This window comes from Monomorium pharaonis, chromosome 11, assembly GCF_013373865.1.
Source record: "Monomorium pharaonis isolate MP-MQ-018 chromosome 11, ASM1337386v2, whole genome shotgun sequence".
Classification (NCBI taxonomy): Eukaryota; Metazoa; Arthropoda; class Insecta; order Hymenoptera; family Formicidae; genus Monomorium; species Monomorium pharaonis.
In genome coordinates, this window is record NC_050477.1 from 2,766,633 (window position 1) to 2,883,616 (window position 116,984).

The following is a 116,984-nucleotide window of genomic DNA, read 5'->3' on the forward strand; positions in this document are numbered from 1 at the left end:
CTCTCTCTCTCTCTCTCTCTCTCTCTCTCTCTCTCTCTCTTTCTCTGACCTCCACCCCTCGTTCCGTATTCATCCCCAATCATCTAGCTTCAGCCCCCGCAACAGGCCGAACGCCCACGCGAGAACGTTACGCGCCCACACGAGCATTTCTCCCCTCCCTCTCTTCCTCCCTCTCCACTACACCGAGAGTCGTGCCGAGAGGAGGAGGGAACATATTTTTTTTCTCGCGTCAGCAGACCGATGCTCGACGACCTCCGCGTCAGGGTTTCCCACCCTTCGACCAGTCGAGCACCAATGTATACGTGAAAAAACAATAAGAATAACAAATATTCTCGATCACATGTATACTCTTTATTATTGTTACTCTTACTTTATTGTTTCTGTAAAACTTAAAGTATACTTCGAGTAATCTATTAGAGGAATATAGGTCGCCTTCCTCATTTCGAGGAGAGGGAGGTCTTTTTATTTTTATCGATTTGGATCGTTTGCTACGTATAATATGCAGAGTATTGTCACGCGAATATCAGTTATTTTTGCAAAGGATTGCAAAGGAATGGACACGACGATGGGAACCCCCGATCCGTTGTTCCTCACAACTCCTGAAATACGTCCAAGACTCCTGGGGGTGACGTCGCTGCACTTAAAGTAATATCACGTCCGATAACATCAACGGACGAGCACTCGTGCGGTTGTGAAGAGATTCACTCCTTGACGAGCGAAACGAAAACTGACATCGAGGTCGTAGACGTGGACTATTTTCGTGCACGTTGCAAATAGCGTTTGCTCTGGTGGCAAATATTTATTTTATTTATACTTTACGTATAAGTAATTTCGATGAAACTCGACCACTTAAGACCCGCTTTGAACGGTCTATAAATTCGCGGAGAAAATTCGGAACGGTTTTCTATTTATAATTTCATGTCGCGTGCTTTTTGTATACGTGTGCAGCTCAGGTTCCCCGGGTTAATTATCCCGGTATATTAGTATATTACACGACACGTCAAATTATAAATAGAATTCTGTCCCGAATTCTTACCGTGAATTATAAATGATCTAGAAGTGAGTTTATAAGTCGAGTTTTAAATTTATATTAGAATATAATAACATGTGTGTCATTTGTTTCTGATTCGTGGCATACTTTACTGATGCTTAAAAAAGCATTACATACTTCAAATTTAGATTAATCTTAGAGTGCTATTTATATTTTATTAATACTATTCTGGATAAAAATTCACCCATATTATTAAGAACTTTATTGGATTCTTTTCTATTTTTTGCAAGGTGTTAGAATAACTAAACTAATTTTTAATATAAAAATATTTTCATAAAATATTATGTTTTTTAAACTCTTATCAATTAAAGTTTTAATAACAAAAACTTTACCAAAATTGAATTAACATCTGGGTGAAAATTTCCCGCAGTAACACTAGGATTTTGAAAAATTCTAAATTTTATATATAACATACATACATGAAGAATTTAGCAAATTTATATATATTTGTATTTAAAAAGTGACACATACATTCATCAATGTGAACAGAAATATTACATCTCACATCTCAAAATTAAAATTGCCTCTGCCGGATTCGTTAGCCGTGATTTATCGCAGGCCATCGAGCATCATCGACGCAAACGATAGGTACGCGATGGATACAAATGGCCGGCTACTATTTCCATTCGTATCACCGTCGTAAGGCGTAATGCTTAATCAATCCGATTTCTCCCTTCTCCTTCCGAACGATCTCGATCGGAAAGGAACGTTCCGAGGTGCGGTAACGAATAATCGTGGCCGTCATTTTTTCTTAGGGTCGGTCCTACTTTCGCGAGTAGGCGAGTCTCCGTTCTCCATGTCGCTTCGCCACTTCGGCGCGAAGGGTTGCGACGACGCTTTTCACGGTGCATCCGCCCTCCTATCGTAATTGACCTATTTTCGTCAGCGTCATCATGATCGTCGTCGTAACCTGCCGCAGAACGCTTGCGCATATTGGTTTGCGCGACGCGGGGGAGGATGACAGGTGCAGCTGGCGCTTCCGGTGAATTTACAAGAGTCCGCATCGGAGAGTTCCGTTTTAATCGCGGAAGAATAGGGGCGCGCGTTCACCCCTTTCGCCGGGGTGTAATCACGCGGAGAAGGATCGCCGTTGTCTCGGGGATCGATCGGGGGAAAGATCCATATCTCCTCGGTTTCAGAAAAGTTTCCGGTAAACTCTTGAAGGGCCTTTGCTGGAGCATTTTGCGTGTCAGAGAAAGAGAGAAAGAGAGAGTATTATGTCATTTTTCTGAAACGCCCGTACGACACGATCGAACGCGGGGACAATTCCACTCGGTGATGGTAGCACGCCTACGCTCGAGTTTTCGCGTGTCAAGATTGAGATTATTTGAAACGAGAGTAGCCGCGCGCCAGAGAGTCGGAGGAGAGGAAAGTTCCCGTCGAAGAGTGATTAAAAAAACGATGTCGTTTCTCGATTTTCCCAACGGCCAAACGACGAGTGAGAAGGTTTCTCGCCGTTCTGAAAAGTTAATTCAATTCTCCGCTGTCCGCGAGAATCAGGAGCGAGAGATTCGTTCGGACGAATTAATTTAGTTCCTCACCAAATGTAAGGTTCTACAATCTTTTGCCTCGCGTCTCTTTTCGTCAACGCTGAATTATCGCGGGAAAGTACCCACGCGGCGACCTTAATCCGGAAAGCATAATGAACTTTCTCTCTCTCTCTCTTTCTCCTTCTCGCGTGTAAATGTTTTGCGCTTGGAAAATCTTATCGCCACTACTTGCCCGCGCGATGATTTACGACCTGCATTCACGTTATTTTCGCGTTCATGTCGGCTCGCTTCCTTTTTTCATCCCGGTTGAAAATAGCAACCGATCATTTCGCGATACGCCACCGTTCATAAGTCGGCATCCAAACAAGCTGACGGAGAGAATGGGCGTATCGTTGACGTGAAAGAAGATCGATTTAATGCAAATTCGTCAAGAGAATAACAATATATAATAATGAGAGTAATTGTGATGCTGGAGAGTGTGTTGCAACGTATTATATTATAATGTCGGAAATTGCGAAAAATACAGAAAGACTTATGAATGGCAACTCCGGCAATCTTTCTCCCTTTGTTTTAATTTCAAAGAGAATAAATATCTTCCTCCTCCCAGCAATATACTTCTATCTGCGAAGAAAAGAGAGGAGAAAGGACTCTGATTAAGATCTTGCCAAATTTTTCTACGTAGAAAAATCTCTCTCATCCCTTCCTTCTCTCTCGGCCCAAGTTCGGTTCACGCGAGCCTGACTGACTGACGCCGAGCGTGTTGAAAGTTCGGACAAAAAAGGAAAACGGACGGCACGCGATATTGGCCGAGTTTCCGGTTTTGCACGCCACACCCACGCTTTTTCCGACGAAATAGGGAAAGCCACAGCTTTCGCGAGCTTTTTGCCTCCGCGAAAGAGAGAGAGAGAGAGAGAGAGAGAGGGAGAGAAAGAGAGAGAGACGGTCGATCGGCCGGATCGACGAGAGGGTTTCGCAAAATCGCGCAAGTCTCCGTCGCGAGAGTATCGCATCTCCTCTTGTTCCCTGTTCCCCTCCCCTCCCTCCGTCTTTCCCGGTTCCATAGGCCGAACTCCCATTGACGTCAGTCTTTGAATCCGCGAAGTGGCGAATCCCCGTGGTACGGTCGGCCAAAGAGAGAGGGCTCGATGGAGGGGGCGAAACGGTACCGCCACCCTCTGAACGGAAGGGGGGTGAGAATACAGTGGCGTCACGCGAGCCGCCACTGTCCCAGCCCCAGCCCCATTCCGACAATCTATTTGCTCGTGTATCATTCGCGAGCGAATTAAAAGGGCGCTCGTCGATCGTCTTAACGCCGAACGGCACGACCGCGGGTGCCGCTCTATTTTTACGACCCTCGACAACTCACTTGTAATTAGATAGTCGGACTTGGCAGCTAGCGCGCTTTTACTATCGCGGATCATAAAAGCACCGGTTGCAAGCGATGAACGATAATAAACGACGCATCGCTGACAGCGTGATAAAACTATAATTAAAAGTAAAAGGAAAAATTTTTTAAACTACAACTGCGCAAATGAAGAAAGCTGCGTGTAAATACTAAATTAAACCGTCTCTCTTGCGCGGTGAGAATTTACAGTAATCACATTTTGTAAGAGGAGAGAGTGTCGGAAACGCGCGAATCAACAGCACGCATTTTATCTGCATTCGTGAGAATATAGTCTTGAGAAGGGGAGGGTTTCGGCGTGAATTCCCGACGGCGTGATTAGCCGATACATTTGCGAAATTAATCGCGCGATCGGGCGTTCTAATGGCACGCGGCTCTTCTCGCGCCGCTCTACGACCCTGGTACGACGTGAAAAATAATGGGTTCGTGGAAGGGGACGGTCCCGAAGGAACGGATCGATGTTCCCGCTGCGTAGTAAAGGACGCCTGTTGATACGCGGCGGGAGCGGCGGTTTCATTCATGAAAACGGCGAAACGGCGCGCTCGGGCCTCGCCTAGCTAGCTCGCGCGAAAGCCACCCCTCCCGACGTTATTTCCATGCAAATATGTGCATTTTCGGAAGCGCAATTTAATATCGTCGTCGTAATTTCCTAAGAGAGACGTTATTCTCTGTCTCTCGAATCGCGTGGGAGAGAGAAAATAATCGCGGGCGCGATCTCCGCGCGGTGGAAGATTTTCGCGTTTGTGATTTTCAAGGGAGAGATAGGTCGGTCGAAGAGAACAAAGGGCATCCTTTCGACAACGCACTGTTGCTTCGAACTGAGCGCTTGTTTAAAACGCGTGATTATAGACATTCTCGTAATATGCGAAAAGCGTGACAAGTGTGACGAGACCACATCGCGTTCTTAATTTGGAAAATTGGCTAACAGAGCGCCGTTTTTCGCGTAATACTTTTGTCATACTTTCACGTGAAAAAAAAAAAGAGCGCCGAATGACTGAAAGATTTTTTTCACGTGTGAAAATCTATGCATAGAATTATCATAATCATTATAATTAAGAAAAAAAAGAGAGAATGTACAAGAAGCGATCATTTGACTATTCAGCTCCATCTGTTGTATTTAATTTTTTTTTTACAAGCTAGTCTAAAAATTACGAAGCCCTTGATTTCGTATCGCCATCTAGTGTTGCTCGTTGTATCTAACTAGTGAAGTTTACCCCTGAATCACAGCATTCTCTTGCGGCGAAACTGCAAAACTGCAATTCGGACTCGAACGATAAACGAGTAGACCAATCACAATCGGCGTGGAGAGTAGGAATTTTCGAGGGTGTTAAATCACGATTGGTTGGTTCGTTTAATGACAAGTGTTCCGTTTGCTTTTCTTTTTTTTACGCGCTCTCAGGTGCTCTTGAGAAAGGTTTTCGATTTTCCTCCTCCGATCTCACGAATTGGGCTGACGCTTCGCTCGTCACGCGGAACGGAAAACCATTTTCATCACGGAGATCATCTCGCCCTTTTCTGCACAGGGGCCCGATTCTTGAAGTCATTCGCAAGAGAAACGTATACGCAAATACTCGCTCTAACTGAAAGTTGTAAGTTTATTGGTTAATAGCCATACGATAGCCAATAAATTTCTAACTTTTCTGTAAGAACAGAATTTGTGAATACGTTTTTCTTGCGAATAAATTCAAGAATCGAGCCCCAGGAGCTTAAGAGTTACCGCGGATTGGCAGAAGAGCGACGTTTCTTTTTGTTTTGGTCGAGCTTCCGCGTTTCGAGTTGATCAGCTGTTACGGTTTTCGAGCTACTCTCAGGTCTCGGGAGTTTCTGTCCCGGACAGATCATAATGCTGTAACCGCCTGTAACTCTCGCGACGAGTCGTCTCTAATTCCCGGAGGACAATGAGTTTCTCGGAGAAAGGACAGGAGAGCATATCTAAGGAGGAATGGATGTCAAAGCTGGAGGAGAGCTCCTATATACAGAAGATGTCGATGAACAACCTAATCATGAATTATCTAGTCACAGGTAATGAGCTCTGGTCTCTCTATCGTGATCTCATCAAGGAAAATTGTCGAAAGTAACATAGCGTTTCATTTGAGCAGAAGGATTCAAGGAAGCTGCTGAGAAGTTCCAGCAGGAGTCGGGGGTAGGTCCGACGGTGGAACTGAGCTCCCTGGACGACAGAATCCGTATTCGCGACGCTATCCAGAACGGTCGTATTCAGGAGGCGACGGATCTGGTAAACCAGCTGCATCCCGAGCTGTTAGACAACGACAGATATCTATACTTTCACCTGCAGCAGTTGCATTTGATTGAACTGATACGTACGGGTAGAGTCGAGGAGGCACTCCAGTTTGCCCAGGATCAGCTCAGCGAGGCCGGCGAGTCGGATGATAATATATTGTGCGAATTGGAGCGTACATTGGCGCTATTGGCCTTTGATGAGCCACATAAGAGCCCGTTCAGCGATCTTCTGCATCCGACACACAGACAGAAAGTGAGCATTTATTCATTTTATTCCGCCAAAATTGTTCTTTATTTAATCCTTTTTGAGAGAGTCTTATAAAATTAATTTTTAATTATTGTTATTTATAGATTGCGAGTGAATTAAACGCTGCTATATTGAAAATGGAGCACAGGGAATCTACCAGTCCTCGACTCAACAATCTGTTAAAGATGATACTGTGGGCTCAAGACGAGTTGGACAAGAAAAAAGTGAAATACCCGAAGATGACCGATCTAGGTAGTGCTACAATCGAGGATACAAAGTAATTTTAATAACAGATAAGAAGAGACTGGAAACGTTCCTCATATTTTATTTATGAATGAGATAAATGAATGTCTTGAATTGACTTATATATGCAATTTTGTTTAAATTATAGTTTATTTTATAGGAAATTATATCTGAATTTTAATCTTGTATAACAAATTAGAGAGAGAGAGAGAGATGGATGGCGTGTAGTATCATTAATGTATTAATTATAATAAGAATGTAATGATTAAACCAATATATATCGTTGTTATAACTGCTCTAAGAAATAAGAATTATTATTGGAATATTTCTTATGTCTTTCAGGACTTGAGACATTAATATGATATAGAAGTGTTTTCAGGTTTTTTATACATGCGATACTACTTACTAGGAATATATAAATTATATGCATAGAAGATTTACATATAATTCTGGCTATCAGGTGTTCTATAATTGTAAAGATACATACAAATATAACGTCTTACAATATGCATATAATAATCATAATAAATCTTAAAATAGTAACAGTCTTTGTAGAGACGCCCATATATCGCAATGATATTCAAAGCAATGATAACAAGTTCGTTTTGCAGAGCAATAGATAATAATTTCATTTTAAGCTTCCAGTTAAAGTTTTCACTTAAAAACCTCCAACGATTAACATATTGTCTCTCATGATTTCTATAATTTTTTTATATATTTCACAATAGTAAAGTTCGGTATAATAATTATTACTAAAAAAAACCAACTACCAGCCAAACACATACTCCATTGCTTTCGAAACTAAACTGGCGGACTTCTGTGGAACGTTTTCCGGCACTTGCGCGGCCTGCGGGCTAAAAGGTTTTAAATGATTGTAACTCGCTGCTAAAGATCTCAGCCTCCGTCGGCTCACGATAGGCGACGTGCTGAATGGAGACTGACTGATTCTGCCCGTCGAGAACGATCTCATGCTTCCGTTCAGTTTGGAACGATTCTCCTTGTCGCAGCCCAGAACGACGCCCTCGTCTGTGCACGGTATGACGCCGATCATGATGGTGCCCGAGACAATGCTGCCATTGCACATGAGGGCCTTCTGCGCCTCCTGCTCCGACGCGCATTTCAGGTGTATCCAGTTGCTCTGGGATTGCGGAGCTGGGTGTTTGTCTACTATGCGAACTCTGCTAGAGATATGGGACAGAACGGCGTTAATGTCGATTGGTAGGAAGCCGAAGACGGTTATCCAATGCAGCAGACTTTGCGACTCGCTCATGGTCAAGTTCATCGAGTGGTCTGGAAATATCAGAGGACTGCTTAATGCGCTCATCATGACTCTGGACTGACTCATGGGTGTGGTTGCGCCAGCTGGAGTTGTGGCCGCCGTCACACCGACAGTGGTTGACGTCAACTGTACATGCGCCACGTCTAGAGTGTCAAACAGTCCACGCGTCGGTGGTCCACCAGTGTGATTCTTCGTGCTCATTTGCGGCGTATTGGGAGTTGTAGTGTTGCCGAATACCGCCTTCTGACGATTGGATCGGTAATCTGGAGATCCGTAGGACACCGGGGACATCAGACTGGCATTGGTGATATTCAAGTGGCGTGGATTGTCTTGAGGGCTCATCACATTGATCTTTGAAGACTGGAATTTTGGACAGACATACAGTGCTGTATGTTAGTAAGATTTAACTACAGTATATAAAATCACACTTACGGTATTAGTGTCACCCAAAAGAAAACTTGGCAAATACGGGGAGGTACCGCCTGGACTTCCGGGACTTTGAATAGGACTGTGCATTGGCGATCCTAGAGTCATCGGTTCCATCTAGTGGGAGAATTATTTTTGTAAAACTCAAGTGATATATCAGAAATAATGATACTAACGAAATTCTACTCTAGAAAATTAACACACAAGTATTATTTTATATGAAACAGAATAAAGCTTCTAAACTGTACATCTTTTAGGTTATATTGAGAATATCGTTCTAATAATTATCTAGACGAGTTTAAGATATTTTGGTTATATTATATTCGGATTACTTACGATCTCGGAAAATTCTTTTGCTCGCAAAGTTTTGCCAAACACTCTATGACAAGTAATAATACTCTCTTTCTCAAATATCTCTTTTTCAAATAAATGGGAAACCGTTTTCGATCATATTTATGTGTAAAGATGGCTCTGATGAGCTCTAGGTAGGCCAGAGCCCAGAGCTTGCTGGACTGGAGCAACGAACGGCCGGAGGGCGGAGGGAGGGACGGATGGACGGACGGGCGGACGGGTGCGCGCGGACCCCCAACCTCGAACCTCGAATGGATCTCTGATGACGCCATGATCTACGTCGCCGTGTCGCACAGCCGCGGAACGTGTAGGCGCGGATCCAGCCAGCCAGGGCCCTTTTTTTAATATCATGAGTACCGTCGGCCGCGGGTCGTCCTACCTCCGGACGTGAGCGCCTCGGACAGCGACCGCCGTCTCTAAATTCGGTAATCGCTTGGTGATCCCGAGAAACGTCCGTCTGTCGGATCGACGACGTCGCGTAAAGAGAGAAAGAGAGTGACGTTATAGAAAGATAAAAAGCGGCTTGCCGAGGTGTGTGGCGTGTGCGTGTGTCCGCCGCATGTAAGAGGATCCTACGGCGGATCCCTTTTCATCGCCGCACGCGCAAAACTAGACGCGCGGAACGAACGTGACTCACGGCGAGAACGTGTGCACGAGAAAGACAGAACCCTAACCCGTGGTGGAGCCGAAGGTAGACTCATCGGCGGCGGAGTTCCGCCCGCACCGGTCTCACCGCGAGCCCCCGGGGGGAGGCTCCGTTGACTCCTGGATCGTCTTCTCCATCTGCGCTCCGAAAACGGAAACGGGCGAAACTCCCTTCTCCTTCCCGCGGCCCTCCCCCCCAGCGAATGACACATCTCGGCGGAACGAACCGAAATCGTAAATCGTAAATAGTGGCCGTCAAATTAGAGATAGATCCTGTAGATGTATGTCACTCGTATCGCGGTATGTTGTTTTTGACGTTTTTTCCAATAAGAAATCTGTTGCTTGATACGCACCCTCTTCTTCCTCTTGTGTGTCCAGTCTCGGAGTGAAATGGGCACTATATATTTTTGCTCGCTTTTTTTGTAGGAGGGTAGCGAGAATGTCCGTGCCACCGCCGCCACCACCTCCACAGGCCGGCGCCTCTACGGGTCCGCCTGTAGGTGACAACAGGGGCTTACTGCTGCAGTCTATAAGGGCAGGCAAAACTTTGAGAAAGACCGTTACCGTGGACAAGAGTGGGCCTGCTGTCGCCGGTAAATCATCTAGCACAAAGATTAATATTGTATTGATTATGGAATTTAAAAATAAAAAGTGTACAAAGCATCACGAGAAATTAACAGGCGATGAAAATTATTTGTTTTTTTTGCAGGGAGAGTGAAAGGCGAATCGACGAGCTCCTCGTTAAATAGTAGCAATAGTAGAACTAATAGTTCTAGTGCAATGAGTAGCAACAGTAGCAGTAATGCTAGCAACGGTGGACCTATGTCCCTAGGCGGTCTATTCGCGGGTGGCATGCCAAGATTGAAACCTACGGGACTGAGAGGGAACATGACCGAGAAGGAGGGACAAAGTAATGTACATAATTCTAGTTTTCTTCACTCGTCACCTGGAGCGTCCCAGAGTATTAAACGTGGCCCACCTCCAGTTCCGCCGCCAGCCGCTCAGAAACCACAGATATTCAGTCAGGTAGAAAACTATTCAATCGATTAGCTCGATTTAATCACGTACGTCGTATCTGTAAAATCGTTGTTAATCTCACAACAGGGACAAAGTACTACTGACTCCACGACGAAGACTCCAGAGGTTATGCCCAGAGGATTCGCGAAATCGTCGACCATTGTGCCTAAACCGTCTGCCGTTCTGCAAAAACCATCGCCGCCACCTAAGAAGCTGAATTTGACGAGCAGCGCGAGCGTGGCGAGGGCGCAGAGCATGCGACTACCGCGATCACCGCCGGTCTTGGCGTCGTCACCGTCTTCTCTGCACCAGTCGCAGGATTGTTTGAACGAGGCTGCCACGCCGCAGCCAATGAGACCTGCAAATCGAATTCTCAGGCCTCCCGTGACGAAACCGCCGTCGCCGCCAATCTCGCGAACGACCGTGCCGACGAGGCCGCCGTCGCCACCATTCTCGCGAGCGGCCGTGCCGACGAGGCCGCCGTCACCGCCGCCGCCGGCCTCGCGGTCGCACACGTTGCCTATGACCGCGATGAGAGCGGCACCGCCGCCGCCGTCGAGGGTCACGGTCACTGCGCCGTGCATACCACCTCCACCACCACCACTCCCACATCGTCCCGCACCTACGCATCAGAGATTGGCACCGCCGCCACCGCCACCGCCGACACCTCCCACCAGGAGTCTGTCGGTGCGCAACGGCGGCGGTCAAGCAGGTTCCGTCGACTTGGAAGTGCGATTCGCCGAGATGTTTCACACCACGTCGACTTTTCCGCCGCCGGAACCCTTTAGGGGCTTCAACAAGGTTTACAGTAGCAGGCATGGTAAGCGTGGTCGGCAAATGGTGTTTTTTAATTTATTGTTATGAAGCATTTTAACGCTTGAGATAACGAAAGTTGTACACTCTTGTTCATTCTAGAACTAAAAACACAGCGCTTCCTACTATGCCGCACATCCATATCCTGAGTACGTGCATGTTGCAATTAAAATTTATTTACGGAATGCGTATATAATTCATATACGCATTTATTACATGGTGCATGTCACACTATTTCTTTTTTTATTATATTGTTTTTCAAGATTTCTTTCGAAGTGTTATACTAACTTCTGTTGAGACTGCTTTTCTATATCTTTCAGCAAAAATACGAAACATAAAAACTCTCAGCGCGTAAGACACAAACAGCTCACATTTGTTTATAATGAACCATGGATATACGCTAAGTTGCATGCTACTAATTGCACTTTCATGAATATTTATAATGAAATTTATAAGCTCACGTTACTCCGTTACGAATGTAAAATAATCGTGGCGTTTCAAAAATTACAGCAGCAAAGCAACAAGCACCAGCTCCACCTCTTCAATCGTCTTCTACTCCTAACACCCTGCATTCGTTAAATACTTCATCTGGGAGTAAACAGTGGCAACACAATGCGACCTCTTTAGCATATTGAAATCTGTGCATACTTAAATCATTGCTTCGTGCATTGATTATTATTTAAAAACTTTTCGATGCTGCCACAATAAAATAAAAACGTTAAATTGAGTGAGCATGAAAAAGTGTGAATCGGCGTAGAGTATAACAGTTTGAGAGAAAGAGATTTCGAATTCGCGCAAACCCAGTTATATAATAAAATGTTTTAGACAATATTTTCTGTACAGTCTATCTTAGGAAAAAATATATTTAATATAGCTTATACCTACATATGTATATGTATAAAACTGTATATCATATATATTATGTAATATATATTTTATATACATTTATACATGTGTGTGTGTACGTATATTATATATATATATAAATATATCTATATATATATAAGAATCGTTAGAAACTTTAGGCCTGTTATTATCTAACAGAAATCTAAGAGATTGAAACGGAAGACACGTTTATTTTCATTCTAAATTAATATACTCATTTAATCTTTTTATTGTTGTATTATATTTTTTCTTATTTATCTCTGTAAAATTAATAAATATTACCACCAAAATCATTAATTCAGGACATTATATGATGTATGATAATTCTTGAATCATTAATAATAATAATTTAACGTTAAGAAAGGCCAAGACATATAAAGATGCAACTTATTTTACAATACTAATAAACGATTGCACACACGTACATACATAGCAGCAAGTCGTTGACTTATGAATAATTGTATTAATATTGTATGATACAAGTACAATCTTTATACATATATGCAGATTGGTAAGGGCGGTCAATATATTTTCAAATGAAATAGAAATATTTTTTTATCTAACAATATCTTTTATTATTTTCTTTTCATAATAGAGTAATATTAAATGTGAAAATCTCCAAATTCTATTGCACTGTTACAGTTAAACAGTTTTAGTACAATGAGTTTTAAAGGAAGATATACACAATTTATGATAATAAATTCTTTTTAGGGCAAGAATTACATTCTGTAATTATCAAAAGAGAAAAGAGGAAACACATTCAGATAATAAATAAATCGTGCATATATATAATTAATGATCGCTATGTTTCGGGAAAAGCTTTTAAAAAATAAATAAGATACCTTTGGCGATGAAATGTCGCGAGAAAAGGGTGAATAATAACCGCGATATAATTTCGATTAAAGGTGATACTACTTTCATCATGATACGTTACTTGGTATAAGACAACGTAAGATGACGATATCACATTAGATAAAATTTAACTTTTCATAATTCAAGTTCCTTTTCAATGATCCTGCGATATTCGTCAAAGCCTTCTTCGATACAGCGAACCGATCCTTCACCACAAACCCACAATTCTGTACAAACCATTTGGATTAAACGTTCATCGTGAGACACTAATATTACACCAGCCTGCAACGATAAAATATAGATCAAAACAAAAATACATATGAATTAAAGAACTTTGAAATTAGGTCTGTGGTAATCATCATAGAAAATAATAATACGAGCACTTACTTGGCAGTTGTTGAGAGCTTTACCCAATGCTTCGATTGATTCGATGTCGAGGTGATTCGTGGGCTCATCGAGCACTAGGAAATTCGGCATTGCGGCACACATTAAGGCAAACGCTACTCTGGACTTCTGTCCTCCCGAAAGAGAATTTATGGTTTGCAAGGCCAGATTGCCGCTTATGCCGAAACTTCCGAGCATTCGCCTATATTCCTCGATTGGTTTACCTGCGAATAATTATTAACAATTGTATAATAACGGTAATAATTTTTTTTTTATGAGCTGCACATATCGCAAATACGTACCGGGAAAATGCATTTGTAACAATTCGACGGGACAAACGCGCATGTCCAGTTGATCAACGTGGTGCTGACTGAAGTATCCAAACTTTAAATTTCGATGTACATGCACTGTGCCCCGCGTCGGGCTCAATGCGCCCGTGATAATTTTCAAGAGGGTAGTTTTACCCGCACCGTTCTCCCCGACGATGCAAATGCGCGATTGCAAGCTGGCAGTAAGATTCACATTGCTAAATACCATGTCGGTTCCATTGTAACTATACGAGACTTCGCTAAGCTGTAATATCGGCGGACTTAGAGGTTCAACGTGGGGGAAATTAAGGGTCACTTCGCTCTCCTTTTCTATTGGCTTTAAGTCAGGTCTACCGAAATAATGAACATAAAGGAAAATGTTAATTTCAATTGTAAACGAAACGGAATTGTTATACGCGTGATCAAATCGTTACACTTACAATTTCTCTAACATCTTTATCTTGCTTTGTACACTAGACGCGCGATTTGCATTGTATCGGAATTTGTCGATAAATTCCTGTACGTGCGCTCTCTTCGCTTGTTGAGCCTCATACTCTCGTTGCTGGTTCCTCTCGCGTTCGCCTTTCGTTTTTACGAATTGCTCGTAATTGCCGCGATACGCCTCTATTTTCTGTCCACGCAAGTACAGGATGTCAGTGGGTACCTGTTGAAAAGATAAGGATAAGATAAAGAATGATAAGTATATTTATAGCGAGAAAAACATTTAGTTATTATATTAATTAACTTTTATAATTAAGATTTGAACGTGAAAAGATGTTATTAACATTATTAATACACAATATACACAAAAATGTGAACATACCGTATCTAAAAACTTTCGGTCGTGTGACACTACGAGTAATGTTTTCGGCCACGTTTGCAGATACTTTTCTAACCACAGTATCGCTTTAATATCAAGCATGTTCGTCGGCTCGTCAAGCAGCAACAGGTCCGGCTTGGAGAACAATGCCCTCGCGAGAGCAAGCCTCATTCGCCAACCGCCGGAGAACGCTTTCGTTGGCCAGGACTGTCTCTCGACGGAGAATCCGAGTCCCGACAAAATCGCGCTCGCCCTAGCGGGAGCTTTGTCGACCTCGGCCAACTGCATCGCCTCGTATACCCTAGCTAATTCCTCGCCTAACGCGTCACCCGTCTTGGAGCCGTCCTTTTCTATCGCCGCTTGCAATTTCGCCTCCTGACTAAGCAACGCGCTTCGTTCTTGATCGCATTCCAGAACGGACTCGAGCGCGGACGTGTCGTCGCCGGCTACCTCCTGCTCGACATGCAACACTTGCACGTGCGACGGTATTCTCAGCTGCTTGCTAAAAACAATCGGGATTTGATTTGCGTTAATCGAAGGCGTCGAACAGATTAGCAATAACGTAATAATACCTCGATATCATTCGAAGCAAAGTGGTCTTGCCGAGTCCGTTTCTACCTATCAGACCATATCGTCTGCCAAATGCAAGCGTCAAGTCAGCACCGTGCAACAATACCCTATCACCGTAAGCGACATCGAAGTTTTCTATTCTGATATCCTGGGTTTTGTTCACCCCACCTTTCGTCTCCATCCGACTGTCCTTCTTACTCGTCATTTGGCTGGCGCTAGCCGTGCTTTCAGTCACATGATTGGCAGTGTTGACACGGGCAGCCGAGCCCTGTTCATTTACGATTCGTCTTTCCTGTTTCTGCTGCAACTTGGCCTCGGCCTTTTCCAGCTTCTTGGCGTCTACTTTCTGTCGCAATAAGGAGCGATATTAGTATACAAATGACGCCTGCAGATAATTAAGCTTTCGGCACACGATACGATTTTTCATGCTAGATCGCATACGCCATCTTATTACGTGTCCTGATTGGCTCGAATGATTATATTATCAATCGTAACCTAATCATAAAACGCCTCATATGCGTGCTAGCATGACAAATATCATGTGCTTTAAATGCAAAGGCTAGTAACAGACAAGATAGTTAAATAAAATGTATCGGTAAGAAAAATCTATGGAAGAAATTACATCCATTATTTGAAATAAACAAAGGCTAGGTTAATTTTGATGCTTACAGAATTAAAAGCATTATTTCATCCTTTATTTATCAAATTTAAGTAAGTTCAAATGATAATTACAAAAGCTGTGAACACAGCTGTCAAAACACAATCATACATTACCATCACGTCGTCTCTGGTTGTAACCCATATACTTTTAATTTGCTCAACTTGCGCCTCTAAGGTAGCAGCCAGCGAGCCCAGATGTACCGGGGCGTTTAACACCTTGTTAACGCCGTTTCTTCTCTTATCCATGTCGTCGTCGTCGTTCGAGCTACCTTTCAATATTTCCAAGAGCCTCGCGCATATTTGCCTGTACACATAGAGAGCAAAGTACAATGAATCGAGAGAAACTATTGGAGGAGTGGAAGATCGATGAATCTCGCGGATGGATGAGCTTAAATATAAATTGTAGGGAAATAGCTCTGCGTTTCCGAGGAGTGCACGCAATTTCGTCGGCCGACGAATTTTAATTAAAGAGTGACAAATGCGAACACATTTACAGACCTAACCTCGTTTTCTGATTTGTCCGCCACCTCGTGCAGCACCTGCCCAATCGCCTCGTACACCTCGTCGCCGTCCTCGAAGTCGTCCTTGGAACTGTCCAAAATACCTGCGTGTGGAAGAGTACGCGTGTCAATGCGAGAATTCGTCGATATTGTTCTAATGCCGCGTAGGTTATACGAGAAAACGTACCTTGCACGTAGTGATATAGATCGTCGTCTATCGTCGGGAACTGGCTGAGTATGTATTCGCCGCAGGTTGCCATAATATTCGCTATTTCGGTGCTTCCTGGGGGTGAACGATGAAAAAAAAGGGGAGGAAGATCCCGGATCTGGGGAAAACTACGCACGACGCCAACCACAGGGTTCCGCTCCTTGACAGACGGCCAGTGTCAAGCCTCCGTCGAACTGCGCGAACACATGTTCGCCGCCATCTTGGACCTTGGGGCCTGGCACTCGGTGGCTCAAGAGCACGTCGTTTTCTCGTCGGGGTGCGGGGAAAACGTCGCTCTGGGACGTCGCTCGCGATCTTTTCCGCACGTGAATCGCGATTTCTTCGGGCATTTCGCGCCAACCGGCCACGAACATGAGCGTCTCAAGTTCTTCTTGCCGCCTCCAACGATCGCGGTGGTGGCCGCCATCTTGTTAACTGTCAAACTCGAGGCCTCCTCCTGCTCCTGCTGACGATGCGCGAGCCCTCGGAGTCGCGTCGTCCGGGCTCTGACATTCCGCGTTCGACGAGACCTACGGACTCCCGCGAATCTCGTCGTTCCGCGGGCGCGAACCACGGGCCTTTAGGTTAACCGCGGAAGCCGCAACGACGACCGTCGTCGTCGTTATTCGTAACGCGCAATTCCGCGCAGCCCAGACGTTTCTCTTGTTGTAAATAATTGTCGACCACCACGAGATCGGGCGGGTTCTCGATGCGTCTTCGTTGAAGTCACGCAGAAAAGAGAAAGAGAGAGAGAGAGAGAGAGAAAGACGAGGGAAGAGATAAAGGAGAGGAGAAGGAAGAGAAGGTAGAATCGTCGACGGGGTGCAAACGCCCCGCCAGGAACGAGACGCCCTGGCGGAGATTCGCAGGGACGACCGACGGGCGAGCGACGTCGTGGAGTCGAATGTCGAGGAATTGCGCGCGGACATGGACGAGCGCGAGATACTCTTCCTTCCGCCCTTCTCGGGTACCTCGGGTGGTAAAGAACGCGCCAGGAAGAAGCTCTGGCGCAGCGCGGTAGAGATAGTGGCGAGCGACGACGAGGACTCGGACATGGACGAGCACGAGTGCGCGTTCTTTCCGCCCAAACGGCACTGCACGCAGCTTTCCAGGACCAGCAAGGATCGTCCGGACGTGGTAATTAGTCGCATCACGATGATTTCGCTGACGTTCCCTCGTTACTTTACATAACATTACGTTAAATGACAATTACCCGATAAGAACAGGTATGTGGATTCCATATTACATCTACATGTTTTACATAAATTTATTGACCTCCATATGACTGTAACGTTGTGATTTTATTGATAGATTAATATAAATTGTTCTCAAACTTTTAACATAAATTTTACATAGACACATGTGTTATTGTATTAAAACATGTAAGTATTCATATTGAAAGTTTGAGGAAACTAGAAAATTCGTGTCTATATTATCCATGTAAAACATGGATTCCACATATTTGTTATTACTTCAATTTGTTAAAAAAAAAAATTATATCTGTATCTTTACAATTTTGCAGTATTATTTTATGATAGCAAATTCTGTTAACTTAATAATATATTGGATTGTACATAAGAGACGATATTATTCCTCCAGAAGCAGCACACGAGTGCAAATGTGGAGACGCCAGCCAGCAATGTGGGGAATATCGATTACGACGAGATTATATATCAAATACAAATTGAGGAGAAACTCAAGTTGTGGCAGGCTTTCCAAGAGGAGGAGGGATCGATGGACAATAGCATCAATGAGGTTCTGGCTTATTACAGAATGATGCATCCACCCAATCCTCTGGACTTGGAGTCCCTTGGCTCCAGGTTTCACTTGTCGTACAGGGGAAACGACATGGAGGACACGGCAGTGACGATGGCGATTCGCAATCACGGTTTAGTCCAGTCGACCGAGCTCGCTTTTCCTTCACCTTCACGTTATTGTAAATACATAGATGTCGATCGTTCCTTTCCATCTAAATGTATGTACGAACTGGAAGACTTTTCCTATGGGGCGGTCTACGGCAGTGTAGAAACGGGGAGATGCAATGCGTTGGACGCGGACAAGGTATACGAGTGCGATCAGCCGGAGGACTTCCTGGAGCGTGCCGTGGGGGAAGCGATCAAGAAGAAAGGTCTAAGCGCCCTGAGTGTGGACTATGGTTGAAACAAGGCTCGATCAACGCCCGCCCCTAATTCCTTTGATGTATTTATATATAGTAGCGTAATACAGTCCTAATTGTTGTACTCTGTAAACCTATCTCGCGAAACTTCGTTTTACAGTTGATTTTTGTCGTACGACAGTTATAATGCGTTATTATTATCCTGCGAGTGATAATCTCGAAACATACTCGAATATATACATATATATACATATACATACATATATATATATATATATATATATATATATATATATATATATACATTCCGAATTAACGACTCGCTTGCGACAAGATGACAACTTGTTTATTTTATTATTTTATTTTATTTAATAATGTCGGATTTATCGTAGCGGGTTTTCCGTTCTTTTTTTTATTAATTCTCTCGATAGCCATATAGTATTAATACTGCATTAATTTTATTTCCATACGCATACGTATATTGTATGGAAATATAATTATTGTGCCTATACATATATACATATATATATATAATATATATACATGTTAAATCAAACTAGCTTTGTAAACGATATATACTTGAGAAGTATAAGCAGCTATTTTGATTATAGTATAAAATTTGTTTTAATCAGAAAAACATACGTTTCCTCTTCTTTATACTAGCAACTCGTTTCTCCCTTTATACTTCCTATTATTATATTAATTATAACGTATATAAAATCAATACATTTTTTTATTAAATATAACATAATAGCAAGACGAACATAAAAGAAAATCTGTAGGGACCGAGATTCGTTATTTGGAAATTTGTCTCACTACAATTTTAAATTACGCGGCTCTATCAGAAATTAAGTAACTAGCAATTATTTTTCAGTTAGGAAATTCTCCCTATTGTACGTTGGTAGCGCCGACAAAAGTTTTGACGGGTTACCGGTTGTTACCGGCTTCAAAACAAAAAGAAATTCAATTAAGTTTACGGTTTATTTCGATTGAAACGAGCGCTTTCGTGCCATGGCGAATTCGTCGTTCTCGTCGTCCATACAATCCTACAGCGAGCCATTTACGGAGGAGCAAGAAATGGTGTTTTACAAAAACATCAAGATGGTTAGGTTATGCTTTTGAACGGAAGAGTTACTCTGCAAGTGCGCGAATCGTGTCCCTCGCTCAAAAGATAATTTTGATTCTTGTTGCAGAATCTGCAAGACATTCAGAAAGCTACGCACGACATTAACCAGAAATTCAAGAGTATACGGGATGAGATGCGCGTCACGGCCGCTCTGGTAAACGCGATCGAATCGGAAACTTCAGCGAGCAATCAGAATTAACGTATGTGCATTCGCAAAGACCAAAAAAGACGAGAGTGCATCTCGATAATGCGTAAAACGTCACTCGCTAGATTCGCGGCTTTCTCAAGTTGAAACGAAGACAATAAAATCAATCGAAATATCTAATCAGATCTGTGGTAACATCAAGAGATTTAGAAGATTCCTATGAATCAGCGATGAAAGTAACTTACAAGAACAGCTTGTATTTCTGCAAAAGTGAATCTCCTGAAGATTGTCAAAATAACACTAATTTAAAACTGGAAGTAAATCTTTGTAGGATTTAACGATTTAAGATAAAATTTAAGAGGTTTTTGAAAACTTTTTGAAAATTATAAATTACAATAATTATTAATTAGAATTTTACAATTAAATGGAATACACATTAATTTTTATTTTTCTCAACTCTTTATTCCAATGTGAAAATAAAATAGATGAGTGAAGGTAAGATGGAAAGAAACTCAACCATTTAAAAATCAATTGTTATTTTTTTATTTATTACATTAATTTGCACAATTAATTATTAACTTGCAAATTTATAAATAATTCTTCCTTTTCCTCTATTTTTGATTATCTTTTCTGACTTGGCATTTAATTTCTATTGTGCATAGTTAGATGTCTCTAAAATCCTTTCTCTTTTGAGTATGACCTTGTAAATGTTCCCAGCATCGACGTTAAACTGTCTTGCATGATCGATTGTGCGATACTCCATACACTTGCGAAAACAAAGATAGGAATAAATTTTAATGCAGGTGGCGTGGACAAAGATATCAAGAAAACATTTTGCCGAACATCTCACGTCGCAGAACGTGCGCCGTCCTCTCTTAAGTGCATTATTCATTGCGATAATACGCAAAACATTTATACATAAATAACAGTTAAAAATTTTAGATAACTGAATTAAAACCTAGCAATGCTGCGTCTACTTTTGGCTCTTTCTTTCTGGCTCGGGTAAGAAACATGTATATTTATCTCTTATTTTATTTTTTGTTTCCTCTCATATCCTCCGATAAAAATTTCTTATCATTAAGGCATTTTTTAAATAAAATTGAAAAAATCTTTAATAGTAGAAGATTGAAAATCAGATTCAATAATAACTAGTATGCTTATTAATAACTTAATTATACTAATAATTACATTTCTAAAGATAATTACTTATATTAATATTTATTATGGTTTTTTCTCTATTATGTATTATATTACATGTATTTTAATAATACTTCATCACAAATTTAGAATTTATATAAGCAAAATTATGTTCCTACTTTTATTAATTTAACAAGACAAAATTTATAATAAAACTTTATAAATCACTTTTTTAATCAAGTTCTAAAAAATACCGTATTGAGTATAGAGAAATATTTCTTCTCGTAAATTGGAATGAAAATAAATTCAAAGTTTTAATTAGAAAAGATTCTTATTGTAACTTTAAATAATTTTATCGTAATATGTTAAATATTAATCATATCACTTAATACTCATTACACGGATTATGTAATGAGATTATATGCGCAATATACATATACTCTTGAGATAAGAGTTGCATCGTGTGTAATATCGTAAGTCTGCTGGTGTTTGAATGATATATATAATAACGCGTACTTTGGTGCCACCAATAGGCGTGTAGCATTGTAATTTATCTTCGCCATGATTGTGAGATGCGAACGATTGAATTCATTTTTAAGTACTTTTAATGTGAAGTGCTTGTCTTTTAACTTTTTGTCTGCCATCTGCTAGACGTTTGTATTTCATTCTTTACACCTACAGATCGAAGACATCGGTAAATGTATATAGATACTTTATCGGATTTGAAAAGAGGAATTATTTTTGTTGTCATTTTTCGTGTTTCATACTGAAACTCGTTAACAGCTCCGATTTTTTCTGTCTTTACTCAGGACGAGCATGGCTGCGACGACACAAAACTCCATTACAACTACAACATGGGGCTCTGTAAATGGTCAAGAGATCAAGAAATTCATGCTAAGGAATGGAGCTAATCAGGAGGTCGATGTCATCACGTATGGTGCGACAGTGACTGCCATTAGGACGCCAGATAAGGTTGGAAATGTAGCGGACGTTGTACTTGGGTTTGATAACATTGAAGGTATACTCATAATTTTATTTGCTTAATATAAAAGAATATTTGATAAGATCTATCAGATTTCATGGCCTATAAAAATGTAAAACGATGAGTTAAGATTATGTGTAATGCAATATATAATTCAATGATAAAATAAAATAATTTAAAATTACAATAAAGATATATTAATTTGAAGTATCAACAGTTTTAAAACATGAAATACATTTCTATAATCTCATAATAATTAATATGCTTTGAATAAAATTAGTTTTAGTCATAAAGTTGCAAATCATCAGAGGAATTGTTTCGATTAAGAAAAACAATTTTATTTAAGGGTATCAGTCACCAAGTAATCCGTATTTTGGTGCTACTCTCGGACGAGTCGCAAATCGCATTGGCAAGGCAACTTTCGTCGTGGATGGCGTACGTTATAACGTATCGAAGAACATAGGCGATGATAGCCTCCACGGTGGTACTCGCGGTTGGAGCTTCAAGGTGTGGGACGCAACGATCGATGGCGATCGCGTGGTAATGACCTTGGTCAGTCCGGACGGCGACGAGGGGTATCCAGGATCAGTAACGGCGACTGCCAGCTTTCAATTGAGCGACGACGGAGAACTGCACATAGAGATGAAGGCCAAGTCCGTAAAGGCGACGCCGATCAACATGGCGAATCACGGCTACTTCAATCTTGCAGGACACGTACGTAGTACATTCCTTTCCGGTTCGGTGTGCAAGAAGCAAAGTATTCGTGTCTCCGAGAGACAAAAAGAGATAGAACTTCTAATGCAACATGTTCTGCATTGAACGAAAGAAGAAACACAAATTAAAAAAAGCAGCGACGATGAACGTGGATTGTTTAGAGATATTTTATCAAAGAAACATTTAAAAAAAGTGATAAATGTAACTACAGTTTCATTGTAATTGTGTCTTGGATGCAATAATTGTTTTGCTACGTGATTGATCGATTGATCGCGACGAAACTATTACAGATCATTACTCGTGAATTTATTTTTCAGGCCACAAATGCGGAAGAGCTGTACAAACACATATTCATGTTGAACGCCGATCGTTGGACTGTCACGAATTCCGGGAGCATTCCTACCGGCGAGATTCGGTCAGTCGAAAACAGCATAATGGATCTTAGAAATCCGACGAAACTCGGTGACGTTATCGATAAAGTACCGGGCGGCGGTTACGATTACAATTTCTGCCTGCCAGAGCCATACGATCCCATGAAAATAAGCTTCGTCGCCAAAGTGTTGCATCCGACTTCGGGACGTTGCTTGGAAGTGTATTCGAATCAACCAGGCGTTCAGCTTTACACGTCTAACTCTATCCCAGCGAGGAATGAAACTGGTATCGCCGGCAAAAACGGAGCGCGGTACTTTAAGCACGCTGCTTTCTGTTTGGAAACGCAAAATTATCCCGACGCCGTGAATCACAGAAACTTCCCCAACAGTGTATTGCGACCGGATGATGTATACAATCATGTTGTTGTATACAAATTTGGAGTAGAAAATTAAAACATTTCCATCTCCTCGTCATAAACTATTTAGAAAGATAAATGTACTAAGCAGTAAGAAATCTTGCACATTGATTTTTTAAAATCATGATTGTAAAAAATCTATCTTTATATTGTTAAACTTAACAATTATACTATTAGCTGAGCAATTTATTTACGCTTTCTGTAAATGTGATTATTATTTTCCATAATGTAATTAGTGACAGAGCGTACACCTAACTAGACAATGACGGCGAAAGATTAATTTCTAAAGGGTTGTGTTTTTTCTTGGTAGTTGAGGAGTCTATATTTTCTAGTAGCCTCTCCTGCCGTTGCTGCGTGATGGGTTCCGTCGGCGGAGTGTAACGGTCGGATATCCATCCCTCTACATTGTATCCAACAACGCCAATAACAACCACGACAGGAAACATTATGTATTTACCAAACTGGCCCAAGGATCTCACTATCAATGGCCACATTTCTTAAGTGGGAACTGAAAGAGAAGCAAAATCAGCTTAGAAGACGTGAAGAAAATTGACAAACATACATCCCTCACAGAGCACACATACATTATGAACATCAATCGTATCAATGTATAAACGTTAAAATGTTTAGAAATGTCATATAATGATATTCATATGAAGAAGACGAGTGCAATTACTAAGTATAAACACGAGAACGAGTCTTCAAGTTTTCTAAATTTTTACTCGCAAATATACTCACGAGATGATGTGAAGGTTATGTGAACATTTTTTTAAACAGGCTGACCAACTCGCAAAGTCGCGAGAGTGAGTTCAAATTCCCTAAAAACATCATCTGATCACTCGATCAGTCACATGATCAGATCATTGGAAATCAAATTGCTTGAAAATAAAAAATTTATATATTTTTTAATACTTAGGAATAAGTGAAAGAAAATTTAAAGAATAATTGTTCTAGATACTAAAATAAGACATATAAATAAGAAATGACAATATGTACAAAATACCTAAAGTACATATTAATATTTGAATATTTGTAATTAAAAAATATATAATACCTCCATTGAAATTTTATTTGAAAAATATTTACATAAAGAGTAAAGCACGTAAATATTTAAATCTTTAGAACTAAAAAATTATGCTTTAATCGCAATTTATTATTTTTTATTTTTGTCTTATTTTATTATCTAGAATTTTAAACTTTCTCTTTTATCCTGTCTATGTGTGACATTTAAAATTTGTTGATATATAAAAAAAAATCAACTCTACATAGTTCACAAAAAACAACATTTCATTGCTTTAATCAATGTCTCAATTGTCAAGTTCAATCTCACCAACTAATCGTGAATTATTATATCGTTTCGCTTTTCGATTGAATAATCTCTCTCACAACTTGCAGTTGTTTTCCTTTCAAGAGGTGATTATTGAACTACTGATTCTCAATCTTCATTCTCGTGATTTTTTTTTAAGTAACAATTGTAAAAACATGGACGGAAAGACTAATCTATTATATATTATACTTCTTGCTTTTTGTCCGCTGTTTTTTTGTCTTTTAACGCGCTATTTTATCGACAATTGTGTTTTTTTGTTTCTTTTCCGGAGTTCGTTAACGTCAATTTCGATAACACAGTGTATGAAGAATCGAAAAGCAAAAAAAAGTAGCAGAGAGCACATTGTAGATCAGCCTTAAGAGTCGTATACAAGAGAAACATCATTTAACGCGACCGAGCAATAAGTGTAATGTCAATTACGTCGTTCTCCGCTTTCAATTTATAGATCTCGGTTATGAAATACATGATACGTCACGATTCGTCCCGATAACCCGGGTGAAGATCATTGGATTTACTGATCTCGATTTGTTGGGATTCAATGTTGGTGCTCCGTTTGAACTTGACTCAAGATGACAACGCCGAAGAATTTGATTAACTCGTTCGACGACGCAGTGTCCGAGACTCTGTCGGGATTATCCTACACGTATCCGCAATTAGAGCACCATGTATCGCACAGAGTTGTATTGTCACCAGACGTACGTACACATAAAGATACACAGATCTACATATGTCGATTATTGCTTTATTATAATTAAATAATAAGAGATAATATATATACGTTTGCGTGAAGCACTCGGTACACATGGAATAATTCTGTTCTTTAAATTTTCTCTCAATTTTTTTATTTCTATAAAAATAAATGAATAAGTTTTCTATTTCAATATGTTGTACTAATTAAATTTGTAAGAGTGTTGTATACATATTTTTGTATTTACATATATTTTAGCATAGAGATCGCCGAGATAAAGTGGCCTTGATCTGCGGCGGCGGTAGTGGACATGAACCATTTGCCGCAGGTACTTATAATTAATGTCTGTGTATCATATATATTATGCGTTTAGTTGCATCTCGTTTGTTTTATTTACGTAAGATAAATTAAATTCTTCTGCAATAAAATAAAAATTGCTCGAATAAATACTTGTATAACTTTGAATCCGTTTTTATTCTTAAGAGATGTTTAGATTAGCAGAGGTCTCGTAAATACATTTTTATATTTAAAATCTTTTTCAATATGTATTTTTAGGCTTTGTTGGTGGAGGCATGTTGACAGCTTCCATAGCGGGATCTATTTTTGCGGCTCCGCCATCTATTCATATTACGTATGCTCTTCGGTGCCTCGCGGAGAATAGCAAAGGTTTTTCTTCTTTTTTAAATTTTATATATTTATTGTATAAAGAATTGATTATTAACGTGACATTGATATCGCTCTTTAGCAGGTATTCTAGTCATCGTGCCTAATTACACGGGAGATTGTCTGAACTTCGGCATAGCGATCGAGAAGACTCGGCAAACGGGAGTCACGGTAATATTGACAATTACCTTGTACCTCACAAAAACGATATAAATACATTAAAATTCGATGCGTTAAAAAACGATAATAATATTTTCATAAGATCAGGTGGAGGAGGTGATTGTCGATGATGACTGCAGCATCCCCGAGAACGAACGGAGCGTCGCTGGTAAGCGCGGACTAGTGGGCATGCTATTCGTGATCAAAATCGCAGGTGCTCTCGCCGAAAAGGGTCTTCCCCTCTGTCAGGTAGCGGAGATTGCACGACACGTTTCCCAGAGCATTGCGACCTATGGAATCGGACTGTCCGCGTGCGCTATACCAGGTAATCGAGGCTCCATAAAATGTCGTTACGTTTCATGCGCCGCATCATGCAATCAGGATATAATTATCGCGTAATCTATACACGTGCTCTTACGCGCGGCTAGGTGCTTCTATAATCGACCGATGGATTATCTAAGAATCCGCGCGAACAATGTTTCTTCTCTATTATTGTTCAGCCACTTTTTTAAATATTTGATATATTTATAGAGTATATAGTAGTTTTGCCAGATAATATTTAATTAAATTGATAGCAATTTGCGATGTCAATCGTAATGTCTTGAACGAAAAGAATAATCTATTCAAATATATAATTTATATATTTGAATTTACAATTTAAAAACTTAAATTATTTCGCGCGGGATTTAAGTTTTAACGAGTTTTATCAAAAGAAAATGAGAAATTTCCATTTTGGGATACAAAAGAATACACAGTTCTGCGATACTGTGTGACTTTAGAATTAGAACGATTCATAGAATCACTCGATGTCCTACTCTGAGAGAATATTGAATGCAGGTCAAGGTCTTATGTTCGAGCTTGCACAGGACGAGATAGAGTGTGGAATGGGGGTGCACGGGGAAGCAGGATACGAGAGAATTAAGCTTGGGACCGCATCCGAATTGGTGACGCTAATGCTGAAGCGCATTTGCGATGCCTTATCTTTGTCCATTAATGACTCGGTCGCGGTTATAGTCAACAATTTCGGTGCTTTAAGTCAATTGGAGCAAGGAATCGTAGTCCACGAGGTTGTAAAACAGCTTCGTGAGTACTTCTTTTTTATATATAGTATATATAAATCGCTTATAGAGTGACATATCAATCACATCTGGATTAAGCCTGATGAACATTTTTCTTAGTATTTTTATATGAATTGGAACACTTTTCTTAGAAACTACATTGCTACATTATTTCTTAGAATTTTTCATAATGTGAATTCTATATAAAATATTTTAAGATTCGTAAATTAAGAATTTAGGAAACTTTTCCTAAAAAGTTTTAAATTATACAGAAATTCTAAAAAATTCTGAAATTTATATAAAAATTTTAGAAAACAATATAAAAATTGTCACTAGGGTTCTCAAGAAAAAGATTATGATATTGGGATTAATTTTTTATTCACTATACATGTTATGATCTTACATTTTTCTTGGTGTAGACAACATGGGTATACAGCCTGTTCGCATCTACTCCGGTAGTTTAATGACATCCTTAAATAGCGTCGGGATACACATAAGTGTGTTAAAATTGAACGAAAGTTATGGGGACGTATTCGTTGAGTGTCTCGATGAAAAAACGTCTGCACCTTGCTGGCCAGGCTGTGCCTATAGCGTCCCTTCGCGTTTTTCAACGAGCATTCCATCAAAAGATACGGAAAAAGAAAAAGTGAACAAGATAGGAATATCGTTGAATGTGCCCGACCAGCAACTGATTAAATCGTGTTTAAAAAATGCTTGTGCCGCTATTATCGAGAAAGAGGCGTACCTCAATGGCCTGGACCGCGGTTGCGGAGACGGAGACTGCGGATCGACATTGAAACGATTTGCCGATGGTACGTAGCGATGTACAGCAATGGTATAACATATATATTTCCTAATAAGTTTACTAACTTTAATATATGTGCGACCGTAGGTATTTTGAGTAATTTGGATAATTTATCCCTATCGCACCCAGCAGCGTTATTAACGGAAATAGCAAATATTGCGGAGGAACACATGGGTGGGACTTCCGGAGCTCTCTATTGTTTATTTTTTACGACTGGTGCGAAAGTTTTGGCGTCATTCGAGCAAGAAGAGGACATACGACGCATTTGGTGTTACACATTTCGTAGTGGATTAAATTGTTTAGAGAAATACGGAAAAGCAAAGGCTGGCAGTAGAACTATGGTTTGCATTTAAATGCATTATATTGTTACTTGCCGTAAAAATAATTAAACTTATTGCCTAATACACGTAAAATATTGAAAATATAAAAGAAATTTTAATTAATATTTAAGATCGATACAATGCACGGCGCGTGTATGACGTACGAGAAATTGTTAAAGGAATATTCGAGCGATTTTTATGACAAAATAGCCGCGGCGGCGTGGGAAGGATGCTATTCCACAAAAAATATGAAACCGAAGTGAGTAGAGAAAAACGAGAAAAATCTAATTCGAAATGATATAAATTGTTATCTAATATTTTTAATTAAGTTTTATAATTTTTGCTTTGTAATAAAACCTATTTAATGCGGTGATGTGGTTGTTTATAGAGCGGGGCGAGCTAGTTATATAAAACAAGCTCAATATTTAACGGATGTGGACGCTGGAGCGTACGCTGCAGCAATATGGATTGCAGCCATTGTACAGACGATTGCACATTTCGAGGAATAACATTCTTTTTCCTTTTATTTTTCTTTTTTTTATTTGATAACTGTGTTTGAACATTGTTATCATAAATAGAAGAAATAAAGAGCTTAATAATAAATAACACTTTTATTACTAAAACCTAAGGGACTAATTAACGATTGTGTTAATTATCTCTGCTATAGAACATTTAAATATCGTAGATATTATATAATATATTACTGACTGTATGACTATGAAATAAAAATAGTTGCGTTTTCTTTGTAAATGCAATAAAAAAAGTACACTTTTTAATATACACATTCCTGATATATAAATATTTAACAACGATAGAGATTATATATCAAACTTAATATGAGAGATAACGTAGAACATTATTATTTGGCAGTATTTTGCCGATTAATCGGATTAATTATGATCTATTTGCACCGACTATCCGTAAAATATAGATAGACTAAACTTACTTTTATTTTATTTTACACGGTATAATATGGAATAAATAAATAATTGTGTCTCTTGAGATTACCCAAAGAGATTGGTCATGAAGTTGTTAAATCCGTTACTGATAGACGAGAAGATACCGCTGTTGGTGCTGTCGGTCGCGGTATTAATTCCCGATTGGGGTCGATAATGTAACGAATGATCACGATGCGGATAAGGCCTTCCACCGATGTTTCCGTTGTATAAAACAGATCCATTTTCATCGTCGTATTGTCTCTGTTTCATCATGTAATAAATTTTAGTAAAAGTAAATTTTATATAAAAATAAAACAAACCAAAAAACGCGCAAATGTGAATTTTTGTTGACGGCGTTACTTACTTTTGTCGAGTAAAGGGTAACATTGAGGAGCGTTGGATGTTGTTCGATTACTACAAACTCTATCTCACGGGGTATATATCCATTCGAAAATACCTGACGAAAATCATATTTAATACAATGTATACTATGAGCGAATAACGCAAGGAATTTCGAACATACTTCTTATTTCATCGCACACCTTTCACATTCTATTAGCAAGGTTTTACGCGCGCAAGATAATGAGAGAATGGTTGAATAGTCTATTACATTACGACACATAACGTACCTCTAACTTGTAAACGCCAGGCAGGAGGATTCTCCAAAATTCGCCGTATTTCGTTGTCGAGAAACTGACATCTCGTGATTTCACTTTAACGGAAGCCCTTTCGATAGGATTACCATTTTCATCCATAACGAAACCGTGAACACCTCTGTGAGCCTCTGCTAGAAATTTGATCAGAGACTGGAAGAATAATAAATGTACATATTTTTTTTTATAAAGAAGAGACGGGATGTATATTTTAATGTGAAATGAATAATTCACTCTACGACTATAAAATCGAATCGAATCAAATCAAATATCTTGTTATTTCTTTCTCTCTTTCTCTTTTTTTTTCTCAATTGTACAATATATTTACTTCTCAAAAGCCACTCACCGCTCGATTCTCCGCCCAGTAATGCGGCAGATCCGCGGCCGGGGGATACTTGCAGCAAGAAATTTCCAAGGTGATCTCCATACAGCCGTTCCACACGTAGTTGAAGTCTTGCATTCCCCCGGTAAGCGGGTACCATTCGGCGCCGTTAGTAATTCCACGTTTAAATGCGGGCTGAGACGGCGAGCATGGTAATCCCTGATACATAGACCCGTGGTTTCGAGAGTACGTCAACGATAAATGTTGAAACACGTCGTCATCCGGCGAAACGCTCGGCGTCGACGTGAAACTCTGAAACACTATTCTCTCTATATGACATTGTTACTGTTTAAAACGTTTGGACTATCTATCCGTCTAGATAGAGAGTACGAGGATGATTTGTGTAATCTACATACTGTCCCACAGAACCGTCTCGGCTCTGCTTATAATTTCTCAACGAATGAGTGTGCCATTCTTGGCGCCTATAGTTTTTTACCTTTTCGTCGCTCGTGCACTTTTCGTCTCGCCACTTTTCTTTTCTCCTCCTTCCCTTCTTCATTTTTTTTCTCAGCGCAAAACTGTATAAAAGGACACGCGTTTCATGCCGCGTCTAATTGTGTCTAAGTATTTCATTTTTACACGTGCGGTTTACTGAAAAGTAAGCGAAGCTACTGTTTTCTTAGCGTGATCTTGATGAGAAACCGTAAGGCTTTTTGTCATTTACCTTCGATGTTTCAACATATGGCATTCGAGTCAACGTCGAGAGTGACTCGTCGTACCTCTTGTGTTGTGAATAATGTTTCTTACGCTTTGTAAACGAATGATAAAAAAGTGAATATCGCTTATGTATCGAGCACTAACAATAAAAGATAATCATATGTTGCACAATACCTGCACATAGTGGCGCCGATCGACATATTCCTGACGGCATGAAAGTTTACATAATGTCATGACAGCTTCGAAGCTACGCACCGACGCGACGGAACGTGTATTAACGAATTCGAAATCGAGTCGAAATGTTGCTAGAGGGATTGCATCCCGTAAAAACGTCCTACAATAGTTGTTTCCCTTTCTTTGTTTCATTCGCAATCCGTATCGTGTTGCGAGAGCAAAGAGGAGGATCGTGAGAGGGATCGATTCCGCTGTTCGCGAGCCTTTATAACCCGCCCTTTAACGATTTTAGCTCCGCGCGCACGATCTGGTCCAAGGTGATTCAACTTACGCGAATTTGGGGTATTGTCGAAGGGGTAGCTGGCAACGAGGGCACCGCCGTGCAGACTGCCCGAGAGCACGAACTGAATCTTCGACACCCACTCCTTGACGGCCTCGGTCTCCGGCTGGCTCTTCTTATTGTTTTGCTTAAAATAGTCCGGGAAATTGCGGTTCAGGTCAAAGCCGCGCGCGTTGTACCTGCACAATCATACATCACAGAAATAAGAATTGACTGTTTATTCCTTTTTTTTTCCGCGCAAAACCGAGAGATGAAACACAAGGAGCACAGCTTTAGCGAAGCGCGTCTCGACGCTTGAGGATATCTCCTTTAGCAGAAACCAGAACGGAACCGTTTAACGACGTATTCGTCAGCGCTCTCCTGACGACTATTCATTTATCCATTCGTATTTAAGTGTTAGCCTGTAACATCTGATTTTGTGTGCCTGTAAACTATTTTTTGTAATACCGGGCGCAATGTTACGTTTAAATCGCGAGAAAAATCTCGTTTCGAAAAAGATATCATTCACTCGGCATCCATTTAGTGTTTTACGTTAAACATATCGGTCGTTAGATTTTAGATAAAAGTTTCAATGTCGATTAGCCCGCCTTGACTCACCAAAAAAGCAAACAAATAAGTTGAGAAGTAGAAATTATCTATGCAAATGTCTAACCTGCCTTGACCACCGTCGCATCGTCCTTCTTTAGAGACTTCAAAGCCGTCAGGATTCATTGACGGTAGAATATGAATTCTTGTATTATCCAAAAGCCATGTGATATATGCGTCTGATCCGTATGATGTCACGAGAAACTAGAGGGGGGAAAAAAGAAACAGAGATATGTCTGTAAGAAATATATTTGCTCGAATGCAAATAAATTATCAATGTTATTATCACATTTTTCTTATTGTATACATTTACACCGAAATATTTTGAATGTCCATCAGAATTTAGGATTGATCAATATTGAGTGATAATAAAGAAATTGTTGTTATTTGCAGTTACTTTACCAGATAGAATCTTTTATCTCTGAATAAATCTTCTCTTCATAGAGCATCGTATACGCGTGTTGAACCAAATTGCAAAGGACATGCGCTGCGCATGTTACTCGTCATTGCACGAGCAACGTCATGTGGAAATTCCAACGCTTGACATAATTACGTACATGAATGAGATGTAGCATTAATTCGCGTCCCACAGCTTCGTTTCCGTGTATGTTAGCGATATACTTTACATCGGGCTTTCCGATCATGTGCTCGTAAGGTGAGGACGACACGACCATTACCCATAAATCACGACCTGTTGTACGGGGATCGTTTTATTATTATGACACATTCCGTTTTTCTCTTCCATTTTTAAATATAAATTCGAATATTTAAAATGCACTATAAACGGAACGCTAATCGATCTTCTTTTAGGACATGCCGTTTAATCATGTGATCTCGCTCGAATATCGAACAATGAAGATGACGTACCTTTCACCGACTTTCCTATCGAGTATAGCGCGGTGAGATTTTGAAATCGAAGGGACGTCGCGCGAAGAAAGCGGCTCATCTGCTCGTAATTGTGATACTTGAACTCGATATTGTACGGCTCCTCGTACATCAAGAAACGCGGATGGTACAGCCGAGGTACTTCTCCTTTGTTCTGGAATTGCATTCCGCGAATGCTTCCGTAAACGAAGACGAGAAAGAATAGCGGACGATACATTCTGTAATATAATATTATCGTAATATATATCGATAGCTACGTTTGTGAATAGAAATGCACGAAATGCAACTTGAAATTTTTTAAAATTAAACTATTCTAATTCTCTCTATATAAAAAGTACCAAGTAGCTCGTACATATTAATCGAAGAAAGTATACGCCAGTTATATAAAAATTTATACAAAAATTTTTGACAACACTCTGCGCATAAATTGTACGTAATAGTGCGAGATATTATTTAGTGTAATTGCGTCAATAAAATATGAAATGTGAGATAGTTTACACGAATATTTTCAATGAAAATATTAATAATCAATATGATAATTTTCATACATTAGTAAGCTTTTCACATGAGAAGTATAATTCATCATCTCCCTGTTATATTTAATTCTCTTTGCGCGAGTACAAATTCATACAAGGTTTTATATTATAACATCACACTTAAAACGTACTCAAAACGTTAATTGATAAAATTAACTATTAGAACTTTAATAATTAAAGAACTAGAAGTTGACATTACCTGATTGCCCAAACGTATCAGCGACGGAGAGATTGCACCGTGGAATCCGTGGAATTTCGATCGGAAAATCAGTGATCTTCCGCGTTCGTGTGCACGCAAAACTATTCGCGAAAGCGACACGCGACACGCAAGGCAGTGTACTTGTGCGACAAGTTTTTTTGATACTGGTTTTTTCTTCCGTTACCTCCAGTATTGAATCGTTCATACGGGGACACGGCGCCGGCGAAGACACACGCACTTTTCCTTCGGTCGTGAGCAAATTACGTTTGAGGCACGCGGACGGAGAAGGATTGACGGAAAAAATTTGCGGAAGTCACGAAGGAAAAAATGAAAATGAAAGGAAAAAGAGAAACAAATAGAAAGAAAAGTGATCGAGCGAGAAAGAGAGAGAGAGAGAGAGAGAGAGAGAGGGAGAGAGAGAGAGAGAGAGAGTGGGATGGGGAGGGAAGGAAAGGGAGAGATGAGGTAAGAGAGAAGAGAAAGAGAGGAGGACAGAAGAGATAAACGGCTGCGAGACCAAAGAGGTCCTAAAGGCCAGCCACCGTCCGAGAAGGAAGGTGAATAGATCTCGGGCTCGTGAGAGCAAGCGGCGGAGAGATGTGTGATGGTACTGTGAACTTACAAAGAGAGAAGCGAAATATGCCGTGCACTCACTACCACCACCGGCAGGCAACACCAAGCGCCAGTAGCAGTACCAATAGCAGTAGTAGTGCCAGTACGAGTGCCAGTACCAGTGCCAGTATCAGCACCAGTACCAGCACTTGAGCACCTAAGCACCACCACCGCCGACGCCACCACCACCACCACCACCACTACTAATGAAACCCACTTCCTTCGTCGCTCCGGTATCTACTACTGCTGCGGTATCTTGTCTGCTTGTGCCGTTGTAGACCAACCACTGGCACAATGTGTCCCAGCTGGGAGACAGCCCGTTTACTGTCTCATCTCTCGGCCACACTACCACATCGCCGACATCGGGCACACAATGAGCAACGCCGTCAACCGTATCGCGGCGAATTGTTATTTCGCATACATTTAGCGTGTGGACGTATTTAGCGTGATATCTGTAAATCTCCCGCGGACATGGAACGTGGCTTTCGCACGGTATAGTAACAGAGACAAAAGTGTGAAATGCCTGGTCCGTAAAAAGCCGCAGGAAATGTTAGACTCTCTATGAATCAATTAACGAACGAGCCTTGATATGACATTGATAGAGAGACCTTCGTAAAAGTAATTTAAAACTGTATCTCCCGAAAAAAATTTACGTGAAATTCTTTGTTGCATGTTGAACGAGTAAGAAATTACATTTATCATTTGTTCTATAGATGACGAGGAAACTGTTACTTCCTAGGCGCGTTTATATTAAATTGGCGAGGGAAATCGACGAGGCATGCTAATTAAAAAGATGTAATTTTTCTTCTCGCGTCATCAATGCAGCTCGCTTCTTTACTCAGAGGCGCAAATTACGCGCAAGTTCTAATAGCCGCAATTAATAACGCAACTAATAATTGTTCGGCACTCTTTACGCATCGCAAGCCAATTTCACGATCTCACCGTCAGTTTACACGTAAAGAGGACGAGCACGAGTATGAAACTCGCGTGCGCGACTACCGGTTACAAACCACTACCACCGTTGTTCACTACTACCAGCACGGACGTCACCACTACCAGCACCGGTGTTAATTGAGGTGAAGAGGTTTTCGTTCTTGATGTTTGGCACACGAACCAGCTAACCGACCGACCGACCCTATCCATCCACCCATCCACGAGCCGCTGTTACAGGCGATTTCGCGTCAGCTCTAGGCGCTATATTTTCGAATATAATGAGTCGTCTGTCTATCCGTGCGCCGAGGGCACCACCACAGAGATGGTGTACAGGTCGATAGAGAGCATTCGTAAGATCACTGACGTCCACCACACGTACTTTCGACGTGCTATTGAGGACGGTGTCCTACTAGCGGTGCTTGCTTGCTTGCTTGCTTACTTCCCTGCCCGCCTGCCTACCGAAGGCGTGGATCACGGTTTCGGATGGATCGTTGAACTCCCGAGCGGAAGGTGAAACACTTTGAAAAAAAATCGGCCTCGGCGAGAAGTGTGTCACCGAGGCATCGTGGCGAGTAAAATGAGAAAGGCGTGGAGGGAGAGAAAAGGAGAGAGGAATGCCCGAAACTCCAAGAGTTCCTGAGGAACTAGACTTTGCTCACGGTCGATGCGGTTTACCTTGAAACGCCTCCTCCGCTTTGACCGTTAAAAGGAATCTTTCTGTAATAGAACCGTTATCAAATAACTTACGCATTTAATTAATATTCAATGAATTGAAACGTAACTGTGAATGAGCGCAAACGTGCGGGAAACAAAAAAATCTTGATGTCGAATATTCATTTATTTCGAAAGAAAATAAACTTTTCAACGCGAACGGAAAAACGACGATATTTCGAAGATAAATGTTTGCTTTCAGACTGTGTCCGAGAACATGATATTACAGAGATAAATAATTATACCTGCGACGAGAGAGGGTGAATGTTAGCAAACCATTCTTGCAAACGTCGTAAAACGTGAAAATTTATTTATGACCACAGTTGACGACAACCAAAAAATATGACATTAGATATAACTGAGCCACTGAAAATTAGTTGGCAACTTTCTCTCTTATAAGATAATTATAATTCTTAAAACCTTTTGTCTCGTTCTCTAAGCTATTATTATATATGTAATCACGCGAATATAAAATCCATATATTGAATTATAACATTTTTATTTTTAAATGGTTTTTATCACACATCGTATATATACATATAAAAATTTTCTCTCTGGACGCTATATTATTATTAGATATTGTATTCGGAATATTCAGAAAACTTTTTAGCAAAATGGGATACTTTCAAGAAATAACAAATGTATCATAACGTACACAACATACAATCAAATATGTTGATAACGTTATAGTCATGTAGCACCAGAGTTTTGTAATAAATGCATGTATAAGTAATATTAAAAATACATGTCATGGGAACATGACAGTATGTTAGAATTTATCGAGAGGGATAATATTTCTCAACTGAATTAAACGACTATATCGTTATAATAATTACAACCCTGATATCGACAATATGTTGCCGTATCAAGTTATTAATGAAGCATTAATTTTAAGTTGTATAGGGATGACTGGGTTGACGTAAACGCGCTTATCCTTAGTTTCTTATGAACCTTTATCGCGTTTAAACACTGTTGTGTATTAGTTATCTTATACCAATACGCATTTTAATACAAATCATTGTTACATAATTCCGCTTTTGCTTTGAAGATTAATCTCTCTTTGGTACAAAATTTTTGTACAAAATTACTACATAAAGATTTATAGATATTAATATACACTTAAAAAAACAGGTTTTTAAAATATTTTTACAAAATTATTTTTTATACTTTTGAAAAATATAATTGATCATTTTCAAAGGTAAGACTTTTTTGTAAATATGTATGTGTTATGCGTCATTTAGTAAATTACCATAGGAATTTTTTTTTCAATAAATAAGAATTTGGTTATTTTTTATTATAGCAATTGTAAAAATGTCAATACTCTCTTTCAATTTCCTATTATATACCATATGTGGTTTGTGGCGACCAATCGAATGGTCTTCGAAATGGTCCAAGTTGTTGTATAGCGTATTTACCTTTACCACGATGTATCTAATAGCATGCCTTTCTCTGACTAACTTGCTGTTTGTTATCTTTGTCGCCGAAAACATAGACGAGTTTTCTTTGAGTTCTCCAATTTTCTTTTCGTCAATTACTGTAATATTCAAAACAATTGCCATGATAATCTATCGTGATCAGATTATCAATTTAATTAAAACTCTGGAAGAAGAACCTTGCAAACCTTGTAATGAAGACGAGACTGCTATTCAAATAAAATTTGATTATACAATCAGGTTGGTATATCATTTGTCGATGCGACTTTTAACAATATCAATATTAGTAAAAGTCAATAAATGTGTTGATGATACACACACACACACACACACACACACACACACATCAAATCAGGAACTTTATTTATATATATTGTATTTTGTATTTAACATGTAAAAAAATTTGAAAAACAAATTAATTTTCTTAGTACTTAAAACGTGCTTAAAATAAATGAAATTATTACTGCAAATTTACAAATGTATTACACATATGCATTTTGAGCGTTTAATTGACGATGTCTCAAATGTAATTTTGAGATTCATCTTTATACTATTGTAGCCTTGTGTCATCTCTATTGTACAAAAATTACATGTTTCTAATATATATTTTTAAAAAATGTATGTACACAGATCATATTCCATATATTACGCCATCTTATGTACGTTCTCGGTAACGGGTGGTTTGACGGCAGGAGTGTTTAAAATTCTTAAGCGTCAATTTCCTTTTAATATTTGGGTACCTTGGGATTGCACTTCGTATCTTTTATTCTTGTTTACGTCCATTCAAGTAATAGTAGCTATAACTGTTGCCACCGTTATAAACGTTGCAACTGAAACCACGGTATTAGGCTTTTGCTTACAAGTGTGCGCACAATTTGAAATTCTGAAGCATCGCCTTCAGAGAATAGTAAAAGATAGAAAGGAGGAAATGTCACTGAAAAGATCATTATATAATGCATCACACAAAATGAACACATTGTCGAAGCATATTTGTCATCATCTGTGCATAATCAGGTTTGTCAAGTAAATGATAAAGTTACTTTATATATTTACATGTATTTATTTATTAAATAACATATTCTTTTTAAAAATAAATTTTCTTAAATAACGTATTCTTTTATTAAATTAACTGAATTATGTTGGATGTACGTATACCGAGAAAACTATCCAATCAAATTATCCTTTTAAAAGGTAGCAAATTTATATTTAGATTGGGCAAAAATACGATTACGTTTTGTCAAGAATAAAATCATCGGAATGTTTGAAAAAAAAAAACGACTTATCCATTTCAAAAGTGATGAATAAGGATTTATTTTCCATTCATTTTTGTACATTTCGATGATTTTATTCCCATTAAACCTATTTTATTCCTATTAAATTACAGCTAGATTTCTATTTGATTTAAATATTTGTTTGTTACTTTTTGATACGCTAATCCGATCATTATTCTGTAGAAATTTTTCTCAGTTACATACAGTTTGTAACATATACTTCTAACTCTATAATACGTATTTCCAATTATGTATTTGTAATATGTTATTAATGTAATATATTATTTGTGATATAATGTATAAGGGTTTACAGACTTGCCGAAAGAATCAACAATGTGTATAGATACGTGATCTTCATTCAATTTTTTGTCAGTATTTTGGTACTGTGTTTAATTGTGTACTATCTGTCTTCTCATGTGACAGTTGTAGACATCGCCACTTGGATCGGATTCGTATTCAGCATGTTTGTACAGATTTTTGTTTATTGCTGGGCTGGAAATGAAATTATCCTCCAGGTAGTTATGCTGCTATAAAGAGACATATTAAAACATATTTGGGCAGAAAATAATGGGCAAAACAGAAAATTTTACTGTCAAAAATAAATAAAAATTAATCCATTAAGTCCTAAGCAGACCGTTTTCTGTGACTTTTTTTCAGTGGTATTTTATACTATGAACTAATCTTCAAAAAATTTCAAATCTACTTTTTCTAATGTAAAATTTCCTAAACTTTCAATATCTGTCGTCAGAATTTCTAAAAAATGCGATATGGACAATTTATATTAATTTATTTGTAAAAAAGCTTATTTTTCCAGTGATTTTTTTTAAAATCAATATTTACACATAGAAAACGGATAGAATTATTTTGCGTCCATGGACCATAAACTTTCAAATGTACGTGTTAGTATATTTCAATTCAAGATGGCAACATCCAATATGAAGGGAAAATCACAGAGTAATTTTCAGCGAATTTAAGCTTTTTTGTAAATAAATTAATATAAATTATACAGATCGCATTTTTGAGAAATTCTGACAACGGATATTGAAAATTTAGGAAATTTTACATAAGAAAAAATTGATTAGAAATTTTTTGAGGATTAGATTCACAGTATAAAATACCACTGAAAAAAGTCAGAAAACTGTCCGCTTGAGACTTAATGGGTTAATTAGAAATTAGTATCATTTACATAGAGTACCGGACTGGGCGAAGCGGTATATCACGTGGACTGGGTATTGATGACACTTAGCGAGCTAAAGGATTTAATGATAATTATGAAGCGTAGCACAAGACCTATTAAAATAACTAGCAGTTTTTTAGTGACATTATCTCTGGAATCTTATACTAATGTCAGTATTTGAATTTGAAGACTTATCTATGATATTTCTTACAAATACGGTGTTTAATTTTTATAAAAAATTCTTATTTTACAGCTCTTAAAGGCGACTTTCTCCACATTTAACCTTCTAAAACAACTTTAAGATTTTATTTGATTCGTTGTAATACGCTATGTATACGATATCACATAACAAATAAATTGCTTATTGCAAAATTTCAGTATTTATTTTATTAAGGTTGGTGTTTGTTAATACGCGCTTCTGATATCTTACAGAGTATTCGTAACATTGTAATATCAAAACCATAAAATAAAAAATGGGGATTCTTATTTGTAAGTACAAAATGCGTAAATTATGAGATTATAAAGTAATAAATAAAAAACTAATGATTAAATTAAAATTAATTGCGTGATGTTGCAACAAAATTTTTATATAAATATAATTACCTGTGTACGTATGTATATTTTGCTTAAAGTTTCAAAAATTTATTTTTTTACTATATTCTCAGACACCTCAGACCTTTTTTTAAATCTTGAATAAGACATTTTAAACAATTATTTAGATATATAGAATTTTTAGATTACTTTTATATTGACTTTTTAGTGTCGCCGATTTCTGTGTATAACTTGCTACGAGAATTGTTACGTTACAGATTGTATATATTGACACAATAAGGATTAAGTACATTTTAACTATGATACGTTGTTTTTAGATGCTATATATATATATATATATATATCTATATATATATATATATTTATTTATTTATTTATTCGATCAATGCAGATTTTTCCAGAATTATTACAAACATGAACAAATTAAGCATTTAAATTCCAAATCATAGCGTACTGTAACTTTTATTTCATACGCAACGATATTTGTCTATTTGAGTAATTCGATTAAAAGAGAAATAAGAAGGGAAAAGATACCATCTCTATAAAACATTCGATGTCTACGCGATATTGTAGGTGTGTAAGGGTTGATACGTTCTGCCAGCGCTCTTTGTACTAAGCAGGCAAACAATAATTATACGTACAGCAAGAGAATATGTAATAGAATATCTTATAGAGTATTCGCAACATTGTGACATAAAATAAGGGAAATATAATCGCTTACATTCTTATTCACTGAACGGCTTCCATGACCTTTCTGACATAAATGTGAATAAAAATTTTATTCTCTCAATGGGAATATGACAATATGCTTATAAGGGTAAATGTACCCCTTGATCATTAAAAATAAGACAACCGTCGCATACTATATAGCCGTCATTACGCTATTCGCATAAACGGAAAATAAACGTATACTGTAATAAATTATAATAGACTCTATGACTAATAACCGTCTAATGACACAAGACTAAGAAGTAAAAACGAATAAACTCATAGTCTCTTGTAACATGAGTATATAATTTTATTTAGTTGAAATTTAATTGTCTTTATTAAACAATATTAAAACAAACTTACATCTATTACTTCTGTTGCATTGCTAAAAATGTGAAAAGTAGCATTCTGAAAAACTGCGGTTTGCGATAGATATTTGTAACTTTTTTTTTCTCTCTTTAATATATTTTATACAGCTGTGATATCGATTGTTATTTTATAATAATTTAAGAGTAAAGAGCTCCTCTCAATATTAAAACAAATTAAAAAATCATAATTTGTATAAAATAATAATAAATAATTTATAACAAATAATTTTTGACATGTAGGAACACGTTATATTTGTGTGCAACATCTCAGTAAGCTGATTATAGAGAGAGTTGCGAATATGCAAATGTTTTCTCTAAATTTTTTAATGTATACTGTCGGTGGTGTATGGAGGCCGGTCAAGTGGTCATCGAACATTGCTAAGCTATTGTATAATATGTTTACCTTTATTGCAATATTCTTGTTATATTTTTTGATGATAACTCAATTCATGGATATCATTCTTGTTGTCGATAATATCGATGATTTTGCAACGAATACTTTAATGTTTTTGACTATTGTTGCTGTTTCTTGTAAAGCGACTATCGTTGTAGCACGTCGAAATGCAATCATCGCCTTAGTGCAAGTATTAATGACGGCACCTTGTAAGCCTCAAAACGAGGATGAAGTGGCGATACAAACAAAATTTGATAAGTTTATCAGGTGAGCATCGATTCATGGTGACAAAGATTCTCCATGAGTCTCCTCTCTTTATTGAATTTTGTTTAAAGAATCATTGTTTATCAAATTCTATTAAATTTTCTCAATTTTTTCAACGTTTTAAATAAATTAATAAATATTTTAATAAATGGAATTTTAATTATATCATTTTAATTATATATTTTACAGATCGTGCTCGATAAAATATTCTCTTTTAGCAACTTGTTCTTGCAGTGGCGTTACAATAAGATCTTTTCTAAATGCTGTGAATGGTTATTTACCTTATCGAGTATGGCTACCATACGATTTTAACACAACTCCATACGTGTTTTGGATTACATCTCTCCAACAAATTATAGCTGTGATTTTGTGTACCATCATAAATGTCGGCACGGAAACTCTAGTTTTTGGAATGTTTCTGCAAACATGCGCTCAATTTGAAATCTTTGAAAATCGTCTTCATAAATTAATTATTAATAAAACTAACAAATCAATGACAAATAAGATTACATATCTGGAAAACTCATCTCCTTCGTCAAATAAAGGAAAGGCGATAATATCAAAATACGTACATCATCATCTCGAGATTTACAAGTTAGTATTATTTCTTTTCTGCATGTTCACACATCTAGTTTTTTATTTATATTTCAATATCATAACTAATTATTATTTTATCTATAAATTGTATTCTTAATAATGATAACTAGTGTTTCTGACAGAGAGATTTTAAAGCCAAAGAATAATATATAATTAATTATTTTGAATTAATACATAATTGCTAATAATAATTTTAAAAAGAACATTTTTAAGTTATATACGCTAGAATAATTTCACGATTTTTAAGCAAGTTGCAAATTTTAGATGTAATAACAAGAGAGAACGTCTATAACATTGTGTTTATTACGTGACATCATTACAGATATGCCAGAACGGTAAATGCTATATTCAACCAGGTACTCTTTGTCCAATTCTTTGGCAGTGTATTGGTATTGTGTACAAGTGTATATTATCTATCAACACACAGTACACTATCGGAAACAGCTACTTTAATAATATATACTATTTGTATGTTTGTACAAATTTACGTTTATTGTTGGTCCGGAAACGAAGTCATACTTAAGGTAAATCTACATTCACAATCCAGTTTTAAAACATTAGATATATTTGGTAAATATGTGTACATGCGTATGTCGTGATATACATATAAAGCGTGTGATAATATGCATATAAAACATTTAATAAATTTTATGTATGTAAATTATTTAATAAAGTTTATTTATTATTACTATAAAACAATTATTTTGTTTATTTTATGTTGGCAGAGTGTGAGGGTAGGGGATACAATATATAATATGAACTGGCCTTTACTGTCGGTGAACGACAGAAAAGAATTATTAATGATCATGTTACGCAGTACACTTCCTATGAAATTTACCAGTAGCTTCTTAATAACTTTATCTCTCCAATCTTATAGTAATGTTAGTATTCTTATGTTTTTTTGCAAATGTATCTGGTCTTTCGTATTGATATATCTCTGACTCTTTTCTTTCAGATCTTAAAAATATCATATTCTGCGTTTAATGTATTACAAAAATGAGAAACTACTATAAAAAGGACGCTTGGACATTATAAAAATGTTGTAGCGTGTGGATAAATCTGTAAATTTTTGTTTGCCTTGATGAAAATTTTTCTCAACATTTCTGTTCTAATTAGTATAAAAATTCTTAGAAAAAATTTCAACAGGGTGAATTTTTCTTTATTTCAACCTTTCTTCTCATTTCGAATTTTATTTTAAAGATAACGCCGCACTGTTATAAAATGTGGAATCATCCTCTGGCATATTAGATGATATATGATAGTATTAGTAGTTAGTAATACTAGTACTATAGTATTATCAGTTAGCTAGTACTGTTCAATAATTATAAAAAATAAATATTCTCCTCTCAGTAGTAAAAATCATATAAATTAATATTATTCTACAAAATATTTTTATATAAAAAAATAGAAGATGACATTTGCGTGATGAAATATATATAATATGCTATTTTATATACATATTAAATATTTTTTGCACACTGTAACGCAATACAAGTTATATTTAACGCACTAGTAATAATAATTTGGGTTTTGGCATTATATAACTAATAATAAAATAATTTGATCATCTATGCCACATGTCATATACACAACAAGATTGTTTCACAATACTTGTGTTATATTCGACGTATATGTTTACAGTTAACTTAGGAATTACTTAAATATACCATACATTATCTTTTCATCACTACGGTATCTTGCAATTTACAACAACGTGAGACTCTGCGGAAAATACGATCTTTCAATTCTAACGGAGACACGGAAAATATACAATATTTTATCCCATGGGAACGTAACATTGTGCGCGATAAAGAAAGGGTAACTTCCGATGACAAATAAAAAAACTTCCACAATTGTAGTAATCATAGGAGCAGAAAATAATATGTACCCCGTAATAAATGTCTAAACGACTTTATGTCGATTTTTTAATGACTATAATTGACATACTGCAATGGGGTTGACATGTTCAAGTATGTAAAACCGTACATAGCCTCAGTCGCTAGTCTTGCTCAGTTACATTTAAATGAAATTTATTGACCTTCATGATAAAACATATTGTATCAGTAATATTTGTTATTTTTGTTTCATTAGTAACTAGTAAAATTGTGAGAAGCAATATTTTAAAAGAGGTGCGCGATAAATATTTACAATTATTGCTTATATTTGTATTTTTACATGAATAATACAATACAATTAAATAAGATCATCCGTGATTCTCAACTCGATATTATGCACGATTCATGTGTTAAATAAATAACATTTGTCAAAGACTTTAAGAATTGGTAAAATTTATTAAACGTACATATAATCCATTTCGTAGAATATTATACTGTTTTCTATAATAAATTCAATTTACAATTCAAATTAAATTTTTACATTAATTCATCAGATATTTAACTTAGCATATTTAAGGAGATATATACTTTTCGGAATATTTTAAACCAATTTTTGTAGATATTTTACGTATAAAGAGGCTATTCTTTTGAGCGCATCAATAAATTATTCGTAGCAAGGAAGTCCAAAATATGCAAATACTTTCTCTAAATTTTTTAATGCATACCTTTTGTGGTCTATGGCGACCTATCAAGTGGTCATCGAATAGTGCAAAACTGCTATATAACGTATTTACCTTTATTGTAATATTCTCGCATTATCTTTTGATGTTAACTCAATTTCTGGATATAGTTCTTATTGTTGATAATATCGATGATTTTGCCACTAATACTTTAATGTTCTTGACTATTGTTGCCGTATGTTGTAAAGCGACTGTCGTTGTTGTGCGGCGGAATGCGATCACTAATTTGGTACAAGTATTGACGAAGACACCGTGTAAACCTTGTGACGAAGACGAAGCGGCGATACAAACAAAATTTGATATGTTTATCAGGTTCATAATTATAGTTATTAAGATATATAATAAAATAACAGTTTAACTTGCATAAATTGTCGCTAAAATTTAATTTGTGTTACATTTCTGACTCTCCAATTAGCATTGAGGAAAGTTGTAACTTAATTTGTATCCACGTTAAATTTTTTACTTGTTGAATTTTATTGATATTACACTTTAATGTTATAATTGCCGCTTTCAAAAATGTAATAATTATTTATATTTCGTTGAGTTAAAAAAAATTTATATATAAATTAAACATTTTTTAAATAATACTATGTACGTGCACAAATTAATAATTAAATTCAATCAAAGAAAAAATTTATGCAAATTAATTGTACAAGTAAATTTTATAATAATTACAATAAATCTATAAAAGCTATAATGTAATCTCATTTCTATATTTACAGATCATGTTCAATAAAATACTTAATTTTGACAACAAGCTCCGTTACAGGCACTACAATAGGATCAGTATTAAATATTATGCAAGGTCATTTGCCCTATCGAATATGGCTGCCATATAGTGACAATGTACCTATGATGTTTTGGATTATATCCATTTATCAAATTATAACTGTAATTTTTTCCGCTATGATAAATACCGGCACAGATACCTTAGTCGTAGGATTGCTTTTGCAAACGTGTGCCCAATTTGAAATTTTTGAAAGTCGTCTTCACAAATTAATAATCAGTAAAACGATTAAATATCTAGGACATGCATTCTCTTCATCAAATCAAGACAAGATAGGGATATCGGAGTGTATACGTCATCATCTCAATATTTATAAGTAAGTCACAAAGTAATTCATTTTACATCATTTAATATACATAGTATATGTTATTTGATTTCTGTATTCCAAAATCCCTGTTGTCTACAATTATAATTATGGCTTATGACACAAGAAGATATTTAAAATTATAAAAATAATATAACTGACGTTGAAATTAATAGACAATTGGTACAAGTTCGAAAGCAAAGCATTCCGAATGTGATGTTATTATATGGCCATTTCATGTTAAATTACGAAGAAACAAAAATAAAAATTAAATCTAATTGTTCGGTCAGAATCACATAGATGTTTTTAAACAAATGTTATGCATATTAAAATTTTCCTACAATTTTTGAATTTGTAGGAATCATGTTATAAAATTATACGTATCAAGTGTAGTAGCTATCTTACTCAATATAAGACTAATTTGAAACTATTATAGATATGCCAAAACGGTAAATGTTATATTCAACCAGGTGCTCTTCGTTCAATTCTTTGCAAGCATGTTGGTGTTATGTACAAGTGTGTATTATTTGTCAATACATATTACAGAACTGTCTGAAGCTGCAACTTTCTTAGTGTACACCATTGGCATGTTTGTACAAATCTACGTTTATTGCTGGTCTGGAAACGAAGTCATTCTTAAGGTAATTATTAATGTTTTAAAATAATATCAAATTAGATTAACTTGATGGAAACTAACAAATACTTTTTTTGTATAACTTAATTATTTTACAAGAAAGATTATTTCCTGGATACACTTTAAACAAGTCTATAAATACGTGTATGCGTAAATTTCTGCATAAAACACACACACACACACACACACACATATATGTGTGTATGCATAAAAACTAGTAAAATAATGATAAATATTGATAATTATTTAGTATTATTTTGAAATGATAATTATATTTATGTTATGTTGGCAGAGTGTGAGCGTAGGAGACGCTATATATAGTATGGATTGGCCACTATTATCAGTTAACGAAAAGAAAGAACTAATGATGATCATGATACGAAGTACAATTCCTGTAAAGTTCACTAGCAGTTTTTTTGTAACTCTGTCTCTCCAGTCTTATAGCAATGTTAGTGTTATTGATATGACAAATATTTTGATCGTAAGATAAATATCTGTGCGCATTTGATACATTTTTAGTACATATGTTGAAAACACAATTCAAATTTTCCGTATAATATTTCATACAATAGTCCACATTAATGTTATATCTAATTTTTTAGATTTTAAAGACATCATATTCAGCATTTAATATACTTCAAAAATAAAATATAAATAACTAAAAATGTAGTTGTTACGTAGATTCTTATAAATTAGTAAATTCTAATCCTAAAATATCTACGTATTTATTTCAACCTTACTCGATCCTGCACGTCTAGGAATAATGACGCTATTTTATACACACATTGAAGATACATTTTGTACCATGTAATAAAATTCACATTTTGATTTCATATAATACAAGAAGCACTAATTTAGGTTTTAACATGGAGTCGAGGAAAATAATTTCTCAAGTACGTTATAAGCGATATATTATTATACTCTTACAGCTAGTATATAGTTATTGAATGGTCACTTGCCGTAGTCAGCCTACGTTCAAACAATCAACTTGGAACATATATAAATATATTATATAATAGTCATGTCGCTCACATTGTTTCTTATTTTATGCTATAATGTAAGGCGTTGCAAGAAGTACGATCTACCAGTAAGTTCTGGTAAAATAAAAATAATATAAATATTTTATTCGAGGGGAATAAGAATGTGCGTGACACTGTAAAGAACGTGTATCAACCTTCGATGGCGATTGTAAGTAGAAAAAAACTTCATAATTATAGTTTATAGGAGTGGAAAGAAACGTGCGTCTCGTAATAAATATCTAATTGACTTTATGTCAATTTTTTATAGACAATTTAATGGTACTATGGCAAAGAAGTTCAAGTGCGTAAGACTATACGTAGTCTGCCGTAAGACGCGCTTCGTTTTCATTTAAATAGAATTTGTTAAATTTTACAATAATAAAATATGATGTTAGTATTGTTAAGTTTGTTATGTTAAGAGCCAAAGATTTGAAAAAGAGTGCACGATAGTGCATGGCTCTAAACATTAATATTGTTTTTTTTGTATTCGCATGAATAAACGCGCGAATTATTATTACAATTGAATAACTCTCATTCTTCCAAGATTATATTGTACGCGATTTATGTGAATAAATAAAGTGTGTTATATTTCAAACAATTCCATGCAGTGGTAAGTGTGCGATTTAAACAATCTACGGATTTTATTAAACGCGCAATTTATTTCATAAAATGTTATACTGCTTGCTGTATCAAATTCAGTTTTTACTTATATAATCATACCCGTGTGGAAATTCATCTTAGACTCAAAAACCACTGTTTCGAGAAAAAATTGTAAGAGGCTTTATTGCAGATTCTTATTCGGAAAAATCATACAAACATATTAAACGAAAATTCAACTCGGAAAAAGTTGAAAATTATGGTGTAAACAATGAAAGAAGGTGAAAATTTTCGTTTTTTGGCAATAAAAAAAAATTTATTACTGTTAGCAAAAAACAAAAAATATAAGCTTATAGGTATTAAAAATATCTATTAAATGAGCCGTCGAACGTTCCAATTGGTTTATTTTTTAAGGAGAAAAAAATTAAAAACTGCCAAAATTTACCTTTTTTTTAAATTGTTAATAACAAATGGACAAGTGATGGCAAATTTTTGTAATAGGGCTTAAATAGTAACGGTTACTATTCTCTAAAAGTCTTGAAAATTTTAGCCCAAAACATTCATAACTTTTGACACAAAGCTATTTTTTATTTAATTATTTTTTAATTTTTAATTAACATTGTTTACACAATAATTATCAACTTTTTCTGAGTTGAATTTTTGTTTAATATGTTTGTATGATTTTTCCGAATAAGAATCTGCAATAAAAGTGCCTCTTGCAATTTTTTCTCGAAAGTCTAATTTTAATTTTAATGTACTAATAAGTATATATAGACAATAACAAGTACCCAATATCAATAAGTCAATTGGCTCAGTAGATAGAGTACAAGTTTTGTAATCCTAAGGTCCCGGGTTCAAAACTAGCAGTGGCAAGTTTTTAATTATTTTATAAATAATTTAGAAATAATTTTAGAAATAAATATAAAATTACTTAAATAAAATAAAATAAAATAAAATAAAATAAAATAAAATAAAATAAAATAAATAAAATAAAATAAAATAAAATAAAATAAATAAAATAAAATAAAATAAAATAAAATAAAATAAAATACAATAAACTACAATAAAATAAAATCAAATAAAATAAAATAAATAAATAACAATAAAATAAAATAATAAATAAAATAAAATAAAAGGAAAGAAAAGGAAAGAAAAGAAAGAAAAGAAAGAAAGAATAAGGAAAAGAAAAAAAAGAAAAGAAAAAAGAAAAGAAGAAAAAAGAAAAAGGAAAAAGAAAAAGAAAGGAAAAGGAAAAGGAAAAGGAAAAAAGGAAAAGAAAAAGGAAATAGAAAAAGAAAAGAAAAAGAAAAGGAAAAAGAAAAAGAAAAAGAAAAAGAAAAGAAAAAGAAAAAGAAAAAGAAAAAAAAAAAGAAAAAGAAAAGGAAAAAGGAAAGAAAAAGGAAAGAAAAAGGAAAAGAAAAAGGAAAAGAGAAAAAGGAAAAGAAAAATTAAAAGAAAAAAGAAAAGGAAAAGGAAAAGGAAAGGAAAGGAAGGAAAAGGAAAAGAAAGGAAAAAGGAAAAGAAAAAGGAAAATAAAAAGGAAAAGAAAAAGGAAAAGAAAGAAAAAAGAAAAAGGAAAATAAAAGTAAAGGATAAATTAAAAGGAAAAAGGAAAAGGGAAAAGGAAAAGGAAAAGGAAAAGTAAAAGGAAAAGAAAACAAAAAGGAAAATTAAAAGGAAAATTAAAATAAAAGAAAATGAAGGAAAAGGAAAATTAAAATTGTAAAATTAAAATTAAAATTAAAATTAAATTAAAATTAAAATTAAAATTAAAATTAAAATTTAAAATTAAAATTAAAATTAAAATTAAAATTAAAATTAAATTAAAATTAAAATTAAAATTAAAATTAAAAATAAATAAAATAAAATAAAAAAAAACAAAAATAAAAAGGTAGGCGACCTAATTTGGGCTTCAATAAAAGTAAGGAAACCTAACTTGGCCCTGATTACAACTTAGGTAGAATTTCCACACGGGTATGTATACAGCTCTATCTAAAAGAATATTTAAGAACAAATGTTTTTTTGTAATGTTTCAAACTACTTTAAAAATATTTTACATATAGAAAAAGAACTGGACTTTTGAATATTCAAGTTAATAAATTCGCTAAAGAGAAAAATTGTAATTATGCAAATTCTTTCTCTAAATTTTTTAATGTATACATTTTGTGGTATGTGGCGACCAATCAAGTGGTCATCGAATGGTGCAAAATTGCTGTATAGTATATTTACTGTTTTTGTAATGTTCTTGGAATATTTTTGGGTGTTAACTCAATTTCTGGATATCGTACTTGTTATCGATAACATTGATGATTTTGTTGCTAATTCGTTAATGCTAGTGAGTGTTATTGCTGTCTCATGTAAAGCGACTATTGTTGTAATACGTCGTAATGCGATCATCAGCTTAGTGCAAATATTGATAAACGAACCATGTAAACCTCAAGATAAAGACGAAGTAACAATACAGACAAAATTTGATCAGTTTATCAGGTAAGTTCATGTATAATTATTAAGACAATTTCATATGGCAGAACACTAGTGTAATCATGTAAAAGGTCTACGCAAGAATTTAATTTGTATACGATTGATATCATTTCTATTAGATTTAATTAACATTGATAAATGTTGCTACTTTAGCATCTTCAGCAAACCTGTTTGCTAAATTTTGTTCAGTTCGCATTTCCTTTTTTTCATTTAATAACATAATAATTCTTGAATTTAGTTAAATTAGTTATAAATATTTCTTGTAGAGTATTATTTCAAATTTCCGCTAAACTTTGGAATCCAAGTATATTTTGATTATAACAAAAATGTGAAAAATAATAAAGTATTACTTTAATTTTACATTCACAGGTCGTGCTCAATAAAGTATTCGTTTTTGGCAACAAGTTCTCTTACAGGCGTTGTAATGGGAGGAATATTAAATGTCATGCACGGTCATTTGCCTTATCGAATATGGTTGCCATGGGATTACAACAATGTGTCTCTAACGTTCTGGATTATATCCATTCAGCAAATCGTGACTATAATTTTCGCTACTATCATAAATGTTGGCACTGAAACCCTAGTTTTTGGATTGTTTCTACAAACATGTGCCCAGTTTGAAATTTTTGAAAGTCGTCTTTGCAAAGTAATAGATGTTAAAAACATGAAATGTCTACATACTTTCCCTTCGTCGAGTAAAGATAAAACAAAGATATCGGAAAGTATACATCATCATCTCACCATTTACAAGTAAATCGCTTGGCAATTCATCTTTACACGTAATCATTTTTTCATTTTCTTTATACATGTGTATACTTGTATACAAATATATATTACTTAATTGCTGTATCTATAAACTGCCATTATGTGTAACAATATATATTGATTTTTATAATGCAAAACTATAAAATTGAAAGATAATATAACTTATGCTTTTCGGAATTATTGAATAATTATTACATTAATATTTGCTCAATAATAAAGCATCACATACATAAACACATACAATGTAATTTCATTTTATGTATTAATATAAAATAGAAAGTCTAATATATAAATTCTGTATAAACAAAATATCTATACTTGCTAAAAAACCGTCTTTGTTCAGTAAATAATGATTATTATATATGTTTTTATAATTTCAAAAATTATATAAATTATATTATTAATTATATAAATTATAAACAATTATAAATTAAGACAGTAATTGCTTTAGTAATTTGCAATAAAACTAAAAACTAATAGATGAAACTGTTATAGGTATGCCAAAACAGTAAATGTTATATTCAATCAAGTACTCTTTATTCAGTTCTTTGGTAGTATATTGGTATTATGTACAAGTGTATATTATTTATCAACACATATTTCGGAACTGTCTGGACTTGCAACTTTATTAGCGTACACCATTTGCATGTTTGTACAAATCTATCTTTATTGCTGGTCAGGCAACGAAGTTATTCTTAAGGTAAATTATGTATACTTTACAATTCATATCAATTTTTGATAAAATTAATTTAATGATTCGTTTAGAACTATACTTTGTACATGTATGGAAATGTAATATATAAATTTTTATATACATACATGTATAATATTAGTCATATTAAGACAATCATTTGGTATTATTTACTATTGTAAATTATAATTTTATGTATGTTATATATTGACAGAGTTTAAACATAGGAGACGCTATATATCATATGAAATGGCCATTATTGCCAGTTAGCGAAAAAAAAGAATTGCTGATGATCATGATACGTAGCACAATTCCTATCAAGTTCACTAGTAGCTTTCTGATAACTCTGTCCCTTCAATCTTACAGCAACGTTAGTAATACGGTAGTGACAAATACTTTAGCAAAAAATTAACGTCTACAGGTGATATTATTCGCGATACACTTGTGACGCATATCGGAAAACATACGGTTCAAATTTTTAATACCCGCACAAAATATTTCGCCTTAATTTCTCCAATTTTTCTTTCAGATCTTAAAATTCTCATACTCAGCATTTAATGTACTTCAGAAATAAAATATAGATAATAAAAATTGTACTTGAGCATGGTAATTATGTGGTGTTTCAAAATTTCTCTTTTTATGTATTTATTTCACCCTTACTCTTTCTTACGATTCTATATAAGAATTCCTGGCATTATTGCACGGACACAATATTTTACATAAAATGTACGTTTTAATTTCATATACAAGCGATATTATTTTAAACTTCAGTATAAAGACAAGAAAAAGAAATTTCTCAGTTTTTATTCTTTACGTATATGAAGTGTTTGCACACAGGGTTGGCATATGTAATTATTGTATGCAATATACTAGTGTAGTTGATACATGTGCAGGCAATGAACTTAGAGATCTAAATATTTTATATGCACTGCATATTACTACATTATCTCTTACGCAATAATATAAGAGATAATATAGCGAGAAATACGATCTACCACTTGATTCTGTATAAGGATGAAAATATACCGATATTTTATTTGATGGAAATATAAGAATATGCGTGACATTCTTATATTCAAAGAACGACATCCCTCAATAACGCAAGTAAGAAAAACTTCGCAATAATAAACAATTATATATAGGAACATTTATAGAAACGGAAAGAAACGTGCATCTCGTAATAAATAACTAATCGACTTTATGTCGATTTTTTAATCATACTATGTTAATGGTATTGCGGTTAAAGGTTCAAGTATGTAAAACTACACACTAGTCTGCCATAAGACGCGCTCAGTTTCATTTCAATAAAAATTAAACTCAGTTTTACTGTCAATATATGTGTTAATTTTGTTGTATTGAAATTATCCAAAGATTTAAAAAAATATTTGAAAACAGGATGCGCGATAAATACTTAAAAATTTTGCTCTTCAGCATTTAAACGAATTATACGAATTGCATTACGGTTTAAATGCATTCATTCGATTTTCAATCCGAGATTACATTGCGAGATCTATGTGAATGAATAAAATACACTCAAGACAATCACATTCAGTGTTAAGTGCAATTTGAACATCAGTTTACTGATTTTGTTGATTGTGTAATTTACTTCATAGAAATGTTATATTGCCTTCTGTATTAAATTCAATTTTTACTCATACAATAATCATTACATATTGTATGTATACAAATAGCTCTCGTTAATAAGCATATTTAAAAACAGTTTTTTCATCATGCTTTAAACCATTTAAAAAAAATATTTTACACGTGGAAAAATAACCAAACTTTTAAATACACAAAGTTAATAAATTCAGTAAAGAGAAAAGTGCAATTATGCAAATTCTTTCTTTAAATTTTTTAGTATATACATTTGTTGGTATTTGGCGACCTATCGAGTGGTCATCGAATGGTGCAAAGTTGCTGTATAATGTATTTATCATTATTGTATTATTCTCAGTATACTTTGTGACCATAACTCAATGTCTAGATCTCGTACTTGTAATTGATAATGTCGATGATTTTGTTGCAAATTGTGCTTAATGTGCGTGGCTATGATTGCTGTAGTAATTAAAGCGACTGTCATTGTAACACGTCGTAATGCGATCATCAACTTAGCGCAAATATTATTGAGGGAAATGTAAACCTCAAGATATGGGGGGATGAACTGACAATACAAACAAAATTTGATCAGTTTATCAGGTAAGCGGAGGAGAGAAAGCGGTTACGGATTAGATGTAGAGTTGTGGAATTCACGATATCTCATATATTTTAAGATTTAAGGATCCGTCCAAATTACTTCTTTATATATTATTTAGATGTTAAACCTCCTCTGTATCACGATTGATATTATTTCTATACAATTCAACTAGCCTTGACGGATGCTGCATTTTCTGCGAGTCTTTTTGTTGAATTTTATTGATTTTGTATTTCAATGATCTGTTCCTTATTTAATAACTAAAGAGTTAGAATCGACAAACCGACAGCCATACAGATGCAAACATATGCATACAGTAACAATTTTGAATCGTATCATTCTAAATTTCTCCTAAATTTGGACATTTAAGTATAATATTTTGATTACCATAAAAGTGTAAAAAATAATAAAATATTTCAATTTTACAGGTTATGCTCAATAAAATATTATCTTTTGGACGTAGGCTCAGTTACAGGCGTTACAATGGGAGGAATATTAAATATTATGCAGGGTCAATTACCTTCTCGAGCATGGCTGCCATGGGATTATCACAATGCACCTCTAGTGTTCTGGGTTGTATCCATTCAGCAAGTCGTTACTATAATTTTTGCCACTATGATAAATAGGCACGGAAACCTTAATTTTGGGATTGTTTTTACAAACATGTGCTCAGTTAGAAATTTTTGAAACTCGTCTTCATAAATTTATAATTAAGAAAACAACTGAGTACCTGAAATGTGTACACCCTTCGTCGAATGAAAACAAAATAAAGATATCGGAATACATACGTTATCATCTTCACATTTACAAGTAAGTCACTCGGTAATTCATCTTTATATGTTTTTTTAATACATTTGTATATAAACGTTTTATTTAATTGCTACATTTAAAAACTGCTATTTATTATTTATAACAATACTTGATTGATATTTATAATGCAAAGCTATTTTTAAATAAAATTAAAAAATAATATAATTTAAGTTTTTCTGAATAATTATTACATTATTCAATAACAGTATTCAATAACAAAGCATCACACGCACACATTAATGTAATTTTACTATATATATATTATTATATATGAAAAATAAATTAGAGATCTACTGAAAAATCAAGATATCTTTGTTCAATATAAAATAATTAAAATATTGTTTATAATTTATATAATTATATAAATTATATTATATAATTGTATATTAAGGTGGTAATTAATTTAATCATTTGTAATGCACATCTAACGTAAAATTATTACAGATATGCCAAAACATTAAACGTTATATTCAATCAGATACTATTTATTCAATTTTTTAGTAGTATATTGATATTGTGTACAAGTGTATATTATCTGTCAATGTTACGGAACTGCTTCAAATAGCGTCTTTCTTAGTGTACACCATTTCCATGACTGTACAAATCTATATTTATTGCTGGTCTGGAAACGAAGTTATTCTTAAGGTAATTATCAACACTTTACAATTTCAAGTTTTATCATAAAATTTTTTGCGAGACTTCGCGAAATAATATAATAATGACATATTAAAATCTATTTAAAACTATTCTATATTTATATATTTCTACGTGTCTATATTTCTGTATACATGTATAATATAGTCATATTAATAAAATTATTTGTTATTTGCTAAATTTATTTATAATATGTTGATAGAGTTTAAACACAGGGGACACTATATATCACATGAACTGGACATCATTCAATTAGCGAAAGAAAATATTTGCTAATAATCATGATACGTAGCACAATTCCTATCAAGTTTACTAGTAGTTTCTTGATAATTTTATCTCTTCAGTCGTTTAATAATGTTAGTATTATTACTTACAATTGATTAACTGAATAAATATTATACATACTGTATATTGTGTGCATGCTTATGATTTATTGTATACATCTAGTAAAATGTTTATTTTAACACAAAAAGTATATAATTAATAAAATTTGTAATAATATTTTTTATAATTTTTTTCAGATCTTAAAAGCTTCATATTCCGCATTTAATGTACTTAAACAATGAAGTATAATAATTTATAGTCTAATACTTGGTTGACAATTGTGTAGTTTTTCAAATAGTATAAATAAATGTATAAATTAGAGTAAGATCAAATCTTATATTTTTTATTTACATATTTATATCTTACTTCGTTTTTAGAAATTTCGATGCAAACACATAAGCATTGAATATAAACATTTTAGACAGTGTAATACACTTTTGTTTCGATATACGTATAAGCAGTATTAAATTTGGCTCCAATATTTAAGTCAGAAAAGTTTTCAATCTATAATGCTACAAGTGATGTGTATAAAATTTATAAATTGTTTTCCTACACACTCGTCATATTTTGCACAATGCAATTTCTCATATATATATATATATATATATATATATATATATATATATATATATGCACAAGTTATTGTACATATATGACATTTTTACTGGCCAGAACCAAGGCCAGCATTCATAATCAAACCTTATATTTAAGATCATCTTAAGTACCGTCTTAAGATGTCATTAACCAATCACAGAGCCGTATTAGCATCTTAAGACATTACTCGAAAATCTTAAAATAAGATTCGACTATAAATACTGGCTTAAGTAAATTGTAGTTTTATCATTATAATGGTTTTGTGTTTTTATGTACTAAAATAAAAGATTTTTTAATGGATAATAGGATACTTGTCGCAGTTCCAATAAATTAAAAAAAAATTACTTACCAAAATATAATAATATGCATAATTTATAATTTTTATTTAAATATATATTTATTTCAGCTTTAATTTCCCCAGATTATTTAAATGTAAGCAGGCACGTATACGTATGCACAAACGCACATTAAATGTACACATGTAACACAGAATTTAATACATATACAATAATTTGTTTTAACATATAAGCAGAAATTATTTTCAATATGTATTATCTGAATATGAAAAACATAACTTCTTATATATTATTTGCAACACTCTTTCACGGACTTAGCAGAAGTGATCTATAGTCTTCTAATTCATTTGTTACAATTAATAAGCGGATGTGTAGATAGCGGATGTGTAGATAGTTAACTTGGAAGATATTTAAATGAGCTATAATTACTTCTCCTATCTTATTATCTTGCCCTTTTATGCAATAAAGTAAGACTTATGCTTTTATTATCGGGGGAAATACGAACTTCTTTTGAATTGTTGACGACAGTATGAAAAAGCATGCAAATATTTAATTCGATGGGAATACAACAATGTGTATAAAAGACTGTAAAGATCGGCGGCACAGTCGCAAGGAAGATAATATTTATAATTGTAGCATTCACGTGAAGCGGAAAGCAACATGTACCGTAATGAACAACTAATGAATGGTTAATGAAAGCAATTAATGGTACTAGGGATAAGAAGTTAGAATGTAAAACTATACGCAGTCTGTTGCAAGACGTGTTCAGTTACGTATAAATAAAATTGATTGACTCTTACTCTAATAAGATAAAATGTTATGTCATTATTAATATTTGTTGTTCTTATTGCATTACTAGCCAGTATTCTAAAAAGCGATATTTCGAAAAAGGTGCGCAAAATGCCTACAACTTACATATTACAGTTATATAATATTGTCCAAATATTAAACAAATAAAATTTATCGAAATTGTATATTGAATATTATATTATTTAGTATATAATTTATGCAATTATTACAAATATTAGTTTGTGGAATTTACTTATCTTATAATTCATTTAAAAAAATATTAATTATCTTAATTATTAAATTTTTCAATTTTTCTTATAATCATCATTTATATATAAAAAACTATATTTAATTACAATAAATTTAAGAAATTTAAGAAAAAATACTTTTTGCTTTAAATCACTTTTTAGATATTTTACATGTAGAAAGAGCTGTGCAACTTTTGTGTAGTATATCGATAAATTGTTTGTAACGAAAAAGATCCAAATATGCAGATTCTTTCTTTAAATTTTTCAATGTATACCGTTGGTGGTATATGGCGACCTGTTGAATGGTCATCAAATGGTGCCAAGCTGCTGTATAGTATATTTACTTTTATTGTAGTACTCTCGCAATACTTTTTGGTATTAACTCAATTTATGGATATAATTTTTGTTGTTAACAACATCGACGATTTTGCCACTAATACTTTAATGTTCTTCACCATGATTGCCGTTTGTTGTAAAGCGACTGTCGTTATAGTGCGTCGGAATGAGCTCTTCAACTTGGTGCAAGGATTGTTAGAAGCACCATATAAACCTCAAGACGAGGATGAAATAGCTATACAAATAAAGTTTGATAAGTTTATCAGGTGAGTTTTTATTCTTATTAAAATATTTTAATACTAAAGGTATTATTAAGTATTTGGTATTATCAAATATTTTTAAATATTTATGCAATTACTTAATTCATGTGCGTTCAACACGTACTATTTCTGACTCGCGAAATCCGAATTTTATCAACATTAGTCAATATTATTTCTTCAACACAAAGAAAAATATTTAAGTGACACACATAACGTGTATAAAGAGTAGTAAAATTAAATCTTATAATTTTATAATAAATTTCTGTAAATTAAAAATTATAATAAAAGTTTACAAATTTTAGTTCTACTTTTGCAGATCGTGCTCAATAAAATACGCACTTTTGGCAACGTGCTCCGTTACAGGCCTAAGCTTAGGAGCAGTGCTAAATGCTCTGCATGGTCATTTGCCATATCGAATATGGTTGCCATGGAATTACAATAATAATGTGTTCTGGATTTTATCCATTTACCAAATCTTCATTATAGTTTTCGCCGCTATCATAAATGTCGGCACGGAAACCTTAGTTTTCGGATTGTTTATAGAAACATGTGCCCAACTTGAAATTTTTGAAAATCGTGTTCACAAATTTATAACTAATAAAATAGTTGGGCGTGCACTCACTTCATTGAGTGAAAATAAAATAGAGTTACCGGAGTGCGTACGTTATCATCTCAGCATTTACAAGTGAGTGACGTAAAGATCCATTTCTACGAATATACTCAGCTATCTGTTTATGTACATGTCCATGTATATGTGTAATTTACTTAATTATTATTGTATATAAGAATTACTATACTGTTACTTACAATAATACTACGATTTATAACAATAACGAAAAGTTAAAGAAATTATAAAATTGATGCTATTTAAAATTAATTTATTATTAGCTTGAAAGAGCAGAATATTTCGAAAATGATTTAATTACTCCGTAATAAGTTGGGTAGAAAAATAAAAATAAGTAATTAATAATTAATAATAATTAAGTATTTGCTAAGAACCTAGTAGCTCTTTTGTCAATAAGTGACATTTTGTCCATAATTTTTAAAATTATAAAGAAATCATGTTATCAATAAAAGTATACATTACAATTGTAATTATCTTATGCAATGTAAGGCTAATATAAAATTATTACAGATTTGCCAAAATGGTAAACGTTTTATTCAACCAGGTGCTTTTTGTTCAATTCTTTGCAAGTATAATAGTATTATGTACAAGCGTGTATTATCTATCAAATCATAGTTCAGATATATCTGGACTTGTGTTTATATTAGCGTACACCATTTGCATGTTTGCACAAATCTTCGTTTACTGCTGGTCCGGAAACGAAGTCATACTTAAGGTAACTATCTGTACTGTATAATACTGTGTACATATAGTATCTTAATTAATTAATAAAAAATAGTAGGTACTTTTGTATAATTAATTTTTATGAGAATTTGCTAGTTAATCTAGTAAATAATTTATCTCACAAATTTGGACTTATTCTACACTCGAGTATAACATTAAGAATACGAACGTTATGAATGCGCGATATTATTACGCAATAATGATTTTATTTATGTCGTGTTGCCAGAGTTTAAGCACAGGAGATACTATATATCGTATGGATTGGCCATTACTACCAAACAAAGAAAAGAAAGGATTACTGATGATTATGATGCGTAGTACAATTCCTATAAAATTTACTAGTAGCTTCTTGATAATTTTATCCCTTCAATCTTACAATAATGTTAGTATCTTTATTATTTTGGTGTCAAAATAAATATTTGACATAAAATAAGATATTGTTTTACATAATATTATCGATGTTTGTCGTGTAAATACAAAAATATAATTAAAATTTTTTATAAATATATATAATCTATTGCATCGATTTTTTTTCATTCTTTTTTCAGATTTTAAAAGCATCATATTCAACATTTAACGTATTAAAACAGTAAAATGTAAATAATCGAGAATATATTTGAGCATGGTAATAATGTAGTATTTGATAAATTAGCACTTCTAAATCTTATAACTTTCGTTTAAATACATATTTAATTTTACCTTAGTTCCTACATCTTCCCCTGAGAAATATATCTTTTTTCTATAATTTAATTTAAAAGATCAAAATTCAACATTGCTCAAACATTTGACTATAATTTAGCCATTCTTTAAATCACGTTATGTAATTGTTATTGCAATTATTAATATTTGCCTTCAGATTCTAAACAGTTTTTCTTTTTCTTCTTCTGTATGTCAAGAATAAAACTTATCACAGCCAAACAAGAAGTTTATATCAAAATCAATGCTAAATGTGAAATGCGAATATTATACGTGAAATGTGTAATCTATTGCCCAGTTTCTTATACACTTTCCATATTTATTAAAAAATTATAATACATTTAATATTAAACTTGATTTCTCTTGAAAGATTGTCATATTGCTCGCATATTTAATTCGTGCAACAATTAACTAGAAAAGATATCTAGCAGTGTCTCCAAGATATATTCCTAGATTTTGCGTATATAGCAAAGTGTTATACTTTCTTACACAACTTATTTATTGTTATGCAAACACTTTCTTTCAATTTGTTAAATATATATTTTCGCCGGAATATGGCCTTGTTGAACGTCATTAAGCGGTCCAAACTGCAGTTTAACGTATATTTACAAGTACTGTATTATCCTTAGAATTTTTTGAGCTTAGCCAATTTATGGACGTTCTGTTTGTAATTAATAAGATCACTTTCATTACAAATTCGCAACTTAATGTTCGCGATTATCGTTGCTATCACGACGCAAAACGACTTCATCATCAACTTGGAACAATTGCTGACAGCACCTTAAACCTCAAAGATGAAGTGGTAATGCAAACGAAATTTAATAAGTTTATTAGATCGGTATGTATAACTGGATTTTAATTGTTGTCAAAGTACGAAAGTTTATGAAATATAATTTTCAATTTTCTACTTTTCCTACATTTGTAGGTCATGGTCGATAAAATATTCACTTTGGTACACAATAAGTTTGGTATCCAGAACTGTTACTGTGATAACGTACATCATTTGTTCGTACAAATTTATGTTTATTACTGCTCCAAAAACATAAAACAAAATCATACTTAAGGTAAATAACTGCTTGTATCCCGATTATCTATTATCATATATGTAGAAAAAATTAAACAAAAAAGATATATATAATTTATTATAATTATGTTCAACGTATTGCACATATCATGATTTATGTTGTCTATAATCGATGAGATTATCAATCATTTTCAAACCTATCATTCTATCGACATATGATTATGAAAATTATAAGTGCTCTCCAAATTGCTGTTAAAGGTGTCCACATGTGTGCGCGTGTGTGTGCGTGATTTTGTTAACTGAAATCGATAGTAATATTGATACTGACTGCTTGAAACGATTGCATATAAATCAAGTAATAAAAATCAATAGAGGTGCGCATCGATTGAGGGTGCGAATGAAATATCCTTCTCGGACACACACCTGATTGCAGTACAAAAATATCGATATAAATTTCAATAAGACTTTCAACAAGACTCATTACACAATCTTTTTCTCTACTTAACTATCATACATAAAATGCGAGATATGTATGTGTGTGTGTGTGTGTGTATTATTTCCAATCAACAGAATATTTGTTGCGACGAGTTAAATATTACCCTGATATGTTTTGTTATAATGAGAATTCCTAAATCTATATAAATATTGGATATAATAATAGTATATAGTCAATTAGAAAAAATTATTTATAGATAAAAATAATTTTATTCATCATCAATTTTGCGATTTACAAATTGTCTTTTCATTTCAAATGTAACAATACCAACAGCTACACCAACATTTAAACTGTCAACGCCATTAGTCAACGGTATATTAATACGAGTGCAATTTCTTGCACGTAATAATTTACATGATTCGAGACTTATACCCTCAGTTTCTCCACCAATAACGAATACTACTTCTCTTCTTGTAAAATCTAACGCATAATAAGGTTTAACTGGAAGTTGAGATATCAACTGTCTTATCATCAATTTAGTCTTTGCAGTTGATTTATACGGTTTAGTTTGACTTATCAGTTGGTTTAGCTCATTATCTTCAACACTATGTTCATTATCTTCAATTGTTTGATCATTATTGGCGTCTAGATTATCTTGTTTTATATCACCATTGTTTTCGACGGAGGAGGTGTTTGACTTTGAATTAACAGTACAATCTTTTAAATCATTTTCATAAGCTATATTGTTGTCCGCTAGGAAAATTGCAGATTCGTTACTTATTAATGTTGGAATTTCTTCCCATGAAACAGAAGTAACTATTGGTAATCGAAAATGTGCACCTGTAGCACTGCGCACAACTTTTGGGTCCCATAAATCTACACATCCTAAAGTAAGAAAGACCAGACAATAAAAATTCACAGACTATTAATAAATATTAATAACGGCATACAAATTACCTTTCATTAGTAATAACTTTTCACAACCAACTGCAGCAGCAGCTCTTACAATAGTTCCTAAATTCCCTGGTTCTCTGACATTGTCACAGATAATAGTTAAAGGAATAGCATCACTAGCAGGTTCTTTAGTACTTATATCTGGGAGTTCAAAGATTCCTGTAGCAAAAAATAAAAAAATTATGTACAGATATCTATGCTTGTGGATTATGCTAAATGACAATAATCTCTTTTAAGATTTACAAAATTCAAATATTTATATTTACCAATTATCCCAGGAGAAGTTGTCAAGTTAGACCACAACTGAATTGTACGATATGGAATTTTATATAATTTTACTTCTTTAGGAAGCGACAGTGACAATATGTCAGATAATCTGTTGAAAAATATCACTTTTGGCACTATTCCCACCCGAATTGCATCTTCAATTAATCGAAAGCCTTCTAACAGTACCTGACGATTCTTTTCTCTTCTCTTTTTTGTTTTGACATCTATCATTAGCGAGCTGAAACATACATTTAAGTATAATTTAAGTATATAGAGTTATATCTTTCAGAATATTTATTTCCAGAGTATTTATTTAGAAAACCTATATACCTTATAAGCTTATTATCTCCATCAAGGGCTATGTATTTTCGTTCTGTGCTTTCTTTAACTTCATCTTCCTTCTGTTTTTTATCTTTCTCTTCCTTCACTTGTGTACTGACTCTTGGTCTCCTTCTATGTGTTTTAAAAGCTCTTTGCTCATCGACTTCAGTTGTATCTTGTTCCGTATCGAAAAGCTCATGTTCATTGACAATAGCAGCAGGTCTCCGACTAATCCATTTAGTGCCATATCTGCATTTAATTGCTAATCTTACATCAACTGTTCTCAAAAGTTTCACACTGTGAATCGACCTAAGTGATAGCTGTACGATATTTGATAACATTCTTATTTAGAAAAATCTATTTCAAACGTCTATTCAAATGCACTCTATCATTCAATGAATAATTACTTTAATAACCACTGTATTGTAACAATGTCTTGTGTTAATTTTTTATCATAACACAATAGCACATTTTCATAACGTTGTTTATTCAAGTTACCGGAAACCTAAATAAACCGCATGCTCCAGCATGCACTCGACGCCATGAATACTCGCCGTGAACGCTACAATACACCAACCAACAAGTTAGTGAAGCCTCAGTCGGAAAGTGCGCGCAAGAAATTAGCGAAGATTCGAACCTCATTATGTGAAGATTCAAACCATATATTTTGCGAAAACTTGATTCAAGATTTTTTTTTTTTTATAATACAAGTAATACAAATTATTATACATTGGATGATATTAAAACACAAAACATAATTAAGTCTTAAAATTATTAATAATATATTTGATTTTAAAGTACTCTGCATAAAACGTCGGATTGAAAAAAATTAAAAAATATTGACATTTTGTCAAAAAGCAGAATTCAGAAGAATTCAGAAGATATTTAAAAGATATATTTAATTGGATATCTTCTAAATTTCTTCTGAATTTTTTACATTCAATTGCAATAAGAAGTATTCAAATAAATGCGAACCTTAATTCGCATTAAAAAAGATTTTTCTGCTAATTGTTATCGGATTCAAAGACAGACAAAATTTCATGGTTCTATTCTCAATATCGTACTGAAACGTATTGGCCACGATTCAATCGAGATTTTTGTAAAGCAGAGTTCACGATGAAATCTTATGAATGCGAAACACTTATATCTTTGAATAAGACATTTTATGCAGGGTATATAAAGATAAAATAAAGATATATAATATTAAAAAAATAATAATAATTTTTTATAAAATTTTAATTTTCGATGATTTAGTCATTTATACTTATACAAATAACATGTAAAATATAATTTACATTATATATATTTTATATTTTAAATGCTAACTCTAATGTATAATCTATACAAATATACTGCATGCACACATATCACTAATAAAATGTTTTTCTAATTAAAAAAAAATATGTCATAAAATATTGATGTGTGTGTGTGTGTGTGGTGCGCGCGCGCGCAAATTCACGACACCAATAAAAATATATAATTCTATATTTATATTAGATAATAATTCTATATAAAATAAACAATTTATTCTTGGCAACATATACATATAATGGTCATAATGGTAACACACATTGTGTTTTTTTGTCACAATCCAAAGCTTTATTGTTTTAATTTCAAGATCGTTGTAAAATATTAAATGCAGAATAAGATGTCTTGAGAATCTAGAAAATAAAGTGAGATAATAACGCAATTATACGATGTATTAAACAGTATTAAAGATAACATTCATCTTAATACTGACATTAGTATAAGAATCCAACGACAATGTTACTAGAAAACTACTGGTAAATTTTATAGGTCTTGTGCTACGCTTCATAATCATGAGTAAATCTTTTTGTTCACTGATTGTCATTAATATCCAGTCCATTTGATACACCGCTTCACTCAAACCAATACTCTACATAAATAAAAAAAATTAATAGAGATAGTAAAGAAAGTATATCGCTAGAAATTATTTGTAATTGCAAGAAAAATGTACCACATAAACACATTTTTCTCTAATATAATTTTTTGTTTGCATAAACTTTTTGTATATATAAAGAAAGAAAATTCTGTACGATTACCTTACGTATAACTTCGTTTCCAGCCCAGCAATATACAAAAATTTGCACAAACATGCACAATGTATAAATAGCTAATTTTATAAAATCAGTAATTGTTATATGAGAAGATAAATAGTATACACTTGAACATAACACTAATATGCTGGCAAAAAATTGTACAAAAAGTACTTGATTAAATATCTCATTAGCCATTTCGGCAAATCTAGAAATATAACGCTTATTACATATAGCAAATTTTAAATTATGTTAATTTTGAAAAAATATATGTACATAAAAACACTTAATAATTTTTTTAATTGTTTGACAAACCTAATTATATATAGATGATGACGAATATGTTCTGACAATCTGTTTGTTCTATTTGACGCATCATTCAATAAATTTTTGTGAATTTTCGTTTTTTCATCAGATTCTATCATTCTTTGAAGGCGACATATAAGCAATTCAAATTGTGTGCATATTTGTAGACAAAATCCTAATAATAAGGTTTCCGTACCGACGTTTACAAATGTACCAAGAAGCACAGTTAATATTTCTTGAAGAGATGTAAACCAGAATAAAAAAAATGTTGTATAATCGTATGGTACCCATATTCTATAAGGCAATTCGCCTTGTAAAGTAGTGAGCACTTCTCCTATTGTAACACCAGTGGCAGAAAACGATGCTAAAACCATGTAATTTATAGTGCATGACCTGTACGTGTGGAGTTTCATATATATTATACGTATGATTATATATATATATATATATATATATATATATATATATATATATATATGAGTATAATGATAATTTAGTTCTAAGAAATTTCAACAAATTAACACGTATTATATTTTATTTTTTCAATTGTAAAATATAACAACCTATCCATAAAGATTTAATTTAGCAAGTTTTACTACGTTTCATAATATACAATCATAATGTGAATAATATATTATTGTGAAAAGATGATTTATAAAATTACAGATTATTTTTTTATCTTAATTAAACTCTTTCTTTTACATTTAGTCTACATTTGATCATTGCCAATATGTAAGTTTGCAAATAAATTATCCAAGATTATCAATTGTTGTCAAGAAATACATTAATATTTGTGAACACTTGCCTGATTAAACGATCATACTTCATTTGAATATTAATCTCTTCTTCGTTGCAAGCTTTGCATGGTTTTTCTTGCAACATTCTGATTAAGTTGATGATTTCACTACGACGAGTTGTTATAGTAATTGCTTTACAGAACGTGGCAATAACCGAAAGAAGTAGAGACGAATTCGTAGCAAAATCATCTATATTATCAACAATAAAGATGGTATCGATCAATTGAGTTAGCATTAAAAAGTTCAACATATACAGCGTACAAAAGGTAAATACGCCGTATAAACACATGGAGAATTTCGAAGACCATTCGATCGGCCGCCATATACCACCGATAGTGTAGAACAAAAAATTGAGAGAGAATATCTGCATTTCTACGTTTGCTGCAATCTAATGTAGTCAGAAAGAAAATCTTAGTTTATTCAAAACTAATCCTTGCCAATAATTTATTAAAATAATATTTATGTGCGCGACAAACTTTCCCTTCACTTTCCATCTAAATGTTTAAATTTCTTAACTAAAAAATAGAAAAATGTGATACTTGGTAATTAAATAAGAAAAATTATTTACGGAAATGTTGTATATAATACACAATCGTGTCAAAATTTTCCAGACAAAATTATAAATTTAAATGAACGAAAAGTATCACGTTTATTTTTCATCGAATTGCATTATGCTTAATTCTAATTTTAAAAAAGTCAAATACATCTAACTTAGCTTTTTACATATGTCATTGAATTCAAAGTTTGTCAATTCTGCGGTAATACATATAATATTTTACAATACTATTACATTGTAGTTTTGTTTCAACTTGTACGTAAACAGCTTCAAAATATTTTTACAAATTAATTTTTTTCACATGTATATTCTGTTGCAATACAGTGTTTTGGATAAGAGAGTCATATAATTCTCTTATAATTTGTAATAAAAATAAAATGTGCAACTTCGATTTGTACGTACAGTCCTCCCTCCGTGTTGAAGAAAATAATTAATACAGAGCGAACATACGACCAAGGTTCTTGCGATACTACAAATAATTGCGAACGTATATTGCTAACATTGCAACCCCCATACGACTCAATAGTTAATGACAGTTATTAACAACTTATGGAGACTGGAACTTATACGGTGCAGCTGATACTTTCCGTCGTGCTGTAATTATGATATAATATTTGAGGAAGATGGTATTGAGGAAGATTAATATTCCAATATGTTGCTATGTTCTCCCTCAGGGAAATACATCACGCGGTCAAGATAATATTTACTACAAAGTTACATCGGTTGAGCGGTTCTCACAATTCTATTTATGAAACATAACTTTTACCGATAGTCTCATTGTTTAATTACATCGCCAAAGAATAAAATATCTGTAAAAACTCATGTAATATAAGATCTTAGCGGATATTGTTGTGAAAATGTCTCAGTTATGTAAAAATGTCATAATTTTTCATTTGAATTGAGAAAAATTAATTCTAACATGTTGTATCGTTCCCAGGAAATAAAATACATCTTATGGAAGCGTTTATTCCAACTCTTAAGTCTCCTTATAAACGTAGTGTAAGTACACAAATGTTCGATTATGTTTGTTGGAATAGGATTATCGAATAAAAAATTCGATAGTGTACCTATGGGGCTCTTAAAAAATAAAAAAATCAAGTAAATTTAATTAAAATTCTTCTTGATATAATTATGAGTAACTCGAGAATTCAAAGGTGATTTGAATCGAAAGAGGAATTAAAAGGAATTAAAGGATTATGTGTTAATAATAGCAAAACAGAGATCACTTTGAACGATGACTTATACAGAGTTATAAAAAGCTAAACTTTATTAAACACCAGATGTTCATGGAGGTCACTTAGAATCACAAGTGCACACATACTAATGGAACAAGTATGTCGCAATAATATCTGTAATAAATATATCTGCAGATCTAGTCTTCCGAAAGAGCTTGATGTGTCAACATTTATTGTTTACAGATTAAAAAAGTGAATTGATGAAAAAGCTATAAAAGAACATTTTTTATCACACACAGTGTAATGCCAGTGACAGTTTATAATTGTTAATGTGAAAATTTTATATGATTCTGGAGTTTTATCGAATCTACTGATAATTCTTGATAAATTTTTTCGTAAAGTGATGCATCCAAAAAATTAATTATCGCTTTTCTTCTTTTAAAATTCACCGATTTTATTATGTTGCCAGTACGTTTCCTTAATTAATAAGAACAAGAATAATTATGATAATAATTGTACGTGTAATATATTGATATTAATTCATTTTTCTTTATATCTATTGATATTAATTCACTATTCTTTATACCTTCCGTATAGAATGTGTATTATTATGTATCTCTTATACATTGTACTTATATCATATGTCCATTATTGAAAAAAATCTTACATTGACAGGCTCGTAATATGGAAAACAAAGAAAAATAAAAAACAGTTAAGTGTTATGGTTTATATGTTCCTCTGCGTACATTATTGTGTTATATCAACATTAAGCAAGAGGATACAACAAAATGGAATTGCAAGAAAAATTCGCTTTTGCAAAAAAAAATCCAATTTATGATACTATTCCTTTAATTATTATTGATAAAACGGGAAAGAAATATTCCGAAGGTCTGTGTATAAAGTTTTATTACCCATCTCAATTTTACCTTTTTTTCGTAAAAATGATACAAATGTATAGTTATAAGATTTAACAGCTTTTTTATTCGAAAAGAGTAATAGTTTAAAGTTACGTAAGCAGAATATTAGTATTTGTACAGACCATTCTATAAATAATAATACAACACACATATACAGTGATATAAGTACTTCATAAATATGTAATTTCTATATCACAGAAATAAAGCACACACAGGTCTTAAAATATTGATAATATTAAAATACATTAATATTACGTTTATTATTTTAGACAAAATAGAGAGTCAAAGATATTACGTTTCTAGTCCATTTTGGATGAAATTCCGTTTATTATTATTTTGGATATTTTGGGCTCTATTAATAATGGCGATGATAATCTCTTTTCTTACATATTTTTGTTTCACACCTCGAATGTGCCATAATTCAAATATACACAGAAAAATACACGAATGAGTGAGTATACGTATATATATTCCAAAAAAACAAAGTAACTTTATATGTATTCTCTATTAGAAAAAATATAGTTTTCTAGAATTATTAAATTTTATCCCGTAATTAATTAGCAATCAATATTTATTAAAAAGACTAGGGAATATTTAATAAATTTAATTGATAAGAATTTAATTAATTTACTGTAATAAAATTTTACTGTCATTTTAGGAAATATTCTTCAGCATTTTACAATTTATTTATAATATTTCTACATAAAATAATACCTTTTTAATTATTATGAGATTTATTAATATACATATATTTTAAGTATATTTTAACGTATGTGTTCCAGGGAAAACATCATCTCGTCAGATAAAAATGCAATAACGCATGATAACTTGGATTATATGTTTACATGCTATATTCATATTTCACAAAACTCTTCACAGTACCAGTAGTAATTTCAAAATCATTAACAATATAATAAACAAGAAATATAATACATTTAGCTAATAAAAAAGTATTTCAATAAATTAAATATTGTATACTACTGTTATTGTATATTATATATATTATTTTAGTGTATAATTTTACAGCAGATTATAACTTTACATATTCTTCAACATTTACCTTTTATTTACAATACAATTTATGTTATATTACAGAAAATTTTGTAAATATTGTTTCTGTGTATAATTCCTCATTTGATAAAATATGTATAATTAAACAATTCAAGATCGATTATAATCAAATAAGTATATAAATTAAATTTCTTTTGTTTTCTTTTTTAAAAATATTAATGTAGCAATTGTAACTTTGACGTACTATTTTTTTTTATAAATAACAAGAGTTAATTTTACTTTATTCTTCACATATTTTATTAAAAATTAATTTAATTTCCTCGATAAAAACTTAATCATATATATTATTTTATTTTCTATTTTATAAGATTATAAAATTTCATGTACGATGCAAAAATAATTATACATGATAAATTGCATTTCTCTTTTTCTTTCTCTCTTTTTCTCCTCATTTTAATCCTAAATTCTAAATCATTATTATTTAAATTTTAATTTGCTTAGAACATTTTATTTTATTTATGAGCATGAAATAATGTCTCTTCAAAATAATTAATTTTTATCAAATTTTTTATTAAAATTTATATCAATATTTTTATTAATAATAATAATAAATATTTGAAAATGTAATAAACAACTTACGTTACAAAAATTACATTGTTTAATTTTCTTGTTTAGTAAATGATTGAGACTGTTTCAGAACCGACTGCGATTCTCGATTCGATTTTCCTTGAGTTAATGTTGTTGAACTCAACATGACGGAAATCTGTTCCGGCAAAGGGCACGCAATCAACAGAAGGTTCTCTGCGTTATAATACTTATTCAATATTTGATGCAATTGCGTGAATGCGGCGCAGATGTTATTCTTCACTGGTTTAAACAGAATAAATTCAGTTTCTTTATTAGCCAAATATAACTGCATCGATTGTTGTATCTCAGGACATTTGAACTTGATTGTCCTTAATACATCGGCCACTATAGTTGCTATCTCTTGCGCGCTCCCTAATGCATTTTCCTGATTCGAGCTTGCATCGAGCAACTTTTCTTTCTCCAATAACTTGATAATAGGATAAATCAATAAATAAGTTGCGTGTTGTATTAATCGCTGGCACGTAAGTCTCAATTTTGCGTCCACATGCTTTCTTGAATCAATAAGTTGCTCCTTCATCTGTGGCGCACCTTCCAGAAGGAACTGCAGTAACGCGTTGTTCGACAAGGTGAAGAACCTAGAGCTTTTTTCGAGCAGACCGAATGCAGCGGTTTTCACCTTGGAAAAGTCCAAGCTATATTCCTTGATAGTGAAATCCACTTGAAACGGAGCGATTTGTTCTCTAAGAATGAGCAAATGCTTTATCTGAAACAGTTCCGCGTCCAACGTGCTTGCTCTCTTCTCAATTTCCTGTTTGGCATTCTCGATGCTCTGAACGCAGAAGGTAATAGCCTCCTGGCTTAACGACTGGAAGACGGACCTGTCGACGCAGCGGTAGAGCCTCGACAGGCACACCAGAGTCCTGCGAACTGTCGGATACCACATAGCGTGCAGATCCGCCGGTGAACTCCCCATGTGTGTCTTTTGATAAATAGAGTCCATAACTATGTGATTTCGAGAAACTGGTTCTAGGGCGGAACTGTCAGTAGACGACACCGAGATCTTCTTCATTCGAGTCTGACGAGTCGCCTCCCTGATCGATTCCGCTATGTCCTCCATCATCTTGAGTTTTTCCGGATACGCCAGGTCACCCGACGAGGGATTATAATTCAGCACGTCGGACTGCAAGTATAAGTGTGCACGAAATACCAATCTCTCTTGAACGTCGTGTAACAATTGTAGGCATATGTTTCCAAAGCCCTCCAATGGTTCGAAGTTGTTCTGCACGTGCTCGTCCAGCATCTCTATTCGCAGGATACAGCAAATCTCTGCTAGCGTCTCGAGATGAATGATGTGTATTATGAAAGGTCTCAGCGTATCATACAGACAGGTGCACAAGCTCTCCAGGTATGCGGTCAATCCGTTTGATTGCTTCGAGAAAAATTCGTAGAATAATTTATGCTCGTCTATCGAGGCGTGCAAGAGCAACGCACAGGAATGCCGTACCAGACTACAATGGTCGCCGTTGTACTTCTCCTTTATCGAGTTGAGAGACTTCTGTATGCTCGTACCCAGCACCAAGCCTCGCTGACTCCAATAATACTGATGGCATTCAACCAACAGACTGTCATACTCCTGCCTCTTGTACGATTTACTCTCAATCTGTTTGATAACCGGCTTGGTCTTCGACAGGATCGTCTGAAACCTGCCGTAGAACAGAGCAAGAGCAGTATCCGCATTCTCTGACGAATTCTCGTTGTCTCTCAAATTTAAAATGCTCTCGGTGGTCTTGGAGAACAAGTTGGAAATGTAATTCTGTATCAACGCAATCGCCTTTGATTGGCAGTGCTTGTATCTTACCAGGTAAACTCCGCTTTCACTGTACGACGGGTTGTTTTGCATGAAATCTATGTTGGTGTCAATTTTATCTAATATAGAGAAGAACATGTCGCTGTTCACTGATAAGGTAGACGCATCCAGCTTTTCCGTAATCACGTCGATCTCCTTAAAATACTTCACGTATTCCGTAATGCCGTCGATCGTCGCGTTCAGCCGCTTCTGTTCAAAGATGAGCTGCTCGCTGGCCTCGTACAGTGACGTGGTCTTACCGGAGACTTCGGTGTATTGCTTGTAAAGTGCAGAGAAATCGTCCAACGTTTCCTCTATCTGGGAACAAACGTCCTGGCACTCCGACCGTCTTGATTTCAGCTCGTCAAGGTACAGATTGTACTTGACGTCGTACATGCTTGCGAATTTTTTTTCCAGAAGCAGAAAATGCTCGAGCAGCTCTTGATACCTATCTATCGGAGGGACATTCTGCTGAGAATTTTGCTCTTGTAACTTGTCATCACTTTCTATAACGCCGGACTGCAGATCCGACAACGGGAACAATGAAGTGACAACGGTTTCTAGATTCGTTAAACAGTCCTTTTGACACTCTGTCAATGGAGCCAGGGAATCGTTATCCTGGTCCCACTGAATAAGGTTATGCGGAATTACCTTAGTCTGAGACATCGTTTTACTTGCAACAGAGATGTGAAACTATTGGCATAGTCGCACTTGTCTCTCGTGACACGAGGCTTCAGTCCAATCAATATCCAAACTAAAATTTAAATGGTCATATTTATAAATCGCTAAAGAAAGTGTGGCTAGCAGATATAGCTAACTGTTGACGTGTGATGTCCACGTGACTCTACCTTATCGGCCTTGCAGAAATGATGTAACTACGAAGTTTCAACGTCAAAGTAAATGAAGATGGCGCGATAAAAACAGATTCTGTCAGAAAGACTCCTGGTTCTAGAGTTATGACGTATGTGTAGTATATATGTATGTGTAGGTGTTTGCCGCTTGATTATAATTATGAAGCCGAGACGGTGTTAAACGGTGTCGCGATTATAAATATTTTATTCATATGTGATACAACATCGATCAAGATTAGGGAACGTCACGTAATCATGAACATGAATCCCGCGGAGGCTGAAACTATCGCTGACTTGGTTCAGAATATGATCATTTCTCTATGTAGTGAACAGAAGCCAGGTTAGTTTTCTTAATGCTGTAAAAAATTTATTTCATGCAAAAGTTAACGATACGTCATTTCACTCGAATTAATCGCGACATTATTCATTTTAAATAATGCAATTAGGCATTATTAATGTCTTGTCGTATTTCTGTAACAATTTACTTATATCGCGTTGTACTACAACGAGTCTTTTAAAATTGTATGATTATTTTAAATATGAAGAAAGTTATGATAAGTTTAGAGTAGAGATCTTTAACAAATGTTTTTCACATTTGATTAATATTTATATTAATCAAATGTGAAAAAATGAATGTAAAGTCTCTACTCGAAAAAGCAACCTAATAAGATGACAAATGTGAATTTTGATATGTAGCTTTGGAATTGTTATAATTGTTAACTTAAATAGCATTTCTCAGATTTCTTTTAAGATATTTTACATAAATTGTAGCATGTAAATGTAGCATGTAGCTTATAAATTTATCACTACATGTTTAATATTATATAATAAAGCTATAACACATTTTTTATGTTTTATAGAATTGATCAGAAGATTCATGCGTTTTTCCCTTGGTTTATTGTCAGCTACTCAAGGCGTAGAAACACTAAGAGAGGATGAAATGACTGTAGCGACATATATAAAGAGTAAATTATCACCACGTGATGCAGTACAGTTTGATAAGTTGCATAATGATTTAAAAGATGGGGTATAAAATCTTAATTTATATTTACTATATGCAATTAAATGTTTTTATATTAGTATTTTTATATCTTATTCTTTTATTATAGCCACTGAAGAATCGTATAAGCATTTTAATATTTCTACTAAAAATGAGCCAGTCAGTGGAACAAATGAAAGATAGGATCTTCTCATTTCCAGATATGAAATCGGAATTAAGCCCAATCGCATCTACAAGTGGTAAGATTAACACAACTGATAATTATGAAAAAGTATTGTCTAATTGTGCCTATATTTAGGACAATCGTCACAAACGTCATGTTCTCCGGCACAAGTTATATCGTTAAATACTACAGAGGCAAGTTCGAAAGGATTATTAACAAATCCAAGTAAAATGTTCAACGAGGAATGCATTTCGGAAGATGTATTAGTCCAGGAATTGATATATTCTTTTCAAAGTGTTGAAGGAAGAATTTTAAAGTTGGATTCCAGCTATGGGTTTCAGATAGATCCTGCAGCAAAAATTAACAGATCACAGAAACAAGCTGTTTTAAGACTTAGTGAACTTGGATATCTACATAATGTAGTGCGAAAAGGATTAGAGAGAATGTCTGTAGCTAGTGCAGGCAGAGTTACGGATAGTTTTATTGCTGTCTTGCATAAAGAATTGTCAGAATATTACAGATTGATAGCTATAATGCAAGAAGAGGTGAATAGGTAAGAAAATTAAAATTAAATACAATAGCATCGTATTTCAGATGTGCACCATTTCATAAATAACGATCCAATATTTTTTTTACTTGGAGAATATTTATTATAATATAATATTATTTACTATGAAATAATTTAAGTACAATAATTAAAATAGATCACGAGTTACATTGTCCCATTTACATCTTTGGGCATTTGATCCTTTGGAAACTCTCAAGTGGTTAGCAAGTATAGTGAGAACTTGCCAAGGCCAAAAAGGTGGTGCATTAGCATCTACTGTTTACGAATTCAGTTATCACGGAGATCCAATTGTAAAGAATTTAGTGAAAAGAATTTTGGAAAGTGTTTGCAATCCCTTGTACAACATGTTAATGAGATGGATTGCCGATGGAGAGTTAGATGATCCATATAAGGAATTTTTTATTCAAGCCTGTAGTGATGTTAGTGGAGACAGAATGTGGCATGAGAAATATCAAGTGAGAAATTCAATGGTACCATCCTTCCTTAGTAAAGCACAAGCAAAGAAGATTCTAGGAACAGGAAAAAATATTAATTTTTTACGTGAAGTTTGTAAAGACTTTTCGCCATGGCAAGATAAACATGCGGATATGTTCAGGAACAGTAATGAGGAATATAATGGTTAGTAATAATCATGTAATGTTGATTGGCGACTATTGTTAGATAATTTTATTATATCAACTTTATTTTAATATTATGCTGAAAATAGTTGTATTTTATAAAAATTTTAGCTGATGTTACACTTTTATAGCTTTGTTAAATGGGAAAATGTTTCATCCTTGTATTATCTATTTTTTAGTTGAAATCTTTTTTGATATGGATCCGGATGGTCGTTTGCAAATTATGATGGATGCTGCTTATAAAGAAACTTCAACAAGAGTTGTTGAGATATTGACAAAACAATATCATCTTATGGATCATTTGCAGGGGATTAAAGGATATCTCTTGCTTGGCCAAGGCCACTTTATTCAACATCTCATGCACTTATTGGAGTAAGAATCTCTTATTAATGCAATTAATAATATATTATCTGCATATACACATGTACATACATATATATATATATATATATATATATGTATGTATATGTAGTTAATATTTTTGTATTTTAAGTATACAAATTATAGATTTAAAAATATATTTTATATATACATTTTAGGCCTGAATTAGCTAAGCCAGCAAGTTCCTTATATCCTCATAATATATCATCTATTCTTGAAACTGCAATAAGAGCAACTAGTACAAAATTAGATGATTTAGATGTGCAAAAACGTTTAGATGTTAGATTATTAGCACCTTCAGAAAGTGAAACAGGATGGGACGTCTTTATTCTAGATTATAATGTCGATGGACCTATAGGAACGGTAAAAACATTATTACATTAAATGCAATATTTTGTCTTTTATTAAATACTTAATGAATTAATAACTTTTTAGATTTTGGAACCATGTAGACAGACTTATCAAAAAGTTTTTTTTGCCTTATGGAAAGCAAAAAGAATGGAGTCAATTTTATCTGCTATTTGGCAGCAACAGACAACATCAGCAAAAATATTTAGAAAAATGCCAGAAGTATTGCCTATTCAGAATCATATTCATCTAATTACTAGTAGTATGGTTCATTTGGTTCATCAAATGCAATATTATTTTTTATTTGAGGTAAGATCGTATCACATTAAGTTATTAACCACTTCGTCGGCAGGCGAAATTTCACTGTTCGTGCCCCTGTGGGCAAGAAAAAAAAGTAATCGCAATTCAAAGATACTTTGTATCTAAATGTTTTTGGGGTCGCTGATTACGAATCAGACATCAGAATTTTAAAATTCAAAATGGCGGATCTAATATGGCGGACCGAAAATATTTTAATTTATTTGGATAAAATTCATAATACAGGGATTTTTGAATTGCTAAATTTGGTTTTATTTTGGGTCCGCTATTTTGAATTTTGGAATTTTGACTGGATTCGTACTCAGCGACCCAAAAAACCTCTAGATACCAGCTTTCATAACAATCGGAAAATTTTGATTATTTTGGGTCCGCCATTTTGAATTTTGAAGTTTGGACCTTGGATTCATATTCAACGACACAAAAACCTTTAGATATCAATTTTCATGCAAATCGATCCAGCCAATTAAAAAATAAACGATGTGCGCTATATGGCGTCAATGTCGACGAAGTGGTTAATAATGATCAAGAGCTATCATTATAATAGTGAATAATTTTTATGATAAAAATTTTATTGAATCGACAAATAAAAAATTTGTATTAATTAAAGGTAATCGAATGTTCTTGGGATACATTTGCGAAGCAACTTCTGCAAGCATCATCTCTTGATGATATAATTGCAGCTCACAGTCATTTTGTTGATTCTGTAAGACATGGTACATTATTGGATGAAAAATCACAAGTAAATATTAGATCATATTTTTGACAATACTTATGCATACAAATGCACATTTTTATATTGCTCGTAATGTTACAGGCACTTATGGATCACTTACGCTCAGTGTACAGTCCAATACTAGAACTCCAGAATTACGAGGAATCTTTTCTTGCTCATGCTACTCAGGAATATGAGGCAAGATTAAATATGTCAAATGAACAAACAACAAAATGGGGTCGTACGAATAAAAAAGATCAAGAAATTACAGAAAGAGAGGCAGCGTTTACAAAATATTTAAACACACTTTCAATACAATTGAAGCGAGTTTCCAGAACCTATCAGGTAATAAATAAAGTGGGATATATTAATTCTCTTTTTATAATATTACTATTATCGTTATTTTTTTATTTACGCTATTCTTTTATTGTAATAGAGCAATAATTTGTTTTGTTCCTATGCATGAAATAAGATTTATAAAAAGTTATTACTTTCTTCTTTTTATCTTTTTAAAAATCTATTTCTATTTTTTCTTTAAAAAAAGATATATTTGTTTTATTAAAAAATTTTTTCTTTCTTCCAGGATCGTGTAAAAAAATTTTTATTAATGCTTGCTTCCGCTGAAGATGTGTCACTGCAGTTACTTAGTGTAAGATTAGATTTTAATGAACATTATAAGAGCAAAGATAGCCGACTAGTTGTGCCATTAACATATCAACATCGCAAACAAAGTGATCATACTTTCTTTGGCTGCAAGTGACAGTTGGCAGCAGAAAATGTATTAGAAACTTTTAATGATTCAAATCGCCTTTCTAATAAATGCTGTACCTCAACTGAGCAGAATCCGTCTGACATTAATAGTAAGGATACAAGTATATCTCATTTGTCTAATAATCGTCCTTTATTTTGTTCTTTATATCAGCATTATGATACTACCGATTTTTTTTACAAACTATACTCGTCCGAAATGATAACAGACATTGATAACTCTGTTGCTTTGCATAGGAAAAGATGTAGAACCAATTTAAGAAATGCTGAGCTAAGCAAACGTACATTTAGAATATTTTTAGAAAAACAAATATTGTCACATGTGGAGACAGAGATTCAAAAAAATACTGAAAAGCCTCAAACTCCGTTAACATCTAATTTTAATTGTGATGAAAGTGACTTTACCTTGAGCAAGATACGATTAACGCTTTCTCCGTTTCAAAAAACCATATCAGAAAAAAAGTTATCTTTAAAAAATAATTTAACCTTACCAAATTTAGAAGCTAAAGTATGTTCCAGTAATGGAGCTATAAAAGTATCTAATGCAATTCTAAATCGTAATACTGATTCTGAAATTAATATGTACGAGAATCCTATTCAAAACAAATCAAAAGTTTCCAATTATACTGCATCTCCGTCTAATCAAAATACCTCAAATCCTAAAATGAACGTAGTAAATAAGCAATCCAACTATGCATTGATGTATGCTAACAGTCCAGAATGGTTTCAAGATAACGAGACTGTATCAGTTCATGGTTCTCTGTTAAGTGAAACTATTTCGGACATTAGCATGTCTAATTCAGATTTAAGACGAAATAATCACAGACGATGTCGTTGGAAACGCATACTTTTTTGTTGTGTTAATTGAGTTAGATATTATTAAGAATAAAAAAATATATTTGAGAAAGAGAAATCTGTTGTATAAAAAATTTGTGCATTTTCTTATACTTTTATTCTTTTAAAGAATTATATGTATATAATCCAATATTAGTGTACATATACATATTGGATTAATTCATCATGTTAATATTAAATGCATCGATAAATATTGATTTATGAACACATCTCTATTTTTTACTATGCACTGTTTGGCTGTATACTTATCAAGTTTTTTAGAGTTCCTGGTTAAAAATGATATTCAAAACATATTCCCACTTGCAAATTTCAGTAAAGAAATTTAAAACTTTCTCACTGTAGAATTGATTAGATAGTGCAAAATAGTATCTTTCTGCCGTGTTCAGTAGTAGTATTATTTTTATTTTTTTGTTACAATATATTTTTGATATAATAAAAAATTAATTATTACTTGCAAAAAACGTTACTTTTTGTCTTTATTAGAGATATATATTTATATACATGTCTTATTTTTGCAATTTGCATTTTGCATTTAGATATAAAAGTACACAATTCTCTTTGCACACACCTAATAGACTGCATATTAATTTATCTGCCATATTTAACAAGCCATTAATTATATTTATTATAAATTATCATTTAGTTTTCTTGCCATATTAGAAAATTAATAAAAAAAACACAAGATAATTGTATATTATTAAAATTGTGTTGCTATTTAATATTTGTAATAAATTTATTATATGTATTATCTTTTCTCTTTCAACGTCAACGTTGAGCGATATGAAAATTGTTATTTTAAATTATTAAATAGGATAAAGTAACAAATTAAATATCCCAATATGTTTTTATTATTTAGTATTAAGTAGAATGTATAATATGCCGTTTTAATAAAATCTGTACAAATTAGAAAAATTATTATATATTATAATAAAATTATTATTAGTTCCATAAATATATTATATGTATATATTTAAGTTTTATTTTTTTATCGTTGGTTTTGCGTGAAATATAAAACGTTTCTAATTTTAAATATAAAAATCTTTATCAACAATTACACTAACATGGGATATTGATATTGGCAATAAGCGATAGCTTATTTAAGGATATATGAACACACACATACGCTTACATACACACACACATACACGCGCACGCGCGCGCAATCTTACATTACGTAAAGTAATTTACATGAAATTTAACTGAGATTAACTTTTTCATCAGCAATTTGATTTTTACAGATAATTTATACGGTTTTTAACTTAATCAATCGGTTAGTTTATTGTGTTACCTTTGATTTTCTTTTCAATTACGTTATCACATTCTCAAAGCATTCAAATAGAATAAAAAAAATATACAGATATTATGTGTAAAAGGAAAAGAGAGAGAGAGATAAAAATTAAGAATATGATTTTTTCATACCATTATATTACTTGCATATTTCTTTTATACAATAAACAAGTATATTAAATATATATAATATTTTTTGTTAATTATACTACTCTTTTCTATAGAAGTTAATGATATATAAAATTTATTTATTAGTTGCAGAAAATATAATCAATTAATTTTGGAATTGTAATGGCATCCAAGAAAAAGAAGGCCATGGATACATTGTAGGTAATTGCATATAATTGTTGAAATCTTCAAACTTGGCAATCTGTATGTTTGATATACCATTATGTATACCCGTGTAATTAGCTGTATTATTATTTGACACATGCGAATGCTGTATACGTTCATGTATTTGTAAATTATTGATGACGGAAGACTTTTGATGGTAGATACCATAATAAGAACGATCACCTATAAGAATTTGATACACAATTTGGTTAATGTAATTCATTACATTATATCTATAATATATGTACTTTATAGATATATCGCTACTTAAAAAGCCATTGATTATTTAGTTATATGTGTACAGAATAATCTTTCAACATTTAAGAATTATGTCCTTATCGGTCTTTTGATAATCTTTGTATTTGCAGATAACAAAAAATTTAATTAAAAGCATTTTTTCGAACACTTTACTAATGCGTCATCAATTAACTCGATTAATTTATCAATTAAATTAATCAAATAAAGAAGTAATAATTAATATATTTAGAATATTAATAACTTGGTATAAAGAACGTTGAATAATAAATAAAGTAAGATAAAATTTCTATTTTTTACTATTTAAACATTATTATTATTATTACCGTGTGATTTCATATGATGATGTAAGGCGCCAAGTTTGCAAAATCCCCTGTTACAGATAGGACAGCGTAAAGGCCAATTACCGGTATGAGAATATCCATGCGCCCTTAAATCACCGGGAGTTGGAAAAGATCGTCCACATGCATCACATTTGTGTGGTTTCTCCTACATTTCGAATTATATGTACATATATATTAGATATATGTATATATTACTAGCATGTGCATTTTTCGCAGTGTATTTTTTTACGTATACTTTCTATTGATAATTACCATATAAATGTATAATAATTAGAATATCTTTATTGTGAGAAAAATTAATTTTTACAATATGATTTATTTTTTGATAAATTGCTTATTTTTAAGTTATATTACTAATGCGCGATAATTTGAAAGATTCAGAAAAAAATACCTTATAATGCGTCATGCGATGATAATATAAATTTGATGATGCTGTAAAACGTTTTCCACACATTGGACATTCATGAGGACGTTCACCAGTATGAATCCTAACGTGAGTATTCAATGAGCTGCTTGTGCTAAACATCTTACCACATATTGTACAACCATGTGGCTTTTCGCCTGAGAATAATTTTTTTAAAGTAAACTATATGCGAGAATATGAAAAATTAGTTTTCAAACAAATTTTCGTAATTTTTAAATGTCGTAGAACATAATTTACAGTTTTTCAAAAATTTTTCAAAAATAATTTTTTAAATATTTCTAGAAAATATGTTATTTTCTTTATTAAAAACTGCATTATTTTATGCATTATTTCAATCTCATTTATAATTAATTATGGAACTTTAAGAAAGAAAGAAATGTAAGTGAAAGGTAATAAAATTCATAGAGAATTTTTAATCCATAATTTATAATCCATAAAAAGTTAAAAAAAATTAATTCTTTACACATTTTTCTGAAATTTACCTGTATGCGTTCGCAAGTGTCTTTTTAAAAGGGAAGGTCTATCAAAACTTTTACCACAAGTTTGACAGGGAAGACGTCGTTGGAATTTAAAAGTACTAATAACATCAGTTTTCCATGCAGTCCCATGTCTACTCAAATCCAAGGGTGCATTCTGTGTTACGTTCCATACTATTAACATTATTTACTCGATTAGTTATTATAATTGTGACTGTTAGACTTGGAGTATATTTAGTATGCTCATAATTAAAAAAAAATTCTTTATGTTTATCTTCATAATAATTAATACTAAGTTCTACGCTTACCGGACATTATAATAATTTGCTGTTATGTCTTGCGACTTGTCAAGTTGAACGAGAGCAGTTGATTTTGGAGAATAAATAAAGGAGCTTGACGTGTCGAATTATACGATTTTTCACACGCGTAGCATGTTACCACTTCGGACAGATTAAACGTGTGATTAAAGGTAAGAAACGGTGCAACCGCAAACGACCCTCCGGCGCATGTCGAAGGCGGCGTTTTCGCAAAGGGCGGGGTTTAATCATCGCAATATGCTTTGCAATTGCTTGCGATATGCCTCAAAACTCCTACATAACATCATTCTCATTACAAATTGTAATGAGACAATACAAGAATATATTGAATTAGAGACAGTATAAATCTTATATTCATTTATATCAAAATTCATTTTATAAACGCTAAAAAAATTGAAAACTAAAATTTTTTGTTTTCAGACAACTGTCTAAAGTTTACATTCACCTAACCAGTGAAAAATCTTCGAGTTTTTAATTAATAAAGGTCGAAACTACTTCAATTTTAGAAATAAATATTTTACATACTAATACCTAATTTTCCGTGACTTTCAGTTTTTGAAATAATATCGTTATATTGACAACAATCTGGTACTAACATTACAATAGGAAATACGATACTACTAAATTTAGTGTAGCAAGAAGAAAGCACAAAATGTTTAGACACATTTAATGATTTTTAATTAAATTTTTTTAAGCCACTTGGGAATTTTGAGAAAATTATATTGACACTCGTATGGTATATTTTTGATCACTTAAATCTTTCTGTAATTTTATTGGTTTTATTAATAATTGTCTTATTACATAATTGTATATAAATACATTGAATTAATACTTTATGTATGAATAGCAATTAAATATAAAATATCATAAGTCTAGTTAACTGATATGCAAAAAGGAATAATTCCATAATTGGTCCTCTGTGTCTAGTTGGCATTCAACAAAAATATTTCACGTCATATATATGTTTTTAACGTTATCCATCGAAACTTATTTGTTTATAAATTCGTGTTACCGTACAAAAGTATATTACATATACGCGACCATTAGATCGCGAGACAGACTCTATCATATGAATAAAGCTTATGAAGCAGGTAGCCGGTAGTGCTTTGTCACCATTCTCATTATTATCTACCGTATTTGCTTGGAAGCACCGTCACGAAGGAGGAGGTGAGATAATTCGTCGTGTGGCATCGGGCTATCGGACGTCCTGCCGTGCGAAACCCTCATTTGTCAACGCGGAGGATATTAAAGCCATTGAATGCCCCGCAGGATCTTTACAAATCGGTTCTTCATCGACTAGTGGCAACAATGTGCATATTTTTGCTGTGTAGCGGTGTGGTATTATCGAAATCGATCGATTTTTCCGTAACGTAAACTATCGCTAAACGTTCCCTGAATCTTTTCCCGGCTTAAATGTTCGGATAACGCGTTCTCGAAACAGTAAAAACTTTGAGATGAATGCAGCTGGAAAGACTTTTTGTAAAATGAGTTTAAAAATACGATAAATCTAGATTTCTATTTTTTTTTTTATTAAAGGCAAAAGAGCATACATGATCCAATAACACACACCTGCAGTCACATTTGATTATTTAAGTTTTACAATTAAAGTTAGATTCACTTTGAGTTCGATCAATTTAACCCAGATTCGGCACGGATTGGAACTTCATCTTTCTAGTTTGCGCCACATATTCCAATTCCAATATGATCAACTCATTCTCGCCCTGGCGAAGATACGGAGCCGGAACATACAAAGTTATTTGCGGGCCCACTAACGGCCAGTATCTTCCGAGATTATGGCCGTTTACAAAGGCTACGCCTTTTCCCCAACCGGTAGTGTCCAGAAATGTGTCCAACGGTTGTCCGACGATCGTAAATTTTCCACGTAGAAATACCGGACCGTTGTTTAGAGTTCCGCTCTCAACACGTATGGTTGTCAGGTGCCGAAGGGAAGATACGTCGGAAAACGTGTATCCTGTCATATTCCAGCCAGTCAATGGAGTGCCGCTGATGGTCACGTTCGATATTCCCTGAGGTGCAATGCAAGAGATCAATTATCGCAAAATGTTTAACATTCCACGTTCTTTAAATGAATATCTTATGCGCGTAATTCTGTTATAACACCCTCCGATACCTTGAAATCATGAATTTCATTGCCGAAATTCAAGCGTCCTTGATTCTCCACCAACAGACTCAAGCGGCGTCCGTAAGGACTCTCCAGTGGTATAGTGAAAATCTTATCTATGCGACTGAGAGTACCAGACAGGCGATCATCCACATAAACTAGCGCCCTGTCCTTTGTCATTGCTCGCAGTATAGCCGGGTCTGAGACAGAATTCGGCAAGTTCGTCTCGTAAAGGACAAATCCTTGATTTACAGAGAGACTCTCGAAAGTTTTGGGCTGATCCCCATTCTGCCGAATCACCACGAATGGAGATCGACTGTCGAGCAACTTCTGTACCGGTTGCAATAACACTGGACCGTAATTAGCTTTCGGAGATGCAGTTGGGAGAGATATATTCGGCAATGGAAGATACTGTAATTTTTAGTTGTAAAGTAAATTGGCTACTCAGAATACATATGAGACATTCATTATGCGGTAATCAGGAAGTAAAATTTGAAAATATCACAAAGAAAATCGCAAACATACGAGACGAATGGTGTCCCTTATGGCAAAGTATTTGTCCGTCGGATCTCCGGCTTCGGTCAAAGGAGCATCGTAATCGTACGAAGTTAATTGCGGATTGTACGCATCTACCCCACCATTAGCTCCTGTTGATGATCTTTTCGTTGAATAATGTACACGTGTCAATCATAATCAGTCTTATTAATTCAGAAATTAATAAAAAAACTTACTAACCATTGGTAAAACCAAAATTTGTACCCCCATAAAACATGTAAAAGTTAACGGAAGCACCTACATCAAGCATTTCTTTCAATGTTTTTGTGATAGCTTCCGTTTTTACTCTTTGGAAAGTTTCTCCCCAATGCGTCAACCAACCTGGATAGAATTCCGAATTCACCAACGGACCCTACGTATCAATTTTTAAACATCTTAATTTTTTAATTAATTAATTAATAATCTCTGAACTTAAATTTTTTCTTAATATCGCTCACTCGTGGCTGATAAAGGCGCATAGTTTGAAAATTGCTGGTTACATTGGAGTTCGAGCCAAAATCGATGGTAGCATATGCACCAGGTATGAAACCGCATCGAAGTAAAGACGCGGATGAACCGTCAGTTGTATACAGAAGAGCTTTATTACCGATTTTTTGTACAAAAACTTCTTTCAACATGTCCATGTACTCTGTGTCGCAAGCATTGTAACTTCCGTATTCATTTTCTACCTAGTTACGCGATTAAAATTACATAGAATTAGAATAAAAACAATAAAGTGAAATTGATAATTGAATATGTTAAAATAAAAATATTAAAATGCATATCTATATTAATTTGTCACTTTTTTGAATCTGTTTCTTTGTAATTATTAGCTTTACTGTTATTATAACAAAATAAATAAATTGTCAACAAATATTATTTAATATTTCAGCACGTAACAATAACAAGTTATCAATGCACATCAACGATAAGATATTAAAAGCCATATTATCTCGAAAAACATAATTTAAAAAATGTAATCATATAAGATAATCTCTGCAATATGATGTAAGTTATATAATCATAACAAGATTTCTTGATTTTGGAAGTATTACCTGAACCATAATTATCGGTCCCCCATTACCCCTCAAGAGTGGTTTCACTTTGTCCAGCACCTGATTTAGAAACAATGTAGCATACCTAACAAAATCTGTAAAAATAAAAAATTTTTTAATAAAATTGTATTTTTTAGTTGTAATAATGTCATTTTATTTTTTAATATACTATATTTCAATATATACTGCCACATAAAAAATCGTAAATTTTTTCACCACCTAAAACACATATATAAGAATTTAATGAAATTAATTATACATTACCTGCATCTTTTGTACGTAATTTTATATTCGGTACTTCACGAAGCAACCAATATGGTAAACCACCCTAAAGAACCACAGGTAGAAAATAAGAAAACACATTTTTGGTTTTGCTTCAGATATAAAAGAATATAGATTGCAAAGACAATTGTGTGAATAAGTTTGTACTAAAAAATTAATATATTTACTAAGTCTCTTTCCGCGCAAATATAAGGACCTGGTCTCAACAATACAAATAAGTCTTCCTCTTGTGCAATATTTATGAAATTTACTAGATCTGCGTCGCCGGCCCAGTTAAACTGACCTGGTTCTGGTTCGTGAAGGCTCCATTCAACGTAACTATATATCGCGAGGATATATATATAGATAGATTTAATTATTTTTTAATCATTTTAAATTTAATAAATAAATAAAAGATATATTATATAGATTCTATATAGAATTATATCTAAATTCCCTGAATTGCAATGATTTAAAACTTTCTTATATTATCATGTGAACTATGCAAAAAGATAAATTATAGACTTCAGCTTACGTGGAGATAGCATTAAGTCCCGCAGCTCGCATTTTCCTTAAACGATCTCTCCAGTACTGTCTAGGTGCCCGAAAATAATGAAAACTACCGGAAACATATCGGAAGGGTTTTCCATCCAATAAAAATTGATTATTTTCATAATCGACTCCGAAACTGTATTGCCATTCTGTATCCTGCAATTATTTATTCTAAATTTTTGCTAAAATAATTTTATAACAAGCGACGCATTAATAATTATATTACATGTCTACTATATTATTTATTTTAGCTATTTTTTCATAATATTTTATGTTATTCATGTCATAATTACATACTAAAGAAACATATTTTAAGTTTATTTTTTTATTTTCGTAATCATATCACGTATATTTATAATTCATGTATTGAATATATTGCAAATTCTATTATATGTCACATCTGTATGCTTTTAAGTCATCAATACAGGATTTTGTGTCATAAATTTATAATTTTTGTTATATATTTTTACTGATTAACAGTTTGAAGTAAAAATATAATATGAGTCGATTATTGTATCCTCTTCCCTTGCCAGTTTTGATTCTATGTTTCTCATCTTTTCTCATCTCAACTTTGCTCAGCCGATATCATTATCCCGACTTCGATAGGTTAATCAGAAAGATAAATGATATGTTTTCAGAAACATGTTACGCAGTAGAGATTTTGTAATATCTTCCTACAATAAGTTCCTTGCAATAAGGATGTAAATAAATTTCAAGTACATATATAAATTTTTGTTATTGTTCAAAACATCCTACATTGTATATAATTTAAATGCATATTTAAATTTTATTTACAAAATTAACTAAACTCTGTTTAAATAATTTGTTTTAAAAATAATGATTTAAATACAATATTCATATACAAATTCTCTCTAAATACAGGTTCATTTATATGTCTATAAAAAAATGAGTTTAATTCAAGTAACATTTCAATTTCATTCAATCAACGATGATTATATCTGGGGTATGGGGTCGAGGACAATTGTCAACCAATAGAATCAATTTACCTTTATGACTATTTTATGACTTGCATATTAAAAAATTTTACAATTTACGCGAGCGTGTACAATGTACATCGTATATGAACAGTGCACGAACTATGTTTTATCTTATTTTATTAAATCAAGTCTAGTATTCAATACACATTATTATATTATTTGTCATATTGTTTGTTCCAAATTTAAAAAAGTAATCATTAATCCACGCGTATGTGTAAGAGAGAAAAAAAGAGAAACAAATTATCTTCCTGAATCCCGTATTTGTCATTTTAAAAATTAAAAATTCTATTTTAAAAGTCTCTTTCTGAAACTGTTGCCATCATAATTTCCGTTTGAGAGCAATGATCAGCTTGTATCAACTTGATCGCATTTATAATTTTATCCACTTTTGTTTATCTGTACACATTTATTATGTATTTTTATAGAAAAACAGATCTATGGATAAAATATTTTTATTAGTTAATATTATTATTCAAATATTTTTTTATTTTGGAAATTTAAATACATGTAAATACAAAATAGTTTGTTAATACTGATATAATAAGTAAACGATAACATATATGTTTATATCGATCGACGTGACAATGTGAATACTCTCAGTATGTAAGGATTCCCAAATAACAAAATGTCTGCTAAGTAAGCTCACGATGCATGCACGTCGTGCGGATAATTTGCAGGGTGTGAACTTGTGATGCTAGACAGATGCGTCCTCAATTGATGCTCATATGACTCGCACGCGTGAGTGCCACATGCGTGCGGTCATATGAGCATCAATTGCTCTCACCTTGTACCCTACTTTTTAATATATATAATATGTATTATTACAGTTATAAAAGGTTAAATTACAAAAAACAATATATATATATTTTTTATAAACATTAAAAGACATTTAAAGATATTAAAAAACATGCACGATGTGATATTCACGCCGTGAAGGTAACACGACCCCGTACGAATTGTTATCTGAGTGATGATTACTTTAAATGTTTTAAAAATGTCATGACATGACATGACATGACATGACATTTTTAAAACATTTAAAATAACCATCACTCAGATAACAATTCGTACGGGGTCGTGTTACCTTCACGGCGTGAATATCACATCGTGCATGCACGAACGCATCATGCTACCTTCACGAAGTGATTTTGGCATACGTGCGCCCGTAGAAGGTTGCACTATGCCATCACGTGTGATTACACGTGTGATGGTACAGTGATTACGCCCACGTGATGGCATAGTGAACACACACAATATTTAACATTATCTAAGATTAAAAATTTTATAGAAGAAAAAAAATATTAGTTCTTTTAAAGAAACGGAAAAATTTTAGGTATTAGGTATATGTATATATTATAATATAATTGTCAAGTATATGATGGTTACTTTAAGGGCCGGTTGTTCCAACTTCTTGGTAAACTTACCTACCAGGTAAGCATGTGTCTATCTTCATTTCTTTTTTTAAATAAATAAAGACAAACATATACTTACCTGATAGGTAAGTTTACCAAGAAGTTGGAACAATCGACCCTAAATGTCATGTCATGTTATTTCATGTTTTTTAATGCTTTAAATGTCTTTTTATGTTTAGAAAATATATATATTGTTTTCTTTAATTTAACGTTCTTATAACTGCAATAATACATATTATATATATTAAAAAATAGGGTATAAGATGAGAGCAATTAATGCTCATATGACCCGCACGCATGTGGTACTCACGCGTGTGAGTCATATGAGCATCAATTGAAAACGCATCTGTTTAGCACCATGAGTTCACGCCGTGCAAATTATCCGTATGACATGCATGCATTGTAAGCTCACTTAGCGGGCGTTTTGCTATCTAGCTCATATACATGACAATTTTAGAATTATGTAAGACATAGTGTATTATTGCATAATACATAAAGCATATTATCATTATTTTTATACAAAACATCATAAAGAAAATAATCCTTATATTAAGGATACTCAAATTTATAAATTTACACATATAAAATACGAAACATATCGTCCACAACTAAAGATGTTTCTAGAAATAATGCAAGTTTCAACACTATGAAAAGATGTTCGTATTTTCTATGCTATTTAACAAAATGTAATTGTTAAAAATATAATTTATATAATGTTATTATAGCTATTGCATTTTCAACTAGTTAAAATAACAATTAAAAAAACAAAAATAAAATAACAACATAATAGAATAACAATTACAATAAAAATGCTATTTTAATCGCTATGCGGGCATTTTAAAACTAAATATTATAATATAATAAATCGCACGCGGATATTATAATATACATATCTAATACCTAAAATTTTTCCGTTTCTTTAAAAACTAATATTTTTTTCTTCTATAAAATTTTTAATCTTAGGTAATGTTAAATAATGTTAAATATTGTGTGTGTTTACTATGTCATCACGTGTGCGCAATCACTGTTCCATCACAAGTGTAATCACACATGATGGCATAGTGCGACTTTCTATGCGCGCACGTATGCCAAAATTACTTCGTGAAGCGAGCATGATGCGTTCGTGCACGCACGGTGTGAAAATCACGCCGTGAAAGTAACATGACCCTGCACGAATTATTATCTGGGTTCTTCCAAACATTAATCTATAGATTAATTAAAATTGTTAATAAAACAAAGCGAAGGAAAGTTTTTACATATTTCAGAGAAAATGTGTAGCAATGTATCGTAAAATTGTAAATTTGTGCATGAAAAAAATTATATAACAGACAGCATTCAACATACGTTACTTGGTAGATTAATTGTTTTTGATGTAGCGCTACTTAATGCCAAGATTGCCACAAATATTAATAACCACATGTTATGGAAAAAACTTTATTTTTCGTTGTACTTTAATATTACACTCTTCTTGTTAATTCACTATCCAGGCTCGCGCGTTACTAACGGTTTGACGGCGTGCGTAAGATAAAGTTACACTGACGTTTAAAGTTTATCATCGGAGGGGGCAGAAGAGATACTGTGCTCTTCGATTGTACTGTTGTCAAGTTCGGATCATTAGCGTACCGTTACTTTTAAGGCGGATATTTTTGGATTTTCGAAAAATGTTATCAAAATATTACATTATGGTTGACTTTTTAGATGATATTCATGAATTTCTAGTTACATATACGATAAGACGGTTCAAGATATATCAAGATATATTTGCAATTGTTTAGAAATAAATTTTTTCGTATTGCTCTTATTATAGTGTATAACACTTGCACATATCGCGGCAAATTATATATTGCAAAAGTGGCCTTCAAGAATTGTCTGTGACAAAAAAGTTCCATTTGTCTTATTTACATTATGCTATCTTATATCAGTAAAAATAAGTCTAAAAAAAGAATATTTACAGGTAATTAGAATAAAATTTCGAAAAGGAATAAAAATAATGTTGTAAAACATATGTTTGGAAAATATTCAATGTTTTTATAGTATCTCTACTTTTTTTCGAAATTTATACATTCTAATCGCATAAAAATATATTTTTTTAGATTTCTTTGCTTATGCAAAATAGCACTAAATAACTCAGCTCTTTATAGACAGCTCTTTTGAAGTCACCTTTTCAACAATTTATGATTTACCATACTATTGTTATCAACATATTGCAACGTCATCTTTTTAAAAAGAATTAAATCTTTTGCATTCACCTAATTATTAAATAATTTGAATATTTAAAACAATTTAATTCTTTCTAAATATTAATATTAATTGCAAATTAATATTTTAATAATTTGAATATATTTAGACGTGAGCAATTTATTATCAAAATGCAGTTATCAGAATATCTAAATATCAGAATAAATATTAAATTTATCATCATTTATTTATCATTAATGTTTCTTAACATTTCTGAATCTAGGGAACATAATATTATTATACACATGCAAATTATCGTTTAAAGGTAAACTGTGAATAAAGCTACGAAATACATTTTTGCGCCGCTATACGTCGCACACATTCTATCTGAATTCCAATTGTTATTAAAATTTGTTATCAATTGCGATAACAGATTATTATCTATTTTATTTCCCTCGATGCAAAGTTTAATGAAATATATTTATAAAAATTTTAGTAAAAATGATTTATTATATCTCTCAAATAAAATATATTAATTGTTTACAAATATGTATTACATACAAGTATATGTATATTAGACATAATTATAAGTTTCATTAATTTATTAATGAGAATAACAGAATTTAGATTTCTTTCTTCTGATATTTTTCATTTTATATACGTATATCTTTTAACATTTGTAGTATTTGACTAATTATTTATCTCATTTTATTTCATTATTTAATTATTTTCTTACATTAATTTAAATTTTTTTGTTTTGATTCTTTTCATTATTAAGTTTTTTATTTAACGCAAATGTGACATTTCACAATTTTTATATATAATGTCTAAAAAAATACCTTACAATTTTAAATCTTTAACATCTTATCAAAAGACATCTAAAAATTTTTCAAAAAGTCATGTATAAATTATATATTTTTGTAAAATAATTTTAAAAAATATACAATTATTTACATTACCGGCTGTGTAATATTTATTGATTAAAATATATATAACATGGCCAATTTAGATGTAACGTAGCCTGTATGTAAATTATATTGAATATTATCTATTTAGTTGACATAAACGTTATTTTATTTTTCTTAACATTCTTAACAATAAAGATAGTCATTAAATAGAAAGCATAATGTATCAACGTGTGTGTGTGTGTGTGTGTGTGTGTGTGTGTGATATATTTATAAAAATATTAAAAAATAGACATATAATTCTTTCAAACTGTAAGAATGTAAATTTTAACTAATAATAAATAACAAATGCAAAACCCAAAAATGTGACATAACTATTTTTCTGAATTAATTGTTTTATAGAAATATTTTTCTGATATTTCTATAAAACAATTAAAATTTTTAGATATCTCTTAAATAAATTCAAAATATTGTAATGTCCTCTTTTGAGTTAATATTCAAATAAAATCATATAAACTGTAATTGTAAAAAAAATTGTATAATACTAAATATTATAACAATCTATAAAAATATTTGAAATATTTTTATCAGAATGTAAATTTTAAAGCTCTTATATTAATTTTGTCTTGATTAAACCATGTTTTATGCAATTTCATATAATATTATAAGAAGAAAAATAACATTAGTTGTACTATACCCTTACATATGGTATTTAACGACGTTTAACTAGACACACACAATTCGAACATTATTATTATATAAACTCGTATCCTGGTTACGAGTGATTTAGAAACTTTGAGGTCATCAAGCATTTGTCACGATGAAGGATAATTGAGCTACTAGTATAAAGATATATATCATATTCGGCAATCTTCATTAATTGACAGGTTTCCTCATTCTTACACCTAAAATTGTTATTAAAATATTTGAACAAACTTGCAATGTCAATAATTCTCAAATTATAATTTTTTTGTACAGAGTAATTATAGAAAAATAGAATAAAATTTAGGAAGAAATATAAAATCAACGTGCTAAGAACTGTTGTAAAAATTTTGACAATTTGTGTAAGAAAATCAACTTTAAAAAAATCAAATTGCACTATTAATTGTCAGAACACTGACCGCATCATTTCTTCGATTAACATGCGGTAGTCAACAAATTTGTGACAATTAAGCCACTTAATGCAGATGGCACACGTGGAAATATCTATGTTATATACGTTGACGCGTTTGGCTTCGTATACTCGCAAATATTTTTAGAGACTAAGTTAATTGAGGTTAAATGAGAAACAACTGTGCAGTAGTAGCTTTTGCACATTTAATAATCAACTGTACACAATATTAATGTATAATTCAGCATTTAATAGTACATTTTCACAATAAGTGTAAGAAAATTAATTAGTTGTTTTTTATATAACTGGTTTTAAAATTTTATATTCTTTAAGGATATATAGATTTTCTTATTAGAAAATTAATAATAATAATCAATATTAATTTCTTTAAGAATATCTCTTTTAAAAAATATCAAAAAGTATTCATTTTAATTTGTTTTATGTAAGATAATATTAACTTATTACTATGTAATTTCCTAAATAATTAAATCAACAAGTTGTATATCTTAAATAATAATCTATTTAGCATAAAAAATTGTTATGGATTACTGCAATTATAATATATATTTTTTGTTCAAATCGGCTTAAATTAAAATTAAATTTTATATTTCTTGTAAATATATCGTCTGTATTTCAATTTTAGACTATTAAATTTCAATTTTATAAAAATAAAAAAGTTCTGTTATTTAAATAATAATAAAAAACTCGATTTTAATGCTTTTAGTATATTATACAATAGGTATAACAAGACATAAACGTGAAAAAATTGCAATTTAATTTACAATTTTTATTATTTACATTATTAATAGCCAAATAATAACTGAAAATAAAATATTAAAAATACGAATACATACGTTATTAAACGTACACTTCGGTTCTAAAATATTCTTATTAAATATTTGTGCGCTTTTATTTGGAATATAGTATTTATGTATCTCCACGTAATCCTTTTAACGGAAAAATTCAGTGTAATGTAATAAAATAATTTTCGGATGCGCTTAATTAAAAAAAAACGTTTTATTTAAAAAAAATTAAATGATTTTCTTTAAAAAGTTTTTTGCTTCTTGATATTAAAGATTATTTTATTTTAATCTCAAAAGACTTTTTGTGTATATTGTCTTTTCAATCTTTTAAACCACGAAAGCCAATTTCATGGAATACATATTTAAAAATCTAAACGTTCTCTTTAGATGTATATTGTAATTTAGTTAGATTTTTTACTGAATAGCATAAAGTTACGCTTCAAACTACGCTGCACCCTCACCAATTCTGTCCGTTTTATTTTAACTTGTTTGATGGTTGTACTTACGATTATCTATTGTATAGTATTAATTTTATTATATAATAAATAAATAATGACTATGAAAACGACACACATGCTAACAATAAAATAATTCATTAAAAATTATTTTTCCATTAAAAATAACTTTTACAGTATATAGGTGAATATATAATATTCTACAAAAATTTATATTAATTATAAATATATATTATATATATATATATACATATACATATATATATATATATATATATATATATATATATAGTTTTTATCTAATATAAAATAGATACTCATACACATAGATGTACTCGGATGACTGACAAATTAGTAAAAAGGAACAAAGCATTAAAAATGTAGCTAGAGCGGACAGATCCATAATTAATATTCCATGGTTGATTTTACAACCGAGTCTAGAAGATACTGGAAGTAGTCGTACTTCTATCATCACACGCGTAAAATTGCAGGTTGCAAACCCGATGTGTTTTTCTGTTATGTCCTATGTAACGGCGCCGCGTCCCGACGTGACGTTTGGCGCCGGCATCCCTTCTCTTTGGTGGAGAACAAGCGACTTGAAAGACTTTTCTTGACTTACGTCTCTGAATATACGGTAGTCGTCACGCTTGAGCCGTCGGTTTCACACGATTTGCAAACGAGAATACAAACAAGTGCATTTTCTAATAACGCCCACGCTAACGTGACATTACACGAGTGCGCAAATTCTAGCTTTCGATTTTATAAATCAACCGGATTTCTGAGTAAGCAGAATACGAATTTATGCGCTGCGTTGTTTAATCAATATATGTTAATGTGTGTGACGCAAGTTAATTTTTTTTTATTTTGTCAATATCCAATAATAAGTTTAAAAAATTTTAGTTACTAATAGTACTGCTATTGATAATATATTCCGTATTTTTTTATAATATAAAAAAATCAATAATTGATTTTACATTATATATAATTTATTATTTGAATCTGGCTTTCACGCATTGTTACATATCTTGCATTAATTTTAAAAGGTTCTTTAATATATGTTAAAAAAATTTATTGTAACTTAAATTGTTTTGGTTTTATAATATATAGTAGTTAAAAATTAAAGTTTTGTTAAAATCTATTTGAATTAACGAAATAAAATCGATTTAATATTTAATATTTATTTATGTCCTTAAAGTTTTATTTGCAACAAATTCTTTCTTCGAATTGTTTGCAACTTCTCGTGAAGGAATGCACATAATTGAAGAATTACAGTCACAAGTTTCTTGTAACCTTGTAACTTGCACAGGTCATTATCGTTTCTTTTGGTATTTAAAAAATGCAAGAGAGTGTCTGTAAAAATGTGCTGAAAATTGCAAATTTTTCTGACTACATATTGCCTGTAATTTCCGCACGTGAATCATAATTAGGCTGCAACAGACATGATAACAGTAATAACATGGTAATAACAGCGAAGAAAAATTGTATCTGTGAGAGGAGTCATTTGAACATTGCCATTTTCTGTGTCCTTCATAACAGAGTTTGCTTCTTCCCTTTTCTTTTCCTCCGTTTACAGGTTCAATGTCCTGTCATTCTGTATTATGTTATCTATAAAAATATTGCTAATCGTCACTCTTAAAGACTTAATTTTGCATTTTATAAGATACACAGATATAAGATACACAAAATTGGAGGCTACAATATTACGATATTGAAGATATCAGTGCGACTGAAAATTGCATTAACAAAATTTTTTCATCTAGATACTACACAATATAATTATACAACTAACATCGTTAGACTGAATATAAACAAAGTTTTACCAAAAGTTCACTTTCTAATTATGTAAATCGTAGCTGTTGATTTCTCTATTTTCCATGCTAATGTGTACTTATGTCATAACTTATCTGATATCTGAAGAAAACTGGAAATTATCTTTGTGATTCAAATGAGATAAAAAGCAATGCTAATATACCCCGACAAGGCTAGTAATTACTCATGTAATGCATATATACATACGTATGATTTAAGGATCCTGTCATCAGTTCTACGATTTCTGCATTAGAAAATTAATTAAAGTAGTGTATTAATAATTAATTCAATATTATAATAAAAATCATAATTAGAACGTAGAAGTTGTCAAGATTTGTTTCATTTTTCTTATTCAGTTTTCAAAATAATTAATATTCTCTCTTATTAATTCCTTCTAATTAAGTGTTATTTGTTTATTTACTGTATCAGTTAGCCTTGTTATAGCTAATCGAGAAATGTGTCTGTCATTGTAAAAAAGAATTTCTTGTTAAACTAAGTAGGAGAGATAGAAGAAGTAGGCGAGTAGGTGCAAAAAAAGAGAAAAGAGATTAGAAAATAGAAATATTCGATCGCGTTTATGTGCACATATAAAAATTGTTAATCTTATTTATTAAAAAATTAATTACAAATAAATAATAAAATTAATAGTTTGTAATAATCTATGTCATTAACTTATCATTTATCATTTTATATATTTTATTGTTTAATGTTACAGAAATCCAAATACAAAAATAATAAAACTTTGCAAAACGTGGAAGCAGACAAAGTGATATGAAGAAAACAAAAACAAACTCTTCTGAGTATGGTACGTTTTTTTGATAATAAATTAATTTAAATTAATTAAAGCGCTCATCAATAGAAATAAGTATTAAATTCATTTACACGTTATATTAAATCGAATTTAAACAATTTGAGGAATTTAAGAAAATAAAGTCATACATTCTAGTTTATTTTGTTAAACAATATTGTAAATTAAATCTTTAATACAAGTTTTTGTCTAGACGTTTATTGCTTATTTCTGACATATTTTTTCTTCTGTATTTTTTATCGTTTTAGTATTTTTTCATGTTTTATATGTAACAATTTAAAAAAAAAATAAGTTTTATCATTATTAAAAAAGATAAATCTTATCATTAGACACAAATCTTAATAAAAATATAGTAAAACACGAACAACTGCAGTAAATGATAAGTCTCCTTTTCGCAAAGCAAAAGTCGATATTCCAAATTTTAAGAATTTCTTATCCTTAAAAAATTCGAGCCACATTTATTTCGGCACGTACATATGTAACAATGTTAGGATAAATCTGTATCGCACGACGGACACATGGCAGCTTGAAAGGCAAGACTGACCTTTCGAGTCGCCGAAGAAGGATGTCGATGTAAGTTGGAGCGCCCGAGATCGAAGGTTGTCTTCTTGATGTCTCGAGGTTAGCATGCATTTTATGGTTTACATGCACTCTCTAGCGTTTTTCCTTCTGCAAACTGGTTTTATCGTTTATCAGTTATGTTGTAATACATAATAATATATATATTTATTACTATATATATATCGATTCTATTGTCATGTTAAAGACGATACTCACAGTTTGTATATTTAAATAAGTCTTAAGTATTGTCTTAAGAAAAACTAACTAAAGTCGTATTAGCATCTTAAGACGTTATTTAACATAATCTTGAAAGAAGAACGGATTATGAATATCAATCATAAAATGATAGTTAGTAATATGTACATTAGCTGAGTTTCGAGTACGTCAAATTCATGTACACAGCAACATACATCTGACTTGTGAGATTTAATTACAAAAATAAGAAATATTCATTAATTTCTTCATGATTAATTTTTTATTGATTTTAATTGCTTAATTTTTTTAATAATATACTCTTAAAGTTCACAATCAGATATCTAAACATTGCGTTAATTTTTTTCACACAATTTAATACGTTCATTCACCTATATAATATCAAGAAAATTGTTTGATGCTCTCAGATCTCGTTATTCGGAAATATTAATAAGAAAAAAGGAGAAAGAGAAAGAGAGAGAGAAAGAGAGAGAGAGAGAGAGAGAGAAAGAGAGAGAGAGAGAGAGAGAGAGAGAGAGAGAGAGAGAGAGAGAGAGAGAGAGCACGGTTAAACTTATAAATATGTATGAATGATTTATCACGAACAAGCAAGATTAAACATTTTATTACGTAGCTGCTGCGTCTAACAATTGTAATTACTTACAGATTGATGATTTAATTTCAATTTTCTGGTATCGAACGAGGAAAATCACAAATTGTTTTTCTCATCTATAAACTAATGGATCTGTCTTTCTAACTTGTTAGATTGTCTATGTAAATATGTGATTGTTTCCATATTATTACTATACTTGCGTATTACTACTTTCTGGAAACCATTACATATACCATATATTGACAATCATAAATTATCAGATGTGCAAATAAAGTCCGTATGACAAAGAAATAAGTACGTTCTGATGAATGTATTTCCAATGCAGATGTATGTATTTCAATTGTTTAATCAATTTAATCAATTCAATTTGTAATAGTTGAAGTGTTTGTATAAACAATTACTCAAAATTATAATTTTTTGTTTTAAAACAAATGTTTTTTTCATGTAAAAGTTCTAATAATTATACAAAATCCTATATTAAATTTTATAATGCATTTTTTCTTTAAAAAGTTCGATAAATTTGAAATTCGATAAATAATTTCCAAATGACGTAGTTAATGATCTGATAAACGTTCGCAAAATTAATTGAGAAACTGTAAATTAATTTCACCACTTTAATGTAATAAATTTATAATTAAAATCACGTATAAATAACGAACATAATTACAACACATCCATGCGCAAAAAAAATTTTTTTCAAAAGCAATATATCATGAAGATAAAGATTCCATGCAAAGTTTTTTTTATCGTACATGTGTTTTATCAGCACATATTACGGTCAATAATTATATTAAGCTTCGTTATGACTTGTTATCGCTTATAACGTTAGAAGTAAGAATAATTTATCTGTAATTTATTTCTATGTGTGAAAATTCTCTCTGTAAAAAATCACAATCCAGATCGACATTATAATCCAAAATTAATAAAAATTTACGATTTTTAATTAATAGAATACGATTTATAAATACTCAAAATAGAAGTATTCCTTTAAATTGCAGCACATGTGAATGCCAAGCAAATTCCTAACGGTAAGGATGATCATGTCGATTCTGACGCAAATGTGGACGCCGTGCAGATCGCGATCGGCAATCTCGGCAGGTGGCAAATCATCGTATGCCTGGCAATCTCTTTGGTCAAATTTCCGGTAGCATGGCATCAATTAGCAATCGTTTTTATGGCACCTCATCAAGATTATAATTGCACGGAGCCTGCTACTGCGGAAGAATACTCCAAGGACCAATGCACGGTTAATCTTAACGGCACGCTGGTAAAATGTACGGAATGGGAGTATGACAGAAATCTATTTCCCGAGACCATCATATCGCAGGTAAATGTATATTGTGAATTTCAAATCGGTGTTTTGCGGATACAAACAAATGTATCGATAAACAATGGTCATGCATAAGCAATAAATTTTTTTTATTTACTTAAAAACTATGTAGAAAAATAAATAACTTTTATATATTTTTTTTCAGTGGAATCTAGTCTGTGATCGGACGCACTATGCGAATATTCAACAGTCTATTCTTATGTTCGGAGTGCTTCTCGGTAATATAATCTTCGGCAGTTTATCAGATAGGTAAGTATCATCAAATACATGATTTTTAATCGTATAATCATATATGTATTAATTATAAAAAAATGAAAAATATATAGAAAATATATTCACAGATATGGTAGGAAAATGCCGTTGATGATTTCTGTTATTCTTCAACTTTTATCAGGCATTGGATGCGCCGTGGTACCTTGGTTTTACGCATTATTATTGATGAAGTTGTTAAGTGCATTAGCCACTGGAGGCACGATGGTTACTAGTTACGTTATCTGTGAGTTCTTTATTTATAAATGTAAGAAGTTATTACAAAGTACATTAAAAGAAATTTTTTAAAAAGCACATCAACAATTTTAAATAACAAAATAAATTTGTTATAATTATGCGACTATTTTTGTACAAAAATTAGTGTAACATTTGGTGTCAATTTAAATAAAAAATAGATTGCTAATAAAATAAAAGAATTATAACATCATCTTCGATATCTTTTACAGGTATGGAAATAGTAGGTACACAATGGCGTGCCGCCATCACCGTTTTATATCAAATTCCATTCAGTTTAGGCCACATGTCGCTAGCAGGACTTGCGTTCTGGTTCCGACATTGGCAACAATTACAGATTGCCATCACACTTCCATCTATTGTTCTTTTAAGTTATTGGTGGATAGTACCTGAATCACCCAGATGGTTATTAGCTATGGGAAAACAGAGAGCAGCATGTGAGATATTGCAGAAGGCAGTCAATATTAACAAGGTTGAAAATGTAGACATTCCCGAAGTAGTGAGGAAACATTGTTTGCATCAAGTAAGAATTACAATCCATTTTCAATTAAAATATTTCGACAAATATATACAGGTATTCTTTTACTTATGATTACCTCGACTTACAAATTTTCAAATTTGTGACCGACATTAACTCCCTTTAACATTCACTTTTAGAATCTTAAAAAATCTACGCTGGACTACAAGGCTTCGTTTTTCGACTTGCTTCGCACGCCAAACATGCGAGTTAAATCACTCTCTATTTTTTTCAACTGGATCGTTTGCGGAATGGGTTTGTTTGGGATATCACAGTACATTGGCCAGGTCGGTGGCGACATTTTCCTTAATTTCGCAATGTCCGGTGCCATACAGATTCCTGGGAATTTCGTCGCGTGGTGGGCAATGAACACACTAGGTCGACGGATTACCCTGATTTGCAGCAATTCTATAAGTGGCGTAGCCTGTCTATTCTTAATCATCGTCTCAGACAGTAAGAAATCTTGCTACATAAATATAATCTGTTATTTTACATATAATACTTTTGTAACGTCCTCCCTCTTACTTTTGAACGATTAATGAAACGAGTTTTGAGCAAAAATTATTCTTGCTGTATCTACTGTATCCTGGCAATATCATTCTGATAACTACGAACCGTTTAAGTGTATTGGTAATTCGTTCATTTTTCATAGATATGGCATGGCTAAGACTGCTCTTGGCATGCCTCGGTATTGTCGGAATGTCGGTGTCGTTTACAACAGTCTACCTTTTCTCCGGAGAGCTGTTTCCTACAGTCGTGAGGAACATTGGAATCGGCGCGAGTAGTATGTGTGCTAGAGTAGGCTCTATCATGGCACCCTTTGTAGTATCTTTGGTAAGTTTAATTACAGTCGACCGTAAACACAATAGATTAACACCTCGATTCTCGTCTGCATAAAGATTTGAATTAAATTGTTGCTACAATTTTATGCTAATGCTAAGAGAATTTGAAAGTCATCAGATGTTAATAAGTTTTCTAGATTACCAATCGTAGGTATTATTTCAGAATTTTATAGAGACGTGGCTACCACCCACTATATTCGGAGTTTTGCCTTTGATTGGATCCGCATTGTGCCTATTATTGCCCGAAACTGCCGAATGTACATTACCAGAAACTCTTCAAGATGGCGAAGAATTCGGAAAGTAAGTAATCGGTATTTCTACATAGACACCTCCTAATTTTTTTGTACTTTTTTGTACTTCATACATTATATCATATATATGTATATATTATATCAATTTCTATACATGAGCATATGAATACGTTGCATGTAAATAAGTATTGATCTCTTTATGCGCTACCAATTTCGGCGTGAAAGATTTCATTCTTTCATAAATAATACAAATAGAACAATGACACGTGACAAAATTTATGATACTTAGAATATTTTTGATGCTTAGCATATATATTTTTTTGTATTTTTCATCTGAATTATTAAAAAAATAACTTGATATATGCTTGTATATAGAACACAGATATAAATAAATTTCCTGCAATTTATATCCAAATATGTGGTTTGAATATTATTCAATGGTCTAAATATATGGTTTGAATATTATTCAATACTACATTATAAAACATATTGCTTTTTTATATGCAGGAAGCATAAGTTAAAAGAAAAACGTGGAGATTTAGAAGCAGAAGCGACATTCTAAAGAAAAACTACATCTACGTCACAACGAAGTCTTAAATATTTCAGAAAAAGCGAACGCGCGCTTAACATATATATATATATACGTATGCGACACGTGCGTGCGTGTATTATATCAAATTACAAATGATCTGAGTGTTAATCATGCCGTTGAATCAAGTGTTAGTATAAAGCATATGCACATATTTTATTTATTATGTTACTTTCGTAATATTAACAACATTAGCTTTACAGTTATTCATCTCATCATTCAACATTTTGATTTTCATACTTTTCATAATATTATAATTTAAAACTTATCAGTTTCAAATATAGAAAAATATATATTTTATAGAAAAAATGTACATAATAAATATTTTTAAAAAAGCACATAACTGTATCACTGTGTTTTGCAAGAAATTCAGACAAAAAGTATAGCAGCAAGTATTAATTATATTTTTACTGCCAAATAAATAAGTATACGTGATTATTATGTAAGATATTTCAGCAAATGTATAAATAAAAGTTCTCTTTTGTAAAAAAAACATTTTTATTTATTAAATATATTCGATATAACTCAAAATCGACAACATTTTGTTTTCCTTCACTCTTTAAACATTATTATTGCTTTTGTTTCGTAATTGTTGTCATGTAAATATCAGATATCAATTAATATTACCAATCATAAATTCCGTTCACATATTGTATTTCTTATTTCTGTGTACACACACACACACATACACATACACACACACACACACACACACACACACACAACACATTATAAAATTTTATAATATCTTATTCCACTTGTAGCAAATGTTATGCAACATTATTTATTTCTCAGACTTTTTCTCGCAGACAATTCTTCGAAATGGTTATATTATTTGTTTTATAATTGTACAACACCTTACGCGAGATAGTTCCTCCATTCAACTTGCGCAATAAAATAGTGAATAATTTACGATTATCATGTTGTGGTATTTATAATCTTTTGGTCTTGGAACTAAAGATATAACCTTCAGATAATGCGGAACTACAATCACAATGGTAAAGAATAAAAGAATCATTCAAATTTTTCCAATATAATAAAATTACATAATCGATAAAATGTAATTTTAATTTACCAAAATTAATAATTTTTATTTTAATCATTAAAAAAATAAAGTCATTATTTAAATATTAATTTAATTTTAATACATAATTTTAACCTTTTCGGTAACAAAAAAATTAAAATTACCGTTTGACTTAATAATACAGAATTTGTAATGTTACTAAAAAATCTGATATGTCATTATTCAAGCTCATATATACATATATATATATACATATATATGTATAAACATGGAGAAAAACACATCTAGAGACAATTAACATTAAATAAAATTTATTTAACATTAATTGAAAAGAACATACATAGCTTTGTTATTAATTAATTTATTCGTCCAAAGCTTAGATTTCATTTTTCTATCATATCCGGCACTTACATATTGTAAATATTTTTATCCCAAAGTCATCGACACTTACGATTGGACGAAGGTATAAAAGCCAGTACCATGATGTATTATAGCGTCATTCCTTCTTGTATCGTCACGAAGAAGGCTGCTTTTCACAAGTTGGAGTTCAAGTAAGTATTTTAGCAATTACATAAAATAATGTCATTTTTCATATATTTAAAATAATAAATCGTCCTTGAATTAATAACGTAAAATTTATTCTAGATTCGTTTTTGATTTTTATTTTGCAAAAAGAGTAAGAGTTTTCTTTGTGCGTTAATAATTTTTTTAATAGACTTACTGAATTTTTTAAAATGATAATAATTAAGTGCATAATATAAATTTACATTAGAAAATTAATAAAATCAAGAAACTTTACCTTATTGCATCAAAACATAAACATATAAGTTCATAAAAATATCTCACATTCTTAATTCATCTTTCGATATTTTTTATACACACGAAGTGTATATAATGTACATACAGATAATTATAATTAAAATTTTATTTTTGAAACATCTTTACATATCATATTACAAAAGCAATATTCAATATTAAAAAACTTTATCTTCGAACATTTATTGTTTCAAAGGAATATTTGTACGTAAATAAAATTTGTAAATAAACATTAAATAAAAAATTATTGTATTTTTAGATGTATAAATTTAATTATGTTCTTTATCTCTAATTTATAATACAAAAATAATTTCTATTTTTAGATTTGTATGTTAAGTAAAAACTGCGGTGAGAAAAGAAATAAGAACCAGTAAATCCTGTTCTTCTAAAAAAAAAGTTGCTTCAATCATTATCTTGCCGTAGGGAACATTAAAAATATTCGGGCATTAACTTGTATTACTGTATGTTACCAACATATTGCTGATATTAATGTTTCAAGTTCTGAAACAATATCCCATGTATTCAACCAAGAATATTACAAGTTAAACAATCAAAATTACATTATCGACAAAATAATTAAAAAACATTTTTTTAATTATAAAATAATGTTTAACATTTTAAGATAAAAAGTTTAAGATACAAAAGATACTATTAGAAGCTTTAGAAGATTACATTTATAATAATTATAAGTAAAAACTTCTTAATAAATATATATCTCTAATCTATTTAACATAGAATATACCACAGAAATTATTAACAATTTACATATGATTTCATTTAGTCTACATTATCCGAGAGTTACAAGCGCTTGCAATAATTACTGTTTGTATGAAGAGTAATTTTTTTGTAGATATGTTCTACTTACTGTTCCTGGTCTGCCTGACCGTGGCAACCGGCCACACTTTTAATACCGTTTATTCATGGAAGCAGGTCGAATTCAAACTTCCAAATGATACCATTCAAAACGAGCACATAATTTCCGGTGATTATATCCCGGAAAATAACATGCCATTAGGTTTGGCTATTTGGCACGAAAAAATATTCACCACGATACCGCGATGGAAGAAAGGTGTTTTAGCTACTTTAAATAGCTTTTCAATGAGCGATAACGAACGTAAGTAAATACAGTTAAACATAATTTATTAAAATACGTATAATGTTTAATTTTACATGACGTATAATATTAAATACTTTATATTTAATACTTAGAAAATTTGTATATATATTATATATATATGGCAGAAAAAATATATAAACGCCAAAAATTTTCTTTCATAAACAAATATTATATACGTAAAAAAATATCTATAAATTTGAAATTTTATACAAAAAAATAATGTGGCAAATTTCAAGTGTACGCTTACAATTAATAAAAAAAGCCTTTCAAAATATCTTTGTCTTGTGATAAAGAAAAATGTATTTCATCTTTATTAATTATTTATACAGATAGCCCAATCTTCACACCGTATCCTGATTTTGAAACAAATAATATTAGTTCATCTGATGGCCTCGTAAATATATTTCGTATCAGAATCGATGCTTGCGATCGCATGTGGGGTCTTGATACAGGAGTAGACGACATTTTAGGAGACTACAAAGTTGTGCGACCGATGAGACTTATTGTCATCGATTTGAAAACAAACATGGTAACGTTCATCAAAAATTATTAATCAATATTATTCATAATTCTAAAGAATGTATTTTTTTACTAAAAATTATCTCATTTATTCATGTACGTATTACAGATTATACGTAAATATACTTTAAAAGATACGGATGTAAAGCCGGAGAGTTTTATTGCTGACCTTGTGGTCGATGTTATACCTGGACAATGCGACAAAGCATACGCATATATGAGCGATTTAACCGAATATGGTATAGTAGTGTATAGTTGGGAAAAAAAAGATTCTTGGCGGATTAATCATCATTTCTTTCATTTTGATCCGTTAAACGGTAAAATATATACGTATGATATGTATGAATTATATGTTGTTTTGTCCACACATCGTAGAACTTTTTTAAATCATTAATTAAAAAATTAATCTAGCTATTTCCAAACCTAGATAAGACTTCTCTTCATTGAAATTTATTATTTTAGGTGTATTTTATCTCTGTTTAATTGTTTCTGACAATTATTGGCAGGTAATTTCAAAATTAACGGCTATAACTTCCAATGGACTGATGGCGTTTTCGGAATGTCACTGTCACCGATTTGCCCCAACGGAAGTAGAACTCTCTATTTTCATTCTATGTCTGGTATTACGGAATTTTCTGTGGCTACAGATATTCTTAAGGATAATAAATCGAACAAATCAGAGATCTATGACAATTTCCACATTGTTGGTACCAAGGGGCCGTTAACACAAGGACCATCTTCTATTATTGATCAGAAAACTTGTGTCAATTATTTTACTCAAGTAAACAGAAATGGGATTGCATGTTGGGATATGACAACGGAATTGAATCCAGATACATTTAGTAAGTATTGCTTGATAAAATGCTTATATGTGTTAATCATGTGCGTTTTATAAATACATACATCAATGTTTGTATAATATATCAACCTCATTCTATTAAGTTTTTAATAGAATAAGTTTTTATTTTATTTTCCATCTTTGTCAAACAATCTTCAATCACACATGACAAAAGTTTTTTCATGAATAGTTTTATTAACTTTCTAGCCTTAAAATGTTTTCTTAACTATGATAATGATAATATTAATTATATTTATTTCTTCATATACATTACTTTTTAAAAATAATTATTAAAAATATTTAATAAGACGTAAAATTTTACATTATTTGTATCATTCGACAAAATTGTATAATATTAGAAATGTAAAATTTCGTCGAATTACCATGTAGTTCATATATTTCATCAGAGATGTCTCTAAAGTCCACAAATAGTAAAGCATATAAACTCGTTGAAATATTTTATTATTTATGTCTCTTATAAATGCAAAATAATTAAAATATTTTTAAAATTACATAAATAATAAATTATTCTTATCCGCTGTTTTACAAACTCGTATTTTAACATGTTAAAGTCACATATAATTTTTTTTGCAGAATTGGTGGCACAAGACAACACGACATTGGTGTTTCCTCAGGATATAACAATCGATAATGTGTCTCGAAAATTATACGTGCTCTCTAATAATTTACAAAAATTCATGCAGCATAGCTTCGATCCGTCAACAACAAACTTCTTCATTACTTCAACTGATCTCGAGACATTAACATCTTTGTGCAAAGCTAATGCAGCGCAATGATCAAAGTCAGGAAGAGAGACATTTAATTATATACACATGCAATAAATTGATAAACATATTATAGATTCTGCTTTATATTTGCAGACTATAAAATATCTGTATGTTTCTTAAGTAGTTACATTATTTCCTACATTTATTTTACACTTTCAACTATTAACTTTTTAACGTGTTATTAAGATGTATAAGATCAGATGTATGATTTGACTTCTTTTCATTTAATTGAATAAAAAAAATTTCTATATAATTTCTTAAAATGTCCAGTAAGCAATAAAGTTCTTTCTAGCAAATGAAAGAACATGTATGTTATATAAACTTGTTACGTTTCCTTTTAATTTCTTTAATAAAATCGATCATACATATTTAATTCTCTCTCTTTCTCTCTTCCTCCCTTTTTTTCCCCTTTCCTATCACATTTTAAATATACTCTTCCTCACCTCGTCTTAAACAAGATATAAAAAGATTCAGACAACAAAAAAGCAGTTGTTTGGCAACACAAAATAAATAATCTTATTTGAAAATCAGGTGTGAAGAATTAAATGTATCAATTCGTGACTAAGCGGGCTATATTTTTGACCGCGGTGGAATTGAAATTTCAACGTGTCATTTTAAAATAAGCCGTCAACTATGTCGCTAGCTAGTCAATCCCTTGATAATTCAAGGAACTTTTAACTGCAACCTTTATAACTCCCGCGGTAGCTTCCGCCTCTCCCTTCTCCCGTCAAACCGGTCCAAGGAGCGCTACTTTCTTCCGCCCCCTTTACGACTGGTCTACTCTCTCTTTACGGAGCTGTACATTCTAAATAATTGATCCTAACGTAGTTGCCGGTGTTTTTATAACTGTTTTACCGCTCGCTCTCGCCGCTGTGATATACATTATTTAGCCGTCGGTTTTTAAAGCGAAGTCGCCGGGGCGCGGAGGTGCGAAAAGACTGAAGGCCTATTCGTCGCCCCGCGTCTGCAGAATTAAAATGTATGCCAGCGGTCGGCGCTACCTACATTCAATTAAATCGCCGGATTTCGCGCGGCGCCATTAACCGCGACGAGTAATCTCTCCGCGGAATAAGAAAACGGCTATTTGCCGAGATTGCGTCTTCCACCTTTATAACAGTCCTCACCGGATTATACGAGGAGAGGTCCATATTTGCGCCCGATCGAACTCCGATATGCGAAATGGAACATCCTGGGCATGTTTCAGTCAAATCAAATTATGCATACTGATGTAGCAGCATCGATCACTCCTATTGAAGCTGAATGATTTGTATGTAAAACGAGATACTATTTTTTTCTGCATGTAAACGATATCATATGTTTTCCCTCCTCTCTCTCTCTCTCTCTCTCTCTCTCTCTCTCTCTCTCTAATATTTTTAGCAAGTAACGTCTTTATATGAATTATTCGCGAGACACCAAGAAGACCTGTATCGCCCTCGATTCGCATAGTCGTCCGCGCAAACAATACGTATATCCCGTCACACATTTTACAGCTGCTCGTATCCGAGAAGCCTCGTTTCCACGTTTGCCCCTGCCCCCATCCCTGAATTTCTGTTCCACCGCTCAAATATTCACGATTTGTCAACTCCCTTAAATTATTCATTTCCCGCAGGTATCTTTGTTATCTTATCGATAAGTCGAAAGATGAAGGACAAGTGGATTCCGATAGGAGTCGCCGCTTCTATCTCCGCTTCTATACCCGCCCTCCATCCTTCGTCTATCTATTCTCCCGCCCCTCACCTTCCCCGTTCCACACTCCTAAGAATGAAGGTGTAGAATGCAGAATGCAACGTCGTGCTCTTGCAGAGAGCACTTTGACACGGCCCCACGGGTACATTACTAGGATTGCTGCCACCAATTGAACTCCCCCAACTCGACGAGACCCTGGCCCCCGAGTCCCTTATATCTGCAAACACAGCCGCCCGAGGCGACACCGCCATTCAAACACTCAATCGCTCGATTCACAACGTTGAAGTAACTTGAAATTCTCCATTGTTAACGTTATTTGACTTATTCGCACTGATGCCGGCGCTGATCTCTATAATAGGTAATACCGTGAAAGGATTCGTGTGCCGGCATTGTTCGGTTAAGTTTTGCGAGCGCTATGATTAAGGCCCACCCCGAGCCAACCTTACCCCCTTGGGTTGCGTCAGTGACATGTCAGCGGATTGTACAGGTATCACCGGGAATGACACAAGAAAAATTCATAATGGAATATTTTATGTGCAATTTGTGAACTTAAAAGCCGTTCCTTTCTATATTTTTAGTTTGCAAACTATCGCAACTATTGCTTTAACAAATCATGAGGGAAACACGAAAACTAGGATTCGTATCTTTTTGTACTTGTGCGTGTGTGTTGGTAATATTGATAATTTTTACTATTTACTTACAACTAGATTTATATTGGTATATACACTTGGTATTATTTTAAAGAATAAATTTCCGGCTCTGTTATTCATTTCTATTTACAGAAGTAAAATTGATCGGCGCCATGCAATTGTCTGTAATAAAACTAGAACGACTGTTTATCGATTGTAAATTAAAGTTGTTAAAAAATCGTACGTTTCGTGTATAATAAGCGTAATATCGCTACGGGGCATTTCTCGTTTTTTTTTTTTTCAGTACTGCTGCATTCCACGTACCGTGTGAACCGCTATCCTATGCGATATGTTCAGTCCCACGTGTATGGCGCCGCGCTACTTTGTGCGTTATTTATGAATATTTATAAAGTCTTACGTAAAAATTTTATCGAGAAATATATGTACACATTTCTTACGATTCTGTTAAACAATTATATCTAACTCTATACTGCGAATATGCGGCTGTGTGAATAAAAACACACTTATTCAGTGGAAGTGATCCGAGAATGTTGACTTAAGTATACGATCGTTTACAAATCGCGAGACGAGAATAAGAATCTAACCAGAATGCCGCTGCCCAAATAGATGCTGTTTGCTCGATTAATTACAATAGTTTCCGGTATAAATAGCAAAAAGAGCATCAAAATTTCCTGAAAAGCACTCATATTTTCGCGGGCGCTATATGCGCGCAAGGGGAGCTTGCCTCCCGCGAACGACCGATTACACGTCATCGAAATCCACAAGATCGAGGGAGAGATCTCAGGTAGCGATCGTCGGACAGATATATCCGCTAATACACGGCTTCTCGCGCCCATAGTACCACTTTATACGACCGAAATTCCCAGTAAGATGCAGGAGGACACCAGCAGGGCGGGGAGGAATTCGTAATACGGAGGGCCGCTCTACGACTCCGCTGGGAGGAATTCCGGGGTACGTTTTAAATTGCTGCATCCCCAACCTTCTTGTTTATGTATGCTACCGTGTTTCTTATTCTTGTGCGGCAGCGAAGGAGAGCGCGCGCCCCCCTAACTTTATGTGCACAGTGCCGACATAAGTATGCAATCTATGCGTCGGTGTGGCCCGCGTGGGCACGTGTGTAGGTGGCACGTGTGTATGCGCACATGTGTCCGTGTACATATACGTGCGATGTGTGCGTGCGCGCGCGCGCGCGCGCGGCTGTACATGTATATATGTATGTATATGCGTGAAAGCGGCATGACTGTAGCCTGAGGAAAACGTGCTACACACGCGTAACGTCGCGCGCGCACGTATGTGTATTGTATGGCGAAACGTGGCCCTATGTTTTCTCCCGCCGTGTATTTGGACTCCCTACGATCCGCGCGTTTCCTCCCGTGGATTCTTTTCGAACAGCCCAGACTCTTCCTTCCCGTATTTCCACCCTCGCCGCCGCCGCGCCGCGTCCGCGGCGCACCGGGGCGCACTCTTTCGTTCCTATCTCTCCGCCACAATTGCTGTAATCTACGATCTAGGGTGGTGAATTTAACTGTGGATCTCAGCCACGGTAATTTGTAAAGTTTTTAATATTGCAAGATTGAACGGAAACGACCGGGCGGAAATGATTTTCTAAAAACGACATTTAAAAGACGACGAATGCCAGATCCGATTATAAAGTTAGCTTAATAATTTCATACACTTTTAATAAATTAATACAACTTAACACATTATTTTAAGCATATTATTTCTATTATTTGAATCGTTAATTATTTTTGCAAAATATGACTAATGTTACGACACAAAAAATCAACTTAAATAACAATGATACATTTTCATACTTATGACGGAAAATGTCTTTTTAAAACTATAACAATATATTTTATTACTACATAATTATTTCATATCATGTACATGTATATGTATATTTGTGTTTTACAAAAAACAAAAAAATTACTTGTACAATTATTATAATTATAAATCATTAAATTCAATATTATAAAATAATAAAATTGAAAACTGCAGTAATTAATTACTTCTGTTGGTGGAGATCTTTCATTTCATTTATTTATATTATAAAATACGCCCGAAAATTTATAGCGTGTTTAATGTATAAAATTTAAATCGTATTGCAATTCAATAATTCATTTCATACATATAATAATAAAACTTTTCAAACAGGCATTTTTAATCACAAGTCAAAATAAAAATGAAAATGATTATGCAGATAATGCATAAAATAAAAATATTTGAATTGCGCGATGAACGAAATGTCTGTACTTATAATTTTTATAATAACGTATTACATATTTCTTGTTTTATATAATTTTTCTTTTAACAAAGAGATTTTATAAAAGTAATGTTTTCTTTATAATTATCATTTTGCTAAAATAATCAAATAATTTCATGATTACATATTTTATCACATTTATTATATTGCCGAATTTTTTAATATAGGAACAACTTATTATATGATCTTAAACTTCTTAAATTACATATAAAAAACATATTCATGAAACAGAATTAAGATTACGTTATAATCTAATAAAAAATAGTTAAAATTATGATTGTATTAAAAAGATTACTTCAACCTTTGGTATAAAACGTGATTACACATATAAAATATTAATAAAGCTGTTATTATACGGTTGGCAAAAATATATAACAACATGTTATATAAAACTATGTATGTTAACTATTAAGCGTGATATTACCAACTCCGCAGCGTTGATATAGAACGCACCATTCTTGTATTTTTATGCATAACCAGAATATAGTAATATTCTTTTTGTAATTATTCTTTTATGATGCTTTCCGTATGTATTTCATTCATTATGTATTAAAAATATCACTGTTATTTAGCAATTTACAGGACTAAAGTTATATTTAAAAATATCTTATATTTTATACTTGTATAAATTAATTTCCTCCTCTCCCTTTCACTCTTTGTGTGCAAATTTCATCACTTGATTGATATATAATAAATTTTGTCGCCGATATATGCATTATGTACATTCACGGTCGGATTCAGACTGATCTTTCTTTTGCAATACTTGATAAATTTTTAGCAGATGTTTTACTTCGTAAAAATCTGTAAAATTTCATGACATTGTACCAATTTTATAATACTATTTCGCGTGATTAATAATATATTCATAACAATCAATAATCTCGCAACCCCTCTCGTGTTCTCTTTCTCTATCTATCTCTCTTTCACTCCCCCATTGCACTTTCTTAATATCGTCAGAAAACAATTTTTGCCGAGCTACCTCGGTACGAAATGGCTGCACGGCGGCAAATTGTGCTCCTGGCCACGAATATCCGGCATTATACGAACAAACAACGTAAGCACAGCGGCAAGTGGAGAGATAGAGATGTAGTGGCTAGGCGTAGGTTTTGATGGTGGTAGCCGTTGGTGCGGGGCGATGTGTGGTATACGTGGTAGGTCGGTTAGGGCAGGCCGGTTGGTCACGGTGCGCGGGGCGGCAGAGGGAAGGTTTGGATATCTTGTCGAGGATAGGCTGCCGGGTGCAAGTAGGTTTAATATTTGATACCGCGGGCTGGTCATCCTGCCGAGGCGATAACACAGGCCCCGCGGGAACCTTCCGCCCAACCATCCCTCGGAAAACGACTGCCGCCAAACTCACACAGTGTCCCTCCGCCCTGCCCTACCTACCACCCCCTACCGCCCGGACGATTCTCTCATCTGCGTCCTACGTATTCCAACGGTCCGTTCCATCTCTTACCGGCTCGCTCATTTACTTTCTTCTTTCTTTTTATACTGGAGTTCGTCTCGATACGTCGCCGTGACGATCTATTGGGTATACTATTGGCGCTTTCCTCGTCTGGTTCCGTCTTTCAACTTCCATTCGATGCGGGGGACGATTGATCATGGGGTGAGCAAGGGGTAAATAACCGATATTACTCACTGACGGAATAAACTGTTTACCGCACGGTTCACGACGACTTATAGAACGCCACTTACAAATAGACTGATACCCTCGACTGATGTCACTCGTAGAGAGGACTATCAGCTATAAAACAACACGCGTAACAAAGTGTATCGGAACATATTACGATTCTTCCGTCATGAAATTAACGATCAGAATATTAAGTAACCAAGAAGATAGTATATTATATATGCATAAAAAGGCTTAATCTTTATACGGGTCAGTTTCATTGGCGTCTAAGGATCACATATAGGGAACGGCTTTATTCGTTTATTCGATCGACCGAAATCCCGAAGCCTTGCGGGACTAACAGAGGGGTTCCGGACTACGAAGGGTGCACGGCACGTTAAAAATTTACTGTAAAACAGCTCGCACAAGTCTGCACTTACTGCAAAGATTTCCTTGCCTAAATTTCCGTGTACACATGGTCATTAGAATCATTGCATTAATACTGAAATAAACGTTTAAACATATCATCTAGCGGGGGTAGCACTGAGTAACTGAATTAGTTTCGTGTTATAAAATATTAGAAATTATACAAACAATTAACCAAGTATTATATACATTCTATTTCTCATCACGAATCGTTTTTTTTTTTTTTTTTTTAGATAAGTAGGCTATTATTATTTTCACATTACATTGTTTACACATACTCATATAGTCCCTATTCTTATATTATTGCTCCACATAGATTTAAGAATAAACGTATTCAACTGCTAAAAAATAGTGTTAAAATGTTGGGATGTAGAATATAACAAATGGTGTTCCCCTTACCGTCATACCCTTTCGTCGCTTTAATTACAGTTTTGACTACACATGTGCTTCAAGGCTGTTTTAATGATAGCTTTTAATGCTTTTGCGTGACTTGAGTATTTCAAGGGACGGAACAAGAAATGAGCGGGATGTATAATTATAATGCCAACTGCATAAGATACCTATTTTTAACATAATTCATATTTTTCGCGTTGACGCACGTATTTCGTAGTTTTAGCGTTACTTTGTCATTGTAAACGTGGCATAAAAATAAAAATTCTACCAGCAATCTTACATTTGTGAGTGTGTATGTATACATTTGCGTGTGAGACATTAGAGAGAAATTTATCGAGCGCCCATAGTTTCCATTTGCTAAACTAGATGTGCTATATTTACAAAATAAATCATAAAATAAAGTAAATGAGTTTAAATAAAGTTCAAAAACGTTAATTCACATTTATACAGCGTAATCAGCGTTATGTGTAACTGTCGGGCATTAAAATATATATATTTTAAATGAAAATTGCATGCAATGTTATTATGGACGGAGCAAATAAGCGTTTAATTTGAGAACTGTGCATGTGCCAGTGTTGCACTTGCTCTGTGGTATTAAGAAATATATTCTGATTAATTTGATATAAATGTTATATTAATGCGGATTAATGAATTTCAGTTATTTCGACATTTCCTCGTGAACATTTAAAACAGATTTTACATGCGCAATTTCTGCGTTCGGTACACTCTCGTGAAGGTTTAATGCGGGAAACACGAATACACGTGTATGGCTCGGCTTCCACTGGTATAAAGAATATTGAAAGCAATTTTTGATAACAAATATAAATGTTACAACAATACGGATTAATGAATTTCGGTTGTTTTCAGTCACCGTGCTAGCGTATGAAGATTTAAAACGGATTTTATTATACGTGATTTCCCCGCAATCGGAACACTGATTTCACCTATCGCTCATCTCTAACGGCAGTAACGTCAGATTCGAGCGCGTCTTTTT

The 116,984-nt window shown here is 32.8% G+C and overlaps 19 protein-coding genes, 1 long non-coding RNA gene and 1 pseudogene across 37 annotated transcripts; 12 read left to right on the forward strand and 9 right to left on the reverse strand.

Moving 5' to 3' along the window:
• Positions 1 to 5,228: 5,228 nt before the first annotated feature.
• LOC105837873 (glucose-induced degradation protein 8-A homolog) lies at positions 5,229 to 6,975 on the forward strand. The gene is made up of 4 exons (XM_012683025.3): positions 5,229 to 5,532; positions 5,633 to 5,965; positions 6,043 to 6,437; positions 6,536 to 6,975. Exons 2-4 carry the CDS (start codon positions 5,842 to 5,844, stop codon positions 6,710 to 6,712), a joined length of 696 nt encoding a protein of 231 aa, XP_012538479.1. The 5' UTR covers positions 5,229 to 5,532; positions 5,633 to 5,841; the 3' UTR covers positions 6,713 to 6,975.
• Positions 6,976 to 7,123: 148 nt separating this feature from the next.
• On the reverse strand, positions 7,124 to 8,874 carry LOC105837872 (nucleoporin Nup35). The gene is made up of 3 exons (XM_012683024.3): positions 8,716 to 8,874; positions 8,386 to 8,496; positions 7,124 to 8,313 (listed from the first exon to the last, which is right to left on the reverse strand). Exons 2-3 carry the CDS (start codon positions 8,494 to 8,496, stop codon positions 7,441 to 7,443), a joined length of 984 nt encoding a protein of 327 aa, XP_012538478.1. The 5' UTR covers positions 8,716 to 8,874; the 3' UTR covers positions 7,124 to 7,440.
• Positions 8,875 to 8,984: 110 nt separating this feature from the next.
• On the forward strand, positions 8,985 to 12,399 carry LOC105837871 (actin cytoskeleton-regulatory complex protein PAN1). Of its 4 annotated transcripts, none has more exons than XM_036293757.1 (5): positions 8,985 to 9,616; positions 9,802 to 9,968; positions 10,085 to 10,401; positions 10,480 to 11,212; positions 11,716 to 12,399. In XM_036293757.1, exons 1-5 carry the CDS (start codon positions 9,579 to 9,581, stop codon positions 11,838 to 11,840), a joined length of 1,380 nt encoding a protein of 459 aa, XP_036149650.1. In that variant the 5' UTR covers positions 8,985 to 9,578; the 3' UTR covers positions 11,841 to 12,399. The 4 variants fall into 4 exon arrangements, with proteins under 4 accessions (XP_036149650.1, XP_036149651.1, XP_036149652.1 ...); XM_036293758.1 differs by having other exon boundaries at positions 8,986 to 9,675; XM_036293759.1 differs by having other exon boundaries at positions 8,987 to 9,609.
• A 241-nt stretch (positions 12,400 to 12,640) lies between these two features.
• LOC105837875 (ATP-binding cassette sub-family F member 3) lies at positions 12,641 to 16,444 on the reverse strand. 3 transcript variants are annotated; one of them, XM_012683027.2, is made up of 9 exons: positions 16,372 to 16,444; positions 16,183 to 16,288; positions 15,799 to 15,988; positions 15,027 to 15,370; positions 14,458 to 14,956; positions 14,075 to 14,298; positions 13,629 to 13,984; positions 13,330 to 13,550; positions 12,641 to 13,224 (listed from the first exon to the last, which is right to left on the reverse strand). In XM_012683027.2, exons 1-9 carry the CDS (start codon positions 16,442 to 16,444, stop codon positions 13,078 to 13,080), a joined length of 2,160 nt encoding a protein of 719 aa, XP_012538481.1. In that variant the 3' UTR covers positions 12,641 to 13,077. The 3 variants fall into 3 exon arrangements, with proteins under 3 accessions (XP_012538481.1, XP_012538482.1, XP_028048053.1); XM_012683028.3 differs by lacking the exon at positions 16,372 to 16,444 and having other exon boundaries at positions 16,188 to 16,288; XM_028192252.2 differs by lacking the exons at positions 16,183 to 16,288; positions 16,372 to 16,444 and having other exon boundaries at positions 15,027 to 15,366.
• Positions 16,445 to 19,294: 2,850 nt separating this feature from the next.
• Positions 19,295 to 23,588, forward strand: LOC105830623 (galactose mutarotase). 5 transcript variants are annotated; one of them, XM_036293762.1, is made up of 7 exons: positions 19,295 to 19,612; positions 19,702 to 19,834; positions 20,265 to 20,274; positions 20,583 to 20,781; positions 21,726 to 21,934; positions 22,245 to 22,612; positions 22,930 to 23,588. In XM_036293762.1, exons 4-7 carry the CDS (start codon positions 20,744 to 20,746, stop codon positions 23,434 to 23,436), a joined length of 1,122 nt encoding a protein of 373 aa, XP_036149655.1. In that variant the 5' UTR covers positions 19,295 to 19,612; positions 19,702 to 19,834; positions 20,265 to 20,274; positions 20,583 to 20,743; the 3' UTR covers positions 23,437 to 23,588. The 5 variants fall into 5 exon arrangements, with proteins under 5 accessions (XP_036149655.1, XP_036149654.1, XP_012525515.1 ...); XM_036293761.1 differs by having other exon boundaries at positions 19,905 to 20,781; XM_012670061.3 differs by lacking the exon at positions 20,265 to 20,274.
• Positions 23,568 to 24,277, reverse strand: LOC105830624 (small integral membrane protein 12). 2 transcript variants are annotated; one of them, XM_028193708.2, is made up of 2 exons: positions 24,138 to 24,277; positions 23,568 to 23,907 (listed from the first exon to the last, which is right to left on the reverse strand). In XM_028193708.2, the coding sequence occupies exon 2, from the start codon at positions 23,891 to 23,893 to the stop codon at positions 23,651 to 23,653; it is 243 nt and encodes an 80-aa protein (XP_028049509.1). In that variant the 5' UTR covers positions 23,894 to 23,907; positions 24,138 to 24,277; the 3' UTR covers positions 23,568 to 23,650. The 2 variants fall into 2 exon arrangements, with proteins under 2 accessions (XP_028049509.1, XP_012525520.1); XM_012670066.3 differs by having other exon boundaries at positions 23,984 to 24,159.
• LOC105830621 (triokinase/FMN cyclase) lies at positions 24,073 to 29,022 on the forward strand. Of its 3 annotated transcripts, XM_012670055.3 has the most exons (11): positions 24,073 to 24,202; positions 25,172 to 25,421; positions 25,673 to 25,742; positions 25,970 to 26,080; positions 26,160 to 26,248; positions 26,345 to 26,561; positions 27,074 to 27,319; positions 27,714 to 28,106; positions 28,187 to 28,440; positions 28,551 to 28,678; positions 28,808 to 29,022. In XM_012670055.3, the coding sequence occupies exons 2-11, from the start codon at positions 25,296 to 25,298 to the stop codon at positions 28,926 to 28,928; spliced, it is 1,755 nt and encodes a 584-aa protein (XP_012525509.1). In that variant the 5' UTR covers positions 24,073 to 24,202; positions 25,172 to 25,295; the 3' UTR covers positions 28,929 to 29,022. The 3 variants fall into 3 exon arrangements, with proteins under 3 accessions (XP_012525509.1, XP_012525511.1, XP_012525510.1); XM_012670057.3 differs by lacking the exon at positions 25,172 to 25,421 and having other exon boundaries at positions 24,075 to 24,202; XM_012670056.3 differs by lacking the exon at positions 24,073 to 24,202 and having other exon boundaries at positions 24,561 to 25,421; positions 26,163 to 26,248.
• LOC105830622 (carboxypeptidase M) lies at positions 28,941 to 34,480 on the reverse strand. 2 transcript variants are annotated; one of them, XM_012670058.3, is made up of 10 exons: positions 33,769 to 34,480; positions 33,016 to 33,251; positions 32,706 to 32,839; positions 32,216 to 32,352; positions 31,555 to 31,742; positions 31,224 to 31,253; positions 30,357 to 30,652; positions 29,987 to 30,163; positions 29,722 to 29,814; positions 28,941 to 29,618 (listed from the first exon to the last, which is right to left on the reverse strand). In XM_012670058.3, the coding sequence occupies exons 2-10, from the start codon at positions 33,248 to 33,250 to the stop codon at positions 29,424 to 29,426; spliced, it is 1,485 nt and encodes a 494-aa protein (XP_012525512.1). In that variant the 5' UTR covers position 33,251; positions 33,769 to 34,480; the 3' UTR covers positions 28,941 to 29,423. The 2 variants fall into 2 exon arrangements, with proteins under 2 accessions (XP_012525512.1, XP_012525514.1); XM_012670060.3 differs by lacking the exon at positions 31,224 to 31,253 and having other exon boundaries at positions 33,769 to 34,476.
• Positions 34,481 to 34,600: 120 nt separating this feature from the next.
• LOC105830626 (odorant receptor 13a) lies at positions 34,601 to 40,409 on the forward strand. The gene is made up of 5 exons (XM_028193712.2): positions 34,601 to 37,697; positions 38,088 to 38,471; positions 39,042 to 39,243; positions 39,919 to 40,074; positions 40,159 to 40,409. Exons 1-5 carry the CDS (start codon positions 37,336 to 37,338, stop codon positions 40,204 to 40,206), a joined length of 1,152 nt encoding a protein of 383 aa, XP_028049513.1. The 5' UTR covers positions 34,601 to 37,335; the 3' UTR covers positions 40,207 to 40,409.
• Positions 40,410 to 40,861: 452 nt separating this feature from the next.
• On the forward strand, positions 40,862 to 48,860 carry LOC105830620. Its single transcript, XM_036293832.1, has 9 exons — positions 40,862 to 42,194; positions 42,381 to 42,785; positions 43,111 to 43,312; positions 43,514 to 43,728; positions 45,298 to 45,675; positions 46,086 to 46,466; positions 46,891 to 47,095; positions 47,381 to 47,536; positions 47,691 to 48,860. The coding sequence occupies exons 1-9, from the start codon at positions 41,833 to 41,835 to the stop codon at positions 47,733 to 47,735; spliced, it is 2,349 nt and encodes a 782-aa protein (XP_036149725.1). The 5' UTR covers positions 40,862 to 41,832; the 3' UTR covers positions 47,736 to 48,860.
• Positions 48,861 to 50,773: 1,913 nt separating this feature from the next.
• Positions 50,774 to 62,240, forward strand: LOC105829948. The gene is made up of 9 exons (XM_028193789.2): positions 50,774 to 51,191; positions 51,555 to 51,935; positions 52,446 to 52,650; positions 52,856 to 53,041; positions 58,767 to 59,149; positions 59,460 to 59,828; positions 60,279 to 60,483; positions 60,718 to 60,873; positions 61,040 to 62,240. The coding sequence occupies exons 1-9, from the start codon at positions 50,830 to 50,832 to the stop codon at positions 61,082 to 61,084; spliced, it is 2,292 nt and encodes a 763-aa protein (XP_028049590.2). The 5' UTR covers positions 50,774 to 50,829; the 3' UTR covers positions 61,085 to 62,240.
• LOC105829951 lies at positions 54,445 to 56,912 on the forward strand (annotated as a pseudogene).
• Positions 62,241 to 62,896: 656 nt separating the features above from the next.
• Positions 62,897 to 64,799, reverse strand: LOC105829950 (rRNA methyltransferase 3, mitochondrial). The gene is made up of 4 exons (XM_012669037.3): positions 64,199 to 64,799; positions 63,868 to 64,106; positions 63,605 to 63,760; positions 62,897 to 63,532 (listed from the first exon to the last, which is right to left on the reverse strand). The coding sequence occupies exons 1-4, from the start codon at positions 64,528 to 64,530 to the stop codon at positions 62,916 to 62,918; spliced, it is 1,344 nt and encodes a 447-aa protein (XP_012524491.1). The 5' UTR covers positions 64,531 to 64,799; the 3' UTR covers positions 62,897 to 62,915.
• Positions 64,800 to 65,410: 611 nt separating this feature from the next.
• Positions 65,411 to 67,760, reverse strand: LOC105829946 (putative odorant receptor 85d). The gene is made up of 5 exons (XM_012669031.3): positions 67,358 to 67,760; positions 66,562 to 66,945; positions 66,253 to 66,454; positions 65,931 to 66,086; positions 65,411 to 65,850 (listed from the first exon to the last, which is right to left on the reverse strand). Exons 1-5 carry the CDS (start codon positions 67,717 to 67,719, stop codon positions 65,803 to 65,805), a joined length of 1,152 nt encoding a protein of 383 aa, XP_012524485.2. The 5' UTR covers positions 67,720 to 67,760; the 3' UTR covers positions 65,411 to 65,802.
• A 1,096-nt stretch (positions 67,761 to 68,856) lies between these two features.
• Positions 68,857 to 71,096, forward strand: LOC105829956. The gene is made up of 3 exons (XR_004964969.1): positions 68,857 to 68,904; positions 69,117 to 70,448; positions 70,780 to 71,096. It is a non-coding gene; the product is annotated as an uncharacterized LOC105829956 (long non-coding RNA).
• Positions 71,097 to 71,572: 476 nt separating this feature from the next.
• Positions 71,573 to 74,302, reverse strand: LOC105829955 (conserved oligomeric Golgi complex subunit 3). Its single transcript, XM_012669043.3, has one exon. The coding sequence runs from the start codon at positions 74,106 to 74,108 to the stop codon at positions 71,667 to 71,669; it is 2,442 nt and encodes an 813-aa protein (XP_012524497.1). The 5' UTR covers positions 74,109 to 74,302; the 3' UTR covers positions 71,573 to 71,666.
• A 106-nt stretch (positions 74,303 to 74,408) lies between these two features.
• On the forward strand, positions 74,409 to 80,054 carry LOC105829957 (gamma-tubulin complex component 3). The gene is made up of 11 exons (XM_028193818.2): positions 74,409 to 74,633; positions 75,154 to 75,320; positions 75,403 to 75,532; positions 75,592 to 76,009; positions 76,161 to 76,642; positions 76,821 to 77,013; positions 77,181 to 77,385; positions 77,458 to 77,679; positions 78,296 to 78,427; positions 78,503 to 78,745; positions 78,984 to 80,054. Exons 1-11 carry the CDS (start codon positions 74,423 to 74,425, stop codon positions 79,158 to 79,160), a joined length of 2,580 nt encoding a protein of 859 aa, XP_028049619.2. The 5' UTR covers positions 74,409 to 74,422; the 3' UTR covers positions 79,161 to 80,054.
• Positions 80,055 to 81,570: 1,516 nt separating this feature from the next.
• LOC105829958 (zinc finger protein 239) lies at positions 81,571 to 84,814 on the reverse strand. Of its 2 annotated transcripts, XM_012669046.3 has the most exons (5): positions 83,451 to 84,814; positions 83,149 to 83,316; positions 82,634 to 82,803; positions 82,225 to 82,387; positions 81,571 to 81,826 (listed from the first exon to the last, which is right to left on the reverse strand). In XM_012669046.3, exons 1-5 carry the CDS (start codon positions 83,455 to 83,457, stop codon positions 81,585 to 81,587), a joined length of 750 nt encoding a protein of 249 aa, XP_012524500.1. In that variant the 5' UTR covers positions 83,458 to 84,814; the 3' UTR covers positions 81,571 to 81,584. The 2 variants fall into 2 exon arrangements, with proteins under 2 accessions (XP_012524500.1, XP_028049620.1); XM_028193819.2 differs by having other exon boundaries at positions 83,149 to 84,814.
• A 153-nt stretch (positions 84,815 to 84,967) lies between these two features.
• On the reverse strand, positions 84,968 to 92,080 carry LOC105829953 (beta-galactosidase). The gene is made up of 10 exons (XM_012669042.3): positions 91,738 to 92,080; positions 87,967 to 88,139; positions 87,620 to 87,770; positions 87,435 to 87,498; positions 87,171 to 87,265; positions 86,574 to 86,804; positions 86,317 to 86,488; positions 86,107 to 86,228; positions 85,591 to 85,992; positions 84,968 to 85,486 (listed from the first exon to the last, which is right to left on the reverse strand). Exons 1-10 carry the CDS (start codon positions 91,810 to 91,812, stop codon positions 85,094 to 85,096), a joined length of 1,878 nt encoding a protein of 625 aa, XP_012524496.1. The 5' UTR covers positions 91,813 to 92,080; the 3' UTR covers positions 84,968 to 85,093.
• A 4,398-nt stretch (positions 92,081 to 96,478) lies between these two features.
• LOC105829952 (organic cation transporter protein) lies at positions 96,479 to 104,392 on the forward strand. 4 transcript variants are annotated; one of them, XM_036293495.1, is made up of 12 exons: positions 96,479 to 96,627; positions 98,370 to 98,459; positions 98,954 to 99,083; positions 99,882 to 100,155; positions 100,827 to 101,155; positions 101,304 to 101,407; positions 101,485 to 101,654; positions 101,875 to 102,185; positions 102,320 to 102,632; positions 102,832 to 103,013; positions 103,185 to 103,321; positions 103,780 to 104,392. In XM_036293495.1, the coding sequence occupies exons 4-12, from the start codon at positions 100,137 to 100,139 to the stop codon at positions 103,832 to 103,834; spliced, it is 1,620 nt and encodes a 539-aa protein (XP_036149388.1). In that variant the 5' UTR covers positions 96,479 to 96,627; positions 98,370 to 98,459; positions 98,954 to 99,083; positions 99,882 to 100,136; the 3' UTR covers positions 103,835 to 104,392. The 4 variants fall into 4 exon arrangements, with proteins under 4 accessions (XP_036149388.1, XP_028049543.1, XP_012524492.1 ...); XM_028193742.2 differs by lacking the exon at positions 99,882 to 100,155; XM_012669038.3 differs by lacking the exons at positions 98,954 to 99,083; positions 99,882 to 100,155.
• Positions 104,393 to 105,332: 940 nt separating this feature from the next.
• On the forward strand, positions 105,333 to 109,331 carry LOC105829949 (protein yellow). The gene is made up of 6 exons (XM_012669036.3): positions 105,333 to 105,436; positions 106,552 to 106,815; positions 107,148 to 107,347; positions 107,447 to 107,654; positions 107,844 to 108,179; positions 108,770 to 109,331. The coding sequence occupies exons 2-6, from the start codon at positions 106,554 to 106,556 to the stop codon at positions 108,970 to 108,972; spliced, it is 1,209 nt and encodes a 402-aa protein (XP_012524490.1). The 5' UTR covers positions 105,333 to 105,436; positions 106,552 to 106,553; the 3' UTR covers positions 108,973 to 109,331.
• The last annotated feature ends 7,653 nt before the right edge of the window (positions 109,332 to 116,984 follow it).

Coding starts and splice junctions, on each gene's coding strand:
- LOC105830626 (XM_028193712.2), top strand. CDS start 37,336: ATGTCAATACTCTCTTTCAATTTCCTATTATATACCATATGTGGTTTG. Junction 38,472..39,041: donor CATCATCTGTGCATAATCAG/GTTTGTCAAGTA, acceptor AAGGGTTTACAG/ACTTGCCGAAAGAATCAACA. Junction 39,244..39,918: donor GAAATGAAATTATCCTCCAG/GTAGTTATGCTG, acceptor TCATTTACATAG/AGTACCGGACTGGGCGAAGC.
- LOC105829952 (XM_012669038.3), top strand. CDS start 98,426: ATGAAGAAAACAAAAACAAACTCTTCTGAGTATG. Junction 102,186..102,319: donor GGAAACATTGTTTGCATCAA/GTAAGAATTACA, acceptor ATTCACTTTTAG/AATCTTAAAAAATCTACGCT. Junction 102,633..102,831: donor CTTAATCATCGTCTCAGACA/GTAAGAAATCTT, acceptor CATTTTTCATAG/ATATGGCATGGCTAAGACTG.
- LOC105830624 (XM_028193708.2), bottom strand. CDS start 23,893: ATGTGGCCATTGATAGTGAGATCCTTGGGCCAGTTTGGTAAATACATA.
- LOC105829958 (XM_028193819.2), bottom strand. CDS start 83,326: ATGTTAATAGTATGGAACGTAACACAGAATGCACCCTTGGATTTGAGT. Junction 82,388..82,633: donor ATCGCATGACGCATTATAAG/GTATTTTTTTCT, acceptor TTCGAAATGTAG/GAGAAACCACACAAATGTGA. Junction 81,827..82,224: donor TCATCATATGAAATCACACG/GTAATAATAATA, acceptor AAATTCTTATAG/GTGATCGTTCTTATTATGGT.
- LOC105829948 (XM_028193789.2), top strand. CDS start 50,830: ATGCAAATTCTTTCTCTAAATTTTTTAATGTATACATTTTGTGGTATG. Junction 52,651..52,855: donor GCAACGAAGTTATTCTTAAG/GTAAATTATGTA, acceptor ATATATTGACAG/AGTTTAAACATAGGAGACGC. Junction 59,829..60,278: donor TATCATCTCAGCATTTACAA/GTGAGTGACGTA, acceptor AAATTATTACAG/ATTTGCCAAAATGGTAAACG.
- LOC105837872 (XM_012683024.3), bottom strand. CDS start 8,496: ATGGAACCGATGACTCTAGGATCGCCAATGCACAGTCCTATTCAAAGT. Junction 8,314..8,385: donor TTTTGGGTGACACTAATACC/GTAAGTGTGATT, acceptor CCAAAATTCCAG/TCTTCAAAGATCAATGTGAT.
- LOC105830623 (XM_036293761.1), top strand. CDS start 20,744: ATGCTGCGTCTACTTTTGGCTCTTTCTTTCTGGCTCGG. Junction 20,782..21,725: donor GCTCTTTCTTTCTGGCTCGG/GTAAGAAACATG, acceptor GTCTTTACTCAG/GACGAGCATGGCTGCGACGA. Junction 21,935..22,244: donor TGGGTTTGATAACATTGAAG/GTATACTCATAA, acceptor ATTTTATTTAAG/GGTATCAGTCACCAAGTAAT.
- LOC105829949 (XM_012669036.3), top strand. CDS start 106,554: ATGTTCTACTTACTGTTCCTGGTCTGCCTGACCGTGGCAACCGGCCAC. Junction 107,348..107,446: donor TCGATTTGAAAACAAACATG/GTAACGTTCATC, acceptor TACGTATTACAG/ATTATACGTAAATATACTTT. Junction 107,655..107,843: donor TCATTTTGATCCGTTAAACG/GTAAAATATATA, acceptor AATTATTGGCAG/GTAATTTCAAAATTAACGGC.
- LOC105829953 (XM_012669042.3), bottom strand. CDS start 91,812: ATGTGGTTATTAATATTTGTGGCAATCTTGGCATTAAGTAGCGCTACA. Junction 88,140..91,737: donor CAATTAATCTACCAAGTAAC/GTATGTTGAATG, acceptor AAATAATTGCAG/GATACAGAATGGCAATACAG. Junction 87,266..87,434: donor ATTACGTACAAAAGATGCAG/GTAATGTATAAT, acceptor TTATTTTTACAG/ATTTTGTTAGGTATGCTACA.
- LOC105829946 (XM_012669031.3), bottom strand. CDS start 67,719: ATGCAGATATTCTCTCTCAATTTTTTGTTCTACACTATCGGTGGTATA. Junction 66,946..67,357: donor AAGTATGATCGTTTAATCAG/GCAAGTGTTCAC, acceptor CCACACGTACAG/GTCATGCACTATAAATTACA. Junction 66,087..66,252: donor GAAACGAAGTTATACGTAAG/GTAATCGTACAG, acceptor TTATTTATGTAG/AGTATTGGTTTGAGTGAAGC.
- LOC105837873 (XM_012683025.3), top strand. CDS start 5,842: ATGAGTTTCTCGGAGAAAGGACAGGAGAGCATATCTAAGGAGGAATGG. Junction 5,966..6,042: donor CATGAATTATCTAGTCACAG/GTAATGAGCTCT, acceptor TCATTTGAGCAG/AAGGATTCAAGGAAGCTGCT. Junction 6,438..6,535: donor ATCCGACACACAGACAGAAA/GTGAGCATTTAT, acceptor TGTTATTTATAG/ATTGCGAGTGAATTAAACGC.
- LOC105837871 (XM_036293757.1), top strand. CDS start 9,579: ATGACACATCTCGGCGGAACGAACCGAAATCGTAAATC. Junction 10,402..10,479: donor AACCACAGATATTCAGTCAG/GTAGAAAACTAT, acceptor ATCTCACAACAG/GGACAAAGTACTACTGACTC. Junction 11,213..11,715: donor GGTTTACAGTAGCAGGCATG/GTAAGCGTGGTC, acceptor CAAAAATTACAG/CAGCAAAGCAACAAGCACCA.
- LOC105829950 (XM_012669037.3), bottom strand. CDS start 64,530: ATGTTATCAAATATCGTACAGCTATCACTTAGGTCGATTCACAGTGTG. Junction 64,107..64,198: donor GGAGATAATAAGCTTATAAG/GTATATAGGTTT, acceptor TGTATGTTTCAG/CTCGCTAATGATAGATGTCA. Junction 63,761..63,867: donor AACTTCTCCTGGGATAATTG/GTAAATATAAAT, acceptor TTTTTGCTACAG/GAATCTTTGAACTCCCAGAT.
- LOC105830622 (XM_012670058.3), bottom strand. CDS start 33,250: ATGTATCGTCCGCTATTCTTTCTCGTCTTCGTTTACGGAAGCATTCGC. Junction 31,743..32,215: donor TGCGACGGTGGTCAAGGCAG/GTTAGACATTTG, acceptor ATGATTGTGCAG/GTACAACGCGCGCGGCTTTG. Junction 29,815..29,986: donor CTGGCGTTTACAAGTTAGAG/GTACGTTATGTG, acceptor GATTTTCGTCAG/GTATTTTCGAATGGATATAT.
- LOC105837875 (XM_012683027.2), bottom strand. CDS start 16,444: ATGGCAACCTGCGGCGAATACATACTCAGCCAGTTCCCGACGATAGAC. Junction 15,989..16,182: donor AAATCAGAAAACGAGGTTAG/GTCTGTAAATGT, acceptor CTATGTGTACAG/GCAAATATGCGCGAGGCTCT. Junction 13,225..13,329: donor AAGCTCTCAACAACTGCCAA/GTAAGTGCTCGT, acceptor TTATCGTTGCAG/GCTGGTGTAATATTAGTGTC.
- LOC105830621 (XM_012670055.3), top strand. CDS start 25,296: ATGACAACGCCGAAGAATTTGATTAACTCGTTCGACGACGCAGTGTCC. Junction 25,743..25,969: donor ACATGAACCATTTGCCGCAG/GTACTTATAATT, acceptor ATGTATTTTTAG/GCTTTGTTGGTGGAGGCATG. Junction 26,562..27,073: donor GTCCGCGTGCGCTATACCAG/GTAATCGAGGCT, acceptor TATTGAATGCAG/GTCAAGGTCTTATGTTCGAG.
- LOC105829955 (XM_012669043.3), bottom strand. CDS start 74,108: ATGTCTCAGACTAAGGTAATTCCGCATAACCTTATTCAGTGGGACCAG.
- LOC105830620 (XM_036293832.1), top strand. CDS start 41,833: ATGCAAATGTTTTCTCTAAATTTTTTAATGTATACTGTCGGTGGTGTA. Junction 46,467..46,890: donor CATCATCTCAATATTTATAA/GTAAGTCACAAA, acceptor AAACTATTATAG/ATATGCCAAAACGGTAAATG. Junction 47,537..47,690: donor CTCTCCAGTCTTATAGCAAT/GTTAGTGTTATT, acceptor CTAATTTTTTAG/ATTTTAAAGACATCATATTC.
- LOC105829957 (XM_028193818.2), top strand. CDS start 74,423: ATGTGTAGGTGTTTGCCGCTTGATTATAATTATGAAGCCGAGACGGTG. Junction 76,643..76,820: donor CAGTAATGAGGAATATAATG/GTTAGTAATAAT, acceptor TCTATTTTTTAG/TTGAAATCTTTTTTGATATG. Junction 78,428..78,502: donor TATTGGATGAAAAATCACAA/GTAAATATTAGA, acceptor GTAATGTTACAG/GCACTTATGGATCACTTACG.